General features: G+C 41.0%; 6 protein-coding genes across 14 annotated transcripts; 3 read left to right on the top strand and 3 right to left on the bottom strand.

Annotated features, from left to right (window-relative positions):
- Positions 1–2,123: 2,123 nt before the first annotated feature.
- On the bottom strand, positions 2,124–5,457 carry CUNH12orf73 (chromosome unknown C12orf73 homolog). The gene is made up of 2 exons (XM_009561991.2): positions 5,280–5,457; positions 2,124–2,954 (listed from the first exon to the last, which is right to left on the bottom strand). Exons 1-2 carry the CDS (start codon positions 5,442–5,444, stop codon positions 2,859–2,861), a joined length of 261 nt encoding a protein of 86 aa, XP_009560286.2. The 5' UTR covers positions 5,445–5,457; the 3' UTR covers positions 2,124–2,858.
- Positions 5,458–5,756: 299 nt separating this feature from the next.
- TDG (thymine DNA glycosylase) lies at positions 5,757–19,448 on the top strand. Of its 2 annotated transcripts, none has more exons than XM_054077481.1 (10): positions 5,757–5,882; positions 9,105–9,253; positions 11,487–11,716; positions 12,218–12,287; positions 13,628–13,763; positions 13,844–13,926; positions 14,012–14,106; positions 15,642–15,813; positions 16,113–16,241; positions 17,318–19,447. In XM_054077481.1, exons 2-10 carry the CDS (start codon positions 9,160–9,162, stop codon positions 17,455–17,457), a joined length of 1,149 nt encoding a protein of 382 aa, XP_053933456.1. In that variant the 5' UTR covers positions 5,757–5,882; positions 9,105–9,159; the 3' UTR covers positions 17,458–19,447. The 2 variants fall into 2 exon arrangements, with proteins under 2 accessions (XP_053933456.1, XP_053933446.1); XM_054077471.1 differs by having other exon boundaries at positions 5,880–5,981; positions 17,318–19,448.
- Positions 17,967–34,815, bottom strand: GLT8D2 (glycosyltransferase 8 domain containing 2). Of its 2 annotated transcripts, none has more exons than XM_009561977.2 (10): positions 34,464–34,815; positions 32,155–32,199; positions 30,631–30,726; positions 29,266–29,434; positions 27,535–27,652; positions 25,436–25,520; positions 22,719–22,831; positions 21,769–21,935; positions 21,032–21,144; positions 17,967–20,187 (listed from the first exon to the last, which is right to left on the bottom strand). In XM_009561977.2, the coding sequence occupies exons 2-10, from the start codon at positions 32,171–32,173 to the stop codon at positions 20,015–20,017; spliced, it is 1,053 nt and encodes a 350-aa protein (XP_009560272.1). In that variant the 5' UTR covers positions 32,174–32,199; positions 34,464–34,815; the 3' UTR covers positions 17,967–20,014. The 2 variants fall into 2 exon arrangements, with proteins under 2 accessions (XP_009560272.1, XP_053933474.1); XM_054077499.1 differs by lacking the exon at positions 34,464–34,815 and adding an exon at positions 29,561–29,746 and having other exon boundaries at positions 32,155–32,191.
- Positions 34,816–39,427: 4,612 nt separating this feature from the next.
- HCFC2 (host cell factor C2) lies at positions 39,428–60,977 on the top strand. The gene is made up of 16 exons (XM_054065895.1): positions 39,428–39,605; positions 42,195–42,343; positions 42,737–42,897; positions 43,948–44,156; positions 44,659–44,743; positions 45,817–45,920; positions 46,504–46,692; positions 47,927–48,109; positions 48,527–48,630; positions 49,640–49,802; positions 50,796–50,993; positions 52,207–52,277; positions 53,841–53,978; positions 55,389–55,574; positions 56,678–56,963; positions 58,000–60,977. Exons 1-16 carry the CDS (start codon positions 39,440–39,442, stop codon positions 58,023–58,025), a joined length of 2,418 nt encoding a protein of 805 aa, XP_053921870.1. The 5' UTR covers positions 39,428–39,439; the 3' UTR covers positions 58,026–60,977.
- A 9,716-nt stretch (positions 60,978–70,693) lies between these two features.
- NFYB (nuclear transcription factor Y subunit beta) lies at positions 70,694–89,720 on the bottom strand. Of its 6 annotated transcripts, none has more exons than XM_054066136.1 (8): positions 89,595–89,720; positions 84,823–84,942; positions 78,993–79,086; positions 78,360–78,490; positions 76,442–76,639; positions 74,441–74,522; positions 71,750–71,829; positions 70,695–71,537 (listed from the first exon to the last, which is right to left on the bottom strand). In XM_054066136.1, exons 3-8 carry the CDS (start codon positions 79,084–79,086, stop codon positions 71,505–71,507), a joined length of 618 nt encoding a protein of 205 aa, XP_053922111.1. In that variant the 5' UTR covers positions 84,823–84,942; positions 89,595–89,720; the 3' UTR covers positions 70,695–71,504. The 6 variants fall into 6 exon arrangements, with proteins under 6 accessions (XP_053922173.1, XP_053922244.1, XP_053922111.1 ...); XM_054066004.1 differs by lacking the exon at positions 89,595–89,720 and adding an exon at positions 86,999–89,072; XM_054066063.1 differs by lacking the exon at positions 89,595–89,720 and adding an exon at positions 87,843–89,072.
- A 12,582-nt stretch (positions 89,721–102,302) lies between these two features.
- TXNRD1 (thioredoxin reductase 1) lies at positions 102,303–141,574 on the top strand. Of its 2 annotated transcripts, none has more exons than XM_054053231.1 (15): positions 102,303–102,378; positions 115,439–115,545; positions 117,165–117,287; positions 120,165–120,237; positions 120,348–120,467; positions 121,260–121,402; positions 121,531–121,646; positions 123,391–123,616; positions 125,743–125,835; positions 127,913–127,989; positions 129,627–129,783; positions 132,709–132,816; positions 134,779–134,874; positions 137,538–137,672; positions 140,891–141,574. In XM_054053231.1, the coding sequence occupies exons 1-15, from the start codon at positions 102,309–102,311 to the stop codon at positions 140,951–140,953; spliced, it is 1,707 nt and encodes a 568-aa protein (XP_053909206.1). In that variant the 5' UTR covers positions 102,303–102,308; the 3' UTR covers positions 140,954–141,574. The 2 variants fall into 2 exon arrangements, with proteins under 2 accessions (XP_053909206.1, XP_009560275.2); XM_009561980.2 differs by lacking the exon at positions 102,303–102,378 and adding an exon at positions 102,518–102,536.
- The last annotated feature ends 221 nt before the right edge of the window (positions 141,575–141,795 follow it).

The following is a 141,795-nucleotide window of genomic DNA, read 5'->3' as shown; positions in this document are numbered from 1 at the left end:
TTCCATTTACTTTTACCAGGTTTTTTCTATATTGCCCAAATACTGTTTCCATGCTATAAATGCATGCCATGTTTCAGTGTGGTTATTGAGTTAGGGTTTATACAAAGATGTTGGCTTTATTGGAGCATACTGTTTGAGATTTCAAGGAATAGGAACTTAGGTAAACTTTTTTTGAGGGAGTGTGGGATTATTTGGATTTTTGTTCACTAGTAGGATCTTAGATGCGCCGCAAGAGTCTTCTGTTATTGGAGCATGCTGAATGGTCTAACCCTAGCATGTTAGGTCAGCAGCTAGCACTATTGTCTTTAGTAGTCCTTTGTTAGTAAGTTATTGAGTAGAGCAGGTGGACCATTTCTTCAGGCAGGGTCCCCTAAACTATGGCAGTGCAGCTGTGTTTTGTGCTCTGTAGCAATTAGCTGCTACTGAGGTTTTGATTTAGTACTTTCTAAAATATCCCAGTGATACATTTCCTAGTGTATCATCAATACACACCCCTCTACATGTCCACTTGACCAGCTTGAGTAGTAAATGTGGTTCTGTGTGGTTAAGAGTGCTGCTGCAGCTAACAAACCAAAGAGGAGTACTGGAAGCCTAGGGTCACTTGCTACAGTATTCTTCATCTGTTAATTTCTTGTAGACTTGACCAACCTTTGCTCTGTTACAAAGAGCTGATAAAAGCTGAAGTTCTCAATGCCTTTATTTGATGTAGGAATATGTATCTGATTCGACTTCAGAAATAATAAAGAGCACATGACAGTCATGGTTTGTGCTTCTTCATATTACTCGGCTGAGGATATCATGTGCAATACAGCTGTCCAGCTGCATTTCTATCCTAGAGTGACAAGTGTTTGCTATTAATAAGCACAAAATATAGTTGTAAGCTTGTTTGGGGGTTTCTTTTTGTCAACTGTGTGAAGCAAAATAGCATCAATGCTGGAAGAATTGTTTCCCAGTCATACTGAAGCTACTTTAGTGCTGCACTGAGGCTGTTTCTGTGGGTGTCATGTGCTGTTAAAACCCATTGTGTCAGCTTTGCTGTTCCTAGATAGTCACTAATGAGTGGTTCCTTCAATGCTGGCAAAGGCTGGGGTAGAACAGATGCTCCCTGTCACTCAGTTTCCGTTAGCAGCAGGATAAATTTAGAAACCCAAATTAGTAGTAACTTCCCTCTGCAGCCTTTAAATCTGAAAAGCCTGTAGAAGACAGGGAGAAATGCATCTTGCGTGTCAGAACTCAACTACATAACAACAAAGGTGATTCTCTGACAAAGCAATAACAGTAGGGGTTGGTGAATCCTCAATCTTTAAAGGGATAACAAAAACTGCCCCATCTTGTCTCTTCAATAAACTTTGTCTTATGCAGAGGTGTAAAAGGTTGTCAATGTTGGCTTTCTTAAGGTACAGTGAAGGAAAAAGTGGTTTCACCAGAACTGGACCGAGTAGGATGTTTTGTTGATTGATTCCATCTGGGTTTAACGGCTGTGATTTACTTGAGGCCTTTTTATCACTGCCTGCTGTCATCATTGCTAAAGGTGTCTGAGGTTGAGTGTGTAATCCAGCAGCAACACTTAGTACAGGCTCCAGCCTGAACATCCACTTTGCCCTTAAGAACAGGAGAGAATGTGGACCCACCCACCTCAGCAGCTTTTCTTGATTAGCCAAAGGCTGCAAAACTGCAGCACATGCATATGCAGAGCAACTATAAACTTTCCTTCCTAGGAAAACCAATTCCAACTTATGTAAACTTATATAACAAAACCTTTACAGTGGGAACCCATGTGAAAATAACAGGTTCAGTGATTGTTTCTGGATATCTCTGCTATTAAAAGAGCTCCAAACACTTTGACAGTAGGAATGAGGAAACTTGTTTGTTTCCCTGATGGGTAATGTGTCAGATTGTGGTCATCTTTCCTGAGTGAGAACAGAGGATGAAGCCTGTGCCTTGTCTGGGTACCCTTCTCAAAAGAAATCAATCCCCAACCTTCACAAGCTGTACTGCATACTGTCCACAAATGGGTTGTCATACCATCTCAGTAGGATGTTAAGCTTGTATATTTTCTCAAGTGTCTGGTACAACAGTTTTGTGGCAATCCTATTTCAGGAATGAAAGGTGAATGTGCACTTGGTTTTTCAGAGTTTTGTATATTTATTGCTCTTAAAATCAGCTGTAAACAGAAGATGCCTGAGCAGAGTACAAACATGTAATTTCAGCATAATCTGTATGTATTTTCTCCACTTAAACAGGAGCTGCTAGATCCTCCCCAGCCTTTCAGTGGACCAAGGCATATTTTCTGTCAATAATACAGAAAACCAATGTAAAGGTTGTTACAGCACTCAGCTAGCATTAGCAGGAGTCCAGTGCAAAAAGCACTGCAATAGGGAATCTTTCTTACTTGTACATGCCATCACGTACTGTAACTGGTTCTGGGTTCCATCCAGTAAACTGAGTTACAGTTTAAAAAGTGGAGAAATGCCAGCGGGTTCTACTACAGATGAACCAGTAAGCTTGATAAGGCTAATGAGTGGCCATAAAAGCTTGACTTTTCAGTATGCTAAACCTCCCCTACTACTTCATTGGCTTAGAAGCTTCAAATTGCATCAGACTCGCCAATCTAAGTTTACGGCTTTTATTCTGAAGGACACTTACACTGCATCAAAATTAAGAAGTCATAAGCATTTTGGCGCACAATCGATGAACAACAGTATTCATCATACATTTTTTAATGCTGCCTACAACTGCTTAAACAAAATCAAACGAAAGTGTTAAAGGAGTACAGTATTTCACGTGGATTTCTGCAGCTGAGACAGTTGAACAAATATTTTATCAGTTCTAGTTTTCACAACGTAAGTAAATTCTGGTCACTGTTGTGAAGTCTGAACTTTGCTTGATCTTTCTTTTAGACCCAACAGTTCTGTTTTCAGTTCTCCAGGCTTAGGAGGTATTTCAGGTATACTCTGTTAAAAATAGAGAAAAACGAAACTCACAAAATAGTAAGTCAGCATACTCAGTAAGAGACAGCATTACAACTAAATTCTGATTATAATGCCCCATTTTTTAGTAGAGTGTAATTCTTACATGCAAAATATCTACACCATGTCTACATGTTTCTTTGGACACCTCCAGGGAAGGACACTCCGCCACTTCCCTGACAGCCTGTTCCAATGCTTCACCACTCTTTTGGTAAAGAAATTTTTTAATATCTGATCTGAACCTCTCCTGACACAACTTGAAGCCATCTCCTCTCATCCTATCACTTGTTAACCTGGGAGAAGAGACCAACACCCACCCCTCTCTACAACCTCCTTTCAGGTAGTTGTAGGCAGTGACAAGATCTCCCCTCAGCCTCCTCTTTTCCAGGCTAAATAACCTCAGCTCCCTCAGCCACTCCTCATTAGACTGGTACTCCACCCCCTTCACCATCTTCATTGCCCTCCTCTGGACACACTCCAGCACCTGAACATCTTTCTTGTAGTGAGGGACCAAAACTACAGTATCTGAAGTACAGCCTCACCAGCATCAAGTACAAAGGGACAATCACTTCCTTACTCCTGCTGGCCACACCATTTCTGGTACAAGCCAGAATGCTTGTATCGTAAAAACACATAAATTCTTAGGCATCTATCAATTATTTAAGCCGCATTGCTTAAATCTTAACATGACAGCTCAAACATGGTGCTTTTTTACATTATTTCTGATTTCAAAATAGCACTGTTTTTAGAAAGACAAAAAAGTATTCAAAAGCAGAAGAATGAGCTAAGGCTTACAATCAGACAGCCTCAAGGGACCCATTCATCCATTAATATCCCTGACCGATGACCTCATCTGGAGGCCTTGGTTCTCTGCGACTGTAATTTTCACAGTCTTGACTGTCACTGTTTCTAAAGTAAACTTTTTATCATCTTCATTTCCATTACTGTGGGAAAAAGAGTCTATTTAACTCTAATATTGCCCCTTCTCACCACTTTTGCATGCTCTTATCAAAATCCAACTTCCTACAGTAGAAACACTTTCTGGAGAAACCTGCATAACTTCGTTATTTTTGGTACCATGTTGCAAGTCTGAAGGCAGCTCCCAAGAAAATACCTGGATACCTGGTCGCTGCTTCTCCAGAGGCTGACCACAAAAACACAGAATGCCAGGTTGGAAGGGAACTCAAGGATCATCCAGTCCAACCTTTTTAGGTGACATGCAGTTTAAATTAGATGGCCCATAACTTTGTCAAGCTGAGCCTTTAAAGTACCCAGTATCGAGGAATCCACCACTTCCCTGGAGAGATTATTCTGATGTTTAATTGTTCTCATGGTGAAAAATTTTCTTCTGGAATCTAATTGGAATCTCCCCACGAGGGAGCAACTTAAACCCACTACCCCCTGTCTTTTCCATGTGAGTCCTTGTAAGAGGGGAGTCTCCATGCTCTTAGTGGACACTTTTTATGTACTGACACATGGTAGTAAGGTCTCCCCTAAGCCTTCTCTTCTCAAGCCTGAACAAACCCAGTTCTCCCAGCCTTACAAATCATAGAATGGTTTGGGTTGGAAGGGACCTTTAAGATCATCCAGTTCCAACCCCCCCTGCCATAGGCACGGACACCTCCCACTAAATCAGGATACATCTGATGTAGCCTTGAACGCTTCCAGGGATAGGGCAGCCACAATTTCCCTGGGCAACCTGTGCCAATGCCTCACCAGCCTCAGCATGAAAAAATTCTTCCCCATGTCTAATGTAAATCTTCCCCCTTCCAACTTAAAGCCATTAATTCCCCCTCATCCTATGATTCCATGCCCTTGTAAACAGTCCCTCCCCAGCTTTCCTGTAGCCCCTTCAGGTACTGGAAGGTCGCTATAAGGTCTCCTCGGAGCCTTCTCTTCTCCAGGTTGAACAACCGCAACTCTCTCAGCCTCACCTCATAGCTGAGGCGCTCCAGCCCTCTGATCATCTTCGTGGTCTCCTCTGTACCCGTTCCAACAGCTCCATACCCTTTTTATGTTGCAGTTTCCAGATCTGGATACACAAGGCCACCCTATTCCTCAGTCCCCCACCTCCCAGGGTCTCCTTTCCCACATCCCCGGGGAAGCGTGTATGCCAGGTTTCCTCACCCTCTGATCACCTTAGCGTCCCTTTCCTGGACCCTCTTCCATCCTTATCCGCACTTTTCTTTCGGTTTTTTTTGCGTGTAGCCCCCCCCACGCTGCACTCCGGGACCACTTTGTGCAGGGGGAGACCCCACACGCCTCTACCCTAAACCCGTCCCTCCCCGTCCCCGGAGCCCCCGCACTCACAAGGTCTGGCAGGTAGTACCTGTGCACCACCTCGGCGCCGGCGAACATGGCCAGCATGCTGGCCGCCAGCGCCTTCAAGTAGACGGGCCAGGGCACTCCAGCGGGCATAGCCGCGGGGCAGCTCCGCCACCACCCGACAACGCACACACGCCGGAAGTACGTCATCCGCCCAGCGCGCGCACCGCCCAGGGCCGGCCCGGCCCACCGCAGAAGGGGTGGGGGTGTGAAGGAAACCCGGATGACGCGAGGCGCGCCGTGACATGAGGTCAGGCGTGACGTGAGTCGCAAGAAACCCAATCCCGCGAGCTGAGTGGTCACTTCTGCCCCTTTAAGCCTCCTCGCCGCCTCGTTCTGAGTGGCCGCTCCCGCGCCCGTGAGCCGCCCCCCACCTCCGCCCTGAGTGGTCGCTCCCGTCCTACAACCATACACACCTCTGAGCCGCCTTCTCCCCCTGCGCCCCCTAGTGGTCGCTCCCACCCTGTGAGCCTTTCCCCCCCGTGTCCCGAGTGGTCGCTCCCACGCCTTGCCCCGCCCCCTGGCGGCCCCCAGCCCGCGCGCTGCTATTGGCGGTCGGCGGTCACGTGACGCGGCGGTGCCGGGCAGGTCGGTCGGGGCGCTGAGGCGCGGGGGGCGGCGGGGACAAAGGCCGGGGCTGCAGGCGACATCGGGGGCTCCAGTCATGGAGGCCGAGGAGCTGGGCAGGTACCGGCGGGGGCCGGAGCCGCGCTCGGGCCTCGCGTTAGGATTCGGTGTTGTCCTCCTTTCCACCGGGGCAGAGGGAGAGAAGCCGGGCCTGGGCCGGTCTGGGGCACAAAGCGAGGGGGCAGCTCCGTGCGCCTTTTGCGGGGGAGGGGGAACACAACCTTCGTGTCCCGCTGGTGCGAGTGGACGGCCTGATCCAATGGGAGGTGTCGCTGCCCATGGCAGGGGGTTTGGAATTGGGTGATCATTAGGGTCCCATACAACCCAAACTATTCTATGATTCCCTGACAGGGCACCACCCGCGCAAACTGCTCCTCCAGTGCCCCTGTCGGGGAAGGTCAACATGGACAGGAACAGTGTTTGTGGAACAGTAAACAGCAGGCCCCATGCTCAGGAAATAGGGATGTTCCTATCCTTTTTTCCATGTCCCTTTTGGGACATTTTAATGTCCCTTTTATCTTGGAGAAGAGGAGACTGAGGGGGACCTCACAGTAGTCTACAGTTTCCTCAATAGGGAAGGAGGAGGAACAGGCGCTGATCTCTTATCTCTGGTCACCGATGGTAGGACCTGAGGCAGGAAGACGTCCTAGGTGAGGTTTAGGTTGGATGCTGGGGTAAGACTCTTCACCCAGAGGATGGTGGAGCACTGGAACAGCTCCACAGGGCAGCAGTAATGGCACCAATTCTGACAATATTTCAGAAACATTTGGCTGCAGCGTCTCCTGTACAAGGATAGGTCCAGAGAGCTGAGGTTGTTCAGCCTGGAGGAGAGAAGGCTCCAAGCAGACCTTATAGCAAACTTCCAATACCTGAAGGGGGCTGTGAGAAAGCTGGGGAGAGACTGTTTGCAAAGGCTTGTAGTGATAGGACTAGGGGAAACAGGTATAAACTGGAGAGGGGCAGATTTAGACTAGACATAAGGAGGAATTTCTTTGTGGTGAGGCACTGGCACAGGTTGCACAGGGAAGTTGTGGCTGCTCCATCCCTGGAGGTGTTCAAGGCCAGGTTGGATGGGACCTTGGGCAGCCTGATCTAGTGGAAGTGTCCGTGCCCATGGCAGGGGATTGGAACTGTATGATTTTTAAGGTCCCTTCCAACCCAATCTATTCTATGATTCTATGATAATGCCCTCAGATATATGACGTGAATGTTGGGGTTGTCCTGTGTGGGAACAGGAGTTAGCCTTGATGATCCTTGTGGATCCCTTATAACTCTGGACTTTCTGTGATTCTGGGGTGACGGTGTTGGGTGAGGGAACTCCGTGGGGAGAGGGGGGAAATATGTGGGGTTGTGGGTCATAGGATGGGGGCCTGCAGCTGTGGGTAAAGTGGGATTGACGTGTGTCGGGGAAGGGGTACGTGGAGCGTGTGTGTCATCAGAGTGGGAGGAGGGGGAGCTGGCTTCTTGTTGTGTTACTGCCTGTGAATGTCTCTCTTTCTCGTCTCTCTTCTTTTTCTTTCATTTTTAGTGTTAGCTGAAGGGGGTGGATTTAAATCACTGCCTTTTCCTCATGGAAGTGGAAATATTTACTTATGTTATCCATAATGTATACTTCAGTAACAAAATAGTGTGTTTCTGACATGTACAAGGAAAAAATTATCTGATAAGAATTACATATGAGGATTAGAGGTGGAGTAAAAGCTGTCTTTCATCTTGTTACTGTGTGCTTAGAGGACTTGTCCATGATAGAGTGCAAATTTTCCTCTGTTTAAAGGGAGTTTTATTCCCTTTAAAAGAAGGAGACGTTATAGACATAAAATATAGGAAGATGTGTTACAATAACACTTTTTGTTAGAGACTGGTTTTGGGTCAGATGCTTTCACATCTTTCTTACTCTGTTCTGCTTTTATAATTGTTTGTTACATTATGAACTGGATTCAACATGTCTCTTTGTATTTCCTAATACAAACCTGAGGATCAGTTTTGATCTGTTCAGTAACTGCAGGAGTATTTTATATATAATGGAACTCTTCCAGCAGGGAGGGTGAGGTATTTACTGTACCCTGAAAATCTCCTGTGACTTTGTTAGGCAACTTCCACTGGAATCTGACAGACCTCTGTTCACATTTATTCTTCTTGATTCAGAGCGGGTATCTGGTTCAAAATCAGTGGCCTGATCTCAAGACTATGGATTATTCTGGCATAGATCTGATTGACAATGGGATTCTTAAATATTCTTGAGTACCGATTGTGTAATAGAGAGTGATTCATTCTTTTGAGCTATTTTTATATAGCTAAAAATTATTTGGTTTTCTTATGAATAGCTTTGAGATGGTAAAATTGTTTCCTGAAAATTTACTGTTTGTGAAATCTTGTTTTATGTATTTTTATGGCTGTGGAATCTATGGACAAGAAGGCGGCTGTGTAGGTAGAAAGGGATGACAGCAGGAAGCAGAAGCTTGTGTTTTGGGGTATGAGGGCTGTATGTGGCAAATAAATGTGTGGAGCCAAAGAGCTTTGTATGGAAAAATATCTTTGTGCATGGAAGGAGACTGAATCACAGTGTATGTGCACACTTTGTGTAGAATAAGTGCAATATTTGTGTTAGGATCCAGTGTGGGATAACTGGGCAACCTCTGCCACACTATTTGTTAAAGCGGTTTAATTATCTGCATGGCGACTAATGCTGTGCTCATTCGTAATGCTTTGGAGCCCAGAGTGATTCATCCATTCTGTATCATATCAGATAAAATAACTGATGTAACATTAAGAAAATCTTAAAGTTGAAGTCCAAAGAGTTTTAACTTGCCTGCGTTGTAAATTGTCACTATGTTCGATAGACACTTTGTCTTGGTAATGTGAGCTACCCAATGTTCTGTTGAAAAAAAAAAAAAAAAAAGAGAAAAGCTCTATGCTTCACTTACAAATGTTGTGATTCTTCCACATTATCGTAATCACCAGAGAACTGTGCTGTTAATGTCAGGTTTAACATCACTTGATACCAGCTACGCAGTCAGACTGCTCAGTGGATTTGGATAATTTTCTGCCTTGTTAATAGAGTTGGTGGAGAATTTAAGTGTGCAGTACATGACAGCTTTGATGAGATTGATGTTTGTGGTCTATTTGATCCATCGCTAAATTTCAGAATTGTTGATAAATCAACTCTTTTTCTCCCCTTCTAAGATATTACGCCTACCTTCAGCAAGCTCAAGCTTTTTACTCATTTCCATTCCATCCAATGATGACTGCAGCGCCTAACATGGAAATCATGAGTGAGCAGCTGACTCTAGAGGGCATTCCAGAGCCAAATATTGCTGAGGAGCCTCCAAAAGGTAGTGTGACTGGGCTATGCTAAGTGAGCTAAAGTGTTAGTAATCAATTGGGGGGGAAAATATTTCTTTAATTTCTGCAAGAGAAGTACAGTATAATACTGTTTACTTTAAATATTTTTGTTTAAATGGTGTTTTAGTGGGTTGTGGTAAACACAAATAGATAATTGCTTATTTACACTAAAGATTGTTTGCTTTTAGTGAGGCTTATTTAAATAAATGCTAACAATGCTGGTAAGTGTGCTGTATGTGACACAAGTTTTGTACTTTATGCACTTGTACATGGCCTTTCTTTTCTTCCGGTAGGATTTTGTACACTTCAGCTTACACTAACCATGCCAAGAGAAGATCCCTCATTCAGTTACTCTTATGCTTGCTCTTTACCACATAAAAAAGGCAGAGTTCTCCACCATGAATAAGTTTTCATTCTATAGCAAATATTCACACAATGAGTTTCATATTACTCGTAATGTACAGGCGCAGGTCAGAGCTCTCTGTACTGAGGTAACCTGTCGGTCAGTTCATTGCTTGTTCAAGTGCATCCTCTTCAAGTTTTCTTTTTAACTTGTAAAGCTTGGCCAGATGATCATGGGAAGAAGACCTCTAGTTTAAAACAGGTGCAACTGCTCTATTCATTCACCACAGTTAGGATGCATCTGAAGTGCTATGCATTTAGGCTTCTTTTGAGCTTTATTATTTGATAACATGACCTCACCGTGAACACGCTGTTTGCACTTTCAGGTGTTTTCTGACAACCATAATCTTCTGTTATGGAGCTGTTCCCTAATATTTTTGCAAGAATTGCAAGTTGAGTAAGGCCTTCAGAGGCAGGGCTTGAAGATTTAATGAATGTGAGTAAAATTTAGAGGAGCAAAGATTTGGAGTTCAGCTATCTCCTGATGGTTTTCAGATGGTTTTTAAGATTACCATCTGAAAGGCTGCCCTGGTAGTGTCCAGTTGGTAGGAACCTGATCAGCATGAGAGTTAGGAGAACGTTATCCTGCATCGTTTGAAACACATCAAGCTTGGAACAGTCAGAGTATCTGTGGCATTTTGGCATCATGTGAAAAAACTCCTAGTTCTTCAAGGGGTAAGAAAGAGAAGCTGCTTATGTGCCTAACCAAATCTGTGCCTTTCTAGTGCCTTCTTCATTGTCATTAGACTACAGCTTGAGTAGTGTTAACTTAGAGCTTTCCTTAGTAGGTGCTCCAATGACGCAGTGGGAATTTCACATGACCTTTGTCCTTCTTGTAAGAAAGCTGAGTGCAAACAAAACCAACCTCAAATAAGTTTGCAGACTTAGGGCCATACCCTAGTGGTCCACTTTATTTGTTTCTTATCTGAGGGAGTTTAATCTAGAAATTTCCTAAGTAAGATGAGGTCTGAATTTGAAAGTAATAATTACCTTGGCTCTTTGCTGATTGCTGCCAAATATGTTTTCATACTTTTGAAGTTGTGTTCTGCAACTTGACATTGTTAATGAACATGGATAGAGGGCAATATCTGGGTGGCCATGTCATGACCAGTACCTGTGCTGATTGAAACCCCAAGCTTTAGGGGCCTGAAGATGAGGAAGTTTCAAACGAATGAACAGGGACTACTTTATGTTTGCATCTTGTAAATCAAATTTAATGTTTGGTGTCACTCATTCAGATTGAATGAAGCTGTCATACATTACCTTGCTGTATGGTGCACTGGACAATGTCCTGTAAGAAATAAATTGTAAACAGTTTATGCAGTCTCCACTCTGTGTTTGTGTTCCTGGCAAGCTTAAACCTCATGCTGTAGGTAATCTTTGAGACCTTTTGTCTTTAACGTGCTCTTCAGTTTCTTAAATATGTTGTGTGATTTGTATCAACTTTCATATTTAGAAGCTGAAATGTGGGTAGTAGACTGGAGCTTACTGTTGCATTCCTTGTGACCTAAACTTTGATGGTTCTGGCACATCCTTCAAAAGAAATTAGGTTGTTTCCAAAGGATTGTTGCATACAGCATGTAAACAACATAACCCAGTCATGAGGTTATTCTTGTGTGTGTCTGTGTGGTGCAGAGACATTCAAGGTAGCTCTGTGTTGAGCCTGCAAAACCAAGATTCATCTGATAGTTGTTTAAATTAATGAATTTCGAAGGTAAATTTATTTGCCTGATTTCTTTTTGTATCCATACATCTAGCTCAGTCTTATCAACACTTGTGATATTAGAAATGTACAAAAAGGATATTTGCTTTGCGTTTCAGAAGTTAAAAAAGGAGGAAGGAAAAGAAAAGCCAAAGTAACTGAGCCAAAGCAACCCAAAAAGCCTGCTGCTAAAAAAGAAAAATCAGCCAAGTCAAAAGGCAAACAAGAAAAGATCACGGATAGTTTTAAAGTCAAAAGAAAAGTGGACCGTTTTAATGGTGTATCTGAAGCAGAACTTCTGACCAAGACTTTACCTGATATTTTGACCTTTGATCTGGATATTGTAATAGTAAGTAACTTACAGTTAAAAGATCAGGTAGAAAAGTGAACAGTCTGTACTCACTGGTTATGATTTACATTCCTTCTGCTTCCTTATCTGTATTGCTTACATGGCAAGATCTTGCAAGATAAAGTACATAAACTGTTTCCTGTATATAGAACTGCTTTGCATTTTCTGTTAAAAGTCAGAGTAAAATAGTTCTAATTTCTGAGAAGTCTAAGGCTTAGGTATAGTAAATAGTTATGAGAGACTGTTGCTTCACACTTTATTTACTGGAAGCACCACACCAGTGACTGGAAACCACACTGTGAGCTGCTCTTCTGATATTGCACATCTAAATGAGACACTGTCAGTTTTTTAAATAGTGATGGAAGGTACTGTTAACACAGGTTTGTTTATTGACAGTAACTTAAAGAAAATTGAATAAGCTTCCTTACTGTATCTCAATTAAATTCCTGACTAGCAAGCCATGCTCTCATCATTAAAATGGGCTGGTGTCTTGGTTTGTAGATTGGCATAAACCCTGGCTTGATGGCAGCTTACAAAGGACATCATTACCCTGGACCTGGAAACCATTTTTGTATGTCTTTTTTTTCCTATTCTATTTATAGAATTTACAGAACTTTTTTAGAAATTGTGGCATTTTAATTAAGCTGGTGTGGGATTTGTTTTTCGCTTTTAACCATCCAGGAGTGATTTAAACCTGTAACTAATTCTGACAAATACTGTACCTAAAAAGGAATATAAGAAGAATAACCAGTGACTTTCAGTGCAGGCTTAGAATTGTCATGTAAGGATGGTTTACCAGATCGTGTTACCAAATAACTTCTTGACATGTTAGTGTGCAACATAAGGAATAAAAAAATAAATCTGTAGTACTTGAGTTACCAAGGGTAAGTCAATAGGCATCAATTTCTGACAAAATAAAATCACACACATTTTCCAAAAAATCCATTTCAGCCAGCCCTATTCTGTTTGCATTTATTCATGTCTTCTAAACAAGCTTTCTAACTGATGAAAAAGCAAAAAACATTGCCCTTTCCCAGCAGGCATATGCATCTAGCATACCTGAATCTCCAGACAGGTATTTTTTCTAGGTATTTGTAGTAACACTTTCTGAAGTATCTTATCATATAGAAAGATCATACCTGAACTCTGTTGAAATGGTCTGATTTGGATACTGGGAGCCTTTCTAGCTGCGGTAGTAAGAAGCTCTAACATGGGCTGATTTTCATCCATGTCATACTCCAACTAAAATGCTTCTGGTGTCCAACAGACTTGTCAGTCAGGTTTGGGTGTTTTTCCAGTGTTCTGCAGACTATCCAGACTCAGCCTCCTTTACTGAGAAGCAGACCAGATATGCGTGTTCTGACGAATCCAGGTGTTTGTAACCTTCCTGGATCCATAGATGCTAATTTGTGATTAATTTGTACTTTCGAGGTGAGCAGTGGACATCACCCAAACTGTAATTTTGTAGGCTAAATGTCAGTGCAAGGTGTCAACTGGTCCTGTCAGAAAGGCCCAGTGCAAGGAGAAGCTGTGGCAAGGTTGTAAAAGAAAACCGATACTTGTGTTTGCCTTATTCTTTCTCAAAAAGTCCATATTGATCACATTGACTCCTTGCTTAAGTGAATCACAAAGTCTCAAGCTCTTTCCTGAACTTTTAGAATAAAAGCCTGGTTTGTGTACATAAGATCATGGTGAGGAATTCCTGGTTTTCACTAGGAATTTTTTGTGCTCTTGCTGTAGGTAATTTGGCTATTTAAAACTTTTCTAGATAGGACAATACAAATTAATTCATGTTCTGTTAACACAGACTCTCCCTTCAGCATTCCAGCACTCTGATAGTTGAGGTGGGTTTTTTGGGAGTTGTTTTCTTTTCCTTAGAAAAAGTCAAATGCGTATTTTCGTATTTCACAGGGAAGTGTCTGTTCATGTCTGGTCTGAGTAAAGAACAGCTGAACCATATGGATGACCACACCTTGCCACATAAATATGGTATTGGATTTACAAACATGGTTGAAAGGACAACACCTGGAAGCAAAGACCTTTCCAGGTAGAATAACAAGGGGGAATATTGTGCTTTTTAATGATTCAATAGCTGTGATTATAATTTTGAGTATTTTCTTTTTTTAGCAAAGAGTTTCGGGAAGGAGGGCGGATTCTGATGCAGAAGTTACAAAAGTACAAACCTCGTATAGCAGCTTTCAATGGAAAATGTGAGAACTTCGATTTTAAATGGATTTGTTCTATCGGTAGCTTTTTTTTTTTTTGTCCACTTATCCTATTGTCTTGTCATTTTAGGTATTTATGAAATTTTTAGTAAAGAAGTTTTTGGAATAAAAGTTAAGAACTTGGAATTTGGACTGCAGCCTCACAAGGTGCCAGATACAGAAACTGTAAGTATGGATACTGAGAAAGAAAAACAGGTCACTCCATTTTGGTTACTTCAACACCAATGAAGTCTCAATGTGTTCACACACTTTGGATAATACCAAAGCTTGCCCAAAGTACAAGGGACATGAAAGCTGTTACTTAAACAGAGAAAGTGGGGTAGTGCAATTTTCAGATACACCTTTAATGCAGCTTCTTCAGACTTGCAGACTTTATTTGGGAGTTGATGTATTATAGTCAGTAGGTTAGCGCATTCTATGAAGACTACCTAAAATACAAATAAAATATACATGCTTTTATGATAACTGTCAGCTACTTTCATCTGATTCTTTGTGTCTAGTTCCCTGTATATTTGCATTACTGAATTTTCATACCAAACACAGCTGAGGTGCTAGTCGTGCTACTGTCAAGGAGAAAGAAGTCCATTGTTGTACTGTTACACAGCACAACGTTACTGGATCTGGGCATGCCCAAGCACTTCCGTCAGTCTTCTTAAGCTAATTTGCAGCTTGAAATTAAGTTGGGTACTTCAGATAAAACAAACACTTTGAGGAGTGCATTAGTCATAGGCATCTAGCGCTGGAAGTTATCTAAAGAGACCAGCTATATATCATCACAAATAGGTTTGTTTTAACCTGTTTATAAGAACAGGTTAAGCAAAGGCAATTACACCACCTGCCAAGGTAGCTTATTCCAAAGCTTCATTACCTTGGCAGTTCAAAGATTTGGGTTGGTTGTTTTTTTTTTTCTTTCTTTCTGTCTATCCCAAATTATTAGTGCTGCGAGTTTAAGCTGAGTTTAAGCTGTCCTTCTCTAATGGTGGAGTGTTACTATTTTAAGTGCTTACTTCTTAAGTAGCTCTTAGACACTTCTGCAGTAGATGTCTTTGTAGGTATGATAAATAATCCTACTTACAAGTGCTTGTTCATAAATACTGCATGGTAATAAAAGTATTGGATACAGTTCCTTTTCTTGAACTAAATTTATGTCTTTAGTTAGAGCTGTCAGCAGAGATGCAGACACTTAAGTTGGCTTCAACCACGTTACCTCCAGAGTTTCAAAGCCTGGCACGTGTGATGCAAATGCCCTTGGCCAAGAAGCCAGGCTAATTAACCTGTGATCCCCCCTCACTGGTTTGAGATGTTTGTGTGCTATCATGTACTCCTCTGAGGACTTTCTGGCTCAGAGCTCTGCTTGCTCCCGGAGCTCTGGAGTGTGTTTGACTCTTTGGCATACACTTGTAAATTGTGATTCCTCTGACACATACTGGTAGTGTTTCTTCTGTAGCACAGAAACAACTGGTGAAAATTGTCCTTGCTTCAGCAGATGGTCATCAGTCCCTCTCTTTAGGGCAAGACATCCAGCTAGCCAAAAAAAGAGACACTCCTTTTATCCTCTCCCACAACCACCTGTGGTATTTGTTGCCATTTGTACAAGAGTTTGAACAGTGAGCTTAGCCATTAGGTTATTCTAGATGTACTAAATATTAGCATATAGTTCATGGACCAGTAACACTGTTTTTCTTGCTCTTTGCCTCAAGCTCTGCTATGTTATGCCATCATCCAGTGCAAGATGTGCTCAATTTCCTCGTGCACAAGACAAAGTTCATTATTATATAAAGCTGAAAGACTTAAGGGATCAGCTGAAAGGCATCGCACCAAACACAGAGGTGCAGGAGGTGCAGTACACGTTTGACTTGCAACTTGCACAAGGTATAGTGGTTGTTTTGTTAGTCCTTTATAAAAAACGTACCGTAATGTACGACATAACTAGCAGTTTCCCAAGCAAAAAGAAATAAAGAATTTAAGGGGGTGAAGAGATATGCCATCTGCTCTAAATCCTGTGGTGCACAATTATGGATTCTGTTCTCTTTTTAGTATGGCTTTAATTTTCTAAGGGGAACGGAAGTTATCTTGTGAAATGTGTGACTGTTTTTTCAAGTGTTCTCAGATAAAAGTGCTTTTTGATCATTTGTATTCCAAATACTAATAATTGGTCTTCTCTTCATCAGAGGATGCTAAAAAGATGGCTGTCAAAGAAGAAAAATACGATCCAGGTTATGAAGCAGCATATGGAGGCGCTTACTGTGACCGTGCACCATATGAAAGTGAACCGTGCAATTTCTCTTCAAATGGAACTGGTAAAGTGCGGTGCTTGGGGCATTTGGTCTGTAAACCATTCCTTATGAACAAATACTTAACTTTCTACCCTTTCACCAACTTGCACAATTAATACAATATATTTGAAGTATAGCAGCAGTTAAACTCTTACATAATTAAGGGAATGTATAGTTTTTGTGAGAGGTAAATAAAGTAATTTACTTAATTTTAAATTGTCTGCAATTTTAAACTGTTTTCCCAAATTCTGACTCCCAAGATCTGGCAAACAGACACAACTAGTAACTTGCACAGTAAACCTTTTCAACTACAATGGCTTTTATAACTGCATCATGCTTTAGAGAGCAAAAGAGAGGGTTGGTACTTCTTTTTTTCCATTCCTAAGGAAAGCACAGCCAGAGAACGGTGGAACAGATTAACAGTGCAATTGAGGTGGGCCTTGCTGGTGGGCCAGATGAAGGAGCAGTATTGGAAGGATCAGTGTAGTGATCTAGCTGTAATTAAAAAGCTGGGAATTGGGAATTTTACTTCCCAAAATACCACCAACTGTAATTAAAGAAAATATACAAAAAGCAGAGGCAGAAACAGTAACTTTGGAGTAACCATCTTCCTCTGCAGTCTTGAATTTTCAGTCGTAATCTCTTTCACATTGTGAATTGAAATTTGCACTCTATCTACCCTGCTTTATGAAAGAGAGTATCCTTTTGAGAAGAAAACAATTATTCAAAGGAAACACTGCAAAGTGAGGTATTCTTTTATATATTTAGAATCTTAATTATATATATATGCTTACATATATACAGCTTTGAAGAGCTGAAGAAATTGTAATTTGAGGAAATCATTGGGATCTACAAAAGCAGATGCTCAAAAGAATTAAGTTTTAACTGCAGCCTGACTAGGTGCTTGAAAAATAAAGAGGAAAGATGGAAAGTGCAAATATTTTATTTTATTTCCATTTTTTTTAGGGTGTTGGGGATTGTTTTGTGGTTTTTGAGGTTTTTTGGTAGTGGCATCATCTGTAATTTAATTGCTTAGTTCTAGTTAGTGGTATCAACTACATTTTTAAACTGTATTTTATTATTTTTGGTTTTGTTTTTAGAAGCAAGCAACCCACAGTACTGCCAGGGGTCATCCTTCGGTGAAGTTCCTAATGGACAATGGATGACACAGTCCTTTGCAGACCAGATTCCAGAGTTCAATGCTGGTATGATACGGGAAGAAGAGGGAAGCAGTGCGTAAGAGCTGTTTCTTCTTGGCTACGCACACATGCTGCAGTTTTAATGCAGTGATCAAGATTGGTACCTCGGTTCTCCAACTGCAGCATTTTAGTAGTATTTTATCTCCACTAGTTATTTTATTATAGTCCAAAGTAAGTGTGTGGTAGGCTCAAATCAATGAACTAGAGAATTTTAAGGAACTGTCCAAACTTTTTTAAAAAAAAAGGTTAGCTTTTTTTTGTATATGAGTTTTATATTTAACGTATACCATTTCTTGCAGGTTTTGACAAATTGCTTTCTCATTTGTGAAGATTTCTTTGGGGTATTAATTTTATTCCATAAATTGTACTGTAGTAGTAACAGCAACGGTAGACTTTTTACTGATGCCTCAATATTTGGATAATCTCATAATCCTTTTATATCCAGGGGGAACAATGGGAGCGTACCCTTATCTTACATGAAGTGGTGTTTTTAATCATGCACAGTTAAGCAAATTGTGCTTCTCAAGTCTGCCTTTTTACTTTCTTAAAAAGTTGTGCTCTGCAGCTGTTGAGTACTCCGTATTTTCTGGGTGGGACAAGAGAGCTCTGCCTGTTCAGTGCTTGGACCATAGTCAGAATTAAGGGTGTGGAGACACCTCAAGTCACAACACTGGGGAGGAGAATTTGTGTTGCACAGGACAGAGCCTAAATACTCTAGCTGAGCTGTCTTCGGGTAAAGTGTCCCTAACACTCCATCTCTTTCCCTCTTAAATTCCAGTGTAAGAAACGAATTCCTTAAAAAGGGTGGGGGGGAAACAGTAGTGGTTCTTGAATTCTATGGCATTTACTCTGGTCATTTTGGGTGTGAAAAGTCTCCTCACCTGACCTTTAAGAGGAGAAAACCCCTTCAAACAGATTAGGTTGCAGGGAATGGAAAGACTGTATTCCCTGTAAAAGCAAGGTACAGCTACATTGTTTACAGCAGGTACAATTAGCACAAGGTGAAGGAGGATTGCAGTTTTTTAACATCCAGTTCTCTTTAATTTTTAAGACCTTATAGTGTGTTCTCATTCCTCTTAAAAGTGAAAAATATTAAGTTTAATGGCAGCTATTCCATGGATAAGAAGTCCATGGAACTTCTTATGGACTGTAGCTGTAGAAACTACAGAGCTTGCTTAAACAATACATTTTTGGCCAATATTAGTGACTGAGAAAGAGCTGGGATTCCGTGCTTGTGCCTGACCATCATCTTCTTTCCCTCTTTTATCATGTGAAGAAGAGATGAAGTAAAAGCAATAAGCTGATCAAAACATTAAAGTTTTGATGATCTTATGACCGTAGGTGCTTCACATACTTGAAAAATAGATACAAGTAGTATCTCCACACTCCACACTTGGTCAGAGATTCCTGTACCGGTGTGGTTATCTTTATCCTTTCCTCACAGCCAGTGACAGAAGTCATGCTTTGAGTGTAACTAGTTAGTGTAGATTCTAATCCTGCTGTAACAGCTCTTGCTAAGATCACGCACTGTCAACCTGTTGAGGCAGGCATGATGTTTACAGTTTTCTTCCCAAATTCTGTGGCTTAATTCTGAGCGTCTTAAATCAAGAAAGTGATTTATGATTCTGATGGTGTTTATTAGCTTCAGCATAAAGCTGTTCAGTATATTGTCAAAAAGGTATAGGATTTGTCTTGTCTGTTATTTAAAGTGTACTGTATCATGTATTGCTGTTTACATGGACATTTTCCTGCAGGTGCTCAAAGTATCTTGCATCAGGGATCTGTTACAATTCAGTTTTATTTTTCAACAGAATTAGAAGCATGTAATTAGCACTGCTGAGTAGGTAGCACAGTAGGATATAACTACTGTAAGGCTATCCTGTTTGATCAGAAGGGAGAGGTCTCTTCTTTAACAGTCACCTACTAGGTTCTCTAGGTATAAAATTAAGTGTACAATGACCGTTTCACTCAATATTGCAATTCTTCGTGTATTCCCTCAGAACTGGTGCTCTTTTTGTTACAGTGATACAGAAGTTCTTACTCTGTCTTAAATCTCAATGTTTCACAATAAAATCAGGAATTCTATTGCAGTGTCTTGGAATGTGCTTTCACATCTTGCTAGCAGGGATCCAAACGCACTACAGGACATGTAATACACAAAGAGTGCAAAACAGAGTCATCGTGCAACAGAACTCTGCTCATTAAAATGCTGCATAAGTTTTCATATCGGGCTGTTTAACGGGTACTGGACAACTAAAGACACCAGATCTGTAAGAGTGAAAGTATTTCCTATGTAGATTTCTCTACCAAAAGATATTGGAGTCTAATTTAGAAGGACCTTACATTAAAACACAGTCTGGCACCAAGTATGACCTCTGTAACTGTTTAATGAAAATACTTCATTGTCAAACTTATTTCCTCACTTCACTTGAAAGTCAGGATAATCTGAGCTGTGTCATTGTCACTCCAGCCTCCCTCTCAAGCCATAAGCACACAAAACTGATGGTCATTTATTCAGATAATTATACAACATGTTGCATTTCCAACTATGACATACTGCAACACCTAGCGTATAGATGCATTTAAGTGTCTTCGGTATCAGCTGTCAGGACGAGTTAATTTGAACCTCCCTGAAGGGTCAGGAATAAACCAGTTTTCCCACAGATTGGTGTGAACACTGGGATAGTCCCAAGGTTTATATCTCCCATTCCAATGAAGTAATTTAGCTTCTTGAAGAAAATGCTCTGAGTAACGAGTATCAGGACTCCAACCTGCAGGGGTAGATTTTTTTTAAAAAAAAAGAAAAAAAGAAAAAGAAAATCCATTTTTTTAAGAATAGCAGATACTATAGTGAGGTAAATTCAGTTTGGTTTTGTGTTTTTGGGTTTTTTTTTTTAAGAATTCTGATAGCGTGGTTTCACCTGTTAATTGATAAGTAGTTGTACTATAGAATAGCTTTTTTCAGCTTCATGCCTCTAGTGCTGCATCAGAAACAAAACCTCTTAAGTTTCCTCTCTCCAAGCTCTTAAAATCTTGGCATAACTGGGGTTAGAATAAAAGTCATTAATTTTACTATACCAGCTATGCCATTATTCTTTTCACAGGATAATTCGCCATTCTCTGGTGAAAGGTAACTACATCCTGTTGAATAGACAAATGCTGCCAGGCATCCCATCTTCTTCCACTGTGCCTACTAAAAGTGATTTTTTTTTTCAGTCTCTCACTATATTCAGATCTTTGTTATATCCTTTCCAGAATTTATGACGAGATAGGGTTGCTGGTCTTCAGACGTGATTTTGTCCTTGGTATTTGTCATTTTTTCACTTTTTAATCCAATTTAATGACTATTTGGGTTTTGCAGGAGTTGCAACTGTTTTGTTTGCTTGACCTATTCAGAGATTTGCATAATGACCGGTATTGGGAACCCCCTCACATTCTGCCCTGCCCTGAGGAATGCAGGACTAATCAGAGTTGGGGGAAGCAAGGATTACACGCTGTGGATCTGAGGTATAAAGTAATGCGTTGCAGTTAAGTGACATAAGGTCCTGTACTCGAATCCTGCAAACCTCTCACTTTACTTGGTTCCAACTGCAAACGGTGGGAAGATAAACTTACCAAGATGTCTTATGTGCCACATAGGATTAATAGTGGAATACTTCCTATGAAATACAATCAGCATTGGAGAGGTTGCCACACCTCCTGCGAGGGTGCTGCTGTAGAGGTTTTCCCTGCAAAAGGGAAAAAAAAAAAAAAGGAAAATTGTGCAGAAATGCTCAAAACCTCAATCAAAGAGTCTGTAACACGAAAGTCAGAAGATTAAAAATCAGCATTCTGGCAAAATTCAAAATTATTTTGAACAGACCAGTTTGCAGTGTACTCTAATGCTGTGCATTGCTTGCGTTTGCAACTCCAATTCCTTGAGTAAATTTTTGCTACCAAGCAAAAAGGGAGTCAAATCCAACGTGAAGCCAATTGCTTCTACTCACTGCCCGTATTCTTCAAGGCTGACAAAGTTTACAGCAGAAAAAAAAGTTGCTAACGTAAAGGAATCAAACATATTTTAGTGTGGTTTCTTAAGAAAATTCATGTTTCCATATATTTCGTTTGTGTTCTCAGTGTCCCTCAAGATTAAGTGTGGTTTGTGATCAAACAGAAGACTAAAATGCCTAGTGGCCATTTCTTAATACACAATTGGTCAGATGGAAGCAGATGGAAATTCTGGAATATGGCCTACTTTGTTCTCTGAAATCTCAGAGAAAGACTGCTTAGAGTTAAAAACTTTAAAGAGCTTTTAAACAGAAAATTAAACTATAAACTGAATATTAAAAGTAAAGCTAGATTTTTATACATACTCTACATTTCTTTGCATCCATTTTTCCAACTGCTTTGTAATCCGTTGATGTTTCCATTCAGTCATGTTAGCAACAATTACTCCAGGATTAAAGGAGCAGGTGCTGGGGCTGATGCCAAGATCTCTAATTGCTTGCTTTCTGTAGTCCAGGAATCCCATGTACGTGTTCTAAGAAAAAATAGCATGTTTATCCTCTATGAATCTCCATAAAGATAAGTGTAAATGCATCTCTCTGCCAGAGAGACTAGATCCACGCTCTCAAAGCTCAGTTTCTAGATGATGGTTACCTGTCTTGATTTTCGTGTGACACAAGGCTGGAAGGCAGGATAATTCCAGTTACTGAATTACTTTTTCCATAGTATTGTTCCATGTGAGCTTGCTAAGGCTCTTCTGCCACTATGTTTGCCTTTCTGTAGCTTACTCTAAATGATGTTGCATCATGCTTGTACAGCTGTAATGCTAGAGGGACTCACTGACAATTCTGACAATTCAGGAATTAGCCTCCAAACACTATTTTCCTGAGTTTTGTTCCCATTTCTACTACAGCACATCATACATTCTGTCTTCATTAGATGTTCCATTAAGTGCTCACAATCTACTTATAGCAAAATACCAAACATAATTTAATAGAATCCAAAGACCAATAGAGATTTAAATTATTACAGAATATTATTACAGCCTGATCTAGTGGGATGTGTCTGTGCCCATGGCGGGGGGGGTGGAACTGGATGATCTTTAAGGTCCCTTCCAACCCAAACTATTCTATGAGTCTATAGCACCATATAACTACAGAGTTACTAAAAAAAAAAATAGTTCCTAATTATCTGTAAAAACTCTACCATTATTTTTTGTTATTTTTGCAATAACTTCCACTTTGGGGAAAATGTATAAAATCATCTGACATTTATGAGTAAATATATTCCTGACTACAATTCCAAAATGGCATCTTACCTGCATCCCTACGCTTCTAACCATTTCATGTGTAGAAGGCAGATCACAATCATCTGAAAAAGCTGCAGCATGTCCAGGAGCTAACTTAGTATCGTAGAGTTCCTGGATGTCACCTGAGTACAGAAAGGTCAAAAGCATGAGGAAACCTACCGCACTGCTACAGATTTGATATGATAACTTCTGTTCTCATAGAAGTTACTTACAAAAATACCATTTCTAGGTGATTGCCCAGTTATTGAAGGCTGAATTTTGTAATATGGGACAATTTTCAAGCTTGAGTTCTGTACCTGGGTGTCTAAGGACTATCCTTACAAATCATCAGTATCCAATACATCCATATGCTGGTCTCAGTGTCCAAAATCAGATACAGCAGAATCCCATTACACCGTTAAGAAGCTTGGTTACAGTTATGCGTTCATAGAGCTTGCCTTTGGAGAAGGAGGACACAGCCAATTTTTCTGAGCCTCTTCAAGTCCAACTAAAGTGCCACTTCAATCTCTCACACAGATCAGATTCTTCCTGGTGTTATTGTGTTTATAAGTCCTGGTAAATCGCCTGGATTCCCAACACTAGCCAGCTGAAATGTGCCTGTCACACCTGACCAACCCTGCTGCTTTCCCAACAGACCACCCAACTCCTTCCTGGTGGAGGGAAATAATGTAAAGCACAGCCTCTCACTCATCACCTGACTAGCAGGTACCCAGGATGTGCCAGAACAGTTTCAGAGCAGGTGGGAAGCACAGGGCTGCCACAGCAATTGGGTGAGTCTGCACCGAAACCCTCTGCAGCTGAGCTTGGGTCAGTCAGAGGTAGGATGAATTATTTTGGAAGGCCACATGCTGCCCAGTAGCCTTAGGTGAGCTCATTAAAAGGCCAATAACTGAAAACATTCCCCGTACTGCAAACACTGGAACTGCTATTTCTTAAGCAGAAATTATTTGTCACACCAGAAGGACAAGATGTCATCCAGAGGGATCTGGACAAGTTGGAGAAGTGGGCCTGCATGAACCTTATGAGGTTCAACACCACCAACGTGCAAGGTCCTACATCTGGGTTGGGGCAATCTGTGGTTTCAATACAGGCCGGGGGATGACGTGCTTGAGAGCAGCCCTGCAGAGAAGGACTTGGGGGTGCAGATCAATGAGAAGCTCGACATGAGCCGGCAGTGTGCGCTCACAGCCCAGAAGGCCAACCGTGTCCTGGGTCCAGCAGACTGAGGGACATCGTTCTGCCCTTCTGCTGCACTGCTGTGAGATCCCACCTGGAGTACTGTATCCAGTTCTGGAAACCTTAACATAAGAAGGATATGGAGCTGTTGTAATGGGTCCAGAGAAAAGCTAAAAGGATGATCTGAGGACTAGAGCACCTCCCATGGAAGGACAGGCCGAGAGAGTTGGGATTGTTCAGCCTGGAGAAGGCCCCAAGGAGACCTTATAGTGACCTTCCAATACCTGAAGAGGCTGCAGGAAAGCTGGGGAAGGGCTTTTTACAAGGGCACCGAGTGACAGGACAAGGCAGAATGGATTTAAATTGGAAGGGGGAAGATTTTGATCAGACATCAGGAAGAAATTCTTCACTATGAGAGTGGTGAGGCACTGGCACAGATTGCCCAGGGAAATTATGAATGCCCATGGCAGAGGGGGTTGGAACTGGATGATCTTTGAGGTCTCATTACAGCTAAAGCATGAGAAGTGGCTGCCAGAATAGGGCCCCCCCCCTCCACCTCACTCCCACATGTCCATCTTTATTCCCCTCTTCTGGGCCTCATGATTGCATGGCCCAAGGGTGAGCAGGATAGGCTGGCTGAAACAAAGGGGAAAAAAAAATTTAGGGAAAAAAAAGGGTTGGGGTTTGTCGTTATTGTTGTTGCTGTTCCTCTAGTCTTCTGCCAGGTCAATCAGCTGAATCAGCTTATTCTGCAGCTGGACAACTGTGACACAAGTAACAGGACTGGCCTGGGGATGGAAAGGCCATTTCTGTCAGCAGCAGCCTAACATGAGCTGTAATGTGAAACTGCGCCTTTATCCTGCAGCTCCAGAAACACCACCAGCTGACAAAAGCTGACACCCCAAAGAGAGAGAAAGCCCTCGCTCCACTCTTCTCCCAGCCACGCTGCCTTGACTCCCACAGGGCAACTGATTCAGGCTGGAAGTAATCACATTTCTGGTGAAAGGCTGCAAAGAGGGGTGCAGGGGAAGTGGTGGGCTCAGCTTAGTGCTTGTGAAACTGGGACTCTGAAATCTGTCATCACGATTCTACAAAATGCTACAGATTCTGTGCTCAAGATCACATTTGAGTGTTTGGGATTTTAACTCTCTTATTTGAGTAAACTTTGCTCTCAAGAGCCTTCCTCTCAGCAACAGCATTTCTGGATAAGGGAGCGGCAGCATTTGTACGAATTCAAATACCAGCAGGAAATGCATGCCACACACTTCACAATAAACGTTGCAGTATCTAAGTGAAATCCATGACGTCTTTCAGCAATTGACCAGATTCAATTAAAATTAAACCCATACACACAATTTTGATCAAAACCAACTATTCAAAAGACACATGGGGAGAAGTCCTTCTTCAGACTTACCTTTAAATAAATAGAGTGCAATATTCCTAGAAGCCACCTCCGTTTCCATTACAGCTCATATTTCCAAATGACTGTAAAAGCTGCAATAACTTTGATTTTAATTCTGCTAAAAACTGCTTTTTGGACAAGAGCTTACCTTGAACAATGATATCATCATCCAAGTATATTACTTTCTCATGTTTCTGGATAAGCAAAGGAAGATAAAATCGCACAAAGTTCAGCTGTTAAACAGAAAAAAAAAACCTGTGAAGACTAAATGGTAAAGCTGTTTCATGTAATAGTCTCATGTTTCTGTCTCTATTAACATTCTATTTTAATTTCTCTCTTCACTGAGCACTAGACATCATTTGCTTCCTCCCAGCTTCACTTGTATCTCGAACCCATTATTATTATTTATCCTTATTTTATTTATTGTGGCCCTAACCAAGCAGCCCAAAACAGCTGCCTCTTCACAGAATCATTTAGGTTGAAAGAGGCCTTTTGAGATCATCTTGGCCAACTCCTCTTCTCAAGCAGGGTCCACATTAGCAGGCTGCCAGAGAGCATGCTCAGTTGAGTTTTGAACGTCTCCACAGATGGAGACTCAACAGTCTCTCTTGGCAACTTGCTCCAGCGTTTGCTCACCCTCTACATAAAAAAAAATAAAAAATAGTTTCTTCTTGTGCCCAGAGGAAATTTCATGTATTTTACTTTGTGCTCATTGCCTCATGTCTCTCCTCTTCAGTATTTATACATATTGATAAGATCCTCCCGAGTCTCCTCTTCTCCAGGCTGAATAGCCCCAACTCTCTCAACCTCTCCTCATCTAAAAAAGACGCTCCAGTCCGTTAATCATCTTTGCAGTCCTGTGTTGGACTCGCTGCAGTAAATCCTTATCGTTCTTGTACTGCAGAGCTCAAAAATGGACACAGTACTCCAAATGCAGCCTCACAAGTGCTAGGTAAAGAAGAATGATAGCCTTCCTGGACTTGCTGGCAATGCCCTTCCTAGTGCATTGTTACAGCATACATCACACAAAGCACTTCAAATGTAATAGTGTCATCATTCCACTGCATAGGGATTATTTGACTGGTGGCACAGATAGCAATGAAGAACAGAGCAGAGGGAGAGGGAACTGAGAACATGGGAACAACCATACAGACTCAGATCATTTGACCCAGCACCTGCCTTCAGTGTGGTCCTAAGCAGATGCTCAGTGAAAACTAAGAATGCAGAAAGCATACAGAAAAATTGCTCCAAGTATTCTCCTAGCTTCTAGTTATTTTTGGCTCAAGGGATTTAGTGAACCAGATGTGATCTGTCTAAATATAAACTTCAGCCCTTACTGAATCCCTGTAAATTTTTACATTTATGAGACCTTTTCATCAAGGAATTCTAGAGGTTTAGTACTCCTTGCGTGAAAAATATGCAACATTTCTCATTTGTTCTGACTGTGACTGCTACTAATTTAATCTAATGGCCATTAGTTCTTGTATTGGAAGAAACAGCGAGCAATCATCTGCCATTCAGTCCTCCATGCCACTTGGTCCTGTAGACCTCTGCTATTTTCAAGGTGGAAGTCACATTTCCAGGCTGAATCCACTATTTTAACCCACTGATTCCTTGTATGAAATCTTTTTCATATATTAGAAATGTCAAAGGCTTAGAGAGGGGCAGAAAGAATAAACATTCTGAATAGACCTGAATGTTTTCCAGTGGTGCTACATCTTTTTCAGATAACAGGACAAAGATTGCATGTAGTATTTAGGATGAGAGAAACCTATGGATTTGTATTGTGGCATAATCACATTCTCTATTTTGATCCTCACTCTTTTCCTAATAATTTCTAACATCTGATTTGCCTTTTCTGACAGCCATTACTGTTTAAATTAGTCGTTAGCTTCTGAATTAACCCTGGACATGAGCAGAACACAACCAATATAGCATCATAGAGGCACAAAAAACATTATTAGATCTTCCCTCTAATAAACTGTGAATGTATTCTTAAAGATACAACACATTCAAATTACCAATTTTATGCCACCAGACAACAAGGCTACAGCAAGAAAGACACGTTGCAAGGACCTTGTTATAGTGCACTCTTCCTGCCTGAGTTAGGGTGTGGAGTTTGGACCTGATGTGGCTTCTCTGGCTTACGCTCTCCCTGCATAATGGAACGTAGATCTAGGACATTTTAAAGCTTGTAATAAGCATTAAAAACCCTGAAAATCTGTTACGTGGTGTTCATTTACTCACAGGCTGCAGTAGCTCAGGACGCGATGCATCTTGTCTTATTTTTCCCTTTAGTACCATAGGGTTGAATTCCACAACCTTGAATTTTATTTCTTTCAGTTTAGAATTTTCAATCCATTTTCTGTGATAAAAAAAAGAAGAGATAAAGGAAATATTGAGAGCGTGGCAAGTTCCTCCGCTACTTCACAGGCTCATAGGAGAATAAGAGACCTTGGAAGCGCACTTGATCTATTTTAACCTAAGACAGAAGGACTTACGTTTACAGCTGTTGTACAGACATTTGTTTAACCTGTTCTTAAAAACACACAACAACAACCAAACCAAAAAAACAACACTCAGAAAACCCACAAAGCAAACACACCACTGCAAAAACGAGAGACACCACACGTTGCACAGAAAACACATCTTTCAACATTGCTAGCATTAAATGCTCCTTTTTCTAGGCTTTTTTGCTATACTTAAAGACCATTGTTCTTATCCTATCTGCTATGCCTTTAAAGCAGAGATTAGTCTTCTGCTTTTTACAGCTTCATGTCCTTCAAGGTGACTGCCACATCACCTCCCAACTTTATTTTCCTAAGACTAAACTAATTTTCTTCATTATTTTGTCAGCTTTCTTGACACAATTACTTGTTCTCCCCTTCTAAACATTTTCTGAAGGCACCTAAAACTAAACGCCACATTTTTTCTGATGTGTTAATAAGGTCAGCAAGATCAGAAAAAAAGTTTCCTCACATCTCTTATGGTCGTGTGTGTCAAAATTTATAGCCAGTATGATGCTTGCCTTTTTTGTTGTTGTTGTTTTCTTTAATCAGTGTGGTCAGTTATCAGTCATAATTCTGTACTTTTCCAAATGAGTACTACCAAACCGCTGCTTCACCCTGAGCCAATACAATCAGCTACTCCTAATGATATTACCTTGTCATTACCTCTATTGAATTTCACCACATTTTACAGTTCATTTTTCCAATTAATCATGTTTATTCTGTTTTCAGCTCTTGTCCTGTTCCTCAATATATCTGCTGTCTCTTTTCCAGCTTCATGCCAACTGCAGATTCATAAATAACATTCTCCGCTCTATTATCTAGGTTACTGATGAACTGGATGGGAAAAACTCCCTGTGGAACCTCACTCATTATGTCTTTTCACTTTGACACAAATTCTGGGTACACAGACTACAGAACAGCTGTAGTAAGATGTGAAAACTGCTATGAAATCTGCTTCAATTTTGATTCACACCTTCCCGCTGCTTACAGGAAATGTTTGCAAATTTTAACACCCGTATACGCTTTCATCACAAGCTTCTTCAGGTCTCTATTTACAGCCTTTAATAGACCCTCTTACTTGAAATTAGCTTTAAACAGCAAGTTTTTCTACTCTGAAGCTTAAGACAGTGCCAGATGAGGTAAGTGCAGTGCCACAAAGTGGCATCGTGACAAGTAAGTACATATACACTTACTACAGCCTCTTCTGCAGCCGATCTACATAAGGCAGAAAGGACAGGTATGCGCATAGTCTTGCTATTTCACACACCTTTACACCAGTCAGTGCCCTGCACAGGGCAAAATGGTCCTTTTTCCTATATATGGAGAATCCTGAAGGCTTCTACCAATAGCACTACTTAAATAAAAGGGAGAAACGTTTCCCTGAAAAGCCCTCCAAAGTCTATGCTCAAGCTAAGGAGAACAACCGGGACCTAAGTGCAGCATGAAACAGAAGAAGGCTGGTATATACCGAATATGCGGGATGGTAGTCTTCAGTCCAACTATGTAGAACAAAACATTAGCTTCTGTGTTGCTGTAGATGCTACTGATTGCTGCTATAGCTGCACCCATTCTGCCCGCAGCAGCACAGATTACAACTGGGATTTCTTCTTCCATTTCCTCAGGAGTCTCCAAATCAACTATACGAAACAAAACTATGCATTACAACAGAAAATCAAGAATCTTTTTTATATCAGATATGGGTCACCCGAGTGAGTATGCAGTTCCATAAGCAGTGTCATATCACAATCACCCCATTTCCTTACCACATCCTATACACATCCGCATCTGGCAGGGCACACAGCATGAGCTGTCGCTAATCCAGAACTACATGCAGGTTGACTGGACTGTTGGATGCCTCCAAACAGAATATATAAGAGTTCTCGGCATCTTCTACTCAGCAGGGGCACAATTCAGCCCGTCCTCCATGTAGCTGCTTATTCACATGAAACCTGAAGAAGTTTGAATACCTTTGAGACTTCTACTTCTCAGTTATATTTAGTAAAAATTGAACAATATATTCCAAACTTATCAAATAAGGAGGTAAGTAGAAGAGATGGTACAATTGCATGAGCTTCACTTCTTTGGGAAGCAGGCTAGAAAGTAAAAGTGCAAAATTTTGTACCAGCAGGAAGTTGTTAATGATAAAAGGAAAAAAACCTAACCAACACTGAATCAGTTCACATTAGTGCTAAGGAAGATTTTTATCCCTAGCACTGATTAGCTTACAGAACTTACATGGATGTATTTATACTGATTAAAACATGACCACTGAACTTGTAACAACCTCAACAAAAACGTACCAGGGAAAAAAAAGTTTATACCCAGATAGCGTTTGTTTATCTTGGAAACTGTGAATAAGCTATTAGTATAAACATTTAATACCAGCCCAACCATATCAACCCTAGCAGCTTTCCATCACTATAAAAATTCCAGCAAAAACTTCTCCTGTAAATTATGTCAACATTTGATGATCTACTGGAAATGAAGGGGTAGGCCAAGTACATTCCCAAAGGGGCAAGTTCTGATCAAAGTTTGTTATCACTTGACAACTCCAACGCTGTTCAGCATAAATAAGGATATACTCCCACTTCCATCTACATCAGTGACATCTGGATAAAAATTTGAATCAGAATGCCAATTCTTAGTCATTACTATCGATCTCCTAAGTAATTCAGAAGTAAAATATTCCACAGCTCAGACCACATGCAACAGTGCGAGTAGCTCATCTGCTGCAAGGTAAACAGTAGTCAGTAAATAAAAAAGCACTCTTCAAATCAAGAGATAAGGAATATAAAACACGAATGTAAATTAAACAGAAGTACAAGTCAATTACCCGCTTCATTCTTTAATGCAGATGACACTTGGTGAACTTTGTTATACAGAATGGCACACACAGTTAAGACAAGAAGTAACAGTAGGATCTGGTTAACTGAAACAAAAGGGAGAATTTGTTAACAATCAGTATAACATCTAATTGCCCAAGTACCTTTTTAAAAAACATTCCAGTTTGCAACCAGTACATATAAAACCCCGTATTTGCTGTGTTTATAAAATTCTCCTTTCCCTTGCCATTTGATTAAGCTAAAAATATTATGTTAAAGACATAATAGTATCTCCCCCTCTTACACTGATGTCCAACTATCCAATTTTCATGAATAAGTTGCTTACTAAATAATTAAGTTCCCAATACTTATGGGTTATCCATATGAGAAATTCATGTTTCTGAATCTTACCAGGAGCCTGGAACTTTCATTTCTCAGCTAGTTTGTTGTCTGTCCATTACCAAAGGATATCATGAGTTAATTACTTTTACCTAGCCCTTTCCTTCTCTCATGCTTTCCTGATAAAACTTCAAACATAGGAGATGCTTTTTTCAATTTCGATTTCAATGTAGATCTTCAAGGAGTATTTGAGAAAAACTCTAAAAATACTAAGAAAACAAACCCAGCATGCTACTGAAACCAGAAATGGTCCAATATTTTTGAAAATACATGAATATTTTGAGACTGTTACTTTAATTAGTCAAATCAAAACCAAAGCATGCAACAGCAAAACCCTCACTGCCTATTCTGATTCACAGCTCCTACCAGAATGTCTTGTATAAGTTTAGGTCATTCAACATTAACCAACCATGAGCAGGTGCCAGGGCAGTTCACTGAGTACAGCAGGGAAGAAATACACTGCCATTCTCGACAGTTACTTTGAGGATGGGAGTTCTTTTGCACCAACATGAAAGGTATTTAAGGTGTACAAAGGAGCAAAGAGAACAGAGTTTCAAACTCTTTCAATCAAAAGGGCCAAACTGGTCAGAAATGGGCATGAGAATAAATTGAAATTGGTAAGCATCCATCACTGAATCTGCACTACTTTAAACCAGCTCAGGAAGCAGCCCATTGACTTCAGAGACATTTTGGGTGCATAACTGAAGGCACGCATCAGTCCATTTTTAGTCACTGACCCTGACAACCGATAAGAACCCAAGATTTCTTGGGGCCACAACTCAATCACGAGTATGAAGAGCATTAAAGTGTAGAGGTCTGTAAAAAACCAACAGGTTCCGTGCTTTAGGCACAATAGACATCAAACCAACAGCAACCTGCACTCTTAGTGGGAAATTCCTGACCCCTCAGTCTCATACAGCAAAGCAGTGAGTAACTTCAAATTAATGGGATTTACGGCCATACTTACCTGACTTAGTTAACAGGAAAATGCTTATTTGTATACTTGAAGTTAAGCATAATTTAGCAAAACTAAAACTACAAATTTCCAGGCAACTGCAACAAAAGTTGCATGAGAAATGGCATTTGACATTTCTGCCTTTTAAAAATATATATTTCAGACGTTTTTAATATCTTACTTTTCTTTAAAAGAGCCATGTGTCCTGTTGGATGAGAACCGTGATCTGTGGTAAAATAAAAATTTAAAAAAGAGAGAAAAGTCATTAATACCAGTGGTGAATACTAGTTAGTTATTTTAGGGACAAGATTTCTATCACCAACTTTTAATGTTCACTTGGTAAACCTGAAATCTATCTTTCAGTACTGCGACCTTCCAGTACCTGAAGGGCCTAGAGGAAATCTGGGGAGGGACTATTCATAAAGGCTTGTGGTGATAGGACGAGGGGTAATGGGTATAAACTGGAGGGGGCAAATTTAGACTAGACATTAGGAAGAATTTCTTCACCATGAGAGTGGTGAGAGACTGGAACAGGTTGCCAAGGGAAGTTGTGGATGCCCCATCCCTGGAGGTGTTCAAGGCCAGGTTGGATGGCGCCTTGGGCAGCCTGATTTAGTGGGATGACCCTGCCCATGGCAGGGGGGTGGAACTGGATGATCTTTAAGGTCCCTTCCAACCCAAACTATTCTATGATTCTTTGTAAATAACTTCTTTTGGAACAAATAACTAATATTCTGGGCTAGAACTATTACATATCTTAATCTAAGCTACACTTTGGGAGGAAAGAACAGCATTTTAATAAATCCCATCCAATCACCTACATCAGTAGTAACTGAGATTCTTTAACACATTTTAAAATAACGTGTGAATAGGTTTTAAAACATCCACTGATGCAGTTTCTTAATGCATTTCCATTTATCTCTGATCTCACTTAGAATATAATAAGAATCACAAATACTAATCTCTTGCTGGAGCATGTTCCCAAACATCTGGGAATCTTGTACTGGAACAGTGTCTTTCAGGCTCTCAGAAAATTTCAGAGTAACAGTAAAAATACTTTCTAACAGCAGTGTCTTCCCGCCAACAGCAAGGGAGAGTTTGTGCAATGTGGCTTGTATTTAAGCATACTATTTGTGATACCAAAGAAAATGAGGTAGCCTTCCCCAAAACTGTACTTCTACAAGCTTAATAAGCGGCCATCATCTTATGCCCCACAGGACAGAACACAACCCCTAAAATACAGGATTATGGGAAACACAACATTCACTTTAATTTTGGACCCCAACGCTACTGTTTATGAAACAAACAAACAAGTAAAAAACAGTAGAAAATAGCATGTGAGGTTGGGTGCGGAGTAGAGAGGGGTACGGAAAATACAACTGTATGATCTAACCCTTATGCTATGGTTTCTTTATATAGGACAGAAAACAATTTTTCCTATTTCTATACATACAAATATGGACACATTGCAGCATGGATAAGGATATACAATGTTTTCTATGCACCTGTAACAGCAAGGTTTATTCCAAATCCTTGAGAAGACAGATGGAACAGCAAGAATTCTTGAAACCTGAGTCACAAAAGTGACCACCTCTCATTGGTCAATGCTCAAGTTCAGGCGGCATCCTAGATTAGTCTCTTCTTGAACTAACAAGTTAAATTACAATAAAAATATTTAAAACGCTAAGATGTGGCTTTGTTTACAAACTACATCTATTCACCTCTATTTAGATCATAACAGATGACTAAATCATAGAAAGAGGAGTACTTCTGAAAGTCCTTTTTCATCCACAATACTTAGCTACATTCCAGCAGCCCAGTGTCTTGATGTGGCATTGATTTACATAGAGAGGAAATGAAGCTTATTGGTCAAAAAACCCCCACTGCCGAGAAAGCTCTTCTCTCACGCATTACACACAAGTTTAGTCTTCTGATCTATTTAGAAAGTTTACTTACTTAGGCAAACCAAGAGATAACAGAACTCCCTGCACTCTTGGAGTTACTTTCTAACCCCTCTTTCACTAATAGAAATTTTCCACTGATTTCTATAAAGCTGACCCCCATCTTTTAATTAAGAATTTTAATGATAGTCAGGAACAATACTGATGATCACTGCAAGGTAAAAGCTGCATAGCCACAGCTTCATGATAGCTTCAGAAATGATTAAATCAACATAAACCAAACCACATTTTAAACTTTAAAATCCAAGCTCAAACAGATTCTCATGCAAGTTTGAATTCCAAAACTACAACATCCCTAAGCTTCAGAAACTCATATTCATTACATACTGACTTTTAAGGAAAGAGAGGAATATTTGTTCTCCTGCAAATATTTACTCAAATTTTCCTGACTCTAGACATTAATTCCTGGAACCTGGCAGTCTCTGACTCAGTTGCCAAATCCTGTAACAGAATGAGGGGCTGCAGAAGGGAAAGATCAGAAACAGTGACATTACTGCTCAGATATTTCCTGCTTAATTAGTATTTTTACCTCTTTAAAGCAGCACAGTATTCGATACTCCTCTCTCCTGAAGAGCTGTAGAGATATTTACTTGGATCCTAGATAGCCAACAGCTGTAAGCACTCTTGCCAAAGCTTCCTTGACCATCATCCTCCTTTGAAGTCCCCCCCACAAGGGCCTTACAGGGCACAGTAACAGTTTGAAGATCCAATTCCTTTTTCAAACTCTTCAAAGTTTTCTTTGGAGCTGTACTGGTTTTCTTTCCTTTCTCTGCTGCTGAGGAATAGCACAGGATCCAGACGCCGCACTGGAGGAATGAGAGCCCATAAACCACTTCCAGATGTGCAGAACGATGATGCAGCCCCAGATCTGGCAAACTTGCCTCAGAGCTTCAGCTAGCAGATTGCAAACAAATCCCATAAGACCAAAAAAAAAAAAAAAGTCTTAAGGGGGTGGAGGAAAGAGAAGGAAACAAACTCTGCCAGAAGTTACTTCAACAGTCTAGTTGCAGGTTAGGTTTCTAGTCACTATTTATAGCAAATGTGAACAGATAGTGAGTGTGCAAGAGCCAAACAACACGCCAAAGACAAATTGAAAGCCGAAGTTTTCCCAGTGTCTGTTTGCAGAGTTCTTGTGAGTTGAAAGCTAAGGGAAACTTGAAAAATTCAACTCTGAACACGCATTTTTACTTGAATCACCTCATTTCCAAATCTTTGAGCAGTTAAGAGAATCTAAATCCACGGGTTTGCATTGGACTTAGACCAAGATAAGGGACCTTAGATCAAGATAACCGGCATGTGTCGATACTCTGCCTCCTAAGCTCTCCTGGAATGCTTTTGCAGTTTTATTTCTATATCACCCCTTTTATTTGTATCTTCCTCCCTTCTAGGAGCATCCTTTCTATATGATAAAACACTGCTTTGTCACAAGACTTTCTGAAGTACTGAGTGGAGATAATAACAGCAACAACAATAAGAGTAATGAATTCCAAACTATTTTTCATCTTTTTAGCATGAGGCAGTGCAAAACTCAAGAGAAGTATTCAGTCAAGATTTAAAAAATCTAAGTGTTATTCTGTTTGCAGGAACTGAAAATGTGGAGTTTCACCTGTATGTCTCAAACACACCAGAACCATATTGTCTGATCTTGTACACAAATCCATCCTTTGGAGAGCTGCTTGAAGGAAAAATAAATGAATAGTTACATGTTTCATGTAGACAGCTGAAATATGACTACTTTTTCTGTCCTACAGTACTATGTAAACTGTATTAAGCTTGCGTTCAAAATCAAGACTTCTGAAATTCAAAATCCTCCCATGTTTTGTTTCTCTCTGTTCTATTTCTATGTGCATCTTGAACAGATCCCAAATGCACACAGCCAAACGAGCCTGCAGCATTGAGACCATCTGCTTCACCTGGCAGCAACCCCTGGATTGCCAGCAACCCAGCAGCACCTTCTCTGGATTTCCCTCAGCCTCACGTGTTTATATTCTCACTTAACACCACACCCCTACACAGGAAAGAGAGCAGCTTCTGTCCTGCAGAATGAGATCTTTGGGTTTACTCAGATCATCCATTTCTTCACTGTAGAACTGAAACCTCGGTTTCTAATCGCAGCCTTCAGCATTCAAACCAGCACCTCACTTCTTGCTCTGATGTGTAAGGCAGCATCTGCCACTTGCAAGTTAAAAAAAACCCCAAAACAACAAACCTGCCACTTGCAAGTTAAAAAACACCCCTGCCACACATTTCCAGGAGTGTGAAGGCAGAGCTGGGGGGCCCTAATCTGCACAGCACACCCCACACTCATGGTGACCTGGGCACCCCCTGACAGGACGCCTGCATAAGCAAGGCTGAAACTGGGGGCTGCTGAGAGGAAGAGGGAGCCATGCAGAGAGAGAGAGTGTCCCATGGCTGTGGGGGCCACCGCGCAGCGCAGGAGGTGATACCTAAAATGCTGGCAAATAAACTCTGTAAGACTGGTTCTGGAGTTTTAGAAAGCAGGCATCCTTTGAATCCAGGCCTGGGCAACACCAGGAGCAATCTCCATCAGTAGTGTGCATCGAGACAAGAGCTGGGACAGAATAGATTTCCCACTTATATGCATATATATGCATTTTCCCAGAAATCTTACACATATTCTATCACTTTCCAAGGACTAATTTTAATGTTATTATGAACTTAACAACAGGCAAATCTCTTGATAATTTGGAGCCGTCTCCAGCTCTGCCTGACCTTGCGCTTGAGATGGGGAGAGGCTGCAAACAGGTGATCACAGCAGACGCATCTGTTCAGCACAGACTGCACTGCACACAAGGCGTTCTCATCTCCGAATAATAAACAGTGTCTGCTTGAAAGAAAACATTCTATCAGAGCAACATTCTGTCAAAAAATACAGTTACTTAGATGAAACTTAACTGTAGCTTAAATAAAAAGTATTTCACTTTTTGTAACTACTTCTTGTATCAAATGTATACATTTCCCCAGAAATCTTATGCATATTCTATCACTTTACAAGGACTAATTTTAACATTTTTATGAACTTCACAACAGGCAAATCTCTTGCTAATTTGGTGCCTGCTGCAGCTCTGCCTGACTTTGCATTCGAGATAAAGACTACAAAGAAAGGTGATTACAGAAAAAGACACATCTCTTCAGCACATGTGCTTAACACAAGAGTGAACAGCGTCTGGAGAAACACAATTTCAAGAAAAAAATGCAATAAACCCCCATGCTATCAAAGTGGACAAACGCTTATTCACAGGAAAATATTGAAAAGTCTTCGAAGCAAAGGCAATAACATTTTTATTTTAAAATTCAGCTCTGAAATGGATGCCCTTCTAAAAAAGGCATGCCATCTCACAAAAGCAGTGGGTATATATACTAGTTTTAGACAAAGAACTGTGTAAGTCATTAAAGAATTTTTTTTTTTTATTATCCAAGCATGTGTGGAGATTCCCCTCAGGTTATCTCCTGATCCAAGACAGCTACATCTCACAAGTCTATCAAGCACATCAATAAATTCTCACAGCCCTAAGACAGGCTATCTCTTGACCTAAACCAGCTACATCTTCTGAGACAATTAAACATATGAATAAATTCTTGCAACTCTAAGAGAGTGTTTATTCTTTCAAGTTATTTATATATGCCTGGAGATTGTCTGCATATTATCTCTTGATACAAGACAGATTTACATGACAAGATAATTAAACATACTGATGCCGTGAAAAGCCAGACTCAATAATTAATGCAAATTTGATTATTAAGTAGGGTATCCTTTAATGCAACACCAGGCACCTAATGTGTGTGCAACTTCCAGTACAATTCACAAATGCTATATACAGTCAAAGCATACATATTCATCACTCTTCCTGAAACAGGTGTGTCTATTATTATCAGTTCCCAGAACTTATTTGCATATTTCCTCCCCTTGGCGCACATTCTCTGCCCTCTAGGGTTCTTCTTGAGGGGTCTCGGGATGAAGGTCGTAGATCTTCCTCACAGTTGAACTTCTCAACTCTCCTTGTTGCACGTGCTCTTAGACTCCTTGGGCATCTCTTCAAGGTTGCATCCAGTCCTACCTGGTTCTTCTTTCTCTTGTCATTGAGCCTAGTCCTTGTTATCTGGCTTAATTAGACAGTCACATTCTTTCCCATTCTTTCTAACTGTGCAGTGCTACAGACTAGGGGAAGAGTGGCTGGAAAACTGTCTGGAGGAGAAGGACCTGGGAGTGTTGATTGACAGTCAAGTGAACATGAGCAAGCGGTGTGCCCAGGCAGCCAAGAAAGCCAATGGTATCTTGGCTTGTATCAGAAACGGCGTGACCAGCAGGTCCAGGGAGGTTATTCTGCCCCTGTACTCAGCACTGGTGAGACTGCACCTTGAGTACTGTGTTCAGTTCTGGGCCCCTCACCACAAGAAGGGTGTTGAGGCTCTGGAGCGTGTCCAGAGAAGAGCAACGAAGCTGGTGAAGGGGCTGGAGAACAAGTCTTATGAGGAGCAGCTGAGGGAACTGGGGTTGTTTAGCCTTGAGGAGGCCAAGAGGAAACCTTATTGCTCTCTACAACTACCTGAAAGGAGGTTGTAGAGAGGACGGTGCTGGCCTCTTCTCCCAAGTGACAGGGGACAGGACAAAGGGGAATGGCCTCAAGCTGCACCAGGGGAGGTTCAAACTGGACATCAGGAAAAAATTTTTCACAGAAAGGGTTATTGGGCACTGGCAGAGGCTGCCCAGGGAGGTGGTGGAGTCACCATCGCTGGACACGTTTAAAAGACGGGTTGATGAAGTGCTCAGGGATATGGTCTAGTGGCAGGTAGGAATGGTGGGACTCAATGATCCAAGAAGTCTATTCCAACCTGGTGATTCTATGATTCTATGACCACAGCCCTGTTAACCTTACTTAAGCATAAGCATCCAGGCACAAGCTAGCTAAAACTTATTATTCAAGCTAATCCTGTATTTTAGCTCTAAAATCACAAAAACTGTACGTAATATAATAGGTTGGCAACTCCTAACAAATTGTTTCTTCTTCCAATACAAATCAGCTGCAGCAAAACTGATCAATCAATTCTCACAAGAGGGACATCCCGCCTAACCATCAAAAAATACAGTTACTTGGATGAATTAACCCCACTTCAGCTTAAATCAAAATATCCCACTTTTTCTCATAGTAACCATTTTTGTATTGGCAGAGCACGTAGACACAGCAACCTCCAAACCTCCACCATGTCCCGGGCAGCAGGTGGGAGCCCTTTACCGAGGGAGGGAGCAAGAGGGCACCCAGGAGGGCATCAACGCCTCCTCCGGCCGCCGCACACTGCGGGAACCACGAGCTTCGTACCCGACGCCGGGGGCGAGAGGGAAGGACACTCACGTGACTGCCCCCACCGTCACGTGACCCTCCTCAGGGCGGGGGCCGGTGAGGGGAAGCGCTATCACGTGACCCGCTGCGGCACCTCCCCCGCCCCGCGGCGTCCGCGCGGTGCATTGTGGGAGTGGCGGGTAAGATGGCGGCGGCCGCCGCTGGGCTGAGTTGGAGGCGGGTGTCTTCCTCCACGGGGCCGGTGCCGCGTTCCCGCCACGGGCACCGGGCGGTCGCTATCCGAGAGTTGGTCATTATCTTCGGGGGCGGCAACGAAGGCATCGCCGATGAGCTGCACGTATACAACACAGGTGCGCTGGGCGGGGCCGCGCCGCGGACTGCGAAGGTCTGAGAGGCGGCTGGGGGGCAGTGGGGGGAAAAGCGAGGGTGGGGGCTGACAATATGGGGGAGTGGCAGCAGCCGGTCTGTCACGTCTGCCTGAGGCACCAGTCCCGTCCCAGTGAGGGCGCAGCACCCCTCCATCCCCCGAGCCTCCCGTTGGGGTAGAACATTCGTGTGGCTACTGACTGTGGCACGCGATGCAGGAATGTAGCTACAAAAGCTCTTTCAGAGGCTTTAAAAAAGGTACTGGGAGAGTGACAAGAGTGTTTGGGGACTAGTGGAGCTGAAGAGAATCAGAGAATGGGTTGGGTTGGAAGGGACCTTAAACATCGCCGAGTTCCAACTCCCCTCCATGGGCAGGAACACCTCCCCCCAGACCAGGCTTCTCAAAGCCTTGTCCAACCTGGCCTTGAACACCTCCCTAAGAGACAATACAGTTCCGTACATAGCTCTCCCTAAACTGGGGGTAAAGCATAGGTCTAGCCACTGGTTGTAGCTTGTCCAGTGACAACTACAGCAGAAAAGTAATTCCTTAGATGAGTTTCGTAGAGTAATGGAATGGTTTGGGTTGGAAGGAACCTTAAAGATCATCCAGTTCCAACTTCCCTGCCATGGGCAGGGACACTTCCCACTACATCAGGATGCCCAAGGTCCCATCCAACACCTTCAGAGATGGGACAGCCACAACCTCCCTGGGGAATTTGTTCCAGTGCCTCACCAGGACTCCTGGCAGGGGCTCGACTGAGCTGTGTGGGGCAGCCGGCAGGCTGTCTTCTGGCTGCAAAAGCTGCCTGGGTCTGAAATGGCGTGGGATGTATGCGTGGGTGAAGGGTCTTCCTGGGGCAGTGCTGTGTCGTGGCTGATGTTGTGAGGTTAATGCTGCTCTCTGGGGAAAAGGATCTTTGAAAAATCTCCTTACGCGCGTCGCCTGTCTGCTCTGCTAGCCTCTCGTCCTGGGGTGCAGAGTCTCTGCCAGGGCGGGTCTCGGCAGAACGACTAGAAACTGGGTTAGCCCCCTACTCTGCTGTCCACATCCCCTTTCTTCCCTCTGGTGGCAGCTCCCAAGAGCTGGACACACCAAAATATAGATGCTGGGTAGAAAAGTGAACATGTTGGCATCGGGAGCTTTTCCAAAGGGAGCTTTTCCAAACAGGAAGCTGCTGAGAACCAATTTTATTTGTGAAAGAGTAGATGCTTAAATAGTTACTGTAAGGGATGGTCTATGAGGCTGGAAAACTTTTGTGTAATTTCAGAGCTTGGGCTGTGATGGGTGAGTTAGTTCACTGATCTTTTCTTCTCAGGTAGCTGGTGTTTGCCGCTTGTGTAATGAACTGAAAGCGTGGAAGCGAGAGTGTGCTAACTAGGCTTTTAGTTTGTCCAGTTTTAAGAATTTTTTAAAAATTATTCTTACTGTACCCTGCCTCCCTCCTAAAAAAAACATCATAGTATCTTTAGTGAGTGTTTTTGAGAGAAGTTCTGGGAGCACAAACATTTTTTGGAGGTAGTTTATTAAGAGAAATGGCTTAATTAGTTAAGAGATTGGCTTACTGTTTGAGTTCTTCCAGACAGATTTTTCTATGGTAGGTTAAAGCAGTGATGTACTCAATCACAGTTTGGTTTTGGGGGTAGGGAGAGAGAATCTGTTAACATTTCTGGTTTGACAAGTAATCTAAAGAAAGCTTTTAGGTGGTACGGTTATGCTATCTTTCAACAAAGGTCCTGATGGTTGCCTTTCGAGCGAGTTTTAGCATTGCTTTTTTATTTTTGTGCCCTGATTTTTTGCTGAAGGTGTTTGCCCCTTCACAGCAGTGACAGTAAGGATGATGACTCAGTTATTCCAGTTTCTAGATGGGTGCTTGGCCCAAACTGACCTTTTTTTTTCCCCCCAGGGACTGAGCTGTAGGGTTGTGACCTGAGCTGCCTGAGTCTGGGACGTCGTCCATTGCTCTTGCCGTAAGAGTGATGACTTTGGAGGAGCTGGCATACAGCGAGGGCATCTTAATCCCCTGCAGCAACTTTCGCTGGAAGCTTCTAATTTCACACTTTCCTCCTCATGAAAAAAAGACTTGGGGAAAAAGGAAGCAATATTTCCTGTAATTCTTTCATTCCAGAACAGTTAAAAATGCCAGTATGCTGTTGCTGGATCAGGCAGTCTCAGTTCTTCTTTCTTGCCTCTCACATGTATCAGTGCAGTGCTCTGTAGATATTGACGTTGGTCCCAGAACACTGTGATTAGTTTTTCAGTAGGGCTATTAGGTCCAGGCATGCTGCCATGCTGCTGTAGCTCTAATAATTCTGTTTCTAGGGCTAGCTCCCTCTGAGTTAGCATAGTTATCTCTTTTGTGTGGAACTACACTTATGTTCCTCATTAGTCTCTTTTTTTGGCAAGTCTATTAAATTGCTGTGTGACCCTTGGTAACTGACTTAGTTACAGTGACCTCATGCTCATTTGTATATTGAGTAACATTGATTTGATAGAGGTGTTGGCTTTGCTTTTTATTAAAAAAGTTTTAATTCCATTAAAACACTTTCCTTTTTTTTCCCCCCCTTACCTACAGCTACAAATCAGTGGTTCCTTCCTGCTGTAAGGGGAGATATTCCTCCAGGCTGTGCAGCTCATGGATTTGTTTGTGATGGTACCAGAATACTAGTTTTTGGAGGAATGGTTGAGTATGGAAGATACAGTAATGATTTATATGAATTACAGGTAGGAAATGTATGAAATGTTTTGATATTGAGGACTACTTTATTTATATTTTTTATGAACAAATATGTTTTGTATTACCAGCTGCAGAGGAAGGTTAGATGAGCTTTGCTTCGCTCTGGGAAGAATAATCTCTTTAAATGGATTCTGAAGATGGAGAAAATCTAAATAACTTTGAAAAAGTGATTTCCATCTAGTCTAAATAAAGTATAAAATATTTACTGCTTTATGAAAGTTAGCTCTTATGTGTCCCTTTTAATGTATATCCTTAGAAAAGACCAGCATTCTCTTAAAAATAATTCAGAAAACATACAAGTGTTACTATTACCTGAATTTTATTGACTTTGAGTGACTATAAATGAAGATATTTCTGAATGTATATTTCTTGTCTTTAAGGCAAGCCGATGGCTCTGGAAAAAAGTAAAACCTCAAGCTCCTTCCACTGGATCTCCACCTTGTCCTAGACTTGGCCACAGCTTCTCTTTATATGGTAACAAGTGCTATTTATTTGGTGGCCTGGCAAATGAAAGTGAGGATTCAAATAATAATGTTCCCAGGTATGCTGGTTTGGTTTGAACTCAGTGTCTTTAAAAATACAATAAGCAGGTACAACAATGCTCTAGGGAGGCTGTCCAGTATACCAAGTATTCGTATTTGGATTGTTCATGCAAGGGGAGGGGTTTCATGCTAATAAGCTTAAATATTTCTTCTGCTGATGTATATGTAACACTTACTGGCAGCTCTGGCACTTTTGGAGGGAAACCTGAGCAGACATTGGTATTTTCAGTAGTATTTTGCGTGATTTTTTAAGAATGGCTTGTTTGTTGGAATTACTTAAATCAGCAAAGTCTCATGAGTCATCAGGGAATTCACAATGGAATTTTTCTCTATAATGCTGTGGAAAACAGTTACAAATTAATCTGATTTTTTTTTTAAAGTAACAGCGGAAGTTGCCTTTATTGTCAGCAAAAAGTGCTATAATACTACTGAGCTTTTATATCCACATTCACCTGCAGTTCAGAGCACTTATATCCACTGAGCTATAAACTGGTAATTTTAAGCTCTGTAAACATGAGGTATCTGGTGTGAATGCCAAGATTCAAAGTCTGTTATCTAAAAATAACTTGCTAATAGATTCAGCAACAAATGGCTAATTGTCTTTTGGCCAGCCTGATGACATTGGAAAAGAAAGAGATTCTTTTCACCTTTGTTGCCTTAGAGTTGCAGAAATTTGTCCCTAATGTTCCACAGCTTGTGTTCTGTATTTCTCACAACTTTGCTATTTATTCCAAGTTTGCCCATATGTAGTAATTTCTGCTAAGAGTGATGTTTATCAGTTTTGAATGTTTCTTTCGTGTAATGTAGTGTATTAAGTATGATAGGAAAGCAGGTTTCTTTAGAGGCAACAAGTTTTAATAGTTCTTTTTTCTTGTTTTAAATCCATTTAGTTTTGGTACTGTTCACAATGACATGAAATGTTTTGAGATTTTTAAAATGCTACGCTCTCCCAAGATTGGAGTTTGTGATATTTGGAAGTGGTAAGGGTGTAAAACTCATTTGTGATTGCTTATGAGAGAATTTTTCATACTCCCTCAATAATTCCCTAGATATTTAAATGACTTCTATGAACTGGAGCTGCAACATGGTTCTGGTGTTGTTGGCTGGAGTATTCCTGTGACCAAAGGGGTCTTGCCTTCTCCGCGAGAATCTCACACAGCCATTGTATACTGCAGAAAAGATTTGGGAAGTCCAAAGATGTATATTTTTGGAGGCATGTGTGGCTGTCGGCTTAATGATCTCTGGGAACTTGACATAGGTGAGTTGATTTGCCTGTAGAAGTCACTGCAGGGGCCTTTACTGGCTAAGAGGAAAAATTATACTATATAATGATTGATGGCATGATGTGCAGATATTGTTGGGGCTTACACCATGGTGTTGGCCTTTTGTAACTTCGGGGATTCAATTGATACGGCATGGTTTGCTTATATTATCCCCACTGATTTTGGTTACACTATAAGATTATTTCCTTGGAGTACTTTAAAGACTCCATTATAACTGAGTTTAATAACTATAATGAAACCATGATATATCTTTTCAATAAACTGATAAACGATTAGTTTGTCAGTATTTTCTGTGACTTTTAAAAGAAGCTTTAAGTGCTTGTAATCATGCATACTTTTTTATGATGGCCATCTTAAAAAGGTGAAATTTTGCTTTGTTGAATGTTAGAGGTACGTTGCCTCCTTAAATCTAGGTAGTGAAATACAAACTAATAAGTTGTTTTCAAGGTTTTTTATTTTTTATTCTTTTTCTTTTAGAAACCATGACCTGGTCAAGACCTGAAACTAAAGGGACAGTACCACTTCCTCGCAGTCTCCATACAGCCAATGTAATAGGAAACAAGTATGTCTGTTGTTAAAAGCTCAACTCTAGAAAGGTACACCTAGTAGGAGAATGATGATGCTTATCCACTACTGCTCAGTATAAACCATCACCTCTGTAGAATACTTTTCTGCTTCTTTTATCCTGCCTCAGTGGAAATTAAAAAGTACCATTGAAAATAGGAGGGTTTCAAACTGGCACTATTTCCATCCAGCAGGACAATCTGCCCAACCCGCAAGCAGCTTTCCAGGCTTCTTAGTGCACCTTTGTGCATTCTGGAGTGGTCTCAGATGGACCTAAGCTGTCTCTGTCAGGAACCAACTTCAGTGCCTCTGTGTCTGTGACACAGTGAATGAGCTATGCGAAGAAACTGGCCAAAGAGTGGAACTAGTTCTAGGCAAAACTGTTCCAGGCTTTTGTGGGTCAGTTTTCCTGTAGTCTGTTCCTCATTACTTTGCTACTTGTGAGTGTGGTTTGTTTTGTCAGATAGCAATGATAAAATGTACTTTTAAACATCGGTTTCCGTCCATTTCATATTAGTTTAGAAGCTGACATGAGGAGGAAGGCGAGGGGACAGTGTGAAAGTTTTGCGTCTTGTGATCCAAGAGCTTACCTTTCCGTTACTTGCATAAAATGTTATTAGTTTGTAGGCTGCATGCATTATCTCTTAAAGTTTTATATCAGACTCAGATACCGGTTTTCTAATTTTAGAATGATTTATTGAAAGGTCTGCAGTAAAGGGTTGTAGAAATTCCATATAAACGTGTGATTTCTGGAGAGTTTTAGCAGTTTGGTGGTTTGTAAAAAGACAGTATTGACTTCTGTTTCTGGGACGTTGTTTGAGGAGTGTAGAGTGGTCTTGTTTTGTTGGTTTTTTTTTAATCAGTTTACTTACTCTAAAATTTCCGAAGGTAGATGTCTGCAACAATACTTTCTAAAGAAAGTAGGCAGAAATAAAATCTGCTGTACACCAGAACTGTAAAGCACTGGAAATTTCCTGTTTTGTCCTAGTTTGAGAGAGCACATGCAGCAGATCTGGATATTAATGGCCTTTTCTTTTCTTTTTCCCTTTTCCCTCTTCTCCTATGTTTCAGAATGTATATTTTTGGTGGATGGGTTCCACAGTCAGCAGGAGGTGAAATTTCTGCTCATGATGGTGAATGGAAATGTACCGGCTCATTTTCTTATCTTAATTTGGGTCAGTGTTTCTGCCTTTCTGGGAGTGGGCATTTTGAATTAATACTTTCTTAACAGAGTAGAATAAACATTTCAAAGGCCCTGAGAGAGATTTTGGGATACACTGTTGTCGTCTTAGCTGACTAAAGAAGATGCCAGTTTATTGCATCTTTAAGAAGTGATGTTTTTTTTTTTAAATTATTTTTATTTGAACATTTAGCAGGTTTGCTGGTGCAAATCTTTGTTCATAGAACTTCAATGCTAAGTAATATAGGTAGTCCTTCTTTATTGTTAGTAGAATATAAGAAACAGATCCTGAAATAAGTGTTCTCTAAATACGATAGTACTATATCCCTGAATCCTCAACTTCTGATCTTGTGTTTGTCTGAGAGAGACAACCAGAGCTCAGAAAATTCATCCTGTATAAACTGATCATGACTTGCAAACTAATTGAAAGGTGACCTTCTCTTTGTAATACTGCAAACTGAAATGCAATTGTCTATAAATTTACTTCAATTTTCTCTGAGCAGTTAAGTGTATTAACATCTGTATTGCTTGTTTTGGAAAACATGTAGAAACTAAATTTTTCAAGTTTCATTTACTAGATACCACAGAATGGATAGGTCTGATCTCAGATTGCCAGGAGGACAAAAGTAACTTGTTACCAGGGCCAAGAGCAGGACACTGTGCTGTAGCGGTTGGCACTCGTCTATATATCTGGAGTGGTAGAGATGGTTACAGAAAAGCTTGGAACAATCAAGTTTGCTGCAAAGATCTTTGGTACCTTGATACTGGTGAGTCAGAAAAAAATAAGAGACTCTTACTATGTTCCATATTTTATTAACATATGGGAAGCTGGCAGCATTGATGATCAGAACATCTAAAGCTGTAGGAAACTCAAAGGTTATTTAAGTTTTAAAGCTTATTTAAGTAAGTCCCACTTCACTGTTGACTATTCGAAGGCTACAGCTATGACTTAAACTGAAAAAATTACAAAGACTTGTATAAAGCTTCTGAAAGAACTTTGTGGCTATATTCTGCATTGCGTGTTGTAGTCAGTAGGTACAAGGTGCTAAAGGGTGTTTTACCTAAACTCAGGGTTCCTGGTATCTCTTCTTAGTGATCTCTTCTGCTGCTACTTACTCTTTTTTACCAAACCCCTCCTTCTCTTGGGATCATTGCTGCTGCTGCTTCCTCATCTCTTGGACTGCAAAAAGAACTGTTGAATCTGAAAAAGGACCAGATTGTTCCTGGGGCTGAAGGGAATTCTGGGGGTGATGACTCATTAGTAACTGGCTTGATATCAGGACACTGAGAGGGTGTTGGGAGAGAGAGAACTAGAATAGTACTTCTAGGAGGGAGTTATTGCCTGCTCAAGCAAAAGCATGAGAATGGTTACTGGAGATTGTGAACCATTTAGGAGATAGTGTTTTCTTATTTTCTTCGCTCCCCATTAGGAAGATCTGAAGATGAGAAAGTAGCTGGAGAGGGATGTGCTTGAAAGTGCAACCTAGTCAGACATCAAGGCAAGTGAGAGGAGCAGGTCATTGGCATTGAATCGTGCCTAGGCTTCAGCCTTTGCAGAAGAATTTTGAGAGAAAACTCACTTTAGTTACAGAGGACAAGGATAAGGAAGTACAATCTTCTATGTATCCTTTCCTGGAATATGTAAAGCTTTATGAGCCACAGAGCTGTGTGCAGCCTATTAGGGAAGGAAGAGGATCTCTTGTGTTTTTAATCCCTGTAGTGATGTACATACATACAGTCCAAAGACTTACTGGCAGCAGAAGGGCCATTAAAAAACAAAGAAAGCATCAAAATGTCAGCATTTTTGAACACCCTAGAATGACACTTTGTAATTCTCTGACTTAATTGCTGCCTTTGACAACTGTCTTGTTGAATGTGATATATATTGTACATAAGTGAAAAAGGAGCTATTGATTTTGCCTGCATTATATAGATATTTCTTAAACTGGTAAAGGAGGGCAATTCCAAACATACCATCTGTGTTTTGTTGGTTTCTTGTAGAGAAACCGCCAGCACCGTCACAGGTACAGCTGATCAGAGCTACAACCAACTCTTTTCAAGTGAAATGGGATGAAGTACCTACAGTTGAAGGATATCTTCTTCAGTTACATGCTGACTCTCCAGTGCCATCAGCTGGAGTACCTGTTACTGCGGTTCCTGAGACATCAGTGCTGAGTTCACAAGGTATTAGTCAGATCATGTTACACTGATCTTTGTGCAAAGGTAGAGTAGGAGATTGCTTAAGTAGTTAATATGAGCTTGATTTTATCATCAGAGACCCTATTTCTTTGGTTGTTCCCAAAATGTGTGCGTCATAGTTTTGGAAAGCTCAGCTTTAACTTGTCTCTGTCAGTTTTGGCCAGCTCTCCAAATTTGAAGACAGTTAGATGTTTGTACAGTGCTGGGCACGATTTGAGAAAGGAAGCAGCGAGGAAAGAATTTTATCTGACTGCTCGGCCATGCAGTTTCATTTCAGTATTCATAACCAAGTCTTCCTTCAGGCAGCTTCGGGTCTCCCTCTTGCTTACTGGGATAGATTCCAACCAACTCAATACTAAGTTTTACATAACTGATTGGAATTTGCTTTCGTTTACCTGAAAGGTGGCTCTTCTCTACATCAAAGTCCACAGTCATTGCCTAGCGTCCCTTATCCAGAAATGAAGGTGGATCATCCCAGCCAAACAAATAATGTCATTCCTAATAACGTAAGTGTAAATTGAAAAATACCTGAGTGCCAAAGTAGTGTGGGAAGTGAGAGAACTGCTAAAACACTATCTCAATTTTGAAAGTCCCTGCACACTTTTTAAGCCTTAGAAAGAACCCGAAAACAAACAAAAAAAACCCCCAAAAAAGGCAGCTGCTGAAGTAGCTCTGTCTGTTTTCTTACATCCTTCTTACTTGTATGATTGACAGGCAGTCTTTTAAGTCTTCTTCCTGGTAATGCAGAAGGGGAACTGCAGCTATGTTCACTTCCAGAATGCTAACTGGGAGCCTGATGCTGTCCTCAAAATGATTGTGAAATTAATGTGGGAGGCAAAAAGGTTAAGGCACATTACTTCTTTGTTAGTGGCTTTATGCTAGTCTGCTCAGTTGTAGGTTCCTACTACAGCATAAACCTAATTATTGTCTGTTCTGGTTGTGCAGTTTTACATGTTCCACTGATTTGCTAATTTAAAAGAAAGAGAGAGGGGAGAACTCTGGCTAAAGGATGACAGTTTTAGAAATGTAGACCTTTTCTTAATTGTGTAAAGCCTCACATCTTTATGGGATCCATAATGTATTCTTATAGAAAACACTTGTAGAAGTACTATGAATTTTACCAACAGCAGAAATCTCTTTGGTGTGTGCCAGGACAGCAAAGGTTGAAAGCCTCTGTGATTTTTTATTTTTTTCTTTTTCTCCCATCCCCTCAGGTCCCCCCAGTAGAATAAATATATGTATCAATGAACTTCAGTGTAATAACATAAGAATATAAGCTCACTCTCAGATAAAATTTAATGTGTTCTTAGGGATGTTGCCAAGGCAACTTAGAGTCTTTGGTTTATAATGGCTCAGATAAAGTTGATTGTGTGGTTGGTTTCTTTAAATTAAAGTGCTAGAGGGATTTGTTGGAGGATTTTTGTTTGTTTTCAAACAAGCATTTTAATTTCATGTTTGTAACTGAAATTTCTGAACTTTGTAGTTAAACATTAACAAATGTATTGTTTTGGTTAGGTGCAAGTTTCCCTTTCATCCAACTCATTATTAAAAGTAGAAGGAAAAGACAAGGTCACAGCACCTGAAAACAAGATTACGCAGGAGACTATGAAAAACCATGCGGATGCTACAGGATTCAAAGAATCAAATGCCCCTTCTCTTTTGCCTGTTTGTACTTCAAGTAAGATGACTATAGAATAAAACTAATTTAAAAGTGGGAGTTAACCTTGTTTTATGTATGAGATGAATTTTATTTCTGTCTTGTGATTTAAAATTATTTAGAGGTTTTTGTAGTTTAAAAAGAAGTAACTTGTGTTAGTTATTACTGTACATAATTTTAGAAGATACAAGGGAAAATGAAATCTTAAGTTGTTTGAATAGTTGCAAGTGATGTGAAATTTTCAGTGTACTCATTGTTATGGTGGAAAATGTCTCTTTAAGCATAAATAGCCCTTTTTAACATCAGAGAACAGACTGGCAGGACCAGATTAATTTTACAACATTAAGCTGATAGTAACTCCAGGCTCTCTTTGGCGCTACTTCTGTCAGGTAATAGCGAAAAGCTATTAGCTGATGTGGAGTTTTAGGTGATGTAGAGAGCAGCATGTTTCTCTCTCCCTGTAGAGGAAACAGAAGATGAGTAGACACTGATTTAGGTGTTTCACTGAAGTACCTTAAGTTCAGTGGGGTGAATCCAGGCTCAATTATCTGACCTGCTTATGTGACTTTCATGTAATTGTTGGCTTTTCATGTTCTTCACAGTGTGATTTAAGCATTGTGTGAAAATTTTGGATCTTCCTGCTAAGTGAGAAACTGACTTCAACAGTGGTTATTTTTAAAGTTGATTGTTACAGATCTGTGACACTGATCTGTGTAGATACTTTTTATTAGAATTTTTTTCCAAATTAAACATTTTGTAACCAATTAGCCATAGAATAGCAAGCTTAAATGAAATTGCCATTTTAGTTTAACTGTTTACGTATTTATGACTATTCAGACACTCTCATTAAGTTATATACTTGAAGAAAGCATTAGCAATTAATATAATTGGATCTATTCTAACCCAAATCTGAGCTAAACTCTGGTTTTATATGAAACTAAAACCATTAGATCAAGTTGAGATTTGTTAGGTGTTATCAATATTGAATTCTGGTTAATATTTTCCTTTTTTAAGGTCCTCAGACTTCAGCAAATGTAGGTGAATTACATGACTTGGACAAACGAACTGTAAATCCTGATGCTTCTGTATCCAGTACCTCCAGCGCACAAACTATGGTAACCCAGCAGGCTGTTAAAACTGAATCATCAAGTACAAATGGGGCAGTTGTTAAAGATGAAACTTCACTAACAACATTCAATTCAAAATCTGAAGGTTTGAAATGTGTTTCACGTACTGTATTTTGAGCCATATATATCTAAGGCCATCAGAGTTCTTCTGGTGTGGTGGGATTCCCATCTTGACTGCTACTTGGGAATGAGATAGGGCTTTGGGCCTTGAGGACCTAGGGCAGCCTGGGTGATCTCTGCTATGATTTAGGTGTCTTTTGAAATCAGGATGTTCCTTTTATACGTTTGTAAGCCAGTTTGTTTCTTGTAGGTGAAAAATCCTTTGAATCTTCATTTGTGCAGAAGCCCATTTTCTAAATAGCAGCGGCAACCAGTTGTGGTGCCCATAGCACATTTGCTTTCATTCAGTGATTGTGTTTATTTAGTCACCAAAAAACTACAAATAGCAACCTTAGATGGTTTTGATTTTAAACAATTGGCCTCTGTAACAAACATGGCCAGTTCATGTGGCTAGTTCACAGCTAGTCAAATGTGGTGACCTCTTCAGTCTGCTTGAGATATGAGAAATGAGCAGCAATGCAGGAACAAATCATATTGGTAGATTTTTGAAGTTCTGTTTTTCGTTGAGTGTCAACAGGCTGTATTTGGTATTGTTTCGAGTTTTAACTAAAGAGCTGTATTCGCCTATTGACACTGTGTGAGCAGTGTAATTTTTATCAAACAGTATTATATTTTATAAGCAAAACACAGAAACATAAGTATAGAATACTAATATTCTGTTGCGTTGCCTATGTGCTTTAACTTTTTTTTTTTAAGATTTAATTTTTAATACATTTTCTTTTCCCATTTGTTTGCATTCTTTAAAGATTCACTTCTCATGTTCAGAATTCTGACTGAACCAGTGTTGGAAACAATGCATGCAGGATTCCATGCTTAGACAATTCATACAGTGTTCTTAGTATGTGCCTCAATCTGGTATTTAGATTATTCGTTCACAAATATTTCATATTGCTTTCATAATTCTGTCACTTCTTAATATTTCCTTAGGGTCCTGCCTTCTGTTTGCATTATCTGTAGCAGACCACAGTGCCAGGCTCTTACAGTTGTTCTGTGAATATGATGCAAGCCAAAATTAGTTGTTGGTGTTATAAATAGAACTGCATGCAAAAGAAGTCCAGGATGTACTTTTGCAACAGATACTTGTAAATGGCAATTGAGGTCAACTTTTATGCTCTGTAGACTTTGTGTTAAATTTTTCATATCAGTTAAGCTTTTTAAATATAACTTTTTGTTTCTAGCTGCTGAAACTACTTGCATCACTCCTTCGACGAGGGTCAACACCGGACAGACAAATGATTCACACTCCTCTGTAAGTCTGAAGAAGTATAATCGAACTGCTATATCTGTTGTTCTGTTAATTAGTTGTAAGGGCTCTACTGTTTTCCTTTCATTATCTCTCTGAAAGAAGAGCAATGTATATTTAGGGCTTGCAGTGAATAAAATAACTCTGGGGTAAACATTTCTGTTGTAAAACTAATTGCATTGTGTGGGTTTGATTTGAGTCTAAGTAGCAGTTGTGTAGCTGGGAGGAGATCCAAGTCTGTATTTCAGCTGTTGAATCATTTTTATTGACTGGCACAGTGGAACGGTCTTTCTGCTGCATGATGTGCAAATGTAAAATGTGTTTCTGTATGCACAACTGAATTTAAAATGAAGTATGTATTAGATCAGACTAGCGTTAGCTGCTGATCTATAGATTTGAAACGTAACTAAACTGACATCTTGATGTTTTTCCCTAGAGGAGATGGGGACTGGCTATGCAAGCTGTAAATACTACCTGAAAAAGTAAATGCTTCCTATTTCACCTGCTTACAACTTAATACACAAAACCAAGGTGCCAGTGTTGCCACAAAAAGAGAGGAGCTAAGGATGGGAAGAAGCAGCTGCTACTGAAGGGTTGGGGTGCTTTTGCCGAGAGTAGCTGCCGTTCCTGCCCTTTTTCCATAGGATCATGGCCCATGTGCGCTGGGCACAATGACCATGCAAGCACTCTCCCTGGTGCCTGGAGACAAACAAGAGAGACGGTTTGTCTTTGTGGGTCAGTCAGAAACGGTTCCCATGCCCTCCACCACAATCACCCCATGCCACAGCAGAGGCACTGTTCTCAGCTGCAAGCAAGCTGAATGGTTTTGGTTGGAAAAGACCTTTAAGATCATCAAGTCCAACCACTGATCAAGCTCTGCAAAGTCTGTCACTAGACCATGTCCCCAAGTACAACATCTACTCAACTTTTAAACACCATCTCCAGCAATGGTGATGCAGCCACCTCCCTGGGCAGCCCATTCCAATGCTTGACAACCCTTTCAGTAAAGAAGTTCCTCCTAATATCCAACCTAAATCTTCCCTGGTGCATCTTGAGGCCATTTCCCCTTGTCCTGTCACTAGCTACCAGGGAGAAACCAATCCTCGCCTCACTACAACCTGCTTTTAAGTAATTTTGGAGAGCAGTAAGCCTGAAAGAGAGTATGTTTGGGGCCGAGAGATAGCTCAGTCCCAGGTAGAGCTACTTGGTGTTGGACTGTGTTGTGGAACTTCTTGACCTCTGAGTGAAGTTAACTCACAACTACATGCTGCTAGAGCCACCTACAAAAAAAAAAAAAGCTGCTACAGCTTTAAACTTCTTCCCCTCCCTGTCTAAACCAGAATGTCAGAGGTGACATCCCAACTGTTTGGTTTTTTTAAAATGTTGGACTGTGAATCAATGTGTAACAACCAACTGGTTTTTAACACTACTTTAATAACATATACATATTCATTTGAAGTGTAAAGTAACACTGGTATAACAGGAGGTTGTCTCTTACATACACTAGAGTCTTAACATTTTTTTTACATTGTGTTAAGTGGTCTACATAACATGTTCTTCGCATATCAGAAAGCCCCACAAAGGCAGATGGCACCAGCGAAAACGAGAGACCGGCAGTGGTACGATGTTGGAATTTTTAAGAACAACAGCGCTGTGGTGAGCCAGTTCTACTTGCTTCCTGAGGAAACGCTGAACTTCTCTAACAAGGTAGTCGCTATTTCTTCTCTGACAAAACTCGCACATACGTAGTTTGGAATCTGTTGCTCATGTGGTTGACAACAGAACCTGGGGTTTTCTGATACTGTAGCAGGATCTGGTGCTTATAAGAGTTTTGTATTTTGTGACCGGTAGTTTCGTATGTATTTTGCTCACCTTTTTTTACCATTTCCTGAAACACATTAATTCTCTTCTGTTGTTTTTGTCTGATAAAATGCAACATCTTATTTTGCTATTGTTAATTCTTTGTATATTTTTATTTCTAGACTTTGGAAAAATTTTAAACCTGGTGAACTTTCAAACCAGTAAAAATTCTTAAAAACTGAAATGTTTTGATGGAAGTTTATTCTCTATTTCCAGAATCTGCTCACAAATTGTTAAAGATACTAATAAACACAAGCTAGCCTGTTGAATAGACAAAATATGAAACTATACTGTGTTTTGTATCAGGTTTCTCTAACTTAATGTTGTTGCACATGTAAATTTATATCTGAAAATGCTGCAGGTGTGAAACTTGAAAAAATGCTGCAGTTTTGATGGCGAAAGTGAAAATTAATGATGTCCTAGTGAACTGGAATGAGTATGTGTTTTCTTGAGAGAGAAGCAAAAGAACAGACTTGAAATTTCTATAGTGAAGTACTTTCAAAGATACTGCATATCTGGGTTCTAAAGAACGTAGTACATTTTTCAGTGTTTACATTGGTTATGATTTCTTATGTGTTATTCAGAAGGAAAACACTTCCACTGGAAGTTTAAACGACACATTAATACATATCTAAACATGGAAATACAGTAGCACAAAATGTCGCAGAAACCTATTTGTTACCAACTTACAGTGCTTTTCTTTAAAAATATTTTGGTTACCTGCACATCAAATTGCAACTATAGTTCTAAAAGAAAAATATTTTTTCATAGTATCACATAATAGTTTGGGCTGGAAGAGACTTTCAAGATCATCCAGTTCCAACCCCTCTGCCAGGGGCAGGGACGCCTCCCACCAGACCAGGCTGCTCAAGGCCCCATCCAACCTGGCCAACTCTTTTTAGGACAGAAGAGTATGCTAATTAAATCATAATCTATACAGTTGGAAATGCTACTTTGCTTTTACTTTCCCGAGTAAAAATAGCTAAGTAGCTCAATTTAAATGACTGTTAAAAATGGGAGGTTTTTTTTGTTAAAGATGTAGCCTCATATTGCATCTTGGATCCGGTTTTTTGAGATAAGGTAGTGCGTCACTCGAACCTTCTTCTAAATACTGATTTAAGTACAAAAGTATTAGATAGGTTTTTGGTTTCAATTAAATTTATTAAACTCTGTTTATCACTACCCACTTTGTATTTTTTTAGACTAATTGTGTTTGGAATATTTTAAAAATTAACTCGATTGTTGCTTTATTTTCAGATGGGAAGTGCGAATGTACCGGACTACAGATTACTTAAGAAACAGGATCTTTTTCCAGGCACTGTGTACAGGTTCAGAGTTGCTGCAATTAATGGCTGTGGTGTTGGGCCTTTCAGTAAAATCAGTGAATTCAAAACTTGCATTCCAGGTTTTCCTGGAGCTCCTTCAACAGTCAAAATCACCAAGGTGAGAAATATAAATAATTCTAGTTTTGATGTATAAAGTTCTAGTCACAACCTAATCTCAGATGTATAGTTGTTCTGTTGTTGGGTGTTTTTACAAGTTAAAACTGTCATATCAAATAGTGTAAAATGCTTACTTGGCTAATTGTGCTCAGTGTAATATTCTTGAAGAAAATTTCTGTAAAGAGTTATTTTAAGACTTAGTGAGCATGTTACCAGATACACATCCTACTCAAATCATCTGATAGTTTCCCTGTGGTTTTCTCTTTCTGCATCCTTAAATCTATGGGGTTCTACTGTGCTTTTTTTAAAAAAAAAAGTCAAAAGATGCATCCTTGCCTTCAAAGAGTGATAGTGTTATTAGATTTTTATTTTTAGAGGTTTCCTTGTATTTTTACGTTTTATATACCTATATATAGTTTACATGAGCCAGAAATGCACATACACAGCCCAGAAGGCCAGTTGTATCCTGCATGGCCAGCAGTTTGAGGGAGGTGGTTCTGCCCCCTCTACTCCACTCTTATGAGATCTGACCTGGAGTACTGTGTCCAGTTCTGAAATCCCCAACTTAAGAAGGACATGGAATTGTTGAAATGGGTCCAGAGGAGGGCCACAAAGATGATCAGAGGGCTGGAACACCTCTGTGGGGAGAGGCTGAGAGAGTTGGCGTTGTTCAGCCTGGAGAAGAGAAGGCGCTGGGGGAGACATTATAGCGACCTTCCAGTACCTGAAAGAGGCTGCAGGAAAGCTGGGGAGGGACTGTTCATGAAGGCATGGAGTGATAGGATGAGGGGGAATGGCTTTAAATTGGAATGGGGAAGATTTAGATTAGACATTGGGAAGAATTTCTTCATGCTGAGAGTGGTGAGGCACTGGCACAGGTTGCCCAGGGAAGTTGTGGCTGCCCCATTCCTGGAACTGTTCACGGCCAGGTTGGATGGGGCCTTGAGCAGCCTGGTCTGGTGGGAGGTGTCCCTGCTCATGGCAGGGGGGTTGGAACTGAATGGTCTTCAAGGTCTCTTCCAACCCAATCCATTCTCTGATTCTGTGATTAGAGTATCCATTGCTTACCTATATACTATATACTGTTTTCTCCTTTTTCTTCAGAGTGTAGACTGTATTCATCTTTCCTGGGAGCCTCCTGCTTCACCCTCTGGAAATATTTTAGAATATTCTGCCTATTTAGCGATCCGTTCCACACAATTACAGGAAAATCCAAGTCAGCTTGTATTTATGAGAATATACTGTGGTCTTAAAACGTCGTGCATAGTGACTGCTGCCCAGCTTTCCAATGCTCATGTTGATTACACTTCTCGACCTGCTATTGTATTCAGAATTTCTGCAAAGAATGAGAGAGGATACGGACCAGCCACACAAGTTCGGTGGCTGCAAGGTAAAGTGTGTCAGACACCACGTTTAAATGGGCAGTGAAGAAAACAGAGCACTGTGTCTCTAGAACCAACACTTTTCTCAGCAGTGCATGTGAAATTCTTGAAATGTTTTGTTCATTATTGAAAATGTTAAGAAAATTTAGTTGCTGAATTTGGCGTAAGATTAAAATTTTTTTTTTATAATTGTTCACAAGCAAAGAGAAGCAAGTACTGAAATGGTGATTATTGAGCCTTACCCAGCTGCTCAAATAATAAGAGTCTAGTAAGCTTGTCATTTCTCTGGGCTTCACTTCAGCTCAAAAACTTTTCATTCTAATAAGAAGTAATCAGTTATGTGCATGGGTGTGATCAGGGTTTTATCCCAACCTTTTCCCCCCTCTGTATTATAAACATTTTTCATAAGGTGACATAGGTACATCTATGCATCACAAAAATAAGTCTGTATTACAGCCAGAAGAGGTTCTGTGTTCATGTCTCTGTGCTTGAATTTGTGCACGTTCATAATGAGTTGAGGATGGGAATACATCCACTGACAATAAAGATTAGTTTTTAGCCTGATCAGTTCTGGCTCATCTTCTAAGTAAGCCAGTCCAGGGGCTCAAGACAAGTTTTGCCGGCTTTTCCTCTCATCCTACTCCTTTCCTTTTCTGGCGTAGCTTTTTGCTAGCTGGGAGCTGGCTTTGCTCATCAAGAGCTCCTGTGAGCATGGAGAAGGTTAGGAAGGGCAGAGCAGGGGGAGCAATGAAGTGTTGGATCAATGTAGGGGACCTCTCAGTTCCTGGGCTGTGATACATGGGGTGTGCTTGAAAGCCAACTGTTGAATACACAGCTGCTTTTCTTTTAACATGCCTTTTTCCTAAGGTGGAGAACAACAGTGAAGGAATCTTTAGTATTCCAGTGCTGTTTTATCCCTTTAATTGTCAAGGTTTTTGACCGTGATCTATATCCCAGAACTCTGAAACAGCAGTTGTTTGAAAGTGTTTGACTGTACTGTGTGAAATTACGAAAAATTTAACAGATGTCTCCTTCTTTTTGCAGATATGAAAACATCAAGCTCAAAGTAGAAACAACATAATCTCAAGTTTGGAATGTAGTGTTTAATCTAGCTCTTGTACTATTTGTAAATGCTACGAATATTTTTGCATTGTTTTTATCTTAAAAATATATAACCTTTTTTATGTTTGAAACATCAGCGCTACATAGCCTTGCTCAGGTGTGAGTACCACAAAGAAACTATATTGAAAATGGCAGGGTGGAGGACGATGTTCTATCCAGTAGCTCTTTTTGGTTGCAATAGTTGAAACGTAAGAAATACACAGTTTCAAATAAAAAAAAATAAATAAGGAATTGGCACATGCAGTAGTGTTTGAAGTAGAGTCCCTATGATTGCTACAGATGTCACATAGATAATTCCTAAGATTTGGTATACGAGCAACTTCTGTTTGGTTTCAGTTCCTTATACCACATTCTTCATTGTGGTGCCTGAGTACAAGGCAAGAATTTCCAGTTATTATATAGTAACTTAAAATGTATAAATATTTTAATATATACTTTTTTGTAAAGAAGTGATTTTTCTACTATTTGTAACAAATATCTTAATCTTGAAAGATATCTCCCGAAGATTTAAAAAGAAGATGATAAACTTAGTAATTTCTCTTATTACAGAAAACATAAATTCATTGTAAATGCACTACTAATATTTAGAATTATCCTTTTGTAGTTGTACAAATATTAAACTTGTAAATACCAATGTTTACAAGAGACCATTCTGGTCTTGTATTAAAACTTCCATGAGATTCATTGTTTTTTTTTTTTTAAATCCATATGCTTTGCTTTTAGCATATGCTTGCTTTTTGCACTAATAATAACTTACCTCATTCCTGTGTTTGTAATCACTTGTGTTGCTTCCATAATGTTTCTGTAAAGCTTCAATCTGAAAATTTTAACCAAAGTTTAGAATACACGGTAAGCAATTTTGCACATATTATATGGCAACTTCCAACAGATTTATTCCAGTTAATCTTCTTAAGTGCTTGTTTGCTTTACCAGTATATTCTACCAATCAAGTTCAGTATTTCCCTGTCAAGTTCAGTGTCTCCCTTTTACTATGCATCCTTTTACATTAACTAGCTAGCTGATAAATTCAACAAGCGTTACTTCTAGGAATAGATTGATCTATTCCTATGCTAAAAGAAAAAGAAATTGTTCACAGTAGTTAAATAAAGGTAAACATTTTAAATGCTATTTATGTATCTATATATAAATCTATGTTTACCAAAGTGTAGAGGAAAATGGCTGAGTTGGACAAGGTCACTAGGTGAATAGATTGAGGCACCTAAATAAGATATATTTTAAAATACAATCTAAATTATTTGCTGTGCAATGAAGTTTATACTTTGCACTTTAATTTTGCCCTGAATGCCAAAAGACTGTACATCAAGGTAGAATTTCTTGCCTCTGCCAGTTAAATTTGTCTTAAGAGGGTTTGTAAATATATAAACTAAAATAAATGATGTGCCTGGTTTGATGGGAGAAGTGTCACTAAAATGCTAGAGGTTTAACAGCGCAAGTATCCCAGAGCAGATTTAATAGCCAAGTTAGCTGCCCTGAGAATCGGGATTGTAGTGGAAGTACTGATACAGCCTTAATTATCACAACGCATCACGTGCTACAATAGCATATCAAGAAGTGCTGGGGACCATAAATCGCTATAGTAGTGTTAATTGTGGCACAGGAGTAATCCATGTGGTTTTACTCCGGAGAAAAATCTTGTGTTTATGACAATGACAGCTATCCCAGATTCACTTTAAACAGTGTTTATATAGTATGAATGTATAGGACTTTTCCTGAAGTTAAATGGCTTTAAAATATTTGTGTTTTAATGGTCCATTTCATCAAGTATGATATCACTACCAATACTGTCTGATAATTAAAATACCATACAGACAAACTGTTAACTAGAAGAATAGAACTTGTTTTTTTCTTACTAGTACTGTGAAAGAAGCCTTTAGAGAAAAACACTTGTGGCTTTGATTTTGTTGGTTGATAGCTGTGATTGTAGAGTTGTTATTTAAGAATAAAGTCTCTTGGGTATGTCTGGGTGGAGTTTTTTGCACTTGGTTTCACATGCTTTGCACAATTTCTTTTTCAGTGGGTATGTCACAACCTACCAAAGGGTAAAACTGTGGCGTTTTCAATGAAAGTATAATTTCCTTGTAAGTGTGCTTTCTTCAGCTGACTTGACATGAGATGTCACTTTCTCTTCTTTGTTGAAGCTGGGTGATGTTGAATAGTGATCATATGCAAGTCTTCAGTTTCTCAGTTTTACTTTAAAATGAAATTGTGGTATACGCTGTAAAATACACTCTGTGGTCTGTTTTGAAAACTGTATTTATAATGTCTGAATCCCACCTGTTTGCCTATCAACTAGATATCAGACAAATACTGATTCTCCGATTTTCAGTTCATTTGGAAGACTGTTGACACTGGCTCTTTGAGAATCCGTGTTATCCATTTATTTCATATCTTGCTAAAGCACATATAACGGAAGCTGAAATCTGTCAGACGGCAGTATCCATATTGTAGAAGTGTCTAGGTTTACTAAACAACTTGGGGAAGCTGTGCCTGTGTAAGCATAGGACAGTCGTGTCAGTTAGGGCAGACACTGCTACAGCTTCAACTTAAGAATGTTCTTGTAACAGTGGAAATGAAGTGAACAATAACCTACACTTTGTGTTTTCAAAGTAATTATAGCAATATCTTTTGAATGTAGTTTGAAGTAGAGCACATGATCATGCCATAAACTCTGAAGATGTAATAAGTATTACTGTTGTTATCTGATATTTCAGGATAGCAAATTTGATGTGAACTTAGTCTTACAGCCTGTTACTTAATGACCTCTACAAGGAAACTGACATTTTGTACAATTGAAGTTATCAGTCTTATTTCAAAGTCATTGTTTGTTCTTTGTAATAAAGTGGTTGTCCTACCAGAATGCATTGTAAACACTGAAGCCTGTGTCTGTTCTTTTCGAAGGTGCGTGTGTACAAACTTCAAATTTCTGCTCTTCTTTAGAAATGGGGATGATACAGAGAAGAGAGTGAGTATATTTGTCTCAGGGGAGGGAGGGGGATGTTAAAGATAAGCATTGTAATACTCGGTATTACTCTTTCGTAAAGATTATGTCCCAAGTTACTTCTTGATTACCTCATGGGTTTTTTTTCCTTAGTTGAGGTTAAGGAGGAATTTCTTCACGCTAAGGGTGGTGGGGCCCTTGCACAGGTTGCACAGGGAGGTTGTGGCTGCCCCATCCCTGGAGGTGTTCAAGGCCAGGCTGGATGGGACCTTGGGCAGCCTGATCCAGTGGGAGGTGTCCCTGCCCATGGCAGGGAGTGGGATTTAGATGACCTTTAAGGTCACTTCCAACCCAAACTACTCTATGAGGCTCCCCAGTTTCCCCATCTGGCCTTTTCCTGCGCTTGCAGTGCTCTCAACGTTGCTCTGCCCCCTTCCCTGTGTTTGTGCCCCGCAGCTTTTGCTGCCTGTGGCCTCTGAAACGAAATTTTGAAATGACTTCCCCTGTCAGTGAAGCTGTTACGTTGCTGCTGTTCAAAATGAGTGACAAAGAGTTGGGTATTGCTTTGGTACAGTTTATTGAAAGAATAGGATAGGAGGGAGCATTTCCTGTGCTTGGAAGGCTTGAAGTAAGAGTAGGAATTGTGTGCATGTCTGACCCTGCCCAAACTGTCACGGTCTTAGGGCAAGTTGTTAAGCTTTTGTGGCAATTAACTATAGGAAATGCTGGGGAAATAAGTAGTAGGTGTTTCCAGAAGCTGGGGGGAAGAGAGAAACAAGTGAACTGAAAGGTTTACAGAATTGTTTCTAGACGTCTTAAAGAGACTTCATGTAAGAAAGTGCTAAAAGCTGTCTGCTCCAAAATGATTTCTTCCTTATGTTCCTAGCTATTATCATAGAGTAACTGTTGTCTTATTTTCAATTATTTGTGATCCTTGCATTGGTCAAAAAAGAAATGGGAAAACCTAAACCATCGGTGAAGAATTCCTTCACTGTGTGTTTTTTCTTTCTGTTGATAAGATTCTCGGAATAGGAGTTATTTTCTCTTTGAACCAGATGTGAATTTGCTGCATGAATTTATCTTAAAAACAACTCAGAATTTTTGGGGTTGTTTTTTCTTTATAGTGTTTGCTGGTTCCTGATGTATTTTTATAACATTTTCTAACAAGCTAAAGGCCAGGATTCTTATTCTGTGGCTTCCAGTTCTGACACTGAAGCGTTTCCAGATTTCCAAGGCAGGGGTGGAGCATAAACTGCTGGCATTGTGTTAGTAGTTAATGTGTCCCTTCTCCTGTTAGTATTGGAGAAAAAATTCATTTTGGTGCATTTTCCATTGATCTGAAGCGAAGTGGAAATCTGTTTTGTTAGAACTTCCAAAAGTTAGTTGAAAGTAGCAGAAAAATGAGCTTAAACTGGATTCTGTTTCTTTGTAGAATCATAAACCAGTTTGGGTTGGAAGGAACCTTACACAGTTCCAACACCCCCTGTGATGGGCAGGGACATGTCCCACTAGATCAGGCTGCCCAAGGTCCATCCAACCTTGAACACCTCCAGGGATGGGGCATCCACAGCTTCCCTGGGCAACCTGTGCCAGTGTCTCACCACCCTCATGGTGAAGAAATTCCTCCTTATGTCTAGTCTAAATCTGCCCCTTTCCAGTTTACACCCATTGCCCCTCGTCCTATCACTACAAGCCTTTGGAAACAGTTGCTCCCCCCTTTCATGTACTGGAAGGTCGCTGTAAGGTCTCCTTGGAGCCTTCTCTTCTCCAGGCTGAACAACCCCGACTCTCTCAGCCTGTCCTCATATGAGAGTTGCTACAGCCCTCTGATCATCTTTGTAGCCCTCTTTCAGACCCGTTCCAACAGCTCCATATGCTTATTATGTTTAAGATTCCAGAACTGGACACAATACTCCAGATGAGGTCTCACAGAGGAGTAGAGGGGCAGAATCACCTCCCTCATTAATGAGCCTTTAGGATACTACACCCCAATGCTTCCTCCAGAGAGGAAATCCCCCTGGAGTGTTCTGTGGGGCAGGAAGAGGGAAGGCTGGTTATGCAGCTGGATCCTAGTGTGAATGAACAGTGCTGGATCTCAGCCAGAAAACTTCTTGCCTGCACCTGCAGCCCCTGCTGTGCCCTTACACAGGCCTGGATTGTCATAAAAATCCCAAACCAAACCAACTGTGTAGCCTGGCCCGAGGACAAACAACAAGGTCCACAAGACAATCCTCCTGTCTTCCCCAAACCACGGGGTGGTGGTTGAACCTACTTGGGAACAGCCCTTGACAAATGCTGTCCTGGTCTGAATTTGGGGGGAGCCTTGGCTGCAGGGTGTGGGTGCCCAGAACTGCAGGGCTTGGTGCTGGAGTCAGAGCCTTCCTTCTTCTCTCTCCTTCACTTTCTTTGCCCGCACATCCCCCAGTCAAGTGTAAAAGCCATCACTGGGCTGTGCTGCTGTTGACGGTAACGGGAATTGCTGCACATGGAAAAAGAAAGGATAATGGGAGAGTCATGCCTGCAGGGCACGAGGCAGCAGGATGCTGATTTGTTTTAGGCACCGAGTTTAATTTTGGATATGAGTTTTCTCTGCTAGGCTCATCAGCAAAGAGGCAGAAGCAGCGCAGCAAGAAGGGAGAGGCTGTGCTTATGGATGGGAGAGGGGGAAGGAGGAGGGCTGGGATGGGAGGAAGGCCTGAGAGATCTCTGAGCTGTTGGGCCTGTTTATCTAACTCCATCCATGTGTGCCTGATGTTAGGTCCTGAAGATCTGGGATCTAAACAGGCAGTAAGTGTCTCCTTGCTCTCTTCCTGAAATCCTTCAAAAGCCTGAAGCCTTCACATTAACTGTTGAACTTACAGACCTGCCAGTAACGAAAACAACTTACCAAACTGGGGCTGGGTTTGGTTTGCTGTCATTGTTTTGTTGTGAAGGCTCTTGCCTCTCACAAGCATCTGCTTTTAATGTATGACGTAATTGCTAAGCTGGTAGAGCAGCTCCTTTAAATGAAAATTAAGGCTTGGATATGGTAACTTCAAAGAGAAAAGAGACAAAGCATTTCCGTGTGTGCCAAAGCATAAGTAGTGTTCAGAGAGTTATTTCTGTATCATCTGATGAAATTGTTATCCACACATGGAAGTTATCAAGATACAGTTACTTCCAAGTGATTCTTAAAAGAGGCACGCTGGGTGTGTCCCATCTTAGGAAGTTCAAAACCACCAGTTCCTTGTGTTTGTTTGCATTGGGGTTTTTTTTTTTTGTTTGCATTCTTTCATTTAAATGTTTTTTGCCAGGGACTCTTAAATGCCCTTTAGGCTAACCACCTCTCTCTTATATATAACAAGGCCAAGTGCTGGTTCTTGCACTTGGGTCACAGTCCCGTGCAGCGCTACAGACTTGAGAAGAGTGGCTAGAAAGCTGCCTGGAGGAGAAGGACCTGGGAGTGTTGATTGACAGGAGGTTGAATATGAGCCAGCAGTGTGCCCAGGTGGCCAAGAAGGTAAATGGCATCCTGGTTTGCATCAGGAAGAGCGTGGCCAGCAGGACCAGGGAAGAAATCCTTCCACTGTGTTCAGCACTGGTGAGGCCGCTCAGTTTTGGGCCCCTCACTGCCAGGGCATTGAGATGCTGGAGCGTTTCTAGATAAGGGCAGCAAAGCTGGTGAAGGGTTTGGAGCACAGACCTTATGAGGAATGGCTGAGGGAACTGGGGTTGTTTAGTCTGGAAAGGAAGTTGTAGCAAGGTGGAGGTTGGCCCTTTCTCCCTGGTAGCTAGTGACAGGACAAGGGGAAGTGGACTCAAGATGCACCCGGGGAGATTGAAGTTTGCTATTAGGAGGAATTTCTTTACTGAAAGGGTTGTCCAGCATTGAAACAAGCTGCCCAGGGAGATGGTTGTGTCACCGACCCTGGAGGTGTTTAAAACAGGAGAAGATGTCGTACTTGCGGACATGGTTTAGTGGCAGGCTTAGCAGAGCTGGACTGATGGTTGGACCTAATGATTTTTGCCAACAGAAAAATCGTTCTGTGATTCCCTGATACACAATGCTGATGATTCACCTTTAAAGAAAAGCTATTAGGTACGAGTACATGAGTAGTAACTCGTAACTGAACAGTGTTAAGTACCTAGTTTTTTTCATTTTAGTAGCAGCTTTGTAATGATTTCTTCATTGCACTTTGCCCGAGTAGGGAGGAGCCTCAAGTATGTTGACTTTATGTGCTGTTTCCTCTGGAAGGAAAACATTCAGAGCATGGAAGCAACATTCTGAAATTACTATCTTGAAAGAAAAGACTTGAAATTTCAATCTAACAGTTTGACGTTTCACCTACTTAGGCTACAGCATAAATGTCTGAGTATAAATAAATATAGACTATTTATATAATTATTCAAAGATTAATTACTGAGATCTGTTTCTGGTAGTTGTGCTGCTACTAGAGGGTTAGGAAGATGAAGTTGCTGTAGAAAGGTGCTGCTGAGCCACCTGAAGCAATGTGGGAGCTGTCGGCCAGCCAGCACAAAATTGCCAGTTATTGTCAATGTTTGTACAAACATGATCTCACTGCATCCACTTGAGACACACTTTGGACAAGTTTCAGCTGCTTGGCTTGTAAAGCATGGCTGTTGCTGCTGGTTTTGAATAGAGTAAGAGCGGGCTCGCCCTCCGATGCAGTACTCCCCAGACCCTGCAGTCCACGTTCTCATCCCACAGCAACAGAGCTTGTTTCCCCATAGCGGAAATGCTCCCCAGCTGGATAGAGGTGAGCGTTCAGATTCTTTCCCTTCTTCCCCAGCTTTCCCTTCTGGCTCCAGGCAGCTTCCTGCTCACCAGATTGCTTCTCTTGCTGTGTCATATTACACAGGGAACTTGGGCATCTGGGTGGGCTTTGGTCAAGGAATTGGATGCTGCAGAAACTCGTGCATTCCCAAGTCCTCTATCTGCACTACACTCTCCTCGCCAGTGATAGTTCGTAAGCTCTGATGGAGTCAATTATTTGTCTTCACAGAGGTTGCAGAGAGGAGTAAAAATAGTACATGCTCCTCCTGATTTGCTGTTTCATAACGTGGAGACCATATTTTAGCTACAGTTGTATTTCATAGAATGGATTGGATTGGAAGGGACTTTAAAGCTCATCCAGTTCCAATCCCCCTGCCATGAGCAGGGTGCCCTTTTGTGTGGGAGATGCTCCTATCATAGCAGTCATGTCCTTTCAGACAGACTCCTTGTCCTTATTTACTGAATTATATTGGTGATTTTAAAGATTCCTCTGTATTTTTGCCTCTCAGTTCTTCCATGCTAAAGACCCACCTGAAGCAAATACCATGAAGTGCCATGAAGGGCCACAAAGATGATCTGAGGGCTGAAGCACCTCTACTATAAGGACAGGCTGAGAGAGGCGCTGGGGAGACCTTATAGCGACCTTCCAGTACCTGAAGGGGCTACAGGAAAGCTGGGGAGTGGCTCTTTATCAGGGAGTGCAGTGATAGGATGAGGGTAATGGTTTTAAACTGAAGAGGGGAGATTTAGGTTAGATATTAGGAAGAAATGTGATACTCTGGGGGTGGTGAGACACTGGAACAGGTTGCCCAGAGAAGTCATGGATGCCCCATTGCTGGAGGCATTAAAAGCCTTTGGGCAACCTGATTGAGTGGGAGATGTCCCTGCTCACGGCAACGGGGGTTGGAACTGGATGATCTTTAAGGTCTCTTCCAACCTGAACCATTCCATAATTCTATGAAACACATCTAAGGAATTACTTTTCTCCCGTAGTTGTTGCTGGGCAAGCTACAACCAGGGACTACCCCCAGTTTGGGGAGAGCTGTGTACTAGGGCAGGGAACTGCTTAGAGTTGGAAACAACCCTTTTTTGTTGTTGCTCTTTATTGTACACAGAGAAAACACACAGTGAAAACACTTTAGGAGCAGCAGGAAAGTGCTTTAGTCACTGTTAACCCAATGGCAGGGGAGGCCCCACTGCAGTGCTCGCTGCAGGGGAGTGGACTAGATGACATTCATGATCCTTCCCAATCCAAACTATTCTACAGTTCTATTCTATGACTACCACTGTGCCCAGGGATTTCCGGAGAAAAGCCATCTGCACCCTAAAAAGAACCCAAACCATGGGCTGATTCCAACCATGAGTAAATTGCTGCTAAAACTTTGGTTGCAATGCAGTCATTGATGTGCCTTCTTGGGGTGAGCACTGAGCCATATCTGAGCCTTATCTATCTCTTACTTGTATATGAATCTGTGGTTCGTTAGCCAGAAACCGAACTCTTGCAGGCAGCTCTGTCCTAGAAGTCAGCTGCCATCTCTGATGCTGCACAGGCTGGGCCTAAGTATGAACAAACAGATCAGAGTAGCATCCTGAAGGACGCATCTGTGCCCAACAGATTTAAATTCACAACCTTGCATATAAAAGCAAATTAGGTGCCACTGCTCCTGATAAATGGATCATCTGGCCCAGTGTGCTGCAAGAACATATTCCAGGAAGTCACCCTGGCAACATGCCTGGAAGATTTCCTAAAGCAGTGCGGCTGGCTCCCTGGGAGCTGCTGTGTGCTGCCTCACCTCTCCCTGCCTCTGCAGACACGCTCGGAGACTGCAGTTTAATGAACTTGGTGCAGCCGACACCACTTCAGAAACTATTGCTCATAGCGGGAAACTGCCCTCCATCCCCAGAGCATTTGGCCTTGGCTGTCAGCACAAGCTGAACTGCCACTGAGTTTCTACGAGCTTCCCACTACATTTTGATAAACTGAGGGTCAGAGGTGATGTAGCAGTTCACAGTGATGCCAGTTTCACAAATCAATAGGTAAGCAGATCAATATTCAGGTGCTTATCTGTATAATTTTTTTGCCCTTTAAAGGGGGGATGTATGAATGATTATGCCAGAACCTCCCTTTTTTTCAGAGCGGAGAAATTGCTCTGTGTTTTCAACCAAGTACATGTCTTCAACTGTACCTTAGCCAAAAGGCATCCTCCCACTACTGTTCTTTCCACCAAACCCATCTGACGGGCAAATATAACAGTAAGTACATTGCAGTCATTGTCTGCATTATGAATATTTAACTTCTTCCTATAGAACTGCTTGCACCCCAAGTAAGAAAGATAGTACCCTATGGCTTTACTCATTCTATGATCTACATACTGGCTTTTTGTTTACAAACAAAAGAAAATTCACTTCAAATTTAAGGGAAAAACTTCCGTTCCTCTACTTTCTACAAATCAAAACGGAATAAAGTCTAGCCTGGACCACTTAGGAATTCAGTGATTTAAAAACAAGTTGTCTTATCACTGTAAATATGACCAAAGCAGCGAGTCTACGTGACTTAACTGGAACGTTAATTCCATTCTGAGCTCTGCAAAATTGAGAATTTTATTGATCTAAGCAAGGCTGCTGCCAACTCTTATCACAACAGCAAGGTGCTGAGGAGAATGCTAGCCTTTGGCTCGCCCCTTTGCTCTCTGTGTTGCTTTGCATTGAGGAACCTCCCATGCGTGTGCAGTCACCCATATGCTTCCTCTCCTGCCGAAGGCAAGAGAGAAATCGCCAATAGCTCATGTGTTAATAAGCTTCATCTTGAAACTCTAATCTGATGTGATTCGCAGTTCAAGGGAGATGGCTATTTAAAGTATAGCCCACTTAATTCATACCGATATTCAGCTGCAGGCAGATCAGCATGGGTCACTACTCAGGATGTACCACCTCCTGCCAAGACTCCCTCCGTGTTCTGGCTACAGCACACAGCCACGTACTTTAGTGTTAAGTAGAGATCAGAACAGAGAAATAAATAAAACAGTAAAGATGTGTGTGTACATCAGCAAGACTGGTAAAAGCAGGGCCTCAGCTCCCATTAAGCTTGTAATGAAAACGGGATGTGGAAGAACGCCATCTGAATTAGCTTTTCTCATAACTGCACTTTGGAGAGAACAGTGTCTCTGTGCTTTTAAAGATGCCATGAGCCCTCTATAGAGAAAGATCAGAAGGATCAAGTGACACAAATTTGTTAAAAAATATTAATGTAGTAAAATTTGCTTGTGTCATGCAAAGACACCTAAAAAAAAGTCACTGTGCTTGGAAAAAGATCTGTGAACATCACTGCTAGTTCAAGCAGACTTCCTCATGGTTTTAGCATAGGCTGCCACTGCCAACTCGAGCTCAAACTCAAGTTGGGTTTATGTTTGTTCAAACAAAACATTAAAAGAACCAAAGACATCAGTTTTCTAGAAGCAGAGGGGATACAGCAGGAATGGTCACTCTTGGTTTGGGTCTGAGGTACTCGGAACTGAGTACTTACAACCAGTCGTCAACAAAAATGAAGACCCCACAGCGTTTGTGCTGCTACTGATAGAAATTAGGCGAGTATTTCCTCGGACCACATTTGTTTGCCTAGCAGTACAGGACCCTGCAAACTTTATTAGGGGAATGGTTTCAGACAGAGATCAAACAAAGTGTTGTCCTACGTGAATATTTTCAGGAAGTGAAGGAGCAAGTTCGCTGTGGTTCTGGCTGTGGACCTCAGAGAGAGAGAGAGGGAGAAGAAAAAAGAGAAAACCAAAGCAGTACCAGCTCCTTTGCTCGGATGATGGTCTGTAAACCACAAACTCAAAACACTTCAACCCAAACTCACAGAAGAGAGGGCAGACTGAAAAATGTAGCTGGTTTCAAGCAAATGTGATGGGTGACCTCAGCCCCCTTTCTGCACATCCAACTGCCAAATCCCTCCTAGCTTCTCCTTAGCTGCGATCACAGCTTTTTCCATTGCAAATTTGGGAACATCAAGAACAGGGTATGACGGCCTGAAATAAACAGAATACAAACAGAAGGGGCTCATGCAGGGATTGTGTTATTCATTTAATGAAAAACTCCATTTGTTCAGTCATAGCCGCTGAAGGTTGACAGACTGCTACAGATCCAGAACATCTGCCCAGATCACCACTAAAGAACACTGGATGGCCGCCAGAGGCTCTGGCAGCACGATGCTGATTTGTAAGAAACACTGTTCAAATCTGAACACACAAAATTTTTGTTTAGCAAAGAACTGGCTGTTTCAGGCTTCTGGGATGCCTGATATTTTCCCAATATTAAACTGGTTTTAAAAAAAAATTAAAGTAAGACAAGAAATTATATGGCAACAGATTCAAAGTGTGGTTTGCTTAAATTAATGACAGGTATGTGGAAAGATAATAATTATATTACATTTCAGTCTACTGCAAACAGTAAAAATATCAAAGGTCCCAAAATTCAGTCTGAATAATATATATTTACTAAACCCACTGCCCCTATCCTAACAGGCTAAGACATTGCATCTAACAAAATTACCCACCCAATATTTAAAGAAACAGCGATATGACTTAGAACAGCTCACTAAATATACAGAACTATATTATCTACGTAAAGTTTATTGCAAAACTGGGAAAGAGACAGCAGACTAGAAGTCTGCCTTCCATTTCAGATTTGTATCACTTGAACTCAAGTTTCATTCACTCACGCACACACACACACGCACCTGTACACAAAGTCGCTAACACAGTCGAGTTCCCACAGTCTCACAAGAAACCTTAAAACATTTCAGTAAAAAGTTAAAATGAGATCCTTTACCACAAGGACTATAAAATCCCGTCTCCCCCCCCCCCCTTCAATTTCTAAGTTTTGGATGCTAAAAACCATACATAAAAAGGAAGAGTTCTTTCAGTAGCACAAAGACTACCTTAAATATATCAAAGTCCATCTCAGGAGAGTTAATGCAACTGAAAAAACAAATGAAATGAAGACCTGTGTCACACACAGTCAGTGTTTTCATCAACAGTGCTGATAAGCTCTGAGGCTCTAAATGTAGTAGAGCATTGGTTGGTTTTGATTCACTTTTAATTCTGAAATTACATTTAAAAAAAACAGTTTTAGCAATTCTTTTGAGCTGCTTGGTTCATGAGGAAAAAGTCCCTTTCAAAAGTTCAATAAATATCCTGACATGTAAAGTCAGTTGAGGTCGTCATGCAAGACAAGTTACATCATCAAGACCAACTCAATCTTTATAATAAAGGCAACTTGCATTCAAAAATGAACTTTACCCTTACAATTTTATTCGAAGGGTAAACATGAATTAACCCAGCTGTTTACCTGAATTACAAAAGTAACGATTCAATATGAAAATAAGAAACTGTCTACAAATCTCTGACAGTAATAAATTGCAATATACAATGCATACAGGAGTTATACAGAGCAACAAACTCTTGTACAAAACAAAAATACTTTAATACCTTTAAAATCCAATTTTTTTTTTAAAATCATCATGAAAAAGATTTGAGTCAGAATTCACACCTTAATTAGTCAAGCCTTCTGGTAGCTACATTACAGCTATTTAATATACAAAGAGATAAATCTCTTCACCAGTCATTAAAACTGCCTCTTCGTTAGAGATTCACGGCTTTTCCATCTCGTGTTCCCAGATCCAAAGTTTTCTTCAAATCATGAGAATTGAATTTGTTGAACACCAGAGATCTAGAGAAAGAAAACGCAAGTTTACATTCAAACACACTTTTTCTGAAACCTCATCGCAGCTAAGCAGCCTTGAGTAGTCAGCACTGAAACATCACGACAGCCACCAAAGGACTAAAAAAAAAAAAATTCATTCTCATCTTTCATTACAGGGCAGTTGAATTAGCATTTGAATTTGAGCAGCAGAAGGGAAAGTAGGGGATGGGATACAGTACCTGTTGATATGATGTTGTATAGACCATAACATTCTGCTGTTGGCCGTCTGTTGTTATTAAGCCTGCTGGCAACTGGTTAGCTGAAAGGAAGAGCAGTTTAAAAAAGTTAGATGGGAACTGCACGATACACGGAGCCTTGTTTGATGTGTCTGTTGTCATTAAATAGTATTTAGTTATGGTCCGCTTGGGGGTTATGGAGCAGTTCCACTTCTGAGGGCTACCATCCCTCAGGGGCTACCATCCCACACTGCTTACAGTTGTGTCTGTTACTGTTACAAGTCAACAAACTTATTCCCATTGGCACTTAAGAAAAAAGATTCAAACTAACTCTGCATCAGATAACCTATAAGTAAGACTGCGCCTTGTTCTTCCCCTGTACCTATCGGAAGCAGAACATACGCAGCTGTGCACTGGTGAATTCAATATCCTGAGAAACCTGGGGAATTCAGTTTATTTTGTTTAGACATAAGGTTAGCATTTAAGCATGTATGTGCATGAGGGAGTCAATGAAAATATAGCACTGCTTTATAACACAGGATCCATCAGGGACTCCATAATACGGAAGCCACATGGAAGCAGCAGAGATAAACAGGCAGGCAATGACAAATAAGGCACTGCTAGTGGAAAAGTCATTGATAGGAAGCCAAAGACCTGATGTTACACTGGACAACTTCAGCACGCCCTGCACAGTACACACAGAGCTCTGACTTCTATAGAGTTGAGAGGAGGCCAACGAACAGAGTAAATAGTACAAATAGTACTTCTGAGATTTAGAGAGAGACAACACAAGGGGTGACACCAAGATAAACCCTTACAATAATGTGTACATTGAGCTCTTGTGACATCTAGAGTAGGTACGTTACAACTGCTACTTGGAAGTAAAGCAGCAAAACTCTTTTTTATGTTGTAAGTTACATCACTATAGTGGAACATTCTCAGCTAAGAAAGAAACTCATGGTGTTTTTTCTTCAGCATATCTTAAACTTCATGAACTTATAAATAAGAGGTATAACTCATAAAACATTTCTCAAAATGGTACATTCTGAACAGTTTTCATTTGAAAGCTGATGCTTGTGGGGGTTTTGTTGGGTCTTTAGTCACTGCCTCCCCGTCACTTTCAAATACTTTATTTGCAAGTTAAAGATGCATTAAGATTGTATTGATAAGCAGCTCTGTCAGGTCCACAATTTTACTGCCCTTCCACATGCACATTTCACATCCAGCAAAGTATAGTGCCAGGCCTCTGACCAGCCCCAGCATTAGACTAAGACAAAGAGCTAAGTGCTATGCCACAGTTACTACTGCTAGTCCCACAGAGAAACCATCATTCCAACTACTGCAATGTGCTTTTTTATGGACTTGCCTCTTTGCTCATACAAAACAAGATGCTAGACATAGACAGAAGCAGAAGTTTCCAACTCTATAGTCTCCCTCAACTCTTGAGCTGCAGCTTAAATGCCCGGAAACCAAAGCTTTCAGAACAATTTCTATATATTGATTTGAAAAGCTTCCAAAGTGGACAGAGTCCCAATAGCTGCAATCCAGAAACCATTTGCAACATACTGAATGTAAATAAGTTTGGCCTACAGTTGTGCTAGCATCTTATTGCTTCTGAACCAAGAGAGCGAGTATGGATAAGGGTTTACTATTTGCACTGCCTAATGATTAACTGTAAAATTAAAATAGTATTTTTTTTTTAAATAAAGCTTTCTGTAAGTTCACTGCAATACTGAGGTTTAGATTCTTAATGTCCAGCCATTTTTATGAGCTTGACTTCCAGGCTGAGAGACCGAAGAGTTTATATTGACTGACCAAAGTCATTATACTGGGAGCAAGGTGTGTTTCAGACCCTGAATAGCTCATTTCTGTCCTCAGGCTGTGAATTTCTGCTGGTTCAGTAGTTTACCAATGATTTTAAACAGAAGACTTATCAGCTACTTGAAAAAATAATCTTATCAGCAGGTATGACTAGGGCTTTAGCTCCTTATTTTTCTTGTATCAGCTTCAAGATGACCTTTAAAAGCCAAGATGAAGACCACACACAAAAATCCAGCATCAACAAAACCAATGCAAAGTCCTAACAAGAGTCATGCTTTAATTCACAACATAAGAAAAGTGACAGTGAATGCATATAACACTCCTTGCCCTACACCTTTCAATAGCCAAGTCTCTGCATTTTTTTTGAATATAAGAAATAGTCAGTGTTTTATATAGAAATGATGTTCTCTAGCTCGTTTGTCAAAGACTAGGTCTTCAAGTCATCAACTGCTGTTTAGCTTTCTTTGTCCTCAACAGTCTTGCGAACAGAACAAATGTGGCTTAAATACATGTCTACTGGGGAAAAAAAAAAAACCCAACACAGAAAAGAAGGAATTGTGCACCTTTCATTACCATATCTGTTAAAGTATAGAGATAAAAATACTGGCACTAATGTGTACATCTTCCACAGTTGATGTGAGCTATTATTTGTGTGTCATCACTACATTACTTCATTCTGACCATAAATTCCACTGACCAGGAGGGGTTTATCTGACCACAGGTTGTCCTCTAGACATCTCAAATGAAAATCTCAATGGATCACAGGTGTAACATGTGGCCAGTCTAGTCAACCAAGAATTCTGATGTCTAGAGGAACTGCTGTTTTTAGGAAAGGCATAGTAATAATACAATAAATTAAAACATGTTACTTACTAAATGCTTCCTCTGTGAGCTCTTCGCTTAGACCATCTCCAGTTGTAACTGTCCCCCCAATTCCCTTTTCTCCTTTCATTGCCTGGAGAGACGTTAAAAAAAAGAAAAAAAAAGAAAGACTTTGTGTTAAGAGCAGTTAAAGTATAGTTTACTTGAGATTGTTTCAAGATCCCAGAAGCCCTAGCCAAGGTTTGAAACTTGCAGAAGAGTCACTGGGATGCTCTACACTATTACTTAAGGCCACCTAAGAAAACAATCATAGAATCATAGAATTATCTGGGTTAGAAGGGACTCTAAAGATCACCGCCCACCAGGTCACTCGAGGCCCCATCCAACCTGGCCTTGAACACCTCCAGGGATGGGGCATCCACAGCTTCCCTGGGTAACCTGTTCCAGTACCTCATCATCTTCCTAATATCTAATCTAAATCTTCCCCCTTCCAATATAAAGCCATTCCCCCTTGTCCTAGCACTACATGCCCTCGCAAAAAGTCCCTCCCCAGCTTTCCCAGAGGCCCCCTTCAGATAACGGAATGCTGTTATGAGGTCTCCCCCAAGCCTTCTCTTCTCCAGACTGAACAACCCCAACTCTCTCAGCACAGGTGCTCCAGCCCTCTGCAACTGTTTGTTGTAGACTAAACACTAAGCTATGAAACAAATGTTTCACTCTATATAGTATCCCGAGGACAGAACTAGCTAGAATGGAGGTTCAAAACTGATGAGCAAAACCATCCACTACTCTGCTATCACAGCACACATACCTGCAAAAATGGCCACTTCAGAATGGAAGTCGTATAGACCCACTTCAGACCTCACCGGAAGTACTGAAACTACTTAGCTACTACTTGCATTTTTTAATTAAAGCACATACAACCCTTTGATGACACCTGCAACTACTACACAGAACTGGAAAAAGATAGCACACATTAGTACCCCTGTTACTCAGAAAATGACCTTCTGGTAAGGGGAAGCTTCAAGTGCTATGAGTTAATAAAATATCACTAGCAAGTCTGACCCCATTAATTAAAAATCCTTAAGTTTACAGAACAAATAAAGTCTGAAGAGCATCTTTATCTACAGCACTGTTAATTTAGACATACCTGCCTCACTCATGCCAGAAAAATCAAGCAGCCATACCAACAAAGATCTACATTTAAAAAACCCAAACACAATAATTCGCTTTGAGTTCTTTTCCCAGGATTATTTTAACCCTGAACAACTTCATTCAGGACTATGAGAAAAAGTGGTCACTGGATAAAAATACTTCTGATTTGTCTGGTTAAATCTGGTATTCTGAGGTAAAAGAACACCAAAGTAAAGAAGCAGGCAAGCGTAATTCTGTTTGTCTCTAGACAGGAGGCAGGGGAATGAGGGAGCAGAACAAAAATCCCAAGCAGTAGCAGCTTCTTTTTGAAAAAGTCTAAATTGCTTGGGGCGGGGTGGGGGGGAAGTCACTTTCTACTAGAGAAGAGGTAAGTTAAACTGCTTGGATCACATGCCTAGCATGTGCCAGCTATTAAAAACTAAAAGAAAGACATTAAAAAAAAAAAAACTGAAGCAGGTGAAATGATTCACATGGAAGGCTGACATAAAAAACCCGAAGTTTTTCTTTGGCAGATCTGAAGCCCAGACAAACAACAGGCATTAGGCCACTTCCTCAGAGGATGCAGTCTAGTACAGTTTTATTGACTGAACTCAAAGATTGAATTAAGTATTCTTAATAGGCACCTTTAAAGAACAAAGTGACTTGCTACCAAACAATATATTAGAGAGCTTATTCAGTTGAAAGCTTTAACTACTATGAATCAGCAAGTATTATCAAAATGCTTACTTACTCTTTTTCCTCTTGATATCCTCTGGAATGCTTTTAAATATTACATTAACCCCTGACAATAGCTGTGAGATACTGTGCAAGTTATCCATTATACAATTACAATGACAGGGAGCTAAGGATAAACACAACCGGTTAAATATATGAGGAAATACTGAAGTGTATACTAACCTCTCTGAATTTTTGGAGGTATAACTTCAAAGGTTCAACATAGCTATCAAACCCCAGGGTAGACATGGCAAAGAGAATATCCTCTCCATTGATGGTCTTTCTTTTCTCTTGGTGACACCTCTCACTTGCTTCTGACGTTATAAAGCTGATGAATTCACTTACACACTCTTGCACACATTCCTTTGCATCCTTAGCAATCTAGTAAGGAAAAGGTATCAAAAAATGATTGATCAAGACACAAGATGATTAAAAAAACCCCACCAAAACATCACTAGATAAAGGAAACATCCAAAAACTCAATGATAATACTCATTCAGGCAATACCCATATGTGAGGGAACCCTTGGATGTCATCATTGCTCCGTGTAAGGTTAAAATCATATTGCAGCTCTGCTAGGTGTTACTATTTCAAGCAGCACAGCCAATTCCCAGGATCTCCCAAAATCATAACTATGTTCTGAACACGCTTTTAAATACAGATGCATCTCAATTTCACTCACTTTGCTTACCTATGCCTCCTCTTTAAATCCGTTCAATACAACGTCTTAGACCACTCTACACCTTCCTTTTAATAGGCCCAGCAGCTCCAGCCCCACAAGTATGGCAATGATAAGTATTTTTTACTCTGACCAGATTCAGGGACTACAATATATGCCTAGCAACACGACTCTCTAATGCTTTAATATTCTGCTCTAAGTTTTCCCAATGAAAACTCAAATGAAGAAACATATGCCCCTGGCAAGAATGAAATAAGTAAATTTGATTATGGTTTTCAGCTGGACAAAAGTAATCTACCTGACTTAAGACAACAGCAAGCATTACTCATTATTTGGGAAGCTGACAGTAGCCAACTGAAAGACTACAATAATTAAGATTGTTCACAAGAGAAGAACCTATTTGTACTTGAAAAAAAATAATGAAACAGCAACCGTATGTAGAATCTTCACTAGTTTCTCTGATATTTTCAGACACATGGGGCAAGATTTTCAGAAGTTCCCAGCCAGCAGCTTCCCCTGCAGTTTTTCATATAAACCTCCTTGATTTCTTAAGATAACTTGACATCCCATATGTTAAATTCTTGAGAAAAATCTCATCTTGATCACTGAAAATTTATGACAATATGGACTAGGGAAGAGATTTTCACAGCAATGATATAAATGTAATACTCAAATCTCCAGAAAGCCCTGAACACTTATGCAAGCACAAGCAGATGCAAGTAAATTACGTCTTGCTTCTATTTTGAGTGATTTCAAAAAAAAAAAGATACCAGCTTTAGCTAGAGGAAATGTTACTGGGGCAGGAATTGTAGTGGAATACAATAGAGAAACAGCAAATAACAGGAGCCCTGAAAAGGTTTAAGATGACCAAGTAGAATGGTCAAATGCTTATACAATCGCAAGAATTGTATAATCCACCAGAATGGATTAAAACGTCTACTCTCAGAATTAAGAAATAAAATAAGTCTTTCAGTATCTGGCCTTACCGGTTACGTGGTATAAGGCAGACTTCTTAGGTCATTTGGGTAGTTGGACAGGTAAAGATTCAGGCAACGGAAGACTAATCAGGATGAGGAATGGCATCCAAAATGGTTCACTATTCAAAATGTTATACATTGAAAATATTCTTACTGATAGAGGATCATCACCAAGCCTGACCCGTTACGGCAATTTCGGAGAACATATCTTAGAAAAACAAAGCTATCAAAAGCCCTGTGAAGAGCACTGTTGTGGATACTCCAGTTACAGCAGTTACTAAAAGCTTTCAGAAGCCTAAGGTTTTTGTTGTTTTGTTTTGTTTAAAAAAAGGCTTTTCTCCAATAAACCAGGATCATTTGGAAAAAGGTATTGTTCTACCAGCTCAAGGTCAGAGGAAGGAATAAAACTCATTAACGTGGCTTCTTTACTAGACAGGGGTCTTACCTTTCCTGTTTGGGGTATGGCATTTTTCATTATCCTTGCTACATTTGCAATTGGAAGATATATATCTTGTTCTCTAAAACTCTCTTTTGAGCCATTTGTATCTTCGTGATCATTCATACTGTCCTCTGTGTCTAATGAAATAAAGAAAAGTTAACAGAAATCGTATTTGATAGACAGCAGGCAATAATTAAGTCAAGTTTAAAACCCTGCTCTGAAGGATGAAGAACTTTTGAAAATCCTGTGTATTAACGCTGTAGAAATAACTTATAAAATAGATGTAACACCAGGGTACCCTTATGAGAGTTGAATATGATCTTTATATTATGAACATTAAGAAACTTATGTAGGCTGCTGAACACCAAGCACTCTTAACGTCATGTCAAAATACAAACCATTTCCTAGGACATCAATTTTTTTGTCATCACTCTGAAGGACTCAGTGTCAACATTGAAAAATCCACCCCCCACCTTCAGACTGCAGAAAAAATGTTTTATACAGTGAGGCATTATGGATACAAACAATTGCAGATTCTTAGCTTGAGAGGAGATAGCAGAGAACTATACAAGAACTCAAAGGAAAGAGAGATAGTATACACCCAGAGTAAAATGTTACATTTACTGTAAAATTTCTTACCCTCATGAGGCTGTATCACATAGTGGCTGCCACCCATGTAATCTCCAGCAATTCCTAACTGAGAAGCATCCGTTGTGGAGCTATCACCATCCATCTATAAAAAGAAGAAAACCTGTCAAGTACATTTGTTATACCATTAAGCGCAGCTACTGCTGAAAAAAAGCATTTTAATCAACTTATACTCTATATAAATGAGTGTCTTAGTTCTAACTATTTTGTCACTTGAGAATAGCATCCACTCTCTTGCTATTGAGCTTTACTGACAGTGGAAATAGTGCAACTTTTGTGAAGCTCCCCAAAAATTCATCTGGAGGCACAGGCTGCACACAGAAACATTTGGTTTCCATTGCAGCACATGGATAGCAATCATGCGTTATGCCCATGAAAGTCTGACCAGAACAAGGTAAGGAATCGCTTTCTCTGAGCAACCCTCCAAACCCAACACCAACCCACTGTTCACTGAATGCTTTAACTACAATTGTTACACAGAGGGCATCCTTCACTCACCTCTACTCTCCACCCAAACAGCTTTTGTCAAGACCACTGACAAACTTCTCAGGCCCAGCTCTGCATCCTCATCCTCCCCAAGGCACCAGTCACTCCTAGATGCCTTTCAAGTCATGCTTTCCTTTGCTTTCCCTGATCCTCTGGGCATCCTTCACTGCTTCTATCAAAATATTCTTATGTGGTGGCCAACAAGAATTCTTCTGCTTTGGGCTTTAGAGATGGGGTGACAAGAGTAATTTGAAAGCCAGGAGAAAGAGATAAGCCAAAAAAAGCCAGCACTTCCCTCCCTGGCTAGGGACCTTTGTCCCAGGAGGCACTGGCCACATTTCAGATGGAGCAGTCTGGGAGAAGCCTGCCCTTCCTGCCTTCCCCCTTTCAACGAGGCAAAACTACTAAGACCACCAGCAGCCACTTGCTGATAAGTCTTAAACGTTTGCCAGAAAACCTACTTTGTGAACAAGTAAATGGGTCTTATAGTGCTGCTCCAAACAAAGGCTGTGGTCCAGAAGCTCCTCAGCAGCCTGCTGTCTCACCGCTCAGAGACATGGCATGTACTGTACCTCCTTGTTCTGCAGAGATGAAGAGGTGAAGATGCTTCCTACATGCCTTGGAAGTTTGCACCTCCTCAGTGAGAACTTGCCACAACAGCAACCTAACACACCACTGCCTTCTGCGCCCACCATACACAACACATATACACACAGAATATGTGCTTTCTTGCAACAGCAAATGCTCCAGCCCACGTAACCTGTTACCATATCACGTTTTGCCTTTTTACAGGAATAACAAGTTTCCTTAAGCACTATCACCAAGTGCTCCGTAGAAAGCTCTGACCTATCTAGAATCACGGCAGACAACAGTTTCACTTCCAAAAGCGGCTATTTCAGCAGTGCCAAACCAAAGTTTCAATTCAAGTCCTCTGCTTTCTAAAACTTTTGGACAACCTTGACTTCCTTCCAGCTGCAAGGGTCTTGAAAATTAGCATATTAAAAATAAACTTTTGCAGAACAGTAAGCTCCCATACTTTCAAAATGGTAAGGTTGTATTTTTGCAGTCATGTGCTTTAACAAAGCTTCTGTTGCAGACAGGAAACAATACAAAAATTAGGGAAGGAGAAGGGGTTCCAGCATATGCAAACTCAACACTGGCATACAAATCCTAAGATTTTTTTTTTCCACTCATTTATAAACACAGCACTAAATTCGCCTTTGCCTCAAATTTTCTTGGCTATGTTTAACATCAAATAGTTTTGTTAGCATTTGCTTATTTAGCTGTTCGCTGGAAAACCGTCTCTTCCATTCCCATTCTATACTTCATTCAGTCACTTCTCTGGATCAGCACTGCCTATACTCCCCGCTTCCCACCCCAGCTGTTTCCAGTCTGAGCAGCCTGCCTTCCTAGCAAGCTGTGCACACAGCCCCACGGAAGACAGAACCCGACTCAGTTCCCTCACTGACCTACACCAGCTGTGCAGGTACCAGAGTGTATGGAAAACAACCTCTGAGCCAAAGGGATGCATGGTCATTGCTGATTAGACCATGCAGCTCCCTTCTTCCAGAAGCATTAGCATGAAGAGGGCGGGAGAAGCAATCATGTGCTATTTTTATACCTACCGAGAAATATGAGCAATTTAACCTCTGTAATCTGTGCTCTGCCTTTGGCCACAGGGCTGAGGTTTGCTTTCAAACCTTTAGGCAGCATCTGGCGCTACGCTTGGCCAAAGATGCACATGTAACCTGAACACTGCTCACATTCAACGCAATACTGCAACAGCTGGAGAGAGCCTTAGGAGCTGTTTAAGAGAAAAAAAACTCTACCTCTTCTTCATTGTACAGAATATTACATGCACTGCTTCTTTTAAAGCACTTCTGGTCCCTTTTGATGGGCTTCTGTAAAACAGTTTCTCTTCTCAACGGAGCAGGAGCTCTGCACAACAGAAGGGCAGCATTTTAAGCATTAGCCTTCCATGTGCCAACTTTCACATAAATTCGCGTAGTCTGCATTTTGCAGACTCTTTGTTGGGAGATTTAACTTTGCTTTTCAATTTTCCAAAGGGTCTGCAGTTTGCTTACTCAGCTTACTACAATGACAACGCAAGGATATCACAATCCTGCACACCAAGATCACCAAAACCGACATCATCCGTCATTTAGAGAGTTGTGTCCCTCTTTTCCTTCTGCAATTTGAAGCAATAAACATCTGCAGCCTGGTAAATCCCAAATGCTACCTCTAAAATTGAGTTGGGATTTTCTGGCAGTCTCATTCTCAGTTTCAGCTCTTTGATCTCTACTAGAATTTAATTCAGAACCAGGGTCTCTACAAACTTTAGGTACTAATTTTACTCAGCCACAGTACTATTTTAAATGCCTTGATGTTTCCTCCCTCCCTTTTTTCAGTCTTCTATGAAACATTATCTTCTAAAATGTTTCCTTCTTTTAGGATTGAAATATTCTTTAATATCTCTACAGTGATGTGATAATCCACTTGTTTCTGATCACTTGTCCTGCAGGCTATCCCATCTGAATCTTTACTGCCTAGATCCAGCAATATTAGTTAAGAAACCATCTTGCTTTCACTAGCCCAGGGTCACCTTCAAAAGGCAGTTTCTGCTTGAATCTCTTTTAAACCTCTGCTGCGTCTTTAGACAGTTTTGGCCATTTAGACTAATGCATCCTCTAGGTACTATCTTTTGCTTTCATTCTTATCTGTGTGCACATTTCCGCATCTACTTACGCTATGTATTATTTCACAATTAGTGAGAATTTGAGTGGAAGCTTATCAACATTATGAATCAAAATAGCGATTGGCAAAATTGACAGGAAAAGGCTTGCAAAAGAAAAAAAGCAGATCTATCTCAGACAAAGAAAACCGACACTGGCAACTTAGCATCAACTGAAATTACTTCTGTATTATTTTGAGAAAGATCTTTAGCTATTGGGACAACCTTAGGACAGAGGATTACAGACAACGTAACACCTTTTGCATGATGCTTAGCATAACCAGGTCCTAATCCAGGATCAGAACACAATTCAGGTTGGAAGGGGCCTCTGGAGGTCTTTAATTCAACCCCTGCTCAAAGCACGGTCAGCTCCAAGCTCAGAGCAGGTTGCTCAGGGCTTTGTCTTGAGCAGCCCTGTCTTGAAGGCCTCCACAGATGGAACCTGCCCAGCTGCTCCAGGAACCTCTTCCAGTGCTTGGCTGGCCTTGTGCTGAGGAAAGGAGTGGCGCCTCTACAAACTACTAATCCAAATAAGTTTGATGGAAGAATTTCAGTCAGTTTTAATTTTGTCATTTAATTTTAATCTAGATCTAGGTATCTGAATAGAGAAACTGTAATTAATACATAATCTAGTCACTCTACTAGGATTTCTTTGAGCTCTCTGGATGACATAAACATGACTGCTGACAAAAGCGGCCACTGCTATCCTAGTCGTCTCATAATACACATATAACTGTGTTCATTAAGTTTTTAATTTCAGATATGCAAAACAAGTCAAACACTACATATCTGATGGTCAGCTCAGCACAAGTCCTGTTATACACACACAAAACAACACAATGCTCAAAAAATTAGAAAACACTTCTCAATACACTGTTGCTAATGAATCCCCCCCTTCAAACAAACAAACAAAAGACAGGAAACAAAATAGATTTTCAGTGTCCCTGAAGTTATTATAAAAAGGCAGCAATCCAATGTAGCACAGAAACAACACCCTGCCTGCAATAACTGCAGTCACTGGGAGACTAAAAGGACAACAATTCTTAACACTGGAAGGTTTAAGAGGAAGAGCTACTTCTTTGCATGGAAGTAGATGCTCAATTTCATCAACAGGCAGAATTCTGGAAGATCCAATCCTAAAAAGTTCAGATAGGCAAAAACTCTCTTCTCGGATTTTGCTTTGGCCCCTAGAGCTGTTACAACTCTCTTCTCAGAAAAGTACCTATTTGTAGACTATATAGTCCGTCCGCGTAACAATTTCAGCATGCAGACACTACAATATCAGTGTCTCCTACACCTGTGCAGCTACCACATCACGAGGCAGGAGGGCTTCATCGGTCTAGTAGCACGCATTGCACACTTCTGCAAGAACCACTTAGCTACGTGTTTTACCTTACCCTTAGCCTTCAGCACAAGGAAAACACTGAAGCTCCTCCATGCATACACATAATGACTGAACAAAGACTACAAGCTAAGCATATCAGAAGTGACATTTCAGTCTCTAAAGTGACCAGGCCAGTATCCTTTGTTTACCAAGGACCAAGAAGAAAAAACAAGTAAGTACAAAACACAATCCAAACATTCAGTGATACACTGCAAAAAGCATGAATGCAGAATGCAGCAGCACAAAGACTTCTGATAGTGGTTTTCAGTTTGTTTTTTTCTCTCTCTAATGAAAAAGAACATTACTAGGAATATCCAAATTCATTGATTTAGGGAAATTAACGTGAGAAATATGTTAAAAGAGAAATATTTCAGATCAAGACATTGAAGAAAATTCAGTGGTAAGATGCAAGTGAATGAACAGGCATGTTTATACTGACATCTGGTAGAAAATCTTCTGGAGGATGCTTAAAAAAAATATGCTCCCATCAGCTGTCCACAACTTGGACTGTTTCTAGAATACACCTATACCACACTGAATTAATAAAACTGCAGTTATCTCAAATTAAATCTTGCATCCTGCTTAATCTTAAGAGCTCTCTTAAGAGAGTAGTATCAGTGGCTCAGCTAAATGACAACTAAAGAGGAATGCAAGCTCCGACCTGCTAGGACTGAGGAGAGGAAGGGTCTAAAACTTAAACTCAGTCTAAAAGGAAAAAACAGAATCAAGAAACGAGATTTTATCTTCAGAATGGGAAGTTATCTGGCAATGATCTGCAAAACTAGTGCTTCGATGGGAAACCAAAGGCCTCTTCGTGACTTAAGTACTTCACATAGGATTTACATACTCCACGTCTGCCAAAACTGCTGCCCAGCAAGAGGGACAGCAGAAAATAATATGCAATGAACTGAAGTACTTGGTACCCTACCCACACAGTTGTTCCTGCCACAGAAGCAGGATAGAAATGTTAACTAAAGCTGCAGGTAGTAACCAGATCAGTCATCGTACATTAATTTTGCACCACACCTTATCACAAGGGATGTAATGCAGTAACACAGTACGTAACAGCATAGACAATGAAGTTTTATTTGAGCTTCCTGCACCCTTACTTGATGCTCCTAAACAGAAATACAAAAAGAATTTTTAATTGAAAATACAATTTTAATTTCTTTTTTTTCCCAATGACTTCTGGAGAACCTAATTTCCCACCAAATTCTCACCTGGCAGCAAAGCAGTGTCTTGTCAGCAGGAAACACCAACTGATAAATGCATTCAGGGGACACAGGACATCATTCCAGCAGATCCATAAAAATGTAATGTTAAAACCCCTTAGAACGTGCCTGGAACACAAACAGATGCTGCACTGTCTCTCTCCATCTCGAGCGCCTCTAAGCTCCCACATTCTATTTTCCCCCACAGCAGAACCCCATTAGGAGAAGTCAGCTGATGCCGAGAGGACCTGACAGCATCACTAAGGCTTGTTACCATCTCGGCTGTACCAGGCTCCTTCCCTTGGACCTCTCCCTTTTGAAATCCAAAAGGGTCTTCTTCACTCTTCCACCTTCCCCCTCCATCTACCAGTATTGTCAACTTAACAGTACATCTTACAAGCCCTGATATCGCTGGCCACAAGTGCCATCTACATGGATCCAGCTGTGCCAGAGTATGCAGTAGCTTCTTACTAGGCTGGCTAACTGTTCACTAGCATGGTTATCTGCACTGTATATGGGCAAACTAACAATGCACACATTTTTACATGAAGTAGGAGTGCACCAGTGATACAGAGCAAGCAGGAGAAAATGAGTTTCCATGTCTTCTCTTTTTTAGCAGTAAAAGTGAAGCTGGAGGGAAAAAAATGAGATGAATTGATGAAGGGAAGCAGTTTTGTTGCTTTTGCAGAAGCTGGAAGAGGACAGCTGTGATGAACAGACGGCACCAGCACCTCCTCCCTCCTGCAATACCAACTGAAAGCCCCATGTTACCTCTTCATATTACGTTTTTGATGCTTTACTAACATTTTTTGGGGGGAGTGAAAAACTAGGCCTATCTGTTTATTAATGTAGAAACCCATAAAACCTGCCTTTTTCCTTTATAACTGTGACAACATTTTTAAGTTGGTTACTTTCTGCCTTCACTGTGGTAGCACGCCAAGTGCAAATCTTTCTCTGAGGCAACAGGGCAAGTAATAGTTTGACAAAGGTAGTTCAAGACCAGGCCATTATTTTCAGTTAAAATTAACCAATTTGCTGATTTATTCTACTGATGTTATTTACACGTTGTTAAGTATGTGCATATAGTCATGTTTTGCACTTTACAAGCAACCTGCCAGTAAAACATCAGTTGCCAAGTACCCTGTTTCTCTAAAATACTACTACAAAACTCAATACTATAAAGTCAGTTTCTTTCCAAGTAAAATTTTAAAGGTAAGGAGACATTAGGGATTTGCATTTGAAAGCACTACAGGAAGAATCTTGCAAGCCCTTCTGAAATGTTGACAAAGTTATCTGACTTCAAAAATTTCATAGTATTTAAAATTTCATATCTTCACAGTATCTTGAACAATCTTTTTCACTCAATTTCTGTACACTGCCTCCCTTCATGTAATTATTACCACACACAAGAGGTTATCTATTAAACTTTTAACTGCTGTAACTGTCAAATATTAAAGTCTGAGGAGTAATAGCCAAGTATTCCCAACTTCTTTCAAATACAACTTCACAGCTGTAAAGGCTAGTAGCCAAGACCATATATAATCAGTCGCTCAATGCAGAGCATTAGCAACTTTCACAGACTTCATAAATAATGTTTCAGATTAAACCATTCTGGGTCTCCCACAGAATTACAAATGGAGCCTCCCTTAATGTTATAACTGTCATGCCATAGGCAAAGGAAAAAAAAAGTAATCACTAAGCTCATTGTTTAGGAAAACTATGCTAATGATTATGCATAACCACTTAACTATTCCTGCAAGCCAATTAAAGCCAGACTGTGAATAATGCCCAAAGCAGCTCCTTCCATTTTGCTTTTTGCTACTAATTTGCCTGAGCTTCTTTTGAGAAGGCTACAATATTTTTTTTTTATCAACAATAACTTCCATTTACCAGGAAGACAGGCAAAGGTTACACGTGAGAGAGCACATTCTAGGAAGGAAATCCAGATTTCCACATCCCTCACTGCCTAGAAGTGTTCGAGTCACTGTTATAAATTATTTTGCCCTCTGAAAAGCAATTCAAGCACACTAGATAGCTTTCACTTAACAGTTCTTTGCAGAACAAAATCTTTTTGGTTTAAGCCTCGAAGAACCATGGCTGGCACGGAGAAGTATGCCTGAGAATAATTGCCAAAATACAAAAGTTGTGTAGAGTGGAGAACGGCAGAGCCCCATCTCTCTCCTACCTGTCATGTTACAGGACAAGCCGTCGATGCTGCTTGGCTGTGCCACCCAATCAATCTCACTCTCTCATTTCACCTCCTTCAACTGTGCAACAGCTGCCAGCGCAGGGGCATGGGGGGCAAACCTTCCCATCTACACAAATAGCCTCCAAGTCTTCCTTGCACTTAGCTCGCCTCTGTTCCAAGACACCTCATGTATCGTGACTCCTTGTTTTCCAATCAAATAAGGCAACGCGTTCCCAGTTATACAGCATCTTTATTGTAAATTGCCTTGGCTGCAGTTTCCATGCTGGACCGGGTAAACTCCCATACATGTGAGCAGGAGAGGTTGCACACCTGTACCTGCCTGCTGCCTGGGAGCTTTTAGCCAGAGCCCTCCTGTAGATTTGGGACAACACTCCTGCACGCCACTGCCTTGTATCCCTCCCCACAAAGTGCCATGCCCAGACTCAGCCGCCCACACCATAACCTGGACACTCTCATTGAATCGTTTGGTTGGAAAAGACCTTTGAGATCAAGTTCAACTGTACCCGTCCACTACTAAACCTCAGCACCTTCCTCTGCACATTTTTTAAACAGCTCCAGGGAAGTTGACTCAACCTCTCCCCTAGGCAGCTTTTTCCATTGCCTGATAACCCTTTCGGTGAAGAACTTTTTCCTGATGTCTAAACTGAACCTCCCCTAGTGCAACTTGAGGCCATTCCCTCTCATCCTATCACCGGTCATTTGGGAGAACAGACCACCACCCACCTTGCCACAACCTCCTTTGAGGTAGTTATAGACAGTGACAAATAAGGGGTCCCCTCAGTCTCCTTTTTACTAGACTAAAGAACTCCAGTTCCCTCACCTGCTCCTCATAGGACTTGTTCTCCAGCCCCCTTGATGAGCTTCATTGCCCTTCTCTGCACACACGCCAGCACTTCAATGTCCTTGGAGTGAGCAGCCCAAAACCAAACACAGCATTCGAGGTGAGCTCTACACTCCTTATCCCGGCAAAACACCGCCGGGCCTTCCAGGAAATTTCAGTCTCAGCAGAAACACCGGTGGCGAGGGCCAGCTTGAGACCAGGGCCCCTCATTCCCACGGCAAGGGGAGGGGGCTCTGTGGGCTGCAGCGCTGCACAGGCCAAGACAAAAGGGAACAGAGACAGCCCCCCACACCCATGCACGTCGAAAGGCGCGGCCACCACAAAGCCACGTCCCCCCATCACTCACAGAATCACAGAATGGTTTGGGTTGGAAGGAACCTTAAACATCATCCAGTTCCAACTCCCTGCTCTGGGCAGGAACACCTCCCACTAGATCAGGCTGCCCAAGGCCCCATCCAACCTTCAACATTTCCATGGATGGGGCAGCCACAACTTCCCTGGGCAACCTGCACCAGTGCCTCACCACCCACATCGTGAAGACTTTCTTCCTAATGTCTAATTTAAATCTTCCCCCTTCCAATCTACAGCCATTCCCCATCAACCTATCACTACATGCCCTTGTAAATAGTCCGTCCCGAGCTGCCCTGTAGCCCCTTCAGGTACTGGAAAGTCGCTATAAGGTCTCCCAAGAGCATTCTTTTCTCCAGGCTGAACAACCCCAACTCTTTCAACCTGTCCTAAAAGCAGAGCTGCTCCTGCCCTCTGACCGGGTCATTTCGTGGCCTCCTCTGGACCCATTCCAACAGCTCCATGTCCTAATGCTGGGGAACCCAGAATTGGCTACAGGATATACCTGGGAAGGCCACTCTATCCACACACCGCACTTCCCAGGCTTTCTTTCCCCACATCCCCAGGAAAACGCTGCGCCCGGTCCCCTTCCGACCCCACTAGCCCTGCGCCCCGCGGGGTCACCAGTCACCCGGGGGCAGCGGCCTAGGCCGCAAAATGGAGCCGGGGCGGGCACCTCCTCGCACGGCGGGAAGGCGGCGGGGGGGGGCTCACCAGGCGCCCCGGTACCCCAAATAAGACACAAACACCCACCGGCCGCACAGAGCGAGGCGCGGGCCGGGAGCGCTGCCCTCCTCCCGCTCCCTCAAGAGTGAGGCGCGCCGCTTCCCCCGGGCTCACAACGCGGGGCGCTCGCACCCCGCTCCCCCCGCACCGGCTGCACGGAGCGAGGCCCCCCGCTCCCCCCCAACACGCCTGCACAGAGCGAGGCGCGGGCCCGGCGCGCGGCCCCTCAGCCGCCTGCATTGAGCGAGGCGCGAGGCTCCCCAGCCGCACGAAACCAGGCGCCGAGGCCCGCGCTCCCCGCCTCACCCCTCCGAGGCCCCCGCCTGCACAGAGCGAGGCGCGGCTACCCCGGACCCCCCCCACCACAACCCCGGCCGCACAAAGCGAGGCGCGGGCCGGGGGCGCGTCCCCACTCTGCCCTTCCCCCCCGACCCCGGCTCCCCCTGGTGCGCGCTCGCCCCCCTCCCCAGCTCCGGCTCTCGCGGCCGCACAAAGCGAGGCGCGGGCCCGGTCGCCGCCGCCACCACCGCCCCCCACTTCCTGGTCCCCTCAGCGGCGTCGCGGCGGCAGCGCCGGGGCCCGTGGAGGGAGACGGACATTTCATTCGAGCCTGCAGTAGAACCGGTTACCAATCATTGGCCGGAGCCAGGCACAAACCTCCAGTGCGGCCCTGGTTGGCTCCCTCCGCAAATCGGCTGTTTGGTTGGACAGAAAATGGCTGCGAAGGAACCAGTCCCAGCGCGGAGCCCCGCTTCCCGCAGCCCGGCCGCCCTCCCTCCGCGCCGCCTACCCCGCCGCGCGCCGCGGCTCTTCCGCCCAGCGCGCACCCTCCCCACCCCCCGCGCGCCGCCCGCCGCCCTTGTGAGCCGCTGGAGGGGGGGGGGGAAAGAAACAACCCCCCGGGAGAAGAGGGGGGGGATCCCGGGAAAAGAGTGCTGCTGCGGCGATGATCGCGGAATGGGGTCGGGGAGAGGGCGCAGAGCTTCCCAAAGGAAAGCCTGGGAGATGGGAGATGCGGATAGGGTGGCTTTGGCGGCTGTGTGCGGTGTCCAGGTGTGGAATCCCCAACTTAAGAAGGATATGGAGCTGTTGGGACGGGTCCAGAGGAGGCTACAAAGATGATCAGAGGGCTGGAGCACCTTCCACATGAAGACAGGCTGAGAGAGTTGGGGCTGTTCAGCCTGGAGAAGAGAAGGCTCCAAGGAGACCTTGTAGCGACCTTCCAGTACCTGGAAGGGCTGCAGGAAAGCTGGGGAGGGACTGTTTACAAGGGCATGGAGTGATAGGACGAGAGGGAATGGCTTTAAATTGGAAAGGAGGAGATTTAGATCAGACATCAAGAAGAAATTCTTCGTATTGAGGGTGGTGAGGCACTGGCACAGGTTGCCCAGGGAAGCTGTGGCTGCCCCATCCCTGGCGGTGTTCAAGGCCAGGTTGGATGGGGCCTTGGGCAGCCTGATCTAGTGGGAGGTGTCCCTGCCCAGGGCAGGGAGTTGGAACTGGATGATGTTTAAGGTCCCTTCCAACCCAAACCATTCTACGATTCTATGCCCCTGTCTTCTCCCCAGATCAATTCAGTGGTAGGAGTCTACTGTCAGTAGGACAGGTGCTGTTTTTGTAGGTCAAGAGGTTTCTCAGCTGTCTGACAGCTCCATCTGGGTTCATCCTTTGAAAGGAAAACATGTTACATCTGTGGTGACTTTGGTTGCCTTCCTATGTCTTACATAGACTGAGAAGAAATCATAGAATGTCCTGAGTTGGACGGGAGCCAGAAGGATCATCGAGTCCAAGTCCTGTCCTTACATAGCATGAATGAACGTCATGAAGTTCAACATGGCCATGTGAAAGGTCCTGCACCTGGGTCAGGGCAATCCCAAGCACAAATACAGGCTGGGCAGAGAGTGGATTGAGAGCAGCCTGAAGAGAGGGACTGGTGGATGAGAAGCTTAACATGAGCTGCCAATGTGTGTGTGCAGCCCAGGAAGGCAACTGTATCCTGGGCTGCATCAAGAGAAGGGTAACCAGCAGGTCGAGGGAGGTTGATTCTGAGACCTTACCTGGAGTACTGCATTCAGCTCTGGAGCACTCGGATACAGGAGGGACATGCATCTGTTAGAGCGAGTCCAGAGGAGGGCCAGAAAGATGATCAGAGGGCTTGAGCACCTCCCCTACGAGAACGGGCTGAGAGTTAGGCTTCTTTAGCCTAGAGAGGCTCCAGGGAGACATTATAGCAGCCTTCCAGTAATTAAAGGGGGCCTACAGGAAAGCTGGTGTGGGAGGTCTTTGTCAGGGAGTGCAGATATAGGACAAGGGGTAACGGTTTTAAGCTGAAAGAGGAGGCATTTAGGTTAGATATTAGTAAGAAATTCTTTTCCTGTGAGGGTGGTGAGACACTGGCACAGGTTGCCCAGAGAAGTTGTGGATGCCTCATACCTGGAGGTGTTAAAGGCCAGGCTGGATAAGGCTTTGAGCAACCTGATTGAGTGGAAGGTGTCCCTGCCCTTGGCAGGAGGATTGGAACTGGATGATCTTTAAGGTCCCTTCCAACCTTAACAATTCTGTCATTCGATGAGTATAGCCCCTGGGACCTAGGCCCCAACCAGCCATTTGGTGGAACAAAATCTGGAGAAAGAGATTCTGCAGTCCTATGTTGCCTCTTCCCACTACAGAAATAAAATCTTACTGCAAACCTGAAAGGATTGTTTCCCACTGGTGATACCGGGCCTGGAGAACACATTTTCCTTCCTCTTCTAGGCTTTGTTCTGAAGAAATATGGGCTGCTGGGTAAAGATGATAGTTGGACTGACTTCTCCACTGAGATTTATAAACACCTTTCATGAAGCGTTTGTATGAAACACTTCATAATACACCATTCCTGCCATTCGCTAGAATCTGAGAGAAGTTTTTTCTTCTAGATGGAGGCAGATAAAGACATTCCACGCACTAGCCAGCAACACACATATATGTTCAGTCTCCAGAATGGAGGTAGCAAGAAGAATTTTGTTTCATGCAATTCTTTATAATCTATAGTCATTCTTAATTATTTGAGAGTCTTAATTATTTTACCTGAACGGATATGAAACTCATGTTTCACAATGGACTCTGCCAGCATTTTCCTTCTGGTTAATACCTGATAAATACAGTACATTCATCGCCTAGCTTTCTTCTGGCATTTGGATTTAAACAAAGCAAAACTCAGCCTTAGATATTCCCACTTGGTTTCACTTAACAGCTTTAGTTTCATATGTTTCAATATATCATAAAGATTCAGATTGACTCAAAATGTCCATGTAGTTGGACTGTTTTGAGTTTAAACCGAAACACTAAATGGGACAAATATTGTATGGTCTCAGGTTTTTAGTGCAAATGCTATATGCAGCTTAATTTTGCCTTGTGGGTACTGTGAGCAGTAATTAGTTAATTTTTTGAAAATGTCTGGAAGATGTAAAGTAGTGAAAGAACACTCACCAAGTTTGGGGCCTTAGGGAATGCATTTTCCTCTTGATCCGTTTTATAGCTTGTGTTCACTACGTATAATACTGTGACAACTCCCTATTTGTCTTGCTGTGCAGTTTTAAGATCCTTGGATGGATTCTCTCATCTCAGCCCAGAATTTCACAAGTGGATAGAAAGATGAATGCTGACCAGTGTGCAGGTTCCCCAGGGCAAAGAGCAGCAGACAATGTCCTTTTTTTGAGCAGCTAATTGATGTTTTGAATCTTTCCTTGGAAGCACAGGCCTTAAGTCTTTCTGCCGCATAGCTTTCAAATGTAGAACAAAAATATTTTTTCTCCTGTGGTGTTTTTGCTGGCATTTATAAGTGTTGTATTGATTGAAAAACTGCTTACCCACTTACTTTACTCAATGCTTTTCTTGAAGATTGCATAGTGGTAACAAGTGTTCACTGTTAGGGGTGACAGAACAGTGCTCAGTGGTTAAACTTGCCAGCTGACTGAAGCCAGGGAATCCAAGCCAGCACTGCCATTTACATACATTTTGTGTTCCTTCATAAGTCACAGTTTCTGTCACGTGCAATTATCATGCAGACTTAAATTGGTTTTTTATTTTATCCATATGCTAAGGACATTCTCAAGCTCCATACATATTTGCCACATCGCATGTTCTAGTCATAGTGTCTATCCTGAAAAGGTGTATTTCAACATGTCTGATCTGCATCTCTGCTCTGTACAATATCAGGAGTGTCTTGTGTGAACCTTGATAAATCATCTTGTGTGATGCTTGTTGCTTTGTTATCTAGTTGCTTATCAATTACACTCTCAAATTCCCCATCATGTCATTGAGATTTTATATTCTCCAGGTTCATTTAGAATTTCTCTAGTCTGCAGTATGTTCCTCATAGTCTGTACCTCATCTGTCTCTCCATTGAGAACAGCTCAAATTCTGTCTATACAAAAAGAAGGGAGGAGTGGTGAAGAGCAGGTGGAGTCAACTGCAGTATGATGGCAGAGAGTTTAATGAGGTTGTGATCTATCTGATGAGGTTGTCATTTTGCATCAGAAATTCTCAAAAGAGATATCTTCTGTGCTGCTTAGTAGCTGTTAGCTAAGAAAGCTATCAGAGGCAAATGAGTATGCTTCTTTAAACCAGAACAGATATATTTGCTGACTGATGAGAAGCTCGACGTGAGCTGGCAATGGGCACTCACAGCCCAGAAGGCCAACCATGTCCTGGGCTGCATCAAAAGAAGTGTGATCAGCAGGGAGAGGGAGGGGTTTCTGACCCTCTGTTCCTCTCTTGTGAGACCTTGTCTGGAATATTGTGTCCAGTTCTGGAATCCTCAATATAAGAGGGATATTGAGCTGTTGGAACAGGTCCAGAGGAGGTCTACGAGGATGATTAGAGGGCTGGAGCACCTCTTATATGAGGTCAGGCTGAGAGAGTTGAGGTTGTTCAACCTGGAGAAGAGAAGGCTCTAAGGAGACCTTATAGTGACCTTCCAGTACGTGAAGGGGCTACAGAAAAGCTGGATAGGGATTGTTTACAAAGGCTTGTAGTGTTAGTATGAGGAGCAATGGGAATAAACTGGATAGGGTCAAATTTAGACTAGGTATAAGAAGGAATTTCTTCACTATGAGGGTGGTGAGGCACTGGCACAGGCTGCCCGGGGAAGTTACGGATGCCCCATCCCTGGAGGTGTTCAAGGCCAGGCTGGATGGGGACCTGGGCAACCTGATCTAGTGGGAGGTGTCCGTGCCTATGGCAGGGGGGTTGGAACTAGATAATCCTTAAGGTCCCTTCCAACCCAAACTATTCGATGATTCTATGATTCTATATATGCCTGCTTGGAAATGTGCCTTACTTGTGCCCTGGACCCTGCCATGTGGAAAGTTCCATGCTTGAAGTAAAAAAAATTGCTTTTTTTTGTATAAATATAACTGTAGTGCATTGCTGTAGTGCATTGCTGGGGATTCGTCTAACGTTCTTCAGAGTTTTCATTGCTGTGAAGTTCTGAGTGTAACAGCAGGAAATAGGTCTGTTGTCAAACTGTGAACTCTGTGGTACTTCAGGATTTTATTTTCATTCTTAATAGCGATCTTCCTAATGATTGTTATCTCTTTTTTTTTTTTCTCTTTTAGATTAGAGCATTTGTATTAGAACATACTTGGAACATGCTGCAGAGTCAGGCAATGCTATGTGAAAAATGATTGAATGCAGAAATCCAGAAGAAATTAGGTATAGGTGATTAACCAAGTAACCGTAGGATGAGATCAGTTAGAATTAATTGAAATTCAGAACATTTTTCATCTTTCCAAGGATCAGTAGCTCTCACTTGTGTTGAAAAACGCTTTAGATACCCAAGTGTGCCTTGCTTTTAGGTAGTACTGCCCCTTTAACAGTACAATTTCTGCTACATTTGGAAGGAACTAGGTGCTCAGGTGGTCTTCATGCTGTGTGGTCCCTCAGATCTGAAATGGAATCATGTTGGGTCTGTATGGTGACAGTACGCTTGAGAGGCAGAGCTAGAATAGTAGCCAGCTTCGATATCCACACCATGAGGACCGAAAGATATGTTTATTCATGGCAGACTCTGGTATCCAGCCAAGGAGGCTAGAGCATGATTCTGAAATTCCTACAGCTCATTTGGGAAGTATGGCCCAAAAAGCAAGGTGCAGGCTTGGATTCAATTCACAGGCAGGCCTAGTGTATGCTTCTTGTATGACCTTGAGCAAACTACTGTAAATCCAGGCCATTACGTGAGATGCATGAGAGGTGCGTAAATACCTTTGAGGGTCTGAATTTTAATCATACTGCTTCAATTCCCTATCTGCTGAACCAGTAGCAATGTTACTTTCCTACTTTGAGCTGAACTGTGAATAGCTTAGATATTAGAACAGGAGAAGTAAGAATACCACAGCTAACAAGTGACAAAGAAAGCCGTTTCCTGAAGGCTTCTTGAGACTAAGCTCCTGTGTGCAATCTCTAATAAGAGGTGAACTAATTTTTGAGCCTTTACAACTGCCTTTCTTTCACAGAAATGTAGTATGTTGAGACATATTCCAGTAAGTAAATTTGATTAAAATTAGCTAGTGTTTCAAAAGTTATTGGGGGAGCTAAGAGAGATAGGCAGAGATAGGCAGTCTTGTTCCTTTAGATAAAAGAAAAATCAACTTATTGTTTTCACCAGTGAAGTAGGGAGCCAAGCAAGCAGATTCAAAGATACTGCTTGGAGTTTAGATGTGCTAGTTAATCACAGCCAGGTGGGGTTAAGTGTGGCCAGCAGCACTCCCTTTGAAATTTACCTGCAGCAGAACTGACTTGTAATCAGATAATTTATATGTTAAAACATGTCTAAAACATCAAGTATAAACATTCCACAAGAGCAACAAAGAACTTCAAAGTGCACGTGCAAGATGATGGTCCAGACAGAACCTCTTGAAGGATTAGTACAGATCTTGGCAGAAGCCTCTAACTTGTCCATGAATAACACAGCAACAGTGGAGGTGAAGCTATAACAATATCTTCTGTGCTTTGTTTTCAACAAAGTTTTGAGATGCAGTCTTACAGGAGACTTGCTTTACATTTGTGCCTTTATAGCCTCCTGGACAAAAAACATTTGTATTGGTTTGGGCACTTTTTGAAACACAGAGAAAAAAAAAATCAATGCTTATTTTAAATAGAAAAGGATGAAATCACTTAGCTTTTTCAAACCTTATGACATGTGATACAAAGTATAAAACGAAAAGCCTGAGCAGCTCTAGTAAAGTTTTATCTTATTTTTTTTTGTAGATTAATCTATGCCACATTTGCAAGTGTTGTTCATGTGGGTTTGTTTGTTATCATCTGCATTCAGCTGTATTCTATGGTTATGTGTTTTGGATTTTCTCTTCCTGTTAGCTGTGCATGGAATTGAAATTTCTCAGTAGCATAAGTATGGTGAAAGATGTCTTATTTAATTCTACGGTGCAAGAGGACAAGCAGCTCCTTAATGGCTGTGCAGTGAAACCCCACATCTCCCCTGGGCGGGAAAGCTGAGTTCCATTACAGCTCAGTTTTGCGTACTGCAGAGGGAGCACAGAAGGCAGGTCAGATGAAGATGGGAAGTGAGAGTATGTGGACTATTGCCCAGTTCGGTTCTGATTACAAAGTTACAGTTTGAGTAAGTTTGAGCCCTCAGGCTGTCAGTGCTGATATACTGGTGTTACAGAGGAAGAGCTCTGGAGGACTACAGAAGTGAATTTTGCATTGTATCATGAAGATTTTTTCACAAAGCCTATGTCCTCACTTTCTGTCGATATTGAATTGCACAATGGTAATGAATTTGATTACTCGGTTTTGCTTGGTGTGACTGGAGGAATTCAGGGCTTTCCTAGAAGTATCAGTGGTTTCCAGAGGCTGTGGCACTTGTTAGTATTTGTAGTTTCCTTCCTGTAGAGGTGATTATATGGGATTCCAAACTGTATTGATTCTAAGGCCTACGTATGTTATCACTGAGTCAGTGGCATCACTAAACCAAAATTGTCCTCTTAGAATCTGTAGCACTGGGTGGATCTAAACTGTGCTTCTTAACTGTCACTAAGATGCTGAGAAACACCGTCACATTTGCAGTGCAGGCAAGACACAGATTTCTCCTGTCAACTTCAACGTGAACGCCAGAGTTCCTTCTTACTTTAATTTCTCCAAACTAAAGGCTAGGGATAGGTCCACTCTATAGAAGTGTCTGTCTTCAGAAGGATGAGTTACCTCTGCACGTGCCTGTCTTTCTCTGTTGTCTACAGAAGGAGCTTAGATCAAGACCTTATACAAGAGACCAAATTTTAGGTGGCTGACGTAGAGTAAGATGAATCTAAGCTTGCAAAAATGACTGATGGTATTTCAATGACATTAATATTCTGAAAATTGAAGTACTGTGTTAGCATTAATAATAACTAATATTTAGGTGATCTTGCATTCAGTACAAAGAATTCTGTACTTTATAAGAAGGTGGCACTGTGGATTCTTTGTTTATTGAGACAGCTTTCCTACTAGTCTGTATATAGAATGAATATATAGAAAATACTTGTGGGAACAGAAATTTTGGTATTATTTTAATGATCACTCTTATAATGGCCACAGGGAACTGGGAATCAGTTATCTCAGAACCAGCTGAGGAATTGGTCCCATTGACATACCATTTAGATTATCACATCTCTATTACAGGGTTCTTCAGCAGCTATCATGCACCAAATAAGTTTGCAAAAAATACCTTTATTTGAGAGTTCAAGACAGAGTGAAACACCATACACTTCATCTTTACGAAGAACATTATCAGTTAATATCTTAAGGTACTTACTGTTTTTACTAGTTGTTCAAGTATTTTATAGACTTTTTACACCTTAAGCAAATTTATCTCGGCTGATCTCTTAATTCCAACACTGGTAGCTTATGCAATCTATGCCTTATGACAGCCCAATATTGAAAACAGGGTGCAGTGAGACAGATTTTCAAGACTTGCCTTTGTTCTACAGATATTTCTAATGAAACACTCTTTGCTGTTTTGCTGTTCTGAAGATCTGCACTAAATTTTCATATAAATTGAACTAACAGACAAACAAGCAAACTCAAACCATATTTAAATCAATGTTTTGGAATAAGACTGAAACAGGCTTTCAGTCTCCAAGTGATTTCAGTACCCAAGTTGGTGTCTGTGTCAAGGAGATATTACAGGATCCAGGGTGTCCTTCAGCTTTATGATCCTGAAGACTGCTCTCCTACGTGTGTCCTTGCTACTGGAAAAGGACAGCATGAAGATTATTTGTGAAGAGGACAGCAGTAGAAATTGAAATGTCAAGCGTTTTCTAAACACAGAGGAAGATAAATCTCCCTCCCAAAGAGTCTAAACAGGAAGAGAAAGGCAAAGACTGAGGAAAAAAGTCTATAACATACAGACAAGACATCAGGAGATCACATTAGTAATAACTGGAATATACCACATTTTTCTTCCATCCTCTTCCTTTCTCTTTCTGTTTTTCTTGTCATTATATTCTGCTTACATTTCAGTGGTCCAACGCTGGTCTTCGTGTACGAGTGTGTGCAGTTCAGTCAACTAAGAATAAATTACAAGATAAATGGATGTACTTGGCTTTTCATAATCCTCATATAAATGCAATTTCTATGTAAAATAGAAAGAGGGCATTTAGATTTATACAGAAAAAGGATTTAACATGGGGAACACCGTAAAAGCAAACAAAAGACCTCTGTGGAGAAGTTCACGAACTGAAGAAAGAAGTGGATAAAACCAGAGAGAGGATGATCTGGCAAAATAATAGGAGTAAGTCAGCCAAAATGAAAGAGTTTTATAGGACCTTGGAGTTGATCAGAACCTGTGATTCAGACAAAGCATAAAGCCTGTGGAAAAATGGAAAAGGAGTTATCTTTTAAAAGGCCAAGATCAGGAGTGGTCTGATGAAAATAAGAGTTAAGTAACATAAGTTATTAGGCTATACTTTGAGTGGCTTGAAGGTAGTGTTTGTGAGGAGATGTAGTAACTTATGTAAGAGGTGATTTGGGCCAGAAAAACTGTAGGAAGAAGTAACAGATTTGGAGGAGTGGGGTAAAGGAGGTGAAAATGAATGCCAGTCTTTGGGTGCAGCATCAAGATTCTGTTCTGTAGTGACAGGCCCTTTGCTTATAAATGACCTTGGTTAATTATGATTTTTGGATGCACTGGCTTTCAAACTTACAAAACATATCAAATGTAGGACTTTATCTTTTCCACTGCTCCAATGAATCTTCACCACAGCGACACAAAACCTTCTTAATTTTTTAATGAAAGGAAATGTGATTAGAACGTAATTGCAAAACAATGAGCAAAATAAAACATTATGAACAATTTCAAGAACAATAACAGCACTCCAAGGTGGTTTTTTTACACATGATTTTTCTCAAGTTGACTGAATTGCCAGCTGGTAGTCCTCATTTAATGAAAATATTGAGAGGGGAGTTGGCGGAATAGAGTCCTTCCCTAAGCTTGTTCAGCAAATTATTTCAATAACTTTATTTCTGAAGCTATAATAATCCCCAGGTGCCCGTAACTATTATTATCCTCATTATTGTAATAACTTTTGCTGTTATAGGTGTCTATACTGAAGACATAATTTCGAAAATCTCAGTGATCACTCCCACAGTGAGCTCAGAGCCTTTTTTCCACTCACAGTCTTAAGTTAAGTTGTATTTTTTTTGCTATTAGAAACTCCAGCTGACACTGGAGACATCACTGCAGAGTGGAAGAGTAATACAGCACCAGAAACAGGAATTGCTGAAGTCCTCTATGCAAAAAAAAAAGTGGAGAGTGGGGAGGCAATACCTCTTAAAGCTCAAAAGGCTCAAAGCTGTTATTTCTTTTGTCCTTCGTTGTCACTCATTATTACTTTTGTGGCAGAGTACTGAGAGCTGATGTGGTTAGGGTCCTGTACTAAAACTGTTAGTAAGATAATCACAGCTTAGAAGGGGCTACAGGATCAACAGACATGACATTTACATCTTACACTGAGGGATACTGAGCATGAGTGAGTTCCGCAGGACCACAGAGCAGCCTGATGGCTATGTTAGGAATTGGACTAAGGGCTCCCGAGCCTGTAGCATGCATTTTGTCGCAGTGCTTCAGTGTTACCACAGCCCTCACACTCCACAGTCAATCTGTACAACTGAGAGGAAGATCCATCCATCAAAATCATAAATGGCTTAGTGGGTTTTTAAAACCTTTCAAACAAATGTTGGTATTTCGTAGAATCAGAGAAGGGGTTGGGTTGGAAGGGACCTTAAAGATCACACAGTTCCAACTCTCTTGGAATAGCCATGGGTAGTGGCACCTTCCATTAGATCATCCAACCTGCTCTTGAACACCTCCAGGGATGCCATAGGTGAGAATACAGATCAGATAGATGGCCATATTTGATATAACAACATGCTCCCACATGAAGAGTGAAGAAAATTCAAATTTGAGCTGACAATAACAGCAGCCACTTGGGTGCAGGTTTATGGTTTGTTTATAGGGTCATGGCTTTCATCTCACTCTGTATGTCTTCTTGGTTTACGCCAGAAATTCTTCTTGGTATGGACTCCTTTTGCCACATATTCCTGTGAAAGCCACCACAATGGGGCCGCAACCCTGGTAGCGCTGCACGATAAAGATGACAAATAATGTCCAGAGCTCTGAAGGGAGCACAGTGATAAGTCTCATCAGACTCACACAGTTCATGTCAGTTAGAGTGTCTTCTTTATATACAGATTTCTTCAAATGACCACTAATTATGAGAAAAAAATATTTCTAAAGCACCTCCTGAGGTGACAGGGCCTGATAGACAGGCGTAGAGCAATGTGGGTCACCCATGGATGATTCATATTGCATCGCTATGTGTACTGCTCAGTCTAACTTTTCACACTAATATTATCAGTAGTATTGTGCTGTGCCATTCTTAATACATAAGAGTGTGAAGAAGTGTTTTATAAGCAGTGTGATTGTGCTGTGCTATTCTTGGTGCAAGAAAGCATGAGAAAGAGAGGCAGTAAGCAGCTGGGGCCAGAGACTGCGGTTTTGGGGTGATTTAAGTTGTTTGTTCAATGGTATAAAAGCTAAGCCTCCCTCCAGCAACCTCACCCACCAGTGGACACACTGCATGGGGTTCCCAATTGCTGAGATAGCCTCTCCAAATCCTCACTGAGAAAAAGAAAGCCCCCCCCCCCCCAGCGGCTGTGGATCTGGATGATGATAAGAAAGCAATTGATATAGTGATATATCTTAATCACTATACCTATTCTCTTATGGTAATGATTAACTACATTGCCTTCACAGGCTGTTGCTGTTAACTTGTTATTGATCACTAGTAATCATTTGTTTTCTTTCTTGCTGTAATATTTGAGTAAAACTTGATTTCACAGTCATAGAATCATAGAATAGTTTGCGTTGGAAGGGACCTTAAAGATCACCCAGTTCCAACCCCCCCTGCCATGGTCAGGGACACCTCCCACTAGATCAGGCTGCCAAAGGCCCCATCCAACCTGGCCTTGAACACCTCCAGGGGTGGGGCAGCCACAGCTTCCCTGGGCAGCCTGTGCCAGTGCCTCACCACTCTCATGGTGAAGAAATTCCTCCTTATGTCTAGTCTAAATCTGTCCCTCTCCAGTTTATACCCATTGCTCCACATGCTATCTCTACAAGCCTTTATGAATAGCCCCTCTCTAGGTTTCCTGTAGCCCCTTCAGGTACTGGAAGGTCGCTATAAGGTCTCCCTGGGGCTTTCTCTTCTCCAGGCTGAACAACCCCAACTCTCTCAGCCTGTCCTCATATAAGAGGTGCTCCAGCCCTCTGATCATCTTTGTAGACCTCCTCTGGAGTTGTCTCAACAGCTCCATATCCTTCTTATGTTGAGGATTCCAGAACTGGACACAATACCCCAGATGAGGTCTCACAAGAGAGGAACAGAGGGGCAGAAACCCCTCCATCTCCCTGCTGGCCATGCTTCCTTTGATGCAGCCCAGGACAGGGTTGGCCTTCTGGGCTTGGAGTGCACATTGCCAGCTCATGTCGAGCTTCTCATCCACCAGCACCCCCAGGTCCTTCTCTGCAGGGCTGCTCACAATCACATCATTCCCCAGCTTGTATTGAAAATGTGGATTGCCCCGACCCAGCTGTAGGACCTTGCACTTGTGTTGCTGAACCTCCTCAGGTTCTCACAGACCCACTTCTCCAGCCTGTCCCTCTGGATGGCCTCCCGTCCTTAAGACTATTTGAGAGTTTGGTCTTTTATTAAGGACTCCTCTCTCCCTCCCCGCTCCCCAGCGCTCCCGGCCGGCAGGGGGCGCGCCCCTCGGGGTGGCGGCGGGGGTCAGAGCGGCCGGCAGGGGGCGCCGCGGGGCGGGGGCGGCAGCGCCATGGGCAGCGCGCTGAGAAAGAGCAAAGCGGTGCGGCAGGCGCCCGGCTCGGGGCGGCGGCACCCGGCAGGTACGGGGAGGGGGGAGCGGCAATGACTTCGTTTTCCCGATAACCCCCCTCAGGGAAGTCGGAGCAGGGCGCATCCCGGCCGGGCACCCCTTCCCTGCCTTCTTCATGCGGGAGAACCGCGCGGCGAAACAACTTCGATGTGCCTCCCTCCAGCCGGGGTGAGCGCGGATCCGGCGGCGTGTGTTAGTTACGCGTTGCCAAACGCAACCTCCGACGCTTGGTTTTAATCCTGTCTGGCTTTATTTGAGGCCAAGGTGGATGGCGGCGGGTCTGGGCAGGGCTGCGCGCAGCATCTCGCTGGAGGGAGCGAGGGGAGATGCTGCGCCGTGCGAGTGCGGGGACCGGACCCGGGAGCTGGGGCTGTGCGGGCAGCAGCGCTGGGAGCAGGTCCCCAGGGCAGGAGATGCTGCCCCAAGGAAAACGGCAGCTTGCTTTGCAACCTGAAGTGCTGGGGACATGTTCCCGGGGCAGGAGGTGCTGCCATCAGAGATTGCATCTCGCTTTGCAAGATGAAGAGTTGGAAGAAGGTCCTCAGGGCAGGAGCTGCTGCCCCAATGGACACTGTGGCTTGCAAGCTGCCGTCTCGGGAGCAGGTCCCCAGGGCAGGAGCTGCTGCCCCAAGGGAAATTGCATCTGGCTTTGCTAGCAGCAATGCTGGGAGCAGGTGCCTAGGGCAGAAGCTGCTGCCCGAAGGAGACTGCAGCTCGCTTTACACGCTGCAGTCTTGGGAGCAGGTCCTCGGGCAGATCCTGCTCCCTGAAGGGAGATTGCAGCTCGCTGTGCAAGCTGCAGTGCTGGAATCAGGTCCCCAGGGCAGGGGATGCTGCTGCCCCAAGGGAGATTGCAGCTCCCCGTGTAATCAACAGTGCTGGGAGCAGGTCCCCAGGGCAGGAGCTGCTGTCCCAAAGGAGATTGCAGCTCCAGAGAGGAGACTGCAATTTCCAAGCTGCAGTCTTGGGAGCAGGTTCCCAGAGCAGAGGCTGCTGCTGCCGCCTGAAGGGATATTGCAGCTTGCGTGAGCAAGCGCTGAGAAGAGAAAAAGATTTGAAATTAGATGGGAGTGAATGGCCCTTTGGTCCGTGGAGGTAATTTCTGCCTGTCAGGTGAAGCTCGTTGCCGCAACAGCAATGGGGACATTTGTGTTTTAGCTGTCAGCTTTGTACCTCGTTGAAGTCAGAACTTCAGTCTCTGGTGCTCCTTGGACATAGAATTAACCATGCTCTCACTGGGTCTTTAAAACCCACTGAAAAATAAAATCGAGAAATAATGAACTTGAAGTAAAGAATGCCTGAAAATTAACCTGTGCCGACACCTGGTGCTTTACAGCAGTTCTGCATAAATGAAGAAGCACTCTTAGGATGTAGTATTTCACTGAGCATGTGCTACTGAGTGTTTTCAGCTCTGCCAAACCCTTGGGAAAGAGGTCTGTTTTTAAAGATATTTTTGTATGCGCAATCATGTGAGAACGTTGAAGCTAAAGCACCTTGGTTACTTTAAAGTATTATATAGTATTTTAAGTCTTATTGTGCAGAGTGTAAATTGTCAGAAACTTGGCAAACAAAGAATAAAGATGCCTGTGCAGTGGGAATTTGTGTGAGGCAGGAGCACAGCGGGAGTTCATGAACATGAAGATGAAGTTTATAACAGTTTAAACTCATGAAACAGGGTTATCGTTATGGCTCTATATTGCTTAGTATCTTTCAATTATACCAACATAAAAAGTTCCAGCCTGAGTTAAAAGCCTGGCATTGGAAGCACTGGATGTTTCCTGACCCTAAGAGGAAGGACTGGAAAAAAAGTGAACTCAAACTACTGTCAAGAGAGTCTACTTGTCATTGTACTTTCAGGGGAAGCGCAGTGCCCTGAGACTGTCTAGGATTAACCCACAACAGTTCCCTTACCTAATGCCACCACCGCAACATGACGATTTAGAAACTCCTGATTTGGGTTTGAAACAGATAGCCAAAACTAGGCACAGAGTCTGGGGCAGAGTAGACTGCTATGGAGTTACACCCAAACCTCCTTCCTCTGGACAACAATGTATCTGCTGACACAAACTCAGAAATTAAGCCATGGAAATTAATGATCTTCAGCTTTGTGAAGCTGACTCATTTAGGCTAGATGACTTAAAAGAACATATTATTTGGGCTTGGGTTTACATGCTCTGCTCTATCTTTGATTTTTCTATTTAAGATATTAATACTCCCTGCTGCCCGTTCTACAACTCTGGTAGTGTCTTAAAGTAATTTCTCCAGGAAAGTTGGTTTAAACTGTGACGTCAAGGTTTATGTTTCAGCATATAGGCAGCTTTGCTTCCAGCATGGTTGCGTGCCGATGGATTATTATCTGAAACCCAACATCCATTTCCTGAAGGAACAAAACAAAGTTTTCAATACCCACCAAGAACAGGAAGTGAGAGGAGCTGGGGATGCTGTTGGAGAGGTTGAATAGAAGATTAAACCCAAAGAATCGCAGAAATGCAAACAGAGATATGTAAATAGTTTAAAACTGAAGTATAATGTAAGTACGCTAATTACTCATTGTTTAACTGACTCTAAAACATGAACAATCTTAAATTAACCTCTTCCTATAGTTAGTCATACCAAGCAGAAGGGTTTCTTTTATATCTACGTACATCTCTTGGACGAGGCATATTTACACCTATATGTGTATTAGGAGGAAGAAATTGGGCCATTCCTAGCTGTAAGATTTTCTTAATTACTCTCTGGATCTATTTCCACCTTCCCATCATATTGTCAACAGGAGTAATAAATTCAGAGTTATTAATTTGTTTTAAGATATAAGCAAACAGTAGCAAGCTGGCCATGATCAAAACTGACAAGGAAAATGGTGGCTCATGCAAGAAAAAGTAAAAACGTTAAGATAAAGTGCCTATATATGCTTTGTATAACATAGCTATTAAATACATTATCTTGTCCTTAGCTTGCGCTTTCAAAAAGGTTATCCTACAATTTTCAAATAGCTTTCATTTTACTTCAACAACTGCATTTTGCTTTTGCAGTATTTATGACATTTTATGGGTGTGAAGGTATGAAAATTTGAAATAACTCTGAAGATAATGCTTTTCCTGTTTTTTGTTTATTTATCTCTGCGATACTTCAGTTTTCTGTGTCATAAACATGCATTTTACTGCAGAAAGGGTAAATGAGAACAATTGAAGCTATACAGTAAGGGGCTAAACTTAGATATCTCAGAATTAAGATAGCCCGAGTTTTTACTTTATAAAACATTGTTTCTGTGGGACTCTACCTTGGTATCACCTCACTTCCTCCCTGCCCCAGATCCTTCAGGCTATTTGAATTTTATGAGCAGCGTTCAGTTCTCAGTGCAGTTGACTTCAGTGTAAGTTGAAGTTGGTTGTCTGCTTTCAGAACCGGGCACTCAGGACATGGCACACGCTCACTAGTGGGCCTGGAAAGTTGTGGTAGACTTAAAATGAAATTTGGATTGGATTCTACAAAGTGAATTAACAAAGTATTGTTAAAATCATTGCCTCTGATTTTTTAGTGCTAATGGGGAAGCCTCTGAATACAGCATAAGAGTGAGACAGAATGACAGGGGATCAACTTTGGTAATCCTACATCTGTGCTGAAGTACAAACACCGGTGATTAAGTTACATAAACATTTATGTACGGTGAGCGTGTGAGTAATGAGGCCCCAAATATTTTTATTTTTGCAGTATTTCCTGCAAATGTTTTGACCACATAATTTACAGGTGAAGTGCTCGGGTGTTACAGGTGTGTCATAGCACTCTGGAGTAGAGTGGACTTGACCCTTGGAGGTCACGTCAAGGTTGCCCACATTCTTCCTCTGCACTTGTTTACAGTTATGCCATCCCCTTGATTTCTGCTGTGAACAGGAACAGTGCTTGGCCCTCACAGTGTATGGTACTTGTCCCCTTTTTTCTGATCCATTGTTATGGTTTCTCTGTTTTCAAGACTTCCTTAGAGAGAAAACTTCACTGCTTGTTCCTGTTTGAAGTTTGTTTTCTCTATTAACCCCATCTTGGATATCCTTTAGTAGGAGAACTTGTTTTAGTTTTAATTGTGCTTGCAGAAAAACCAAATACCAGATAAAATTGTGCACTTTGGCTTTTTCAGTATGCTGAATTGTTAACCTACTCTTGTTTTTCTGCTGTTTGAAAGTGAGTGCACTTCACCACAGCTGTCTCCCGACAAAATTTTATCCTTGATGCCTCCTCTGTTTTTGATATCTGCCTCTTCTAATGCAGGTGCCTTCCAGTCTGTTGAATATTAACTCAGATGTTTCCTGTGAAACCTTTTTCGGTGCTTATTCAGGTCTTTCCTCGTTTATACTTTCCAGTAACTTCCTTTTCCGAATGCTGCGTCACATCGTAGGTCTTTCTCACAGACCCATCCTCTAACTTGCCAAGCAGGATCTGATACCATCTCTTTTTCCTCTTCAGCTTGATTTTTACTTTCTGTTTGTCTTCCAAAAGAGGTCACAGCTGTTGCTTTACTTTGCGTATTGCCTTTCCTATATGTGCTCTCTGTGCCTTACACTGCTGACTGAGTATCTGGGACTCGCCTATGGCAAACCCTGTGGAACTGTGCGACCCCCTGTGATTTTTGGCTGTTGCAACACTATCTGACCCAGCACTTTTATTTGCATAAAATAGATAACAAATGCAAAGTAAAGTATGCAAGTACTTCTTCTTTTGTAGACGACAACAGTAGCCTAGTCTAGTCCTAAGCTTTTCTTAAGAATCTGCAAATGAACTGGTTTTATGTAGTGAACAGAGATATCATCTCATTTAATCTTCTGCTGTAGCAAACTTGCCTGTTTTACTTCTTGACTCAGCTGCTCAGAGAAGAAAGTGCTGTCACGGTCACCTCGCCCATGTACTGGAGTTGCATCCCTAGTGTGGCGAGAAGGAAGCTCTTAACTTCCTTAACTCCTCCACTGTTTGCACAGCCTGACACAAAGCAAGTACATCTCTCTAACTCCAGCTCATAGAAGTGTTCCGTATTTACTATTTCCCACCCACCTTTCACAACCGTTTCCAGCTAGACCTTTGTCAGAAACTGTATGTATCAGAGTGGTTTGTTCTGTCACTCAGGTGGCAAGGCAGGTTGGAGGGCAGTGATGTGTTAGGTTATCCTGCTTCGCTCACCTTGAACAAATGCTATGTCATTGTTTGCTGGGTTGCTACAAGCAAGATTAAATTGTTCCGCCCAAGTCCTTTTGCTTTTCAAAGATGAGAAACTTACTACTGTACACTAAATAAGAGTTTTTTCTTCCCCTCTCTTAAAAAAGCCTGGCTTGGAGGGGGAAAATCACAGGCTTCTGAGCCAGGTACCCAGGTAGTTTTCATGGTGCAGTACCTGCCCTAAACTTCATGTGCATTTTTGGAGATTGCCTGCAAAAAGTTCGTTTTCCTCTAACCATGCTAGTTTTTAATACTGCTTTGTTTGGTAAAAAACTGTGTGAGAGATGCTTTCCACCGTTTTTTTTTGATGTTCTCTGTGACTCAAATGCAATCCTAATTACAAAGAGATGTGTGGGAATGAATAAATGGCTTTAGCTGTGGTAGAAACAATAAAGGCATGGCCAGTGGCAGTATGGACTAATGAATGGCACCAACACCAGCAGATCCTGTTTGAGCTCTGCTGAGGCTGTTTCACCTCTCCATGCCTTGGGCTGCTGCTAATTCCTCCTTTTGCAGAGAGTTGTTTATTTACTGACCAGGAAAAAAAAAAAGTAGCATGAGAGTATTAATCACAGTTTATGAGAGCCACAGGTTTGTGTTGGCCACAGGAATTTCAAGAAAAAAAATCAGGAAGCTCAGCTTTTTCAGGTCATCCCAAATGAAAGGTGACCCAGTATGGATGGCACTGTGAGCATGATACACCTGCGGGTAGTCATACCAGAAATCAGCTTCCTTTGTTTTGGTTTGGAGTAGGCAAAACATTATAATAATATGGATAAATCCAAGAGCAACTGTGATTTTTGAAGGAAATGGGCAAAAATCCATGTTAAAAACTGTTGATATTGTAAGGTGGTATTTTCCATAAAGGTTGCGTATAAGCCATGTGAGATGTTGCGGCTTTTACTACAGTTCCAGAAGCAGGGAAGCTTTTAGTTTTTCATAACCTAGTTAATTTAGCTGACGATGAAATGGAAGTGACCAAAGAAACCTAATTAGTTTAGTGTTACTTGCCTTTTCACTGAGGAAGAGATAATCTGGAGCTTACTTTTGTTTCATTTATACAGCTTGTTCTGTTTCAGCCAATAGTTTGTATTGTAGATGTTCCAGAAATATTTGAAGTCAGCATGTGATGTTATGCTCACAGAAAACATCCCTAGTAATGCTATTAGAGAATCCTGGCTAATTCCTATATGGTTTAGAGTAAACAATTGCATAAGGAAAGAGTAAAGGCTGAAGACTTTCTAGGACAAATACCAATTGTCTGATAATGCCAAGGGCCTTGGTAGTGTGAAAGCTGCTCGGAAAGTCTGCGAGAAAGCCCAGCTCTTGTTTGAGTGGGATTTTAGGTTCAATAACTGTTATGGCAGAAACATGTCTTGTAGGACTTTTCACAGCAAGCCAAGGAGTATAATCATGTCTCTTTTGAGATCAATGAAGTAAAATACTTTTTCACATTACTGTTGGACCTGAGTGGTAGCTGCATGCATATTTAGAAAAGGAAAAGGAGGTGACTGGAAGGAAGAATTCCTTCTTTTGCTAGGACTGAGGCGAAATTCAGAACCACTTTTGCAGAGTATCGGGATGTGGCATATTATAAGCTTGAGTGTGTGCTGGTGTAGAGGCTGAGAAGAAAGCACTGTAGTGTTGAGCTTCTTGACCTACATTGCATCTAAAAATGAGAAGAGTTGCTGAAGGCAGTGGATTGCAGCCTGCTCACAACATAGTGCTGAGCCATGTTGAGGTAAAAGCAGATTAGAGGATTTTGCTGATGTTCATTAGAAAATTGGATTGAAGAGGTGAATTTTGTCACTTAAGGCTTTTGTTTGGGTGGGAGTTTTTCCATTGGACATAGGGATAGATAGCTACAACTTGAAAGTTTGTGTTTCTCTTCATTTGGCATTCGTCCTTGTTCTGTCAGTATTTCCTCTTTGGCTCGTATTGGTTTTGTAATTACCACCCTGCTGTGTAGAGGTTAGATTAAAAGTTCTCGGTAGATTTTTATTGACCTTGGAGAGATCAGTGCTGTGAAGCTTTCTGTAATTTTCTGCCTTTTTTTATTTGCTGAGAATACTGAAGTAGTTCTCTCCTCTGACTTAGAGAACTTAACACTTGAGCTTAAATGTTCCCAGAAGAAAATTTCTATCTACGTGTTTTGACACTTATTTAAAAGCATATTCATGCGTTTTATACCTAGGTCTAGGATGATTCTCCTCAGGGACAACTCCGAACCTAACCTTAAGCCTAACCCTAACTTTAACGGCTTGACGTGGAGAATTGTCCCTTCCCATTTATACTCAAATAATTGTGGTAAAAAATAGTTTATATTTTCTGGAAGGTGTTTTGGAGTAACACTATGGACTAAAGCCCAGGACTCCATTAACAAAAAACTGTGCCAAAGTAAAGCCCCCCAATTTCTGTTTCTGTGTCCTGTTTTAACTAAGTTAAATTATTCTACTGAGTTAAATTATGTCTTGATGTTGATCTTTTTGAAGTTATGCTTTATTTAAATGGAAGAAGTTTTAAGCTCTTCATATGAAAAGCAAATTAACAAGAATACAATGAAAACTAAAGTACTTTGCAGCAACACCCTGAATTGAATTGAATATAAGCAATAACATAGTCTGGGAAGCTTTCAGTTTCTTAGGAAAATGCACTTTACACTTGTCAGTCTTGAAGCGTGGTGATTTTTGAATTTGAGAGTAAATCAGAAACAAACTTTGTGTGAAACACCCTGGTCACATGAATTCTGCAGGCTTAGTGAAATGAGTGTAGAAAAGGACATGAGTGAGCCAGATTACACAACCAGTCTCCTAGTGAAGTTAGAGCTAGGTTGGATCTGCTCTCATTTAGTAGTCAGGGATTGCTAAGAGAAATGCAATAACTTAATGAAGTAACTCTCACTAGTGGTTTTATGGGCTTCTTGGTCAGACGTGAAGAGTGCATAAAGCCAAGAAAGCTTGTGCATCTACTTTCTGATGGGATGCTTCCTCTCAGTCATTTCCAACACTTTTCAAACACTTAAACACCTTTTGGACGTTTCAGCAATATGTCAAGCCAGTCATTGGCAGAACCAGAACAGCATCAATGCTGTTTTCTGAGCTTATGCATGTGGTGCTTTCTTTGTGCTAGGGGAAGACTGCATGTGTGGGAAGCCAGCAAATAATAAAACAGACATGTGATCCAGGGAGAAGAGGATGACTGATTTCACTGTTCAGCATCATCTGTTGATGCTTGCGCACTCTGCAGGTGAAGGAGCTATTAAAATGCTCAGAAATTCTTTATTTTTCATTTGCAATGCACTGAACCAGTAAGCAAGCAAGCAGTCTTCAGGACTGAGTGCATAGCTCAGTCTTTAAGTTCTCCTTCCTCAGTGCTTGCATATGCAGACAGTGAGATTCTTTAAGAGAAGACAGCCTTTAGCCGTGGGAAAGGTGCATGGTTTTGTGGTATCGATGAACTGCTTTTGTTTGTTCCACTCACTATGGAACCTTTTCCTGTAAGGAAAAGGATAAAATTTTGAACCATACACGATATGTACCAAGTGTTGCAAGCTTCTGCTTATGTAAGTACATGCAAAAGATGCTCTGAGTTTTTTTATCTTCTGGGTTTTCTGTTAATATTTGACACTTAGGAGGCAAAGTAAAGATTTTACTCTAGCTGTATCACTTCTGTGCAGTGATCAGATGTGGTGCCTTACGCAAAGTTAAGGACAAGTAGCTAATTTCCTATAGAAGGCTAAAGGTACTTTTAATTGGGTGCAGCACATCTTGGTCCAGTCCGTAGACAGCAGGATTCAAGGCTCATACATACCAGCCTTCAGAAGTAGCATGCATGTTACATCAGTGGTTCATTCTTGATGAACAACATTGAATTCTACGTATAAATGATGTTATTTATTATTTATGTTAGATTGGCCTGTCTTAACATTACTAACTTGTTATGGCTTCAGACTTTGGCTGAGTTCAGGTAAGGAGGCAAATGTACCTCTAAGCTATCTTTATACTTCCTCTAACAGGGCAGCCAAGCGCTGAATCAACACTTGGAAAGGAAGAGAATAGCCATGGGCTATTAACCTGTCGAAGGTACCAGTGGTTCTTGGCCAGGATCACTAGAGCACAGCACATACAGCCCTTATTTAAGCAAGCCCTGACACATCTTAACCAACTCCATTGCTTCCCTTGTTTATCCGTAAGGCTGCACTGTGTGTCTGTCACAGTGAATAATAAAGTGTGTGAGGGGTGGGCTGAGGTCTAATTTACACCAAAGTACAGTTTCTAAGTATTATTTTTTAATTGCCACCCACTGATCCTGGCCCTCAGGGAAGTAGGTACATTGTGATTCCTGTAGGGGCAAAGGCACTTTAGAAGGTTCTCAGCCTTGCCTGCACCCTTCCCCAGGTTTCTGTTCGTTTGTAATTTTGTCTGTTCAGCTGATTGCAAGGAAGCCTCTCAGCGTGGATCTGTGATATTATCCAGGCTGGAGGTATGTATTTTAAAGGTTTGGGGTTTTCCCTTGTTGTAGTTTGCATAATGCAATGGCTCTGTTACCTTCACTTCCAAATGTTTGAGTTTACGCAAAGGAGGAGGTAGCGACCCGTCTTGAAAGGGCAGAAATGAGCAATTGTAGAAGGAAAAGCTAAAAGTTTCTCCACTTAAAAACCTCACTTGAGCATAAGGTAGACATTCATTGTCATATGAAATAGCCTGTACTTCTCAAGTGCCTGAAGATAAGGTTGTAAAGCAAGTTACACCCGTGTTATAAGCAGTAAAAAATTAGAGGCATCTTCTGAACTACTGGTGTAGACACAACTATTTTTTGATTACATTGTTTGTCAAAAATATGAATATACTTGTAATGTCCTTCTGCATGATATAGAAAATTCAGGTAAATCGGTGAAGACCTTTGCCTTGAAGCACCACTTACAGACCTTCATGGCGAGTAGTTGAATGGCAGGTGCTTTCCGTGGGTCGCCGTATCCTCCCTTGGCAGCCCATTTGATTCCTGGGTGGACACTTTTGCAGAGTAACACAATTCTTATCCTGGAGCACTTCTGCTCACAAAGCTGATCCAGGCTGTTGTGTTGGGCTAATCATGTTCCTCTCCGGTCAAGGCCTTTTGGAACTGATTGTGCCTTTATGCAGTCCTGCCAGAAGTTATGCAACCAACAGTTGAAAGTCCAGAGGTCTCAGTAGCAGGGAGGACTTTGGTTCATGAGGAAGCTTGGTCTCAACAAGGAAGGATATGGATTTAAAACACCATTGTTGTTTCACTGTTTGGTTTTGGAGGTTTTTTTTGCTGTATTGAAGAAGTGGCAGTGAAGGTTAGTGTAGTCTGCTTCAGCAATGGACTCAGGTAGATGATAAAAAGGTGGGGACGTTGGCTGGTTTAACAAGCTTTGAGGAAATCCGGCAATTTTGCTGCCATCTGGGAGAGAAATTTTGTTGTGTTGCTGCCTCCTATTCCTTCATCCTGATATGTGTGGATATGCCTTCTGCCTGGCACTGACTGTGATCCTCGTGAGATCCTTCCCTGAGCTGGCCAAACTTGCTAGCCTAGTGGGAAACTGTCCATATCTTTTCTTGTCCTGTGCTAGTTTTCATCTAAGTTAGTGAGTTGATTTAGTTCATGTAAGGGTGTGTTGGTTGCCAGAGCTGGTGCCAAGTGTGCAGACTGGGTATTTTGTCAACAACAAGAAGAAAGAAACAGTGTGGTGGAAGAGAGTAGGCTAGTCCCCTTTTGATAGTAATGATTCGTTAGACTGGTTCATCCTATGTGAAGAAGCCCTTGCCAAGTTGTAGGGGAGGTGGCACTCAACAGCCACCACGTTGTAGATTTGGACTAACCAAAACCAGAGATAGCGGTAGTGTAGGGTAAAAGTCTCACTGGATTCCCCTGCAGTGGCAGAGTTCCTACAAACTTGCTGAACCTTACGGGCAAAGAGAGTTGTCCTCACCGCTACATCTCTTGAGAATGATCCAGAGCGGTGGACCTGTGGTCCAGGTTCTCCTTAGCACTCTTGCTTTGCAAAAAGTTGTCTGCTGCTTGGTTTTGGAAAAGTATCGATTCACCAAGACTGTGAATTATTGGAATAGCCGTTAGTGGATGAATTTTATGGAGAGCAAGCACGTGACGCACAGAGCACTTTTTGCTTTGTCATCCTGACTGTGGCAGATTGCCTGAGCCAACAAAGGAAAGGCCCCAGCAGCAGGCTGCCCAGAAACTCTTCCAAGTCTCTGCCAGAGGTTATGGTTGCCTTTGGAGCTTGGGGCTGTTGCTAATACTAGGCACCTCTAACACAGATCTACGTGAAAGCAATTAGAGATGTTTATGTAAAAGCCCGTGCTGTCTAACGACTAGATTTTTATCTCATTGAAGAAATAGTTTTACATGAATATTCCTGAGGTTGTCCAAACTTGTTACAGGAATAAAATATAAGGCTTTATTTGCCGCGGGTATCCACAGGATTGTAGCTTTGATAATATATTGAAGAAGATTTTTTTCCTTTGTGCAAATTGTGGCCACTGTTCAAAACCTATGTTCTTGCTTTTCCCAATTGTGTGTATATACACAGATTGATTCCTGTGTTCCTTCCCCAAGTGAGAATAGACCAAGTGTTATCCATCACGAACATTGGTATTAACCATTACAGAATTATTGTAGTCTTTAAACCTCTTTAGGAACATCATCAACGTACTTCCTAGTAGCTGTGTGAGATGGAAGAGTTTTATCACTAAGTTTCAGAGGAGAAAACTGAGGTGGCAAGATTACAGAAGAGTTTTCAGTGACTGTCTTTTTGTATTTGTGTGTGTGTGTGTGTGAATGCTCTTCAGGTTTGTGGGCTCAGTGCCCAAGGAATGCATACGCATTCGGTATGGCTGCTTGCTGAACTATGTGCACGTGTTTTGCTAATTAATGCTGTTTGTGCAGTGTGAAGTAGGTATGTGATTAAGTACAAACAAGTGTGTACTGACCCATTTATTGCAAATTAAACTTACTGTAACTCAGAGTTATGTGGAGGAAGGCAGAGCTGATAATGGATTCATAGAATCATAGAATAGTTAGTGTTGGAAGGGACCTTAAAGGTAGTTCCAACCTCCCTGCCATGGGCAGGGACACGTGTTAGCTTGTCTTTTTTTATTTTTCCATACCATGTCAAATAAAAGTGTCGCTGTGTGTAAATATGTTAATTTTTTTCATTTCCATCAATATGCTTAACCTTTTCTGTTGGAGATGCCTATATCTCCAATATGCGTATAAAAGCAGTCGTGACTGGCGGGCAAACAGATACTTTCCAGACTTTTGAATACTTTCATTTAGAGGATTTCATATTATGAACAATACCATATGTCAGAAATGATCTGGGGAGAGAAAGTTATGTGCAAAAAAACAATTATGTCAATAACTTGAGCTGAAAGCAGTTTCCAGGGAAGTAATTGCAGGAGAAAAATTAAAATGTTGAATTCATTTTAAAAAGAAAAAGGCTGAAAAAAATGACAGCTCATCAGCATAAGAAAATCACGTTCTGGGCAAGAAAGATAAAAATCATCATTTTCCTTTAAGATTAAAGTTTCAGGATTAGCCACAGCAAAATCTTATTTACCTGCTTTGTTCCAAGCATATTGTTAGATTGGCAAAAAGTACTGAAATCCAAGCCAACTTTTGTATAGGTAGAAAAATATAGCAAGTCATCCTAACGTTGCAAAATGAGTCATTGGTTCCCTCAGGAAACTTGCCTGAGACAAGCACGCTGATGATGAGGAAGCGATGAAGCTGCCAGGCCACTCCCCCAGACAATTTCGCTTGAGGAACGCAGCATTCATAAAGGAGGTTTCTCCAGACACTACGTTATTTTATCCTTTATTTCACAGAGGGAACACAGAAGGTTCAAGAAGGGCAGCACGAAGAAACGGCAGAAACTTCACAGCCGGTTGGTTTTGTACGGAAGGAGCAAATAGATGATGAGAAAACTTTAAAGGTAGGGGGAGGTACATTTTAAAGTCTATAACTTAGATTTGACATTGAAAAATGGTAAGAATGTAGGCTTACTTCTAGAAATTGTAGTTCTTGGGAGAAGAATGGAGATCTGTTTTCTGGATGGAATCACAGTCCTGATTCGTGGTCCTAAGCAAGTTCCCTTGGTAAATGGGAAGCAGAGCTTGGCAAAAGCAAGGTTCTAGAAGATGTTTTCAGAGGGGAAGGTTATCATCTGCTTTGTCTGATTTAAACTGCTAATATGTTTTCAGGAAGAATGATTGCGAAGAACTGATGAAAAATGAACCAAAAAGTAGGGAATCATTGTTGGAATTAAAGCTTAAGTTTCTTAATACATAAGTGAAAATATAAAGCATTTTTCTTAAAAAGGAAAAAAAAAAAGTAGGATGATTTAAATAGTTATCTAAAACTTCAGGAGTAGATATTGTGGTTTCTTTGTATGCATCAAAGAGATACTCTTCTTGGTAGTCGGGTCTGGTGATCGTGTGGGAGTTAGTCTGAGTCTGCCCTTAAGCTTCATACTGTCCTCTTGCCAGTGAGCAAACAAGAAGGTGTGCTTTGGATAAGAATAGTGCGCTTTCTGTTTGATGTTTCTAAATACAAAGTCAAACCACATACAAAAAAAGTCAAACCGCAGATAAAGTTAAACCACATACTCCTTTTTCACGCTTACTCTGATTGCAGTAGGAAATTTAAGCCTGGCCAACGGCCATGCTAGAAAAATAGGAAAAAGGAGAACTAAGCTCAAACTGGATTTAGTGACAGGGTTATAAATGTAGTGACAGAGAAGAGGAAGGAAGATGAGCTATTTTTGGATGTCTTAACTGCCAGGGGTGTTTTCTAGGTTTTGTTTCTACAGTTAACATGCTTCCCAGGGTTATAAAAGACTATTGAAATGTAACTTTCTACAGACAGTTCTTTGTGGCATACAGCTGTCAAAGTGCATTTTAGGACTTAAGAGTTGTTTTTCTGTGGTAGTACTTGTCTCATCAAAAACTCCTGAATCTCTTGAAACTATAGTGTCCGCACTTGATCCATTCACTCTGAGGTTAGTTACAATGCTAAACCAAAGCAAAAATAGATGCAATTATGTTACAAAAAATGTAGTTTCAGAAATTGTTTTCTTTTTTCAGTTCTCATCATTCAGTTGGTAAGGCTGGTGATTGCAGGTTATTACGATTTATATGATTGTTACATTTTCCTACCAATATATGCAGGAGAAGGGGAAATCCACTAATTAGGAAAGTTATGGGGAGATGAAAAGAATAAAGTAAATTACCTGTGTCAGCACGAATATATCTCATCCTAAAGTAAACAGTATGAGGAGGCATTGGGTTGGCATTGATGTGGAGACTAAGCTCTGCATGGAAAATTCAGGCTCCAATGAACAAGAAAATTCATAGTTTAGTATCTAATAGGTACTGAGCTATTCAACGATAGATTAAGAAATGAAATTATAAAAAGCTACTGAAAAGCAGGGCTCAGAAAATCCAAATGCACTTACATTCCTTTATCACAATATTTGCTGCTGAAAATAATAATTTTTGAGTGCTGTGGGTAATGTTTCAATGTTATCTAATCCTTTTCATTTTGTCTGCTCAGACACATAAGGAAGGCAAGCCTCAGAAACTGCTGGAAATGAACGAGAATACACCGGTGCCGCATTCCTACAACTATGATCTCATTGTCATTGGTGGGGGCTCAGGTGGTCTGGCAGCAGCCAAGGTATGAAAGTGGAAATACAGGTTTATACTTCCCTTGTAAGTCGGTGGGCAGCATCCTCAATGACTTGGATCTGGGTATCTTTAACACTGTAGGGGCATAACATTTCTGCCTGTTCAGTGGAATTTAGAGGTTAATCCCGGTTGTGTGATACTCTTTTCCTTATGTTGTGAAGAAGAAAAACATTACAGTGTCGTTATATACCTCTTAATAGAATGAAACTTGGTTCCTCTGTATCCCCACTAATGAGACATGATGCTGTTGGAAAACCATAGGTGGATATCTCAACAGTGTTTATTAGTAGTTGAATTAAAATTCAACTCTGAGTTCGGAAAGGTTTAAAAACTATTCAGAATTAACATTGGGAGGTTTTTGGTTTTATCTGAAAGTAATATCTGTTCAGAAATAGTTGTGTGTGTTGTTTTAATTCTTGACAATGGTGGAGATAATATATGTAACATAATGTATATGTATTGTTATAATGTAAGAGTGCAGTGCTGAGAGGTGGATTTTAATGTGACTTATGCCATAGTTTATTTTGGTAGTTTATTGCTTTCCTGTCAGTAGGGGCACTATTGTTGTGGTGTAGGATGGAATATAAGATCTATAAAAATTCTGAGAACCTGTAAAAAGAAGAAGTCGTGGCTTTTCAGAGGATGGGGATGTTTTAGGACAGAAGAGAGTAACAAGAGTAAAAGGGAGCTTGCTGTAATGCAAAAACAGTTCGCAGTAATAAAAAAAAAATCTGTTGAGATGTCCATTAGGAGACTGCTCTGCTTTGCTGTATTTGTACACTAGGTTGTGAAGCTACAGCAATGATATTTATTGCACCTTTTTTTAGCTGTGGGTAAGAAAAGGTGTGTTGCTAGGAAGATAAATTGCCTTATTCCTTCAACTCAGTGTGTAAAATATATTGCTTCTTAGTGTTCTCAAGTGATCGTAGAGGAGAGCAGAGGATGGTAGATCGATAAAGTCAACATCACTATCAGTACTAATGTATATATTTGAAATCAGGTTCAAAAGTTTAAGTGAAACTATTTTGCATGCATAAACTTCTGACTTAAATTACTCAATTTGTTTTTAGTGAGTTGACATGTAGTGCTTTAAAACGCAAAGCAAAACAAAAGGGAAAAAACACAACTACTGAGCTCTTATACCAAGTTCCACATATCTGCGCTCAGGTTTGCAGCAGTTTAACTAGGTTGATTAAATGCGTCCTTTTCACTATGACACATGCAGCTTTGTGTGCACGTCTTCCCTTTTCTCTTCTGTTGGGCTCAGAGTTTGTTATTTTGGAGCCATGTCTCAATGGTGTGTGAAAATGCTGACCAGTCGCAGAGCCAGACCCAAGTGCCAGGCCACCACTATCCATTCACACAGAACAACAGCTCCAGCACTAAGCAGCCTTGTGCTCATGCAGCGCTGCGAAGAACTCAGCAAGGTTTGGAAGCCTGTGGGGCAGGTTTGTTAATGTGGGCACATCAGTCTGCAGAAGTGATTGGATCCATTTGTGATCTCTACTGAGATGGCGATGCAGTGCTGCGCTGTATTATGTGAGCATAGAGCTGCGTGGGAGCTTGGGAATCCATACATTATAGTTAGCTGACAATAGTAAAGCTCTTTCAAGCTGTATATGAGTTGTCATTATAAAGGAGCGTCCATAACGCATCTCAGTCCCTAAGAACCTTTTTGAGGAACTTTCTCTAAGGTGCTACTAATGGATAAAAATTAGCTTCTTGGCCAACCTTCACCTTTAATTTGAAGCAGAAACCCAGTACATTAATATTTTCTAAAGGTGTCTGCAGCGTGTGTTGTCTGAAATGTGATTTGTATTTTGCATGAAGTAACATACATTTAAAATTTAAATTATGAATGTCAACTATTTGGATTAACAAGTATAACTGGTGACATGATGCTGAATGCTGTCCAGCTCCTCCCAAACCAAACCCAAGGCCTTAGGGTAATGTCCTGTGCCTTTAATTGTTACTGCTTGCATGTCTAAGATCTCGTGATGCAGCACAGTTGTGGTTACTGTAAGTATCAAAGTTATTTTGCTGCATCTCATGGGGGAATCTGTCGTTGTTGTTTCTTAGCTATCTAGTGCTTATTTAAGTGTTTTTTCTCTTATACCACTTATCACTGTCAATTTTTGCCTTTTTCTTAAGAACAAAGGGAATAATCGAATCAGTATAGAAATTCTAGTTCACAGTATCATTTACATACAGTGGTTGTAGGTTTCCTAATGAAACTTCTCAGGGGAAATATCACAAAATAAATGACTTTTCTAGTCTGGATGACATCTGCACATCCAGACAGTGAAGTCAATTTTCTGCAGGTTGACTAACTTGAAGAGGGAGATCTGATCCTGACAGTTACAAATGGCACTCAAAACCAAGTGTTCCCTCCTACTACAAGAAAAAAGATGGGATAAGCATAGTTGTAAGACTTGGCCACGTGACTGCTTATGTGATGATGTGATTGTGTGATGTGGTTTCAAGCAAATGTTTGAGAAACCATCTATGAAAGGAAAACTGGATTAGTGAAGAATTTGTTAAATATGTTAAAATTAAATGACAGGTTGGGAAGCAGTGTGAATAAGGTGACTGGATGGAAGTTTAGCTCTCAGTCTTCTGTTTATCAACTGGTGCCATGCTGTTGTGTAGCAGGATGAATGCCTGTTTTTTTTCCCCTTAATCTATTTCCTGCTGAGTGCACAGATTAATTTGGAAGATTAATAACTGTCTGGCTGTTTCCTTGCAAATCATTCATTATTACTTAATTAAAAGTCGCAAAGCTTTTTAGCAATGCATGATGTTATCATGTACTCTAAATATAACCTCTAATGTTTAGATACACGTCTTATTTAATTTGTTTTTGCAGGAGGCTGCCAAATATGAAAAGAAAGTGATGGTGCTGGACTTTGTCATGCCTACACCTCTGGGAAACTCATGGGGTAAATTTCATTGCAAACCTGTTGTAAAGGAGCTTCACTCAGAGACTCATGATTGTCCTCTGCGATCAGCCACACCGATGTGAAAAACACGTTCTGTTCCTTTCTCTTAGGTCTTGGAGGAACATGTGTAAACGTAGGCTGTATACCTAAAAAATTGATGCACCAGGCAGCTTTACTAGGACAGGCCTTGCAAGATTCACGCAAATTTGGATGGCAGTTTGCAGAAGAAGGTAAAGAAGGAGAACTTTTTTTGGCAGTTTTGCCATTTGTGCTGAAAATTCAGAGGTTCTTTCTGCAGTCAAGTGCTTGTTGTGGTTAAGCATGTGCTGGCTTTAACAATGTGAGGCAACTTCAGAGATTGCACATAAACTTAAGTGTTCTTCAGGTCAAAAGCCACGGGGCTTATTGCCTTGCAGCAATTGATCTATTTATTAATAGCTTCTGACCTTGTTAGTATCTGATAAGATTGCAGCGTGAATAAAAAGAATAAGATTCTGTTCTGTTTCTGAATGTAACACAACATCTAAGAGAATACCCTGGAATGTCCCCTGTTAGAAACTTACTCATAATTGCAGGCAAGGATTACCATTCCCTCAGTCTCTATTACTTCTGCGGAGGAAGATTAATTTTACTTTATATTAGCTCTAATGTGCATAGTTATAGCATTGGGTTTTATTTAGGGTGTGATCCTGTAATGGGGAACACGCGGAGGCGCCTCTCAGAGATGCATTATCTTCGTCTGTTGAGCCATGTCACCTGCTCATGGCAATTGTGTGTATGGAAAACTGTTGATAATGCAGTTTCTAATTTTTTTGTGGTCTAAGTTAAATCTATTCCACTGTGACCTCTTGCGATGTCTACGCTGATGTAATTCTCAGCAGAGTTACCTTGGAATAAAAAAAGAATAAGACAAAGGTGACTGCGTCATGAAAAAAAATATCTATCTGAGACTACAAGGTTGGTTATGGAGAAAGGAGAATTCACAGATTGAAGGCTGAACCTTCCCGTTTTGTTTCTAACAGTCAAACATAACTGGATGACTATGACAGAATCCATTCAGAATTACATTGGCTCACTGAACTGGGGCTATCGAGTTGCACTGAGAGAGAAGAAAGTCACCTATGAGAATGCATACGGAGAATTTGTTGGGCCACACACAATTAAGGTACTCCCTAGCCATGTTTGCTGGGTCTTCTTATAGTACTTTCTGAATAGAGGTACTTTTCAAATAGAATAATTTTTGCCTTTGTGGGATTGTGAAATATTTACTTTGGACTAATACTTTGTCCACAGGCAACAAATAAAAGAGGAGTTGAAAAGCTGTATACAGCCGAGAGATTTCTCATTGCCACTGGTGAACGGCCGCGCTACCTGGGTATACCTGGAGACAAGGAATACTGCCTTAGCAGGTGAAAACACAGATGAATATGAAGTCATTCACCATATGTAAATTCTTCACCTCTAAGAGCAGGACTGCTTGGTTGCTGGTTTTCTTTCCTATGTAACTTTCTATTAGAGGCAAGTAGGCCAAGGAGAATAGCTACAGACATATGTGAGGGTGCCAAAAGCATTGGTGTCCAGTAGACATGACAGGACTGTGAGTGGCTGGCTAGAATGGTTCTGTTTCTGACTGACAACAGCAGAAACTGAGAATGCCGGAAATCATGTGCATTGTCCATCATAAAATTAACTCATCAGCCCTGCTGAAGTTACCATTACACCCACTTCCTCCTTATTCCTTATAGCCTTTCAGTTTGCTTTCCAAAGTTTTTTTTGGTAGTGAACAGCAGTCTGCTTGGAAGCAACCTCCCTGCTCAAATGTCAAGGAAAGGGGAGTTGCAAAGCAGTTGATGTTGTGAAGCTGGTTGAAATGTATCTGTCTTCATGGATTGGGGCAGTCTTGACACACAACCCATTTTTTTTTTCTAGCTACTCAGTGGAGTGAGTTCATCTTTTGGGAAATCCCATTTCGAATGTCTGGTTAACTGATGAGACCAAGCAATTCTAGCACAATTTTGACCAAAAGAAGTGATGTGCAGATGAAATATGTTTTAATATCAAGCTAACTTTTAAGATAGGTTGGAATTTCCGGCTTGAAAACCTATGGCAATGAAATAAATAACTGGCAAAATTCCTGTGAAGCTAATACACCATGGTGTGTGTTCCCTTCTAATAAGTAGTAGTGAAATTAAAGGCAACAGGTAATATAGCTTTTAAAGTGGTGCTTTAAAATATCATTAAGGTGGAAGAGTTAGGAATGCCAGAGTTAGACTATCACTTTGAGACTGTGTAATCATCACTAAGTTCCCTGCGGGACAGGAACTTTGATGTAGCCTTTAATTACACAATCACATTTTATTCTACCACAACATTTGCAGAGTGCACCTTTGTTTCGCCTTTGCGGTTGTTGACTGAGAAAGAGACACTTATGTTAGATTTAAATCTTTTACAAACTGCACTGCCAAACTCTGCTTAAGTCTCAGGTGAACAAGCGTGATGCCTTCATGAGTCCCTGCTTCCTTGAGAAGCCCTGGTTTTATAGTCTAGGTCCAAAGGGTGGTAGAACTGACATAGCTTAATGAGGCAGTTAAATGAAATGGAAAGTAGGCAAATAAACATGTTTTGCATAATTCCATACTTCTATCTCTGCCTCTTACTGTGGTTTGCATTAATTTGTTTTATTGTCTGTGTGTATTTGGCACATATGCTATAGTGAAAGGATAAATCTTCAAGGAAGTGAAGATGGTATTTTTATCTTAAAGCTGAACCCCTTCCTCCGTCTTTTAGCTCACAGGAGCTAAAATTTGCAGCATAGTATTTGAGGCAAAATTCAGATGGAAAAAAACACCACCAGCCTACCTATTTGTAACAATTTGTCATAAGTTTCTGTGAAAGAACAGACTCAATGTTTTGTGTAATGAATCAAAATTTTCGTACTCTTTTGTGCATAGTCCTATTTAGACCTTTAATTTAATCCGTTGTTTGCTGAGCTCATATTCCAGTTGAATTTCCAAAAAATTAAGTTGTGTTATTTTAGTGCTCACTACAGCCCACTGTGAGAAGTAATTAGATAATTATAAAGCGCAATAAATTCTTCTGGTTGTCTCTAACTTTCTTTCCTTTCTCCCTCTTTTTTTTTTCTTTTTTAACCAGTGATGATCTTTTCTCTCTGCCTTACTGTCCAGGGAAAACCCTGGTGATTGGAGCTTCCTATGTTGCCTTGGAATGTGCAGGATTTCTTGCAGGTCTTGGGTTAGATGTCACTGTAATGGTGAGATCCATACTCTTAAGAGGATTTGACCAGGATATTGCGAACAAAATTGGTGAATATATGGAAGAACATGGAATCAGCTTTATTAGGGAATTTGTGCCAATCAAGGTAGGCTCAAAGTGGTACATGACTGCAATTGATTGCAATATACCTATGATAATGTTTTAATATGTAAATTATTTTAGTGAAGAGAAAAGTTGAATTTGCAGTACAGAATCTGCTATCACGTAGTACGGGTTAATTTTTGTTTTAAACTGGGTAAGTCCATGTACCTTAACATAACGGAAAGGTACAGTTTAGTTCTTAGTGTTAAAATTCTATGCGATTCCAGAATTCATTGTCTTTATCAGAATTGGATGGGTTAGTATATATGGCATTAAAAATGTTGTTAATCCTGCTGATCCTGGTCCTGCAAATGTTGAATATACTTAAATTTGGCAGTTGTCCTGAAATCTGTGAAACTTCTTCCAGGCTCTTAATTAAAGATATATAATTTTCTGCAAGATCAGGGCCAGTACATCACAAATAGTTGTATTTTGAATTGCCAGTTCTCAAATTCTTGGCCAGCAAATACTGCTTATGTGCCCAGGACCAGTGGAGCAGAAAAGTAAATGGGCTTTATAAGTATCCATCTATATCCTTTACTTTGCAGAGTCCTTAAATACTTGCTCAGTTGTTTGCGGTTGTTTTTAAATTTAGTAGGTGTACTTGTGCAGCTAGTTATGTACATATATAGGTAAATTCAGGTTGAAAAGCAGGTTAGATAAGCTGTGGAGTATTTGTAATGTAAAATTGCCTTCTCAAAGACTTCAGAGGGTACAAATAGTATTTTTCTTAATGTTTTTTTCACAATACTTAGTGCTTAATTATTATGAAATAGGAAATAATGTATTAAGCAATATTCAATTTGATGTTAAGCCAGCGTGCTAACTCTTTAGAGATTTGCATTTAAATTGACTGAAGACTGTTCACTTTCACCCTCGGCAATATCAAGAGCAGCTCTTGCCAGTTACCACTCTGTGGATCTGACCCCTCTCACAGAGTGTAAGAGCTTTGCTGTGAGACATCAAAGTGGACGTTTTGAGGAACCTTGCATGTTTGTGTTGTAGAAATCTCATCTTGTATGAAAAGCAGGATTGATTATGTAGCTTGTTTCAGATGTGGCTTTTTGTAGGTTCTCTTTGGGATGGGAAAGAAGGAAGCTGATTTTGTAAGAAGCAGGTCATTTCAACTAAATGGCAAGTGTCAAATGCATCCTGCAAAGGGGAGTCCATCACCCTAATCACAAAGTGCACTTTTGTTTATTTTACTTTATCCTATAAGTACATGTCTTTTATTTCAATGGGAATAAACTATTTGGCCCCGTTTTTACTTCAGCATATCCTTAAATTGCTGGGTATGTTTTTAGCAGGTCTTCTCGTCTCTTTCAAACATTATTTTTGAAGTTTTGCATGTTGTGCTTATTAAAATGCTTCGTTGGAATGTTTGAAGAGAGAAGATGAATTATTATAAATAATGCTGCCTTTGAATAGAAGCAATTTAATGTAGTGATCCTTTAAAGCTGGTAGAGTGGCAGAGATGGTTTGGGTGTTTTTAAATTAAAGGGGAAGAGACCTTCATCAGAAATGTTGCTTTTTCCGTCCTAAGTTACTGAATATGAGGTAGGAACTAGGGCAGCTGTTGGAAAGCACTTTTTCTTCTGTAGAGTGAACATTAAAAATATCCCAGAATGAAGTCATGTTACACATGTACACATCTGCATGTACAGCCAGCTGTGGGAAGCAGCTGGGTGCCTTGCCATTCCTGGGAGGGCACTAGAAGGACTGTAGCTGAGCATATCCAGTCCTTTCCTTGCAGTCCAATGAGCATGAATGAGGAAAAAGCGAATCCACCTATGTAGCTTCGAAGCCCATGCACTTGTTTGGTTGTCTTAAGATACGAGGAAATTGCCTGTAGTTGCACCAGGGGAGATTTAGATTGGATATTAGGAAAAATTTCTTTAATGAAAGAGTGGTGAAACATTGGAACAGGCTTCATTGGAACAGGAAAGTAATCACAAAGCTAAAGAAAGGTGAAAATATCTTTAGAATGAATGCTTGAATGTTAGGTCATGGTTAAACACTCATTTTCAATGATGATATATGTGGTGGGACAAAAATACATTTACATATCTTTATTTGAAACTAAACTTTTTTTTTTAATTTTTTTTTTTTTTTATTTTTCCCCTGATGTAGGTTGAGCAGATTGAGGAAGGAACTCCTGGAAGATTGAAAGTTACAGCAAAGTCCACAAAGGGGAACCAAATAATTGCAGGGGAATACAATACTGTGAGTCCTGTCTACGTACATAAAGAATGTGCAGTAGCCTTCCATTTCGTGTTAAGATTTTTGGGGTGTTTTTATACATAATTTGTTTTTTGTAAAAATTATTTTTAATCATTACAATATGCTAGTTGCGTGCATTCAACAGGTAATTAATGTGACAGAAGTCCCAGAATCCATGGGCATCAGTCCTGTGTGCTTTACCAGATCACTCGGATACTTCTGAAACCTGTTTCTTAGTTTAGGGATGTAGATGAACTTGGTCATGTGCAATTGGTTGCAGGATTTTTCCCTGGTGGGATGTTTGTTGTAAACTATAAGTAATGATTTATAATAGCTTTCATTGTAACTAAAGCATATTATGGAATTAGCACAGAAGAGCGGTCTGTGCAAGAGCTAAACAAACAGGTGTCATGCCTTTTCAAGACCTGTTGTTGTAGCATTTTCACAAAAGCAGCTAACACTATGTGCAAGACAGTCAAGAGAATTTCATTACACCCTTTAAAACAGTAAAATTGCAGTGTGCAGGTGTGCCATACTATGTTTGATTGACTGTTTCCATCTCTGCTCACGCCATTTATTTTCTTAGGCCTTGATGCTGAAAGTAAACAAAATAAATTGTGAGCTAAGTATTTGGAACTACACAGAATGCATGAAGACAAGTGTTTGCGAGCCTAGGATTTTAGACTGCAAATAACTGTGGCTTCTTTTACCTTTATAGCGCATCTGTTATCCCATAACAAGGACATGCCTCGGTGCATCTGAGAGCTATTATGAGAAAGTTTTAACACTAACAGCGGTGCTGTTGCACAGTGTTGCAGTACTGTTTGTCCTGGTCCATGGCAGTGAAAACGTTTTAGCTAGCAGATCAGTGTCATCTTTTCATTAAGGAAAATTCTGGTTTCTAATGGCTACGCTGTCTTTCACTGCAATGCTGTCACTCCTAGAAGCTGAGCTGTGTGAGATGCATTTTAAGACCTTCATCTCTGAAGACCTGGTGTGAGGCTTGAAGTAGATCCCATTCCTTCATAGCTGTCATATGAGAAGGATTGTGCAGTTACCTGGGCAGTTCTTCAAGACTGCAGAGCATGTAGCTCTTTTTCTTGTGTTAGTATAGGCTGGGACTTGTTCTGCTTGTTAAGGTAGCCAAGTTGATAGGATGGATAAGAATTTGGCCTGTTCCGTCCATAGAATCATAGAATAGTTTGGGTTGGAAGGAACCTTAAAGATCATCCAGTTCCAGCCCCACCCCTGCCATGGGCAGGGACACCTCCCACTAGATCAGGCTGCCCAACGTCCATCCAACCTGGCCTTGAACACTCCCAGGGGTGGGACACCCACAGCTTCCCTGGGCAACCTGTGCCAGTGCCTCACCACTCTCATGGTGAAGAAATTCCTCCTTATGTCTAGTCTAAATCTGCCCCTCTCCAGTTTATACCCATTGCCCCTAGTCCTGTCACTACAAGCCTTTGTAAACTGTCCCTCCCCAGCTTTCTTGTAGCTCCTTTCGGGTACTGGAAGGTTGCTATCCATCATTCTGAACAAGTGTCCAAACACATTATATTCAACAAGTAATATTTTTTGGCATGACTTGGCTGCGAGCCTATAAAATAAATGATGTTTTCTGGTTAAAAATAAAAAAGTGAATTTTATTGTCTTTTTATTTGCCTAAGCATCTGAGTTTTCTTCCTGAAGAACCCTTTCCTTGTGAAACATTTCAGGGTCATCTGCTCTGGTAGGGATATGGTATAGCACTTCAGTATAAAAATGCAAGGAAATAAAATAAAGAATCTGACCCTAACCAGTTTGTTTAGAATACTCTGGGGGTATTTTTCCAAGGAAAGCTCTTTGGCTCTATTTACTCTTCTAGTTTAAACCTGGAATTGTTAGGTCACAGTGATTGTGACTTCTCTTGAAGTCTGTGAATGTACAATGGATAACAAGTATGTTCATCTTAATGTGACCAAGCTTTAGTGACTAATCGTTAGTATATTATAGTATATTATAGAAAATAATAGATAACCACATGCAGATGCACTTCTGAGGTTTTAAAAAATCAGTAACATGCATTGCTGTTTTGCAGGTGCTGCTAGCAATCGGAAGAGATGCGTGCACAAGAAGCATTGGTTTGGACAAAGTTGGAGTGAAAATCAATGAAAAGTAAGGATGGATGTTTGTACAGCACTGACTAGTGAGCTTGTGTGGTTTACCGTTGCAGTTGCAGTGCCACACAGACATTCAAACACTGTGAGGAAAAAATTGTTTCCAGTTTGTATGTGCTTGGATAGGAGACTGTGCAGTAGATCACTGCATTTTCTCCCATAGTACTGCTACGTTTGCTTTCTTTATATCGAAATGGCAGTTCCTCAATGCTAGAAGTCAGAAGTGTCTGTTCCATTCTGTCTAGGTTCACAGGTCAGTCTCAGCTTCTTCCGGTGACTGGGCTTTCTAGCATGTCAGTTGTTCCTTGTATTCTTATGCCTATCTACTTTTTTTTCCTCTCTATCACCTCTTGGAGGGGCAGGGATCTGTTTATTCATGTAGGCTATTAGTGTGGTAGGTTTTGCTTAAGTTTTTCATGTAAATGCTACTATATGTTCATTTTTAAATATAAGATCAAAGTAGCTTTCCTTAAATTCACAGTTAGAGAGTGATGTGTGTTAGGTTTTGAGGGAGTTTGTTTCTTGCCTTCAAGAAACCCTTGGGAATAATATGTCACTTGTAAAGGACCATTTCATGTTTAATGTAGTGGGGTTGTTGCACCAGGGAGTGGAGCTATTGGTAGCATTTTCAGTATTGGTAACTGAAACGTCTTCAATGTACATGGAGCCTAGATGATGTTCCCTTTGAAGGAAAGACACAGGGACATGAATTTAACTTAGTAGTCTATGGAAAAACAGTGCAGAGGGCAGTTTATGTATGAATGCGGTGACTGGCGTTGCTGAAGGGAACTGCTCTGGTGTTCTAGGTAAGTGGAAATTTCGATCCACTCAAAATTGGCGGACCCACGTTGTCTTGTAGAACACTACACATCTTTCTGACATCAGGGCACCGTACTAGGTTAATAGAGCAAACTGCAACATTATTAGCCTAAATTGTATATTTGTTAACAAGAGCAAAATTGAGGAAGTTGGATTTTAATATGGGAATTGTCACTGGTCCCTCAAGTAACTATGTGACTCTTTCTGTGCCTTGTCTGAGGTTTCCCTGCTGCATGTTTCCTGCAGTGATTACTGCGCTCTCTAATTTATTAATGAAGTGGGAAATATTAATAATTAAAAACTTTCATTAGCTCAGTACACTTGGGCTGTCCCTTAAGTAGAGTGTGTAACAGCTTTCTCTGTCTCTGTGTAGAAGCCTAAAGGCTGAATTTATAGAAACTACTTCAGCCACTGGACTGGAATTTCAGTCGTGGAGAAATTCTTTTGTCCTACAGCTTGAGTGGGTGAATGTCTCTTTCTGCCATTCCTCAAAGTTGGCAGTACACAGCGCAGCTGGTAGTAGAGGTTGTTTGAGGAAAAGATTTATGCCTCAGTGTAAATTGATTCAGGAGATGAAGCACAACTTCATGGGCTACCTCTTTATCCAGTATGTAAATTCCTGTAGTTTTAGTTAAATTGCACTACTTTACATTCTTGCCCGATATTGTAAGATTGTGAATGCGAATTCTTTCCCTCATGCTTCAAAACCGTGTCTTTCTCTTAGAGCTAAAGGACCTAACTTCCGCACAGTTATTTACACCTCCAGTCTTCAGAACAGAACACTTAGATCTTTCTTCTTGTTAACTCAAATTGCAGGACAGGAAAAATTCCTGTCAACGATGAGGAGCAAACAAACGTACCATATATCTATGCTATTGGAGATATACTGCAGGACAAACTGGAACTCACACCAGTGGCAATCCAGGCAGGAAGGTTGTTAGTTCAAAGGCTTTACGCTGGGGCCACCAGGAAGGTAAGGAATGAATTGCCACAAAACACTGTTATTGCGCTACCTTTAAGTGTAGAGTGCAAGTCTGCTCATTTATGGAAAACTCCATAGGCTTTTAAGGATTAGCTTTGATGATCACTTTAATTTCCTCCTTGCAAGATATTACTGTGGATATGTTCTGCTAATTGCATAGGATGAAATTAATACCTTATGGATTACGCAGTAGTCTCTTTTTTTCATATTAAGATATTTCATTTCTCTCTGAGTGCAATGATGATAAAATTAACTGAGATATTTAACTTGTTTTTAACTCTACCACCTTCCCTAAAAGTCAGCAGCCATTCCTATCCCATTAAAAGCTTTAATTCTGATTCATAGCAGTTTACTAAATCTATCTACAGTCCCTAAATAGAGTGAAAAAAAGGTTTGTGATGCTCTTCATTTTCAACTAATTTTTTTGCCTCTCATTCGTATGTTGTTTTCAATGTAATACATAGTTCTGCTTATTATTGGATACAGACACAAAGGAAGATCTGAGGTACCAATAAGTCAGCATGTGCTTATATCTGATATGTTGATTTCATCAATTCAGTGTTTACATTTCATGCTGTTGCAGGTTTCAGTCTGTTGTAGGTTTCAGTCAAGTTATGCTTGTCCAAATAGGAGTAACGTGGGTACTCATTTACACCTTATCTTTAAAACAGGAGAAAGGGAGAGTGCCTTTAAAGAATGATATCCAAGCACCACTAATATGGGTACTTGTCTCACGTTCATAACTATAGGGCATAAGCGTAAAGGTTTTTCTCTTTCAGAGCCTGCTGTATTCCTGTCAAGTCCAGCTGTCAGTCAGATTTAGAGCTTGATTGAGATGTTTGTTTTAGGTTGGCAGGTATTGCACTTACAGAATCCTGAATCAATGTGCATAACGTTATTACATAGGCCAGGTAAATCTGAAGAAAGCCATAGCTGAAGCCAGGATGTTTTTCTTATTGCAATACTACGAATATGTCTTAATTTACATTTTATGCCAGATAACTGTCCCTCTAGGCATGAAAATCCTTAGGCTGCCAAAGAAAGCATCATCTCTTTCAGTGAATCCAGTAAATGAGTAACTGCTTAGATGGGATCCTGTGTTACCTTGCAGTTGTTACAAATCTGGCAAGGGTGATTGTATGAAACATAATGAAGTGTTATGGGTAGGTAGGGAAAGAATGGTAAGCAGCATCTTAGTTGATCCCCAGTCACAAAGGAATTAATTAGAACTGAAATCTGTAGAAATTAAAATTACCAGAAATTAAATACAACGGACCGGCCTGCTGGTCTGCCTTGGCAGGTTTGGTGGATATAGGGAGAGCAGTGGATGCTGTTTACTTTAACCGCAGTAAAGGTTTTTGACACTGTTTCCCATAACATTCTCATAGACAAATAAATGAAGTATAAGCTGGATCAGTGGACAGTGAGGTGGACTGAAAACTGACTGAACTACTAGGCTTAAAGAGCTGTGACAAGTTTTGCGAAGAGAGCTGGTCACTAATGGTGTGCCACAGAGTTGGATACTTGATCCAGTACTGTTCATCTTCATTAATGATGTAGATGATGAGACAGTGCACCTTCAGCAAGACTGCAGATGATACAAAACTAGAGGGAAGTGACTGATACACCAAATGGTTGTGCTGTCACTCAGAAGGACCTTATCAGGCTGGAGAAATGGGCTGATGGGAATCTCATGGAGTTCATCAAGGAGAAGTGCAGAGTGCTGGGCTGGGGAGGTGTAACTCCATGCACCAGTGCAGTCAGGGGACCTACCAGCTGAAAAGCAGCTGTGCAGTGAAAGCCTTAGGGGATTTGGTGGGCAACTTGACCTTGAGCCAGCCATGTGTCCTCATGGCAAAGGCCAGTGACATCCCGGGCTGCATCCTGCAAATGCATCCTGGCAGTATATTTGCTAGCAGGTAGAGGGAAGTAACCTTTTCCCCTCCACTTAGCTCTGGTGAGACAGGTTTGGATTTTGTGTCCAGTTTTGGGCTCTCCAGTATGAGAAGGACAGGGCAAGTTCAGCAAAGGGTAGTGACTATAAATAAGGGACTGGAGCATCTGGCATATGAGGAGAGGCAGAGACAGCTGGGAATTTTTATACCCTGCAGAAGACATGCCTTGGGGGCTCTTCTATCAATGCATTCTAATACCTGATGGTAGAGAGTAAAGATGATGAAGCCAGACTCTTTTCAGCGATATAAAGTGCAAGGACAGGAAGCAATGGATTCAAACGGAAGCACAGGAAAATTCCAATTAAACACTAGGAAAAAAAGTAGTTTACAGCGAGAGTGGTCAGACCCAGCGGTTGCCCAGAGAGGAGAGCCTCTAGAACACTGTAAAGCTCCAGTGAAGTCAGGGGTCAGTGTTGGTCTCTCCTGGTGTGTGATTAGGCACACAGTATAAGCTCCAGTTTCTAGCCGTTCCCTCAAGTGGCTGTAGTTCATGACTTTGATACTTTGGCATTGCCTTGACCACAACTGATAAAAAATGATGATGGATTTTGGTAGTGATCTTGTCTTTGCAGCATTGCCAGCTAAAAATAGCATGCTTTGTAGAGGCAGTTGAACAGTCTATGTTTTATCTGTTTTAAAAATGTACAGACCTTTGATCTGATACAGTTTTAAAACAGTGCCATGAGTTTCCTCTTCCTTTTAATCTATGCACGTTCATGTTAGAGTGGCTTTAAATTTGTCTTTCTGTTCTTGCTGTAGTTAATGCCTCTGAGAGGGAGAACACCAAAACCGTAGTTTAATTTAAAACAATTCTTTTTATTAAAAAAGAAAGTAGCTTTCAGAATTGTGAATAATCCGACTTTTCTTTCTCTCTAAATTTCATACTGCTGAATATTTACCCATTATGCTGATTTTGTTACTGATGTTGTGTGGTTTTTTGTTTGTTTTGAATGCCACACAGTGTGACTATGTGAATGTTCCAACCACTGTATTCACTCCTTTGGAGTACGGAGCCTGTGGATATTCTGAAGAGGCTGCGGTGGAGAAGTTTGGAGAGGAAAACATTGAGGTAAATGCCTTAGTTTCATCTGGATTTTAAGTTCCCAATGTGTAATTAAACAGCAATTAAATTAAACAATGAAAACAGCATTTTGTGTTCTGATGTAAGGGCTGGAGGTGACTAGGTTCATTTTTGTCTTCCTTGGCAGTTCATAGACTTGTTACAAAATTAGTCCCCAACTCCAATAGCTGTAGTTGCGAATATGTTCTATTTTTGGCAAACAGGGCTCAAAGGTGGAATATTTGGTTTAAAAAAATAAGGTTTCTTTGTGTCTGCAAATACTTCAGCATGAATTCAAGCTGGTTTTATGTTGGAAGCAATATATCAGCTTTCATCTCAAACTGGAGCTTTTTGTAGCTACAGTGTGGCAAATTCCTTGCTCATTTTTCCTGTTTATTTTGACTGTGCAACGAAGTATGTGCTTAGTTTTACTCACGTGAGTGATCCCTTTTCGTTCACTGGGATTGCTAGTCAAGAGCGAAATTAGACATGTGTAAGCACTTTGTGCCCAAGGCCGTTCTTACAAAATACTGTACAAACTGCATAACAGAAAGCATGAGGGGAGGGAGTCTGACATTAAACTAAACTTCTGTGTCCCATGAAGATCATCTGAGGGGCATTATTTGGGGAAATAATCAGATAAGTGGTGGTTCATAAGTTGAGAAATTGTCTCCCTCTTAACTTTGCCAGTTATATTTTTTTTATTTGGATTCTCGAGAAAAGAAGTAAATAGGACTTAGAATGGCAGTGTGTCAAGTACTGTTAACCTGATTACAGGGCAGGTATTTAAATTCTATTCTCCCCACAAAGTTTGTACATACACAATCAGTTTTTTGTTACTGAGTCAAATTCTGGCTGTTACTTCTGTAACAGGGAGCTCTTTATGGAAAATGCTCTTTCTGTTTTCTAAGCAAATTTTAAAAGTCTGCATCCAGAAGCATTTGTACTGTGACCGAGTCCTAATTTTGTTTATTCTGACCTCTCTATAATGTCTTTATATAGGCTTTTATGGGCTTCAGAGGGGTTATTGACTTGAATCTGTCATTCAGACCTGTTAAATTTCAGTTTCAGATAACGATGCTTATAAATGCTTTGTAACCCCATTAAGATGAAAAAAAAACCTGAGCCATCTCTCCTAGTTTGTGAAGGGACATATTTTTACTGAGCTGAGATCAATTAAAAGCTGCTTTCAAATGCTCATCACTGAAGTTAGCTTGTACTAGGAGTTGTTGAGAGGTTTGGGTCTCTGCCTTGAAACACCCTGTCATTTTCTGAGTGTGCTGTACAGGTGGGTGAGCAACCTTGGCTGCAGTTACAAACTTGTCCAGTGATGCTGGCTGGGGCAGACAGAAAAATGTGGTTTGCAGTTTATTCTTTTTCTTTTAATGTTCTTTCCTTATTGCTCTTACATGTAATCTAAGAGAGCATACAAAAAGCACACCCTCATCTTTCCAAAACCCAGACTCTGAGGCTATTTCTTCCCTTTTTCTGCTCAGAGAAATATCTTTGCCTTCATCCTGGCTGGGCACAGAGACAACACAACTTTTTGTGAGGGCCGCTTATTTGTCTACTTTAATGAGGGCACGGTGAGCTGCATCCTGTAAGTGTAATACACTTACAGCTTATTTTGCTTTAATTATTGGACGATGCTAGTCCTTGTTGTGTAGAGTCTCCTTCTTTGGCGTTCATCAAGGGGAAAGAGTTTCACTCTGATTTCAAGTATTCCGAATTCTCTGTGCTTGGCTGATTGCTAATGAAGTTAGTTAACCATTCATCCTTGTGCTGCATCACAGTTGTTGAAAGTTTTAAATGTGTGATTTGCAAAAGCAATTGCAGTCAGTAGTAAAGCTCCACCTTCGGAGGTGGATGAGGCAAGTTTAATATAATTTGGCAGGTTTTGAAAGATTGTGCTCTCTGCTGTGAAATTAAACAAGTTTATTATTTTTTTTTTACCCTGTGTTATATTTCCAGGTGTACCACAGTCACTTCTGGCCATTGGAATGGACTGTGCCATCCAGAGACAACAATAAATGCTATGCGAAGATAATTTGCAATATTCAAGATAATGTAAGTACAACTTTCCTTCAGGGAAAACAGCAGCCATATGTTCATTATGGGAACCGTTTATACCACAACTATAAATAGGTTATATTTAACAAATTAATTCGATTTTTTTCTACATTTTGAAATTTAGTAAATGCTAATAGCAGTACAATACTTATATAAAAATGGCTGTCAGTAAAGTAGAAAATTCTGTCATTGCTATTGGTATATGATACTTCATAAGTCTAAAATTAGTAGAGATCTTTAAGAGCGTTCATTAACTTTGAATAGTGAACAAATCAGTACATGTAAGAATTATTAGAAGTCTTATGTGTTTGTCGTGTTCTCCCCTCCCCAAACTGGAACGTTCTTTTCTCAGAGATTCTTCTCTCTGAAATTGAGGTCAATCAGAAACCATGAAAACTTGTAACCTCTGCAAATCCACGTGTCTGTAAAACTCTTGAGCTCGTTCTAACAGGATTAAGATATCTTGCCTGCACAAATCTCATTTAGGGTGATAATGCCAGGATTATCCTTGCACCAGGTTTAAACTTCCTGGCTGTGGAAATGTACAGTACCTGCCGAAGCACAAGGATAATTACTAGTTGGTAAAAAGGATTGGTATGCCCTCTTCTGAATGATCATAATCTGTTTAAAAAAATGGAGTTGATTTTAAAAATATGAATTCTTATGAAAAATAAGAGGCTAGAAAGATGTGTAGTGGCGTGATGTTATCAGTCCTAATAACATTTTGGAGCTACTCTGTCTGTTTTCTTTTATCATCAGTAAAAGATTTATCTTACTGTAGTCTTTCTAAGCATTAAATCACCATATTGTAAAATTTAAAAAACCTGTCTAGTTTTGCCCATCTCCTCTTTCTGGAGGAGTTTGTCCTAGTGTGGAAATTATTTTGGAACCCACGGTTATGTTCCTAATCCAAAGTTACTTAAGAAAATGAAGATGCTCAATGGTGATTTAAAGAGTTCCATTTATTTGTTTCCATTTCTTTTCCTGCTAATGGGGAACACGTTTAGATGTCTAGAAGCAGAGCTGAAAGCCTGGATGAAAAATTTGTTCAGTAACTATTTTAAACTGTAGTTACCCCAGTTTTTTTTTTACTATGGTTTTATTTTTATGTATGTACATATTTTTAAAGAAAAATAAGTATAATTCCATTTTAGCAATTGCCTTTTCTTACTTAAATAAACCCTGTGGTAAATCTCAGTCCTCAGACAATGAAAGAAAAATAACCTTTCGGTATACTCAGTATCCACACTCCCTTATATGTTATTTAGCAGGAGGAACAGATAACTTCTGATACCCAACTGGGCAAATGCTCAGCAAAATGCAGTTAATCCCCTGAAAGCCACTGAAGCCCACAGCAGTTGGCATTCGCTGAGGAAGACTTGCTTTTCTGAGAGAAGCAAGATTTTCTGTAAGAAAAAGCAGGTGAAGTCAGTCCAGCTTGTTCTGGGTTTGCTGGGGATATATGTGCAGTTGGAGTTACTTCAAATTGAACAGAAGTATAGATGTGAGAAACGTGGAGTAACGGTATCATCCTCATAACTGGATGTCTTCCCGTTCATTTTGCCAGCCTCTCCCAATTCTCTCTTAATGGAAGGAAACACTCTGCAACAAGAGTAGGTGTCAGTTTAGTTACAAAACATTTCTTGCCACATCTGGTTAGCCAGAACTTTGGATTGTGGCCCTGTTAGCAACTGTGGTAGAATCATAGAATAGTTTGGGTTGGAAGAGACCTTAAAGATCACCCAGTTCCAACCCCCTGCCATGGGCAGGGACACCTCCCACTGGATCAGGCTGCCCAAGGCCCCATCAAACCTGGCCTTGAACACCTCCAGGGATGGGGCAGCCACAGCTTCTCTGGGCAGCCTGTGCCAGTGCCCCACCACTCTCATGGTGAAGAAATTCCTCCTTATGTGTAGTCTAAATCTGCCCCTCTCCAGTTTATACCCATTGCTCCTCATCGTATCTCTACAAGCCTTTGTGAATAGTCCCTCCCCAGCTTTCCTGTAGCTCCTTCAGGTACTGGAAGGTCGCTATAAGGTCTCCCTGTGGCCTTCTCTTCTCCAGGCTGAACAACCCCAACTCTCTCAGCCTGTCCTCGCATGGGAGGTGCTCCAGCCCTTTGATCATCTTTGTAGCTCTCCTCTGGACCCATTCCAACAACCTGAAATTTCTTCAATAGATACTCGTGTTGTATGAACCCAGCATAGGCTTGATGTTGGGAACCTTTGTGGAAAGCGCTCGTCTTTATGTAGGCAAGCAGTCTGATGGAACGAGTGTAATAGCTTTCCTGAATAACATTTAAATGCATATTTGCAATTTGGACGTATGCCATAATCGAGCAGAGACTGTGATGCATGTTAAATTTGTATGCTGTGGATGTGAACAGAGGACTCCTGCACAAAACTTTGTGAGGAAGCTGATTCTTGAATTCATAGTTGAATCTTTTCTACAAAGGTTCCTAATTTAGTCTCTAAAACAGTAGAGAAAATGAAATTATACCTATGATCTCCCACCTGTTGGTGCTAATGCTAGTTACATTAACTTGTGGTATGTTTTGTGACCTGATGAAATTATATACTCTGAGTAAGAAAATCATACACGATATCTAAAAAGAACTGAATACGTAACTGTGATTGTATTTCATTACCTTTGGTATTTAGGAGAGAGTCATTGGTTTCCATGTCCTTGGTCCAAATGCTGGAGAAGTCACCCAAGGGTTTGCAGCTGCTATGAAGTGTGGGTTGACAAAAGAACAGCTGGACAGTACCATAGGCATTCATCCCGTCTGTGCAGAGGTTTGTATATGAAGTCACCTTATATCTCAGCTTTCATAACATTCCTGGATGAGTGTTGGAAATCTGAATAGCAGAGCTCTCCTAAAGAGGTCAGAATTCGGGAGAGTGTAGGAGGGAGGGAAGGACTGGAAATTAGCTGTATTGAATATTTAGAAATTGTAGCATTTAAATTTAGTCTGGGATTATTTTTTTTTTAATCTTAATTTGTGAAATGTTTATGATCTTTCCTAATCCATTGCTCCCTCTACTGGGAAGTATAGAATTTTCCTCTCACTCAAAGATCTTTTTATGAGGCTTCAAATACTGCTTTTGCTTAAGTGATTGCCAAAACTATTTTTTTTAGTTTTGGCTAAAAGAGGCTTATAAACTGCTGCTATGGAAGGCGACCAGATACATGACAGTTACTTCTATTAAATTCTACCCTTTTAAAGAGCTCTTCTTTAATTCCTAGGACTTCGGTTTTCAAGTGAAGCACATGAGGCCAAGCAACCATTTTCTCTTGGTTTTGTCTTGCTGTTTCTCTTCATTAAAGAGCTTAATTTTCTCTTGTGGAGGAGGACCAATCCTCCCAGGTGTAAATCAGAATTGCTCCAGTGATTTTAGTAGTATTAGGATTGCTTATATGAGCTGAGGAACCCTGCAAAACTGTGTATCAACTTGTAGGTCTTTCTACAGAATCTATGGTTTTACCTGCGTGTGTTAGCTACTAAGTTTAATTTAGAGAGCACCAGGATGGTGATCTGCAGCAGTGAAGTCCGCTTCTCTTGTTTTATGATTCCAAAGCGATAAGCAATATAATATGGACTTCATTAATGGAATGGACTGCTAGCAAACCGAATCATCTTCAAAGCATCTGCAATACAGATTCTGTTGGGTTTTTTTCTGTACTGTCGTCTGATGGTGTTCTTGGAAGCCCATGAAGAGGGGTAGCCGGTCCTTATCTTACCAGCGGCTCTGTGGAGGGGGAGCTCTGAGTGAGGCATTCAAACCTGTGAACTCAAGCAGGTTATTAGCATATGCAGTGTGAAGAGAGGATGATAGTCATAATTTATTCTGGACATCTGAGCTGCTAAAATTGAAACTGCATAGAATGATGATTAGACATAATTTAGGGAGGTAATTTCAGATAATCATGTTTGTTTGAGTGGGGGAGGAAGAAATTGGCTCAGGAGAAAGACACTATTTAAAAGCTTCAGGGAACAGCAATCATTTTTAGTACCAGTCTTCAAAAGGAGGTGTTTTTTTTGTGCCTGTTAGTTAATTTAATCTCTTCAGCAGTAAACAAAAATCAAAGTGCAAGATGGTACTCTTTGATTAAAAAAAATGCTTAAAAATTGTTTGGAATTTTTGTGGAATGCAGGTATCTGGATGTACAGAATTATGGATAATATCAGTATTATTTTTATCTTACATCCATGTAAAAACTAAGGAAAATGAAGTCTGATCCAGGCAGCAAAGGGACTGTGTTGCAGAGTCAGATTTTGACATCTTCACTGGCATTAGTGCTAATTCATTGCTCAGAGAGTCTCCTGTGAAACATGGTATTTCTCAACTTGAAGAAGACTCTAAGACTGAACATGCAATTTCTCACTGCTTACAAATTAGAGGCAGATTTCACTTCTCTTATTTGAGCAGCATTTTATTCTGCAGAAGGCCTGAACTCTGAATGGAATTTATTGCAAGGCAAAGACAAATAAGCGTAAGCACAGATTGGTAGGACCTCAGCCTTACAGAGAATTACCTCTCAGCCTAGACCGTACAGCACTGCTAGAAATACAGACTTGTGTAGCTGGACATTTGTGATGAAGTTTCTTCTGAAAGCCGGAATGATTCTTTGAGTTAGCTAATGATGGCTTTCCGGTCTTTGGATCTAAGGTTTTGTCTTCACTCAAGTAACTAACAAATTCTGTCAAAAACCTTATGTTTCCAATAATTATCAAATGACTCCCACCTATCTTACTGGAATTAGGGAGTTGTGTGGTTCCCATAGCTGTTGGAACTGGCTTGCAAACCCAGAGCTTGCAACTGGGACAAGGAGAAAGCAGATAAATTTTAGGCTTTTAAATCTTTGTGATTTGAAGCAAAATAATAATAAATAAAGATTCCTGTATGGAATCTTCAGAACTGAAGAGTTAGAAACCCCGTCTCAAGCCGTGCACTATAGTTCAAATATATTACTGTTCTTCTGCCATGTACGTTAGACATGCATTTGTCTTCCTGATTTGTGCATAATGCTTTACGTGCTTATAGAAAGGGGAAGAGATATCATTTATTGATGTTCTCTGAAGAGCTGCTAGCAGCCTCAATGCAGCAAAGCTTATACTTAGAGAACTGTAGGGCTTTCAGATCCCCATTATCTTTAGATACTTCAGTATTATTTGCATAACTGAGATGTGGATATATTTTATTCTGTGCTAAGTTTATTCTTCCTGTGAGATAGCTTTGATGATAGCTAATTATTGCAACTTTGAACCATTTAGATAGAAGTGGGTTTGATTTCCTTTTTTCCTTTCTGTATTATATCTATGCAAAACTATGCAATTATTTGCATAGTAAAGATCTAACGTTAAACAAGGTTTTGTAGAATTTTTCTTCTTGAATTTTGATATAATTTAGTTTTGCAGTAATTCTTGAAAATGTTTTCTTTAATGTGACTTGAAAGCAGTAAAGCTTGGACTAGATTCAAACTAGATTTACTGTTTCATAGCTATTGTCCGCAGGATACAAATCCCAGACATAATACCTACATCAGCAATCAGTTCCACATTTCTATAATATCTAGAAAGGTACAGCGGCAAAATTTACATTCCCTCCAAATGCCATAGCTTTGAGTTAACTTTACTTTCCAAACAAAGAAGTTATTCTTGAGCCATAAATACATGTCTTCATTAGATGTACAGACCAGAGTTTATTATTGCTGAGCTCATTCCTGCTGTAAAAACTTTGGAGCATTAAGACAAAGGTGATAGGAAGCCGTTTGATTTCCTTAATACTTTCCTTTCCACTGTAAAAGGAAGACCATCAAGTAAATGAAGAGAACAAAGGGTATTTGTATGTGTGGGTGCTATTTAGCAGCAAGGATTTTAAATGTATGGGGTCTATTATTTTGTTACTTTAAGAAATAACTGTGGGTTTGAGCATTATGCCCAAGTTGGTCTTCTAGAAGAGAATATTCTTTCTAACCATGCTAAAATCTGCCTTCTTTTCTTCTTTTTAAGATATTCACCACTCTGTCCGTGACTAAGCGTTCTGGTGAAAATACCCTTCTTTCTGGATGCTGAGGTTAAAGACCCCCATTCTTGTTATTGCCAGAGACTGACTTTCATTGCAGTGGCTGACTTGTGCAATTTGGAAGAAAGGTTTGGGGAGAAGCAATCTTTGGTCATCTGCAGAAAGGTGTGGATCTTAACCAGCGCGTTCCCTCATGCCAAGGAGAAGAGCACTGTGGGAATCGGTCACTCGCGGTGATTGACTGGCAATTAACAATGCAATGGGAATATTGGCTATCGAGCTGTTGCTTAGCGGGGCATTTAAGAAATGCTTTCATGAAATCATAGCCTGAAGCCTGCATTGTCTGGTGGGCAGTGATGGAAGAACTGCTAGCACAGCTGGACAATAACTGTTTTGTTTTAGTTTTGTTTCTCTCTAGTTTCTTAGCCGAACAAAGAACTTCTGAACTCAAGAAAATTACCACAAGTTCAGATAAGTATATAGTGCCCCTGTGCATTAGCTTGTAACACAATTGCAAGATCTCCTCACGAGCATGCATTTTACCAGCTCACGGGCCTACGGATGGGAAATCATATCTACATGTTTGAACATGAGGAAGAAGATAGCGTAGAAAAATTTGGTACCATCTAGAATTTTATATTTCTTGGCTTCCAAACTGACTCCATTTTGACTTTTTATTCTGGAGAAATTTATTTGTGAAAATGTTGTTCTTGATGAGAAAGGAAAATACTGTTATTAAGATCTTGATATACAGAAAGGTAGATATTTTTTTCCCTGATAATAACAACTGTGTGTGTTACACAGATGTGATCATTTTAGCTTTATCTTGCAGCTTACACGATTATAATTAATCCAGTTTGGAACTGATGGAATTCCAATGTGGAATGAATTA

This window comes from Cuculus canorus, chromosome 1, assembly GCF_017976375.1.
Source record: "Cuculus canorus isolate bCucCan1 chromosome 1, bCucCan1.pri, whole genome shotgun sequence".
Taxonomy (NCBI): domain Eukaryota; kingdom Metazoa; phylum Chordata; class Aves; order Cuculiformes; family Cuculidae; genus Cuculus; species Cuculus canorus.
The sequence above is the reverse complement of the archived record's forward strand: the minus strand, read 5'-3'. Positions and strand labels throughout refer to the sequence as shown.

What these genes read in the sequence shown, in the direction of transcription:
- CUNH12orf73 (XM_009561991.2), bottom strand. Translation starts at nt 5,444, where the DNA reads ATGACGTACTTCCGGCGTGTGTGCGTTGTCGGGTGGTGGCGGAGCTGC. An exon ending in GGTACTACCTGCCAGACCTT is followed by an intron (nt 2,955 to 5,279) that starts GTGAGTGCGGGG and finishes TATTTTTAACAG; the next exon opens with AGTATACCTGAAATACCTCC.
- TDG (XM_054077471.1), top strand. Translation starts at nt 5,959, where the DNA reads ATGGAGGCCGAGGAGCTGGGCAG. An exon ending in GAGGCCGAGGAGCTGGGCAG is followed by an intron (nt 5,982 to 9,104) that starts GTACCGGCGGGG and finishes TCCCCTTCTAAG; the next exon opens with ATATTACGCCTACCTTCAGC. An exon ending in TTGATCTGGATATTGTAATA is followed by an intron (nt 11,717 to 12,217) that starts GTAAGTAACTTA and finishes CTTGGTTTGTAG; the next exon opens with ATTGGCATAAACCCTGGCTT.
- GLT8D2 (XM_009561977.2), bottom strand. An exon ending in ACTACCATCCCGCATATTCG is followed by an intron (nt 27,653 to 29,265) that starts GTATATACCAGC and finishes TTTTTATCACAG; the next exon opens with AAAATGGATTGAAAATTCTA. An exon ending in TGGATGCAAAGAAATGTAGA is followed by an intron (nt 21,145 to 21,768) that starts GTATGTATAAAA and finishes TCCCTTTTGCAG; the next exon opens with GGAAAACCTCTACAGCAGCA.
- HCFC2 (XM_054065895.1), top strand. Translation starts at nt 39,440, where the DNA reads ATGGCGGCGGCCGCCGCTGGGCTGAGTTGGAGGCGGGTGTCTTCCTCC. An exon ending in ATCAGTGCTGAGTTCACAAG is followed by an intron (nt 48,110 to 48,526) that starts GTATTAGTCAGA and finishes TTTACCTGAAAG; the next exon opens with GTGGCTCTTCTCTACATCAA. An exon ending in CAACAGTCAAAATCACCAAG is followed by an intron (nt 55,575 to 56,677) that starts GTGAGAAATATA and finishes CTTTTTCTTCAG; the next exon opens with AGTGTAGACTGTATTCATCT.
- NFYB (XM_054066136.1), bottom strand. Translation starts at nt 79,086, where the DNA reads ATGGATGGTGATAGCTCCACAACGGATGCTTCTCAGTTAGGAATTGCT. An exon ending in ACCTCCAAAAATTCAGAGAG is followed by an intron (nt 74,523 to 76,441) that starts GTTAGTATACAC and finishes ACGTCTCTCCAG; the next exon opens with GCAATGAAAGGAGAAAAGGG. An exon ending in GCTCACAGAGGAAGCATTTA is followed by an intron (nt 71,830 to 74,440) that starts GTAAGTAACATG and finishes TCTTCCTTTCAG; the next exon opens with CTAACCAGTTGCCAGCAGGC.
- TXNRD1 (XM_054053231.1), top strand. Translation starts at nt 102,309, where the DNA reads ATGGGCAGCGCGCTGAGAAAGAGCAAAGCGGTGCGGCAGGCGCCCGGC. An exon ending in GGAGTGAAAATCAATGAAAA is followed by an intron (nt 127,990 to 129,626) that starts GTAAGGATGGAT and finishes CTCAAATTGCAG; the next exon opens with GACAGGAAAAATTCCTGTCA. An exon ending in TTTGCAATATTCAAGATAAT is followed by an intron (nt 134,875 to 137,537) that starts GTAAGTACAACT and finishes TTTGGTATTTAG; the next exon opens with GAGAGAGTCATTGGTTTCCA.